Genomic DNA, 144179 nt, shown 5'->3' with positions numbered 1-144179 from the left:
ATCATTTTTATGGACACCAAACTAACCAATATCTAATAACATCTTCAAAAACATTCAAGGAGGTCATAAAGCACACACAGGACCCCAACACACTAAACCCTGACATCAAGAACCAGAGATTACAGTTTGGACCTCAATCTCAGTGAGCATTTGTTATCTGGCATAAAGGCATGAAGACGAAAAGGCAGAGATAAAGGCATGAATCATGGGCAGATGCTCTTCAGTGTAAAGTAAAATACATATTGACAATACCAGTGGATTTGGGCCAAGGTGCTTTTACTTGGAAAGATCTTTTTAAAAAAAATCAGAAAAATGTATCTCCTTTCTATTCTGATATCTTTGGCCCTTAAGAGCCCGTCAGACTGGTTACTCAGCAATTCTATTCCTTGAGAAATAAAAACACATGCCCACACAGAGACCCATCACAGACGCCAAAAAGACCGCAAAAGCATTACTATTTTTCTTATTTGAAAAGAAAACACTGCCTCCAAGCCTGCTGACCTGACTGTGATCTCCAGAACCCATATGATAGAAGGAAAGACCTGACAAATTGTCCTCTGACCGCCACATGCACACTGTGGCTTAGATATGCCCCTCACACAATAAATGGATGGATAGATGGATGGATGGATGGATGGATGGATGGATGGATGGGTGGGTGGGTGGATGGACAGGCAGACAGATGATAGAAAGATGATAGATACATAGATAGATAAAGAGCATTTACAGTATTCTTATTCTTGTGAGTCAGGAAGCAGCGTGGGAATACAGCCTAGATGTGCACTGAGAGAGCTGGTGCGGAGGGGGTGCTATAGAGAGGCGCAGACCAGGCTCTCCTAATAGCCTGACAGAGACCAGGCCTTAGTTTCGATTCACTAAAATGGGACAGAGCTAAACAGACAGTCCTCAAGAAAACCACAACTTAGGAGCAACCAATCAGCAGGCACTCCACAGCCTTCTGCTAGCTCAGCAGGCACCCCATGCCCCCTTCTGCTGGCTCAGCAGGCCCCCAAAGCCCCTTTGCTGGCTCAGCAGGCATGCCCCAGTCTCCTGATAACTAAAGATAGCTTTCCCTACCCTGCTGCAGGAAGATCCCTAACCACTAGGACATCCCACCAATCAGTCCCCAGACTAATCTTTCCTCCACCTATCAGCCCTAGATTAATCCCTCCTCCCTGGAATTCCCCTAACTCGGCTTAAAAGGAGCTTGAGACTTCTTGGGGGGGGGGGGAGTCACCATTGTCACTCCAACATTGGAATTAACGAAGTACTCTTGTTATTGCATACGTGGCTGTTGGTCTTTCCTTGGGGGCTTCTCTCGAACCCTAACACGCACAGCTTACAAAAAGACAAACAATACATGGCATATTTATTACTTATCAAGTAAAAGAAATGAAGAAGTAAGCATGATACAGCATAGATAAACCTTACATTAGGTCAAATAAGTCAAAAAAGGCCTCATATTTTATAAATATGATGCTAGAACTGTCCAGAGAAGGCAATTCCATAGCAACAGACTAGTAGATATAGTTGGGGACACGGCAACAAAGTTGCTAATGGGCCTGGGGTTTCTTGAGCCATTATGAAAATCCTCTAAAGCTGAATGTGGTGAATTCTGACAAGCAATGAATTTTGCATCCATTACATTTTAAATTGATGAATTTTGTGTTAAGTGAACATAATCTCACAGTAAGTGTTATTTTTTAAAGAAAGAACTGGGAGTCCTGTTGGGTGGCAGAGCACATGGTTGGCACGGGGCTCCGGATCCCATCATACCCCTCTAGAAAAGAGAAGAAAGCACAAAGGAGGGATGGGGAAATAAAAGGACAAACAAAGAATAACCAAGGACCTACCAGGCTGAAAAATTTTGTAGTAGGGACTATAGGCCACATTTAATCCACCGAGCTTCACAGTGATCTCGTAACGCCCAGCCTTGCGCACAGTGAAAGCCACCTTTACCACGTTGGAATTTGGCTCCTGGAGGACTTCCTGGGTCACTGGAATTTCCACTGCTAGTTCGACGTGAGAGATGTGAACTCGCAGTCCCACAGGCCGATGGGCGGGGAAAGGCTGTCCATTCTTATAGAACAACTGCAATGGGAGTGGGCGCCCATTAGTGAAAACGAGGGAGAGTACCACTTCCTCAGTGATCAGAGTATGGGGCAGAGGAAGCAGCTGGCCAAGGTCACACTGGGAAACCCCAGTCCTTACCTGCTCCTTTGAGTTCTGCTTTTAGGGACACAGTGGGAGGCTAATTCATACACACAGCAAAGGAAACCATTAAAATCATGGAAACATTCTTTTCCTGTTCGAAGGACAGGGCAGCATACACCGCAGAGTCAAGAACACACCAATTTCAACTTGAGGTTTCTGCACAATAAATGGTGCCTCAGCGTTCCCAGCACTATTGTACAACCAGTGTATAATGGTAACCCGAATGCAAGGCAGTTAGCCAGCAGCACAGCATCTAGCATTGGCACTGAAGGGGAAGGAAGCACCAGGCAAAGGCTGAGGGGTTCAGGCTCGCACACCAAACTTAATGCTACCTAGTGGAGAAGGTGTTGGATGGGTTGTAAAGGTTCTTTGTAAGGTGCCAGAGAGTAAATATTTATGGCTTTGTGGACCATATACAACTATCCTAATTATGCAAAAGAGAAAGCAGCTGAAGGGTGCTGTGGGACAATGGTCTTGTACCCTGCAAAGATTGTATTGTAGTGGCTTTGTATTGTGTTGTATTTGCATTGCACTGCATTGTTAAATATCGTCACTTGTATTGGTTTAATAAAATGCTGATTGGCCAATAGCCAGGCAGGAAGTATAGGTGGGGTGAACAGAACAGGAGAATTCTGGGAAGAGGAAAGGCTCAGTCTGCAGTTGTCACCCAGATGCAGAGGACACAAGGTGAGAATGCCTCACTGATAAAAGGTACCAAACCATCTGGCTAACACAGACAAGAATTATGGGTTAATGAAAGATGTAAGAGTTAATTAATAAGAAGCCTGAGCTAATAGACCAACCAGTTTATAATTAATATAGGCCTCTGTGTGTTTCTTTGGGACTGAACAGGACCAGGTGGGACAGAAACCTCTGTCAACAGAAGGACAAGTGAATATGGCTGTGTTCCAATTAAAAGGCATTTACAATGCCACGCAGCGCACAGCTTTAATCCCAGAATCTGGGAGTCAGATCTGTGTTCAAAGCCAGTCTGGTCTACATAGTATGCATCAGGACTGCCAGAGCTACAAAGTGAGACCCTGTCTCAAAAAAAAAAAAAATAAAACAATAAAGAAGAAGGAAGAGGAGGAAAGAAAGAAAGAAGAAGAAAAGAGGAGGAAGAAAAGGAGGAGGCGGCATTTGCAGAAACAAAAGTGAGGCATGCTTGGGCTTTCAGGCTAGATTTACCAATTCCTGATCCACAACCCCTCCTCCCACACTTCCTTCTGCCCTTTTCTTTCTTGTCTCCCCTCCCCCCCTTTAAGACAAGGTCACACAATATAGCCCTAGAACTCACAAAGATCTGCCAGCCTCTGCTTCCTGAGTGCTGGAATTAAAGATGTTTGTTTGGGGCCTTTTATTTTTTGAGTCAAGAGTCCCATACAGTTTAGGAAGGCTTTGAAATCCCTGTGGAGACAAGTATGACCTTGAACTCCTGATCCTCTTGTATCCCGCTTCCCATGTGCTGACATCATAGCAGTGCAAATCCAACCAGACTCAATACTGCTCTTCTTATTTAAAGGCTAACATCAGGCTTTCCACTTCATCAAAGCCATGTACCCAGTAAACCAAAAGGCTAGGAAAATATTAACAATCCCCAAGTTCCTGGGAGGAACTGGAAAACAAGGGAAAATGTTAACATCTAGCCGGCACCACCAAGATAGCACTGGGCTCTGGGAAGCCAATGACTCAGAAACCACAATGGGTACGGAGACAAAAACATTCCCTTACATGCACTCGGAAGGCCATGCTGTGGCCCACCTCATAGGGGTCCTTCCAATCCCAGAACACTTTGCAGGACCGGGGATCCAGGTAATTTCCCCGCACGTAGTCATAAATCGTCCGGTCCCCTCGGCGTTCACGGTCTTCATTCTGAAGAAAGCTGACTACACGTGCGGCAAGCTCAAAGAGGAACTTAATTGTGAAGAAGAATGCAACCACAGACACTGTGATTCCACCTATGTGAAAGAGAAACACACATCAGCTACCAGTTACACACTGTAATTCCCACAGAACACACTGCTCAGCTCACAAAGCTTAAGGAAGTCAAGATGAGCCTGCAAGACTGTAAAAACCAACACCATACTGGGCAAAGAGAGAAACTTCTAGACCAGGAGTAGGTAACTACAGTACTCAGAGCAAACCCCACACACTACTAGCTTTCTGTAGATTAAGTTATGCTGGGACATCACCTCACCCTGCCCTAAACAAAATGTGGCGGCTTTTTTGGAAGATTACTGTATGTTTTTCAAAATGGGAACATATTTACTCTCCTGCCTTTTACAAAAAGTCTGCTGATCCCATTCTATTCTATGACGCCCATACAATGCCCCCTCCACCTTCCTGCCTGTTTCGCCCCTCACAGAAGCAGTTAAAACAATGTGCTTTTTGGTTCTCTCCATTTAGAAACCTTTTGTTCTCTTGTCCACTTGGCAAAAGCCTCTACAAGCCCATCAGTTATAAGTTCCTTCTCTTGGGCACCCTCAAACTTCTGTATTTATTAACTTCTTCATATTTACCCACCTCCCCCTTCATGTTGTGAGTTCCTTAAAGGCAGATTTTTGCCTTGATTTGGACTTTACAGTAAACAGTGTCTGGCACAGACTGTAATTACTCAATAAATGTTTCCCAAATGAATGAACTTCTCTGCCAACTGTGGGAAGGTACATTTTGGCACAAGTGAAAATATTTCTAGTTCCATTTTCAAGGAGGAGGAGGAGGAGAGATAAGGAGGCAAATAGGAACTAGACGACAATAACGAAAAGACAAGCAAAAGAAATTTCTACCACCTACCAATGACGTAAAACATCAGGTCTCTTCAACGCCAACAGACAGCCGAGGATCACAGCCGCAACTGCAAAAGACACTCTGTTCAGTGCGGCTCCAGTCTCTAAAGTCACCTCACAGGGAGCGGATAAAGCAGAGCACATGGCTTAGGCCAACCAGCTCTAGTCTAGCGCCCTACCATCCCTGTCCTCTCTGCCAAGCTTGACAGGGGCCCGTGCCATATGTCAGATAACTAAGGCAAGGTCATAGCACTCCCCACAAAGGTTAGAATCTACCTACCACTCCTGCAACACCACAAGCAGCCTCTTGCTAATTACAAAAATGAAATGAGAAGACAGCTTTCATCTTCTCTGACTCTGGGTTCCCAAGACAGTTGTTTCCTTCTTCCATGCAAAGTGGTGCTAACTAATGCAAGGAAAGAAGATAATGGGATGCTTTCCCCGAGTGTTATTTGCCCTCTGAAAGTAATTCAGCCAAGTAGAAACATCTAGATAAATTAAAGATTCTTTTTTACAAGTAAACATGATCACCGTGTGGGGATTACGTAACTAAAATGAACTCTGGGCCATCCGGATAATGAGTAGTGGGTGCAGAGAAGTCATTCCTGACATTACCAAATCACACAGACTAATGGGCCCTCGGGAAGATGAGTTCAACAGAAGGCTGGGGAGAGGAACTAAAGGAGAGAGGAGGCTACCCACTAAGGCCAGAATTTCAGGGAAATTTTTCACTGTTATTCAACTTAGCCCCCAGCCCCCATTTCTACATGAGCACCCAGCACTTACTACTCAGACACAAGACATCTAAAGTTTCTAGGCTCAGATCTTGGAGGGCACAAAACAACTTTTAAAAGGCGGAAGGAAAACAAGCACCTGTGTGCTTTTCTATCTGAGCATGCTTCAAGTGTTTGAGAGAGAGGGTGACTGGAGCACTTGGGAGGCTGAGACGGGATGATGAGCGACAGTTTAAGACCCTGTCTCAAAACTCAAGCCAAAGGAGCTGAGTGGAGCTTTCTGAAGAAAGCTGACTACATGTGCAGCAAGCTCAAAGAGAAACTTAATTGTGAAGAAGAATGCAACCACAGACACCGTGATTCCACCTATGTGAAAAAAGTGGAGCTGATTAGTCGAAGTGCCTGTTCCACACACAGAAGGACTTCAAGTTTGATCCCCGGAACGCCTGTTAAACAGGTGTGGCAGAAGCAGACACGAGAGGATCCCTGGAGCCTGTCACCCAGCCAGGAGAGCAAGATCAAGCTCCAAGATCAGTGAGAGATGCTGTCTCAAAAAATGAAATGAAGCACAACCAAGAAAGACACTCAATGTCACCTTCTGGCCTCATCTGAATGCTTGTATAAGGACATCTGCACACATATGTATGTGTACACTAAACATGTGTGTACACACACATAACAGAGGCAGAAAACACGCCTTCCCAGTTTCTCTGTTAATATATTAAGTGGAACCCAGAGTGGGTAACTTAAGGAATGAGCACCTCACCTTCTACAGGAATGCCTATAGACTAGGTCTAAAGTGCTATAGACTGGGTCTAAAGAGAAACCCGCAAAAGAACATTGGAACTGCCAGCACGTGCGGTCTCGGGTATTCCCAGAAGAATCTACTATAGAGAGGACATACAGACTCAAAGCTTGAGACTACAATTGCCGAGCCTCCTTCCACATAGTAGCTCATCTCTGGGGACTCTATGGAGAAAGGTTACCATGATATTGCTTACAAACATCTCTGTTCCTCACAGGCTATGCTAGATGGTTCCATGGCATCAAACTGGGAGTTTAGCTGTTTGAGGTACTGCTAAACTGGCGGCCACCCCATGTGAAGCCTCCAGCCCTTGGGAAGCTGTGACAGCTGACAAAAGTGAAGCACTTACAGCTGATGACAGACTTGCATCTCAAGCCTCTTGATCCATGGACAAAACTTACAGCTTGAGACACCGGGCAGGAGAACTCTTATCAGCTCTGATGACTATCCTTCCCTCTGCGAGGCAGCCGGCAAGCAGTAAGCCAGAGCCTAAAGGCAGGGTCCGAGCGGCACTGCCTCTGAGCGTCACAATTTTTGCTGCTGTAGTAAGTTTGAATTTAGTATTTTCTGCATCATCTCCTTTAGCATGAGTTTGGCATAACTCCCCATACGATAACTCAAAAACAAGAGAGTGTAACAAACTAAAATATAGAGAAACAAGACATCTGCTTGTTCCCTAGTTAAGAGTCATAGGTGCAAATTGTGACCTGACCCTGGCCAAGCCATCTCATCTCTTTATCAAGTGCCATTGTCTTCTCTGTCAAGTTGGGAGAGTTCTCACATGCACATTTGTGTGCTGTGAGAATTTAATAAGCTAGCACATATTAGGCTGGAACTATGCCTGGAACACATGACTTTGCACGGTCTCATGGTGCTTATCTCTAGAACTAGCATCAAAACTCTGCTTCAGAGCAGACAGGATATTCAGGGACCTGCTACTGATCCCAGCGTTCTTCAAGGAGAAATGTATTAGCAATGACAAAGGACATGGTTTCTCGTTGGACCAGCAAATCTTACCCTTCAAAAGAGCTCTTCACACTATTCTAATGTGGGTGCCTGATAATCTCTAAAAGAAGTTAAAACTGATTAAAACAAAGCAGCCAACAAACACCGAGTGTTTAATGGTGTCTGATGCTGGGGATGGCACAGACGTAACATCCACTCGTGACACCAGCAGTAATCAATCACCTTTGCCTTTTTGAATCTCCAGCCATTATTTCTCCCTATTCACTTATTTCTGAGCCAAATTATTAGTACTAGCTTTTACATCACCTAGACCTTTTCCACTAAGTCATTTCTTCAACTCTACCACAATTCTTCTCAGAGCGCACAAGCCAGTACCAATGACTACTCTTCCCAAAGCCTCTCCTCCTCTCAGAACATATGAGTAAGGCTCCCGCTCTGTCATTTCCTCACCCATCGGTCTGACCTTTAGGAAACATCGCCTGCTCTCACTGCACAGCTTAAAACCTTCCCTAAAATACTCACCCTTCTCCAAGTTTCCCCCAAGGTCACATTCCGAACCCGTAATCCTCAACGTCAGACAGCGTCTGTCCCGCTACACCCTGCACTGCTCCTTAGCCTCACCTCACTCTCACTCCCTCCCCTCATTATCCATCCTGTGCGGCCCAGAGCAGACCCTTCAGACTCGCACACCACACCCTGAAATGTCCTGGCGCCCTGCCTTTTCAAAAGTCATCTCCTGGTACAGTAAACTTGGTCACAGACCCCAGCAGAGAAGCTACTGTGTTGTTGAGCTAAATAGACATGATGTCTGTTAAACTGCCTTCTAAAGAACTATGTTTATATTCACAGGTTACGGCTGTTGACACCTGTGGTTCTTAAGAGAACCTTCATTTGCTGTGGGCAGGGGTAAGCACACACTCAGAGCTGGTCAAACTGGTAAGAACAGTGACCTGAATAATCAACAATAAATGGGACATTTATCACCCTAGCCAAGGCTCAAGGAGCACTGCAGAAGAGAAAGCCAAAGAGAGAGGAAGGGGTGGGATGCTGTCTTCTGGACATCACACGGCCACTGCCCTGTGGAACTCACGGGACCTGCATAAGATGGAGCCCATGAAGATCCTATCATGGAGAGAGGATGAACTCAGGAGGCCTGATCCCTTCCTGAGGATTTAAAGGTAGTTAATAGATGATATTTCATATAGGAGATATTTTCATCAGTGACATAGTCACTGGTAAAGTGACCATGTTCCTGAAAATATAATCAAAATGTATTATATATACATATTTAATCAATAATGTCCACTGTCTATCTTTCCTCTCATTTTCTTTTTTTTTTCCTTCTTTTTTTTTTTTTTTTTTTTGAGACAGGGTTTCTCTATAGCTTTGGAGCCTGTCCTGGAACTAGCTCTACTAGACCAGGCTGGCCTCGAACTCACAGAGATCCACCTGCCTCTGCCTCCTGAGTGCTGGGATTAAAGGCGTGCACCACCACTGCCCGGCCCTTTCCTCTCATTTTCAATTTTCATCCATGAACTGTCTCCTGATCTCAACCTCTAGGCATAAGATCTCCAATTTTCAATTTAGAAACTCTTACTACCTCTGTGTGCTTAACTTTGAAAATTTTCTTCTATGGCATTTACATTCTTTTATTCCTGTTTTATTTTTCATTTCAAGGAAGTATGAGAAAAATAATTTTATTTATTTATTTATTTATTTTGAGGCAGGGTTTCTCTGTGTAACAGCTCTGGCTATCCTGGAACTCATTTTGTCAACCAGACTGGTCTTGAACTCACAGAGATCCACCAACCTCTCCCTCCTGAGTGATGGGATTAAAGATGTGCGCCACCATCATCCAGATGACAAAAATTTAATCTTAAAATTTCTCCTTTGGGCTGGGCAGGCAGAGTTCTGTGAGCTCGAGGCCAGCCTCGTCTACAAAGACCTCTCCTATAGGAACCAAAGATGGCTTAGTTGGTACCTGCTGCACAGGTAAAAGGACCTGAGCTTGGGTTCCCAGAACCTACACAAAAAAGCCTGAAATCCCAGCCCTGCCCAGGGCAGAGACAAGCAGATCTCTGACGCTCACTGGCCAGTCAGCCTAGCCAACTGATAATAAACTTCAGGTTCAGTGAGAGATTCTGACTGAAAAGTAGAGGTGAAAAGTGATCAGGAAAGACCCTTATCAACCCTGGGCCTTCACACACATGGTGGGTTCCCATGACCACATACACACATAACAAAACATACAAAAATAGTTTCTAAAATCCTCATCCAGTGTAACAGTAGATAGAAACCACAACTATGTGAATAGAGTATTGGTTAGATTGGTATCATCCCTTCGATCAGATGCCTATGGTCAAGAGTTTCACAGGTGGGCCTTCCTTTTAGATCCAGTTTAGTTTTGTCTGCTGTAGTCCTGGGATGGAAATCAAGGCCTCAAGCATTAAGGAGAGGTCTACAGCTAATCTACACTTCTAACCCTAATATAATTTTTTTGTTTTATCTTATTTGGGGGTTTTGTTTCTTTGTTTGGTTTTTCATTTGTTTGTTTTAAGACAGGATCTCAGGGGCTGGAGAGATGGCTCAGCGGTGAAGAGCATTGCTTGCTATTCCAGAGGTCCTGAGTTCAATTCCCAGCAACCACATGGTGGCTCACTACCATCTGTAAATGAGGTCTGGTGCCCTCTTCTGGCCTGCACGCATATATTGTATACATAATAAACAAATATTTAAAAAAAAAAAAAAGACAGGATCTCAGTTTAGCCCTAACTGAACTGAAAACCACTATGGCAACCAGACTGGCCTCAAACTCAAAGTTTGCCTGCCCCTGCTTCCTGAATGCTGGGATTAAAGGTGTCCACCACACTCAGCCCAAATAAAGTTTTAAAACATAGATTTAATTACCAGTCTATTCACTTGAACCAATATATTCATTGAGGCTCTTTTAGATCCCAAATTACTAATTTAATTCAGCTCAGCACGTTTACCAGATGTTCACAGGAGGGCCGTGAGCTCTCTCACACACACTACTTTTCTACAGCAGTCCGTGTCCACGGCACCCTCCACTTTCTGCTGCTCCCGCTCTACGCACACGACCCTGGAACCTTTCCACTCTAACACAGGTAAGCACACTGCCCAACACAACTTACTCCCCTGAGCTAGCTGACATTCCTCTCTACAGTATCCTTGCCCTTATAAGGTCTTACAAACTGACACTCTGAGCTCAGGGAGTAACAAGAGAACTGATAAACTTAATAACTCATGTGTAGCCTGCAGCTTGTGGGACACATGCAGCAATTTGCCCCAACACAAAAACTTTCATTTACTTAAGCATTATGAGATTTTTCTTTATTAGTAACTCAACTGCAAAGTTCTAGAGTATGACCTTTGTAAATGACCAGGTTGCGTCAATCCTGAAAGGTTGGATGGGTCCCAGTGAGTGAGAGCTTCCCTAGTACTAAGTACTCAGACTAGCCACTGCCCAATGGGCTTTACATATCTTATCCTAAGTACCCTTACTGCAATCACAAGATAAACACTATTATTCCCATTTCACAGGTAAAGCAAACAAACAACAAAAAGACTAGGGCTGGAGAGGTGGCTCAGAGGTTAAGAGCACTGACTGCTCTTCCAGAGGTCCTGAGTTCAATTCCCAGCAACCACAATGGTGGCTCACAACCATCTGTAATGAAATCTGGTGCCCTCTCCTGGCCTATAGGATATATGTAGGCAGAATACTGTATACATAATAAATAAATAAACTTTCAGTCACACAATGGTGGTGCACACCTTTAATCCCAGCACTCAGGAGACAAAGGCAGGCAGATCCCTGTGAGTTTAAGGACAGTTAAGGCTACACAGAGAAATCCTAACTTGAAAAACAAAAACAAAAAGAAAAGCAAAGAAAAAAAAAGGAAGAAAAGAAAACCCGAGACCACTCCCACAGTGGTTTAAGTATCAGGCCCACAACTGAAGCCCCCAACTTGGAACCTGTAATGCTGAATCATGAAAAAGAATGAAGTCACAGAAAGAGCCAAGTATTTGGGGGGAAAAGATTTAAGAACACAAATAAATAATGAGAGAGAGAGAGAGAGAGAGAGAGAGAGAGAGAGAGAGAGAGAGAGAGAGACAGGAGAGAAGGTCACCCAATCTAACTGTAAGGAATCTCACAGCAAAGTTAAAATTAGAACTACAAACTCCTACAGCTTTTTTGTTATCTTTTGAAGTAAAAATAATGCAAGGCAACACAAAGTGGAATGCAGTGCCGATACCTAGCAGAGAAATATCACTTGCTGACTGCAGGATCCTAGGCAAGTTGCTTAATACTAGAGCACTTTAGCTCACAGGAAAGGGAGGAAATGCTTGAAAATACCTATCTTCAGGAAATGCTAAAACGTTGACAGACATACATATTCCAAAGTGTGCAACATCCAACAAATTTTAGCCCATTATTGAAGATCAGTTGTAAAAGTGTCATTTTCAAAAATGAAGAATTAGTTTCTTTATATTAAAAATGGCTCTAGGAGAGCCAGTCAAAGCTCACTGTCACCCTTCTTCCCTGCATCTCCTACTGCAGAGGCTGAGGATCTGGTCACTGGTCCACGTTTGACACCCCAGTAGCTGAGTTTCAGCGCAATCTATTGCCTCAGTGTTGAGATCGGGCTGTGCCCTGTCCTGTTAGTCCATGTTGTACAAAAGTGGGTTTCTAATCTGTGGCCTGCCTAAGAAACTCCCCAGTTTTACCAGCAGCAATTAACTCCGTTTGTGGACGGAGGATGACTGTACCTTGGTGGGCACATAAACGACAATGTGTCCAGCACCACCAACCAGCACAGTCTGACACATAACTTATTCCTCAAGTAGGAAGGGTACCACCCAAGAAGTTTATCTAAGAAAATTAGACTATGGCAACACTTGTGTGGATTTGAGTCTTACTAGGAAACACAGGAGTTTATAAACACCCAGAAAGGCATTGAGAAGAGGGTACAACTCTCTCACCTGAGCTTCATAAAGAGGAAGACACCTAATTCTGTAATGTCTGACTACTGTGTGTGCGCAGGCACACGTGCGTGCGTGCGTGCGTGCGTGCATGTGTGTGTGTGTGTGTGTGTATTTCTCTAAGAAAGAAAGCTTACTCCATGATGTATAATGTGTGATCTGAGAGTAAATATTAGTAATTAAGATTGCAATAAGAGAACCTGTGTTTGTCCTGGCCAGTTGCTCCCAGTAAAACCACTGTACAATGTGAATCTACTCTTCTCCAATCAACTGACATGTAGGAAGGGGCTTGCCTATGTTTCTGACACAGTGCTCTTAGCAAGACTTACCTTTAAACGAGGGCCCATGTTCTGAGAGCCAAGTCATTCACCAAAGCAGGTAACTTTTACTCCTTTCACCTGTCTTCTAACTTGTACAAGAAAAAAAAAAAAAAAAAACAAACAGTCACCAGAAAGGACCAGTCCAGAAGGTGTTCATTGAGGTTATGTGTGTCCCAGTAAGCAAAGAGTCAGGATTCTGCATTGAAGCGGTTGAATTCTGAGGTGAAGAAATACAATCCAAGCATGTATCATCCCTGGACGTCTCCAGTGTAAGATGAAACCAAGCACAGAAGATGCATCTGTTCTGGTAGAGCAGGGTCCTCCTATGAAGAAAAAGAGCACGTGCAGTAAGTTTCTGTTTCTGAAAGAGATTCCACAACCCCTCGTCCCCGGGGAAAAAAAAAAAAAAAACAACCAGCAACAGAGGAGCTACAACATGCAGTAATATACTAAGAGTAACTGAGTGTTGGTGACCTCTGACTAGGCTTTCCAACAGCAACTCCATCATGAGGAAGCTGCTCTAACGCCACAAGGGCAACCTCATCTGTACATGCATGTCACTCCCCAGAAGCTCCAGCACTTCAAACGCTGTCTTCCAGCGGGGGTGGGCGAGGGTACAGATTTAAAGAGCCTCATCATAGCCTCATGCCTAGCTGCAGCTTAATGGGGCTGGGACACAGCGTGGGAGGAATGTGGTGAGAACTGAGACGCACAGCAGAGGCATGGAGACGACTCCATACTCAGCTGGAAAGAAGAAGAAGCAGAGCTTTAGAACCTGATCTGCCTATGCATGTTACCTCCTTTGCACCCATACACACAGTTCCAAGATATGATAAAAGACAACAATATTGGGGCTGGAGAGATGGCTCAGCTGTTAAAAGGACAGGCCACATTGCCCGCTCTTCCAAAGGACCTGGGTTCAATTCCCAGCACCCACATGGCAGCTCACAACTGTCTATAACTCCAGTTCCAAGGGATCTGACATCCTCACAGACATTTGTGCAGGCAAAACCCAAATACACATCTTAAAAAATGACAATATTTAAAATTTTAAACATTGCTAAAATTTAAAAATCTGGCTAGGTGCAGTGGTGCATGCCTGTAATCCCAGCACTTGGGAGGCTAAGGCAGGAGGACCATGAGTTCAAGACCAAAAAGAGGAGTGAGGAGCTGTAAAATCTGCTCCTGTAAGTAATGGAAGGGTACTAAAGTCAGTTCATAATTCTCAAAGACATTCAGGGACCAGATGTAGCAAAAGGGGGGTTATGGGTATACATATAAAGAGCTACCAGAAAGCAAATGAAAATAGGTTACCAACCAGTAAATGGGAAGAGACCGTCTCACCAATGGCACAAACCACTATCAGTACTTCCAAACTCACAACACAGATATAGTTCTCTTTAGACACAGATACAGAACTACTCATCCTGATTTTACAGTCCAGGACATAAAGAGCAAGGTATGTTTTCCCAGTTACTGACAAAAAGTAGCAGACAGTCTGGTTCCAGAGTCCACATTTTTAGTGACCATTCTCCTATCTTTCTGCTAAGGGAAACCAAGGGAGAAAATACAGATTGCTAAACAAACCAGAACAGAAGGACTGGAGGCCAGCAGATCAAATAAGTTGGCAGACTTTTATAATTAAAAATGAGTAAGTATTTGCATTTATTTTAACACATGGTGATGGACTTGCCAAGTACATGAGCCAAAACATGGGTCAACCAGCAATTGGAACCAGTTTAAAGGATCTACAAACAAGGCAATAGTTATGTAAACTATTAAAGATCCTCGTGATAGAATGTTATATGATAATTTAAAAATGAAACTTTTCAGTAACAAAAACACCAGATTGGGAAATGCTCACAAATAAACATTAAATAAAAAAGCAAGCACAACATTGTTCATACAATACAAACCCAATCTTAGAAATGGCATTATATAATGCGTAATAATTTTAAAAGGGTGGCTGGAGATATTCCTCAGTTATTTAAGAATGATTGCTGCTCTTGCAGAGGACCTAACTTCGGTTCCCAGCACCCGCACTGGGCAGCTCGCAACCACTTCTAACTCCAGATCCAGAGGATCCTGCACCTTCTGCTGGTGTCCATGGGCATACACACACAGGCTGAGAACTGCTGATAGACTCTCATAGAGCTCAGAGTGGCCCTAAACTCAGCAGTAGCCAAAGATGGTCTTAACCTCCTGATCTTGCCTTTACTTCCCAAGCCCTGCGATTTAGATGTGTGCCACTATGCCTGGTTTATCAAATTATTTTTTAAATATTTTACTTAAATTCAGGTGCCGGGGCTGGAGAGATGGCTCAGTGCTTAAGAGCATTGCCTGCTCTTCCAAAGGTCCTGAGTTCAATTCCCAGCAACCACATGGTGGCTCACAACCATCTGTAATGGAATCTGGTGCCCTCTTCTGGCCTTCAGGCATACACACAGACAAAATATTGTATACATAATAAATAAATATTTTAAATTCAGGTGCCTGCAAAAGCCAGAAGAGGAGGTCAGATCCTGTGGAGCTGGATTAAAGGCAGCTGTGAGCTGTCCAATATAGGTACTGGAGACTGAACTCAGATCCTCTGAAAAAACATGACACACTCTTAACCACTGAGCCATCTCTCCAGCCCCAGTTTTCCAATTTTTTAATAAAACAAAGACTAATAAAATGTTCCTATTTCTGGAAAACATTTAATATGGGGGACTATTTTCTTTAGCAGGGTGGTAGAGAATAGATTATCTTTTTGGGTTTTCTTTTCTTTTTCTTTTGGAGATAAGGTCTCATGCAGCCCAGCTTGGCCTCACTCACTATACAGTCAAGGATGACTCTGAACTTTCTCACCTTCCAGTGCTGGGATTACAGGCAAACACCACCTTGCTGGGTTTAAGTTACCTTTTTCCAAATAATGAAATGGCATAAAGAAGTTAAGATAAAATATAATGAAGTTTTACTTCTATTCATTATGATTTTAGTGGCTCTTCAATTCTGTAATCAGCTACTTGGCTATTAAACCAAGTAACTCCTAATATAATCTGTCCCTGCTATGAATAAGTTTATCTCAATAGCTCAGCACCTCTATTGAGCATCAAGGCTCAACCTCAGCTGATGACCCTTTCTAACCCAGCTCCCAGGCTTCACCATGGCCTCTACCCATGTTAGACAGAATCAATCACCTCCTTTGTCATACTCATACACCAAAGATATCTCTTATTACAGCACTTATTAGTCTGCATTATAATCATCTGTTTACATAAGGTTTTTTGTTTGTTTGTTTTTAGAGACAGGGTTTCTCTGTAGCTTTGGAGCCTGTCCTGGAACTAGCTCTTGTAGACCAGGTTGGCCTCCAACTCACAGAGATCCGCCTGCCTCTGCCTCCCGAGTGCTGACCACCATCGCCTGGCTCTCTTTACATAACAGTAAAGCAGTGAGAGTGGTAGTTCCCTGGGGAGTCACAGTGTGTCTTTGCCACCTTTGCCTTCCACTGTAAATAAGGTGTCCAGCCCTGGGCTGTCAGGGTCTGTACCCTCTTACAAGCTCCTCAATTGAGTTCTACACACGTCAGTGTTTCAGAAGCACTGCCTCAACTGTAGAGCAGGCAGCCCAAGGTTCCCCATGTTCTAATAGGCTTGCAGGTAATCCTTATGTTGTCAGTACTAGAGACTATGCTCTCAAATGCAAGAGACTAAAGCAGGAGTCAGTAAACTTTTATTTGTAGACCAGATTCACTTGTTTGATCTTTTTTAAACACAAACAGAATGAAGATGGTCAAGTTCATTCATTCACATAGCCAGTCTACCACCCAGTTTTTGCACAGCAAGGCAGAGCCAAGTAGCTGCAGAAGAGATATATGTGTAAATTATCTGACCTTTGGGGACAAAGCCCACAGATACCTGGCTTTCAGACAGAACTAATGTGGGATTCCCCTCTGTATGCTGTGAATATCATTGATAAATAAAGGAACTGCTTTGGACCTATAGCAGAGCTATAGGGGAACAGAGCTAGGCAGGGAAAACTAAACAGAATGCTAGGAGAAAGGAGGTGGAGTCAGAGAGAAGCCATGTAGCCCCGCCAGAGCCAGATGGAACTTTAGCCAGTAAGCCACAGCCATGTGGTGATATACAGATTAATAGAAATGGGTTAAATTAATATGTAAGAATTAGCCAATAAAAAGCTAGAGCTGGGCTGGAGAGATGGCTCAGTGGTTAAGAGCATTGCCTGCTCTTCCAAAGGTCCTGAGTTCAATTCCCAGCAACCACATGGTGGCTCACAACCATCTATAATGACCGGTGCCATCTTCTGGCCTGCACACATGCATACAGACAGAATATTGTATACATAATAAATAAATAAATAAATAAATAAATAAATAAATAAATTTTAAAAAAAATGCTAGAGCTAATGGGCCAAGCAGTGATTTAATTAATACAGTTTCTGCGTGATTTTTTTCAGGGCAAAGAAGCCAGGAACTAACAAGCAGCCCCCTCCTTATAACACAGGATCTCGCTACACAGCTGCCTTGAACTCCCAACACTTTTGCCCCAACTCCCAAAAGCTGTGCTTTACAGCCTTGTGCCGCTACTGTCAGTCCTAAGGGCTTAAAGTTACGTAGCTGCCTTTTGTAAATAAGAATACATTCCTAAAATAAATCAAAAAAAGTATAAGAATTACTTTCTTCCCATTCTACTACCATCTTTTCTGGAAAGAGAGCTAGAAAGCTCACAAAATTATGCAAAGATTTCTCATTTCAATTCTTCCCTCTCATTGGTTAATCAAGCTCTCAATATATAGTACAGGTTAGCCTGAAACTCATCATCCTCTGGTCTCCACTTCCCAATCATTTCTGGCTCTTATTTTAACTCTGATTTAAAAGTTTCATGTCTATAGTCATAGGATAACTAAGAATTGTATACAATCACTTCCAAAGGACTAAGCAAGAGGATTTTTTTAAATACAATGTATCTGAAGGATCAAGCACATTACTGTCCCTACAATTAATTAATACATACTAATGACACAGTCTGCTTTCAAAATGCTACTGGAGGGCTGGAGAGATGGCTCAGAGGTTAAGAGCATGAGCTGCTCTTCCAGAGGTCCTGAGTTTAATTCCCAGCACCCACATGATAGATCACAACCATTTATAATGAGATCTGTTGCCCTCTTCTGATGTGCAGAACACCGTGTACATAATAAATAAAATAAATCTTAAAAATGCTACTGGAACATTTTCTAAAGATTTATTTATTTCATGTGTTTGAGTGGATGCACAACTCATGTATGCTTGGTGAAGGTCAGGAGAGGGCACTCGATCCTCTGGAACTGGAATTATAAATGCTGTGAGCAATCAGCCGGGTACTAGGATCCTAACCCAGGTCCTCTTCAAGAGCAGCAAGTGCTCTTAACCACTGAGCCATCTTTCCAGTCCTCAAAATGCTATTCTAAGAAAGTAAGAAAACACTCATGTAAAGTTCCACTTCAGGTACATTTGGAGAGAGCAACAACAACCAAGAGTTCTAGTATCACAGACTAGTTTCCATAAAACAAGGCAGAATGTAAGAAAAATGTATTTCGCTGGGCAGTGGTGGCGTATGACTTTAATCCCAGCACTCGGGAGGCAGAGGCAGTCAGATCTCTGTGAGTTCAAGGCCAACCTGGTCTATAAGATCTAGTTCGAGGACAGGCTCCAAAGCTACAGAGAAACCCTGTCTCAAAAAAAAGAAAGAAAGAAAGGAAGGAAGGGAGGGAGGGAGGGAGGGAGGGAGGGAGGGAGGGAGGGAAAGGAAAGAAAAGGAAAGGAAAAGAAAAAGAAAAATGTATTTCTCAGACTTATTCTCCAACATTTAAAAAAAAATTCGGCTGGGACAAGGTCCATAGGGTAGAGTGGTCTAAGAAGATTCCCCGAAATAAAGTATCTTACCATATGGTTTGAACTGTTGGGTTTATAATATGCAGCCTTAATTTTACTTTTACATTTTTTCTCCCCATCCCAAACCCCAGCATAAAGAGTTACCCTCCCCAATCAAGTTTATATTCTTGAGATATTTATACAGTTGTATACTTCTGCTGTCTTGGTTCAGCCAAGTTATACGGTTCTCATTTATATCCTTTCCTCATCAGTCAGCCTCTTCAGTCTTTCAAGCATTCCTGTGGGTCTCCTGTGAACTCTCTCCAACTGGTCCCCAGCACTCTTGTAATGAGGTGCCTCCAACTGACTGCAGCCTTCCAGGAACTGCCCGGTCGATCAGAACAAGATGAGCTCACCCTTCTCTGTCCCGTGACACAATACTTCTTAGTGGGTAATCCCCCAAGTCACAGAAAGCTGGTATGCTGCCATACTAGACTAAACCCCAATCGTTATCTCCCAGATCTGGGCACTGGGGCATGCAGAGCATGCCAAAGCCCAGAGGACAAGTGACACATGTCTTGCAGATCTCTCTTACTGGAGGAGAATGTCAACAGACAAGAAGCATTTTCAGGGGCTGGAGAGATGGCTCAGAGGTTAAGATCACCGACTGCTCTTCCAGAGGTCCTGAGTTCAAGTCCCAGCAACCACATGGTGGCTCACAGCCATCTATAATGAGATCTGGTGCCCTCTTCTGGCCTGCAAGATACATGGATGGAATGTTGTATAATAAATTTTAAAAAAAAATTTAAAAAAGCATTTTCATGTTCTAGATACAGATAAGAACACAGGACACAAAAGTTCCATGAATTTCTAAAGCTAAAACATGATGTTCAAAACAGCTGTACATACTTAAGACCAAAAGGCTCCTTGGTGCTGCACTGCCAGCTGCTGCCCCTGCCATGGGCCTAAAGCTCTTGTATAAAAGCCCGAAGAGCACTCACCTCCCCTGCACGCTGGTCACCACCCACCACGGCCCAGCACACTCAGTTTGCTGCTGTTTTCCCATCCCTAGAGCTATATTTCTCCATTGGTTAGAATTGTTTTCTAAAACTACAGGAACACTTCAATATGCAATTCACTGACAACCAACCAACACCCTTGGTTCCTCTGCATGACTTCCTCTTTCTTCATTACATATTTCTTGAGCATCTGTTAGACTACCTGCTAAAAGCTGAGGTCCCAGGCACAAGATAAATAAGACAGGATTCCCCTACATCTTCATCCTTGTTTCTTTTTTCTTTTCTTTTCTTCTTCCTTTTTGTGTTTGGAGTCAAACTCAAGGCCTCAAACATACTACATAAGGTCCTACCATAGAGCAAACTCCGTGGATACTATAAAAGTTTCTTAAATAAAACTAACTCCCTGCCCTTAGGTTTTTTTTTTTTTTTTTTTTTTAGTGCCTTAGCCACGTACTTAGACTGGCCTAAAACGTGCTATGCTGCTCAAGCAAGACATAATGCTTTTCTTTTCTTTTTTTTTTTTTTTGGTCTAAATTGAATCATCTGATAGGTGCATAAATGTATAGAATGCATTTGGCCATTTTCGCCCCCTACTATCCTCTTTCCCCTCCCATTCCTGCTGAACCCTTGCTTCTTCCCAGCCAGTAATCCCTTCTCCTATTGTCACGTCTTTTGTTGCTGTTGACTTCTGTGACCCACTGAATTTAATTAAGTTGCCTGCAAGAGAATGAGTAAGGGGCTATCCACTGTAGTGTGGGCAAGTTATTAGTGGCTGTATCAGTGAAGAAAATGGCTCTTCCCTTGGCCAGCAACCAGTAATGGTCCCTCAGGGAACGGTGGAAAGACAGGGGCTTTGTTAACCTTGATGCACTTGATTCAATACGAAAGACAAACAATATGTACAAAGTGCAGTGACAGAGGAAGAATCAAAGTGTGGAGGACAAGGAAAGAGAGGCAACCTTGCCTTAAGAGACAGAAAATGTCTTCATAATAGAGGCAATAGAGTCGATTAACTAAGAACGAGGGCGATGGGCAGGCTCAGTGGTTAAGAGTGTGTACTATCCCTGCAGAGAACCAGAGTTTGGTCTCTAGCACCCCATCAAGCAGCTCATAACCTGCTCTAACCCCACCTCCAGAAGTTCTGACTACATCTTCTGGCCTCTGCACTTTCAAGGACACCCCCCAAACACACAAATATACACATAATTAAAAAACAAAAAAAAATTTAAAGAATGAGCAAATACTTGCAAAGGTAAGGAGTGGTGTGTGTGGGATATCCTAGAGACAGGTGAAATCCAAGCCCAGATGAAGAGTGATGACTAACTTCAACACTGTAAAAGCGAAGCATTTGGAAAGGCCTCCAGGGACAGTCTGCTTCTAAATACAGTCTCGAATAATGGCAAAGACCAGGAATCTCATCACTGATGGTCCTGGACTAGTCAGCTGCCCTTCCTTTGTTGTAAAGTGGAGACATACTGAGAAGAAAAGAACTTCAGCTGCTCCACAAGAGCAAGCCTTGGACGACAGGGACAGAAAGACTGAGGATGGACACCCCAGACCCAGGCGGCCAAGGCTGTTGGGTTGCCAAGAGAGTGGTTTATGTCAGGTTGCAGCAGCTCCAGTAAGTAAGGAAGAGGGCTACACTTTACACAAGGGATTAACTGGTTTTCTAGAGAGATCCCATGTGGGAACAATCATAGCAACCATCCAAAATACTGAATACACTGGGACTCTCTCAAGGATGACGATAACAGGAGTCTACCTTGCTGAGAACATCTGTGAACCAGGTAAAGTACTTCATCTGCATTCTATCATTCGACCTTAACATCGACCACATTAGGCACATATATTATAAACTCTATTAGATCAGGAAACAGAGGCATAAACAGCTAAAATAATGTTGATAAAGCCACCTACTTGATAGCTCAAAGAGTCAGACAATTTGATTCCAAACCTATGACATTAACCAGGAATTCTGATGTATATAAAAGAATCCCGGGCTGGAGAGATGGCTCAGCAGTTAAGAGCATTGCCTGCTCTTCCAAAGGTCCTGAGTTCAATTCCCAGCAACCACATGGTGGCTCACAGCCATCTGTAATGGGGTCTGGTGCCCTCTTCTGGCCTGCAGGCATACACATATACAGAATATTGTATACATAATAAAAAAAAAAAAAAAAAAAGAATCCCCAGTCCCTGGCCAGGGAGAGGAGTATTTGGGAGATGAGTAGAATGAGAGCACAGATGATATATTTAATTTGCATTTGAAAGAAATATTACTTCGCTGGGCGGTGGTGGTGCACGCCTTTAATCCCAGCACTCGGGAGGCAGAGGCAGGCGGATCTCTGTGAGTTCGAGGCCAGTCTGGTCTACAAGAGCTAGTTCCAGGACAGGCTCCATAGCCAGAGAAACCCTGTCTCAGGGAATAAAAAAATAGATAGATAGATAGATAGATAGATAGATAGATAGATAGATAGATATGTATCTTCATTTTAGACTTTAAACAGCAAGAAAAAATTTTCTAAGGTGATATTCTTTTTAAACCAAATGAGAAAGAAGATAACAGATTTTTAAGAGAAATAACTTTGGAGGTAAACAAGGAAGAACAAGACAGACTTGACTGAGAGACAAGATCAGAGAACCCATGGCGGTGCTGCCTGTAATCCCAGCACTCAGGAGGCTGAGGTAGGAGAATCCAAGTCTGAGGTTACCCTGAGCTAGATAATAAAATTCTATATTCCCTCTGCTCCCAAGAAGTAAACTAAGCCTGGTGGCAGGAGGCAGAGACAAAATGATCAAAAGTTCCAGGCTTCAAGGCCAACATGAATTTGTAAATTTCTGTCTCAAATAAAAAGTTCAAAAAAAATATTAAAAAGTGGGGTGGTTGGAGACATCATAGTTCAGTGGTTGAGCGCCTATCTCACACACATGAAGTTCTGGATTCAACCCCCATGCCACCAAATAAATAAATAAAAGAGGAAAAAGAGAAAAGCTGAAAAGGAGAAATAATTAAACTAGTCAAACTCTAGTCATTAAATAGAGGTTAGAGCGTTCTTTACGTTCTTAGAAGCAACAGGATGAATGACCTGTGAGCTGAGAAAGAAACAAGGGTGAAAAGTTAAGCACCAACGTTGATTTTCCGACCTTGGGAGCCTAGAGAAATGTTGTGACTGAAGGAGGAAGGGCAAAGGGAAGCAGAGTTAATAAGTACAGAAGAGCATGCTACATCTGTGCCCTGATAGGATATAGAGAAAGACATGCATGAAACAAATGGAAACAAACAGGTATCTGAAGGTATAGACAAGCGCAACACCCCAGAGACACCAAAAATGCAAAAGACCACCATGAAAAGCAAGCGCAGAGACAGGCTAACTGAACTTCAAGAAAATCAATCTAACCAAACAGAAGAGTCACTTAAGACATGGAATCTGAGGCCAGTCTTGATTACAGAGACCTTGTCTCAAAAAGGTGGAGGAGGGCATGTTGATTAGTATTTTGAGTACAGAGGTGGATCCACTCCATCTTGCTATTCCTGCTCCTTTAGAGATGGCAGGAGGTTCCAGGGGTAGCTGCCTGCAGGATACTTGTGCTACTCCTTATATCGTGCTAATGAAGTCTGCTGCCACCCCCTCCTTTAGAGTGAAGTATGTAAGCATGTGGAAAACAAACATGGGCAGGTTCAATATTCACTGAACGTCCTTCCCAATGTTGCTCTGTGTTCAGCTTATTTCTCTCATATCTCTGTTACTTTTGCTTAATAATTCTAATCCTCATGCTCCTACCCTGGAATGTGTGAATTTCGTCAAGGCTGGACCCCAACAACTGTGTAGACCAGGCAGGCCTTGTACTCAGTGACCCTTGCCTCTACCACAGAGTGCTGGGCTTAAAGGTGTGCACCACCACACCCAACCTGTCTCCTGTGTGAAACAAAACCAAACAAAAAAAGGGCAGGACTGGAGAGATGGCTCAGCATTAAGGGCACTGGCTGCTCTTCCTGAGGATCCAGGTTCATTTCCCAGCACCTACATGGCAGCTCATAACCATCTGTAACTTCAGGTCCAGTGCATCTGATAGTCTTCTGATCTCCATGTGCACCAGGTACATACTTGATATACATACTTACATACAGGCAAAAGAGTCGCATATCTAATAATTTTAAATTTTTAGCATTAAAAGAATCAAAAGTATACTACGGGACTGGAGAGATGGCTCAGACTCTATCAGATGATCTGATGCCCTCTTTTGGTTTTCCTTAGACACCTGTGTGCTCATGTGTACATACACTTACACACATCAATGAACATCTTTTCAAAAAGGAATATTAGTCTAAATTTGACCTAATTTAATAACCATTAAACTCTTTGCAATTCAACCTAGTAATTGTTACTTCAAAAATCACATGTCTAAAATAAGACCTAAACTAATCTCAATCTAACTCTATAGAAATCACAGACTCGGGGCTGGAGAGATGGCTCAATGGTTAAGAGTATTGCCTGCTCTTCCAAAGGTCCTGAGTTCAATTCCCAGCAACCACATGGTGGCTCACAACCATCTGCAATGAGGTCTGGTGCCCTCTTCTGGCCTTCAGGCATACACACAGACAGAATATTGTATACATAATAAATAAATATTTAAAAAAAAAAGAAAAAAAAAAAGAAATCACAGACTCTCATCCAAATTTTAAGATTTTTAAATCTTACTTTATGAGTGTTTTGTCTGCATGATGTCTGTGCACTATATGTGTGCCTAGGGCCTACAGGGGCCAGGAGAGGGTATAAAGCCCCTGGAACTGTAGTTACAGGCAGTTATGAGATGAAATGTGGGTGCTGGGAATAGAAGACCAGTCAGTGCCGTCTCTCCAACCCCAAACACACCAGTTTTTAGAGTCACTCATGCTTTTACTTACGTCAGTAAGTAGTTCATTCCTGATTACTGGGTAGTAGTCTCTTTTAATGATGGAGTACAAGTTGTTTATCCATCCAGCATATGAACATTTGGACTAGATCCAACTTAGTGCTGTTATGCATAAACCTGCAATGAATCTTCAAGCATTAAGTGTTTGTATAAACATGTGTTTTATTTCTCTGAAGTAAATACCTGGATGTGGAACTGCTAGTTCATATGGGAAGCACATTTCCAGTGCTGACTGCCAAGCTGCTTTCCCAGGCAGCTACATTACTTTACATTCAGAGCAATGCATGAGATGTCTAGCTGGACTTCCACCATTCTCAGAGTACCCCCAGCCCCTGGAGTTCACTAAGTAGTCCTGGCTGGCCTCGAACTCGTAGAGATCTGCTTGCCTCTGCCTCCCACATGCTGGGATTAAAAGTTTATGCTACTACACCTGGTTTAATCTGCATTTTTCCAAGGGCTAAGAATTCTGAGCATCTTTTCAGATAGGCATTAGCTATTGCACAGCTTCTCTGGTAAATGTCTGTTCCAATATTTTGTCTTCTTATCACTGAACCTCAGTTCTTTATAGGCTCTCCATGTAAGCCCCTTATTAGACATCAGATAGACACGTGCAAAGTATTTCCTGTGGCTTGCTCTTTGCTTTCTTTTCTTTAGCTTGTGTATATATTTGTGTGTGTGTGTGTGTGTGTGTGTGCGCGCGCGCTATGTGTGTGGTGTCTGTAAAAGATAGCAGTGTCAGAGTTCCCAGACCTGAAGTTGAGATGTTGTGAGCTGCTTAACATGGGTGCTGGGAACTGAACTCAGGTCCTCTGGAAAAGTAGTAAATGCTCTAACTGTGAAGCCATCTCTCTAGCTCTCCTTTTCATGTTCTTAATAGAAACTGAACTTTTTTTTTCTTTTTCCCTGAGACAGGGTTTCTCTGTGTAACAACCCTAGCTGTCCTGGAACTCACTTTGTAGACCAGGCTGGCCTTGAACTCAGAGAGATCTGCCTTCCTCTGCCTCCAGTGCTCAGACAAAAATCATGCACCACCATGCCTATTGGAAACTAAACTTTTTAAGAGTAAACACTTCCAACGTTGATGAAATCCAATTTATCAACTTTTTCTTTTACAGTTTATTTCCTTTTATTTTTAAATTGTGTGTGTGTGTGTGTGTGTGTGTGTGTGTGTGTATCCTCGTTCCTGCCTGTAGCCAGAAGAGCATGTTGAATCCCCTGGAGCTGGAGTTAAGAGGCATGAACTGCATGACTAGGGAGTGGGACTTGAACTCTGCAAAAACAGAGTTCTTAACCACTGGGCCATTTCTTCAGCTGTTTCCTGTGTTCTACATTTTTAAAGTCTTTGCCTAACTCAAGATCACAAAGCCCTTTTTCCTGTTTTCTTCTAAAGTTTATATTAAAGTTTCATAAGAAAAAAAAATCTCTTGTCAAAAATTTTAACAAGATTTCACTGAAACTCTGCACTCCGCTTTTCTCCTAGTTATCCAGGTTTATCATCTCTTTGATAAAGAGTCCTCCCACACTACTAAGCACTACCCAAGTTAGAGACCATTTCTGAATCTAGAAGACTTTGTCTTTTAACAGATTTCCCCTTCCACCTAATGAGTGGCATAGCTAAATGGAGCGAAGGTTTTTGTTCCTGCACTGTCTTCAGATCAACCTCAAATCTCTACTGATCTGAATTTGCTTCTGATGACAAGTTCTAAAACCTGGAACAGACACCCTGGGACACGGCCTGGAATGATTAACCGCATGCCATCCTGATGTGAAAGAGAAGATTCCAGAAGATCATTCTCTCTAGTTCAAGTCACTCTTGCCTGTAGGAAGCTGGAGAAAGTCGCGTACCTCACTAGTTAATTTAAAATTTGATCTTATCAGGACAGGCTCTAACAAAGCTGCAGAGAAACCCTGTCTTGAAAAACCAAAAAAGAAAAAAAAAATTTGATCTTATAAAAGATGACCGGAACCAAAGCAATTCTACATCCATTTATTCTATTTAAATTCTCTTTTCATCATTTTCTTTAAAACAAGACAGTTTCGGGGCTGGAGAGATGGCTTGGTGGTTAAGAGCACTGGTTGTTCTTCCAGAGGTCCTGAGTTCAATTCCCAGCCACCACATGGTGGCTCACACCATCTCTAGTGGGATCTGATGCCCTCTTCTGGCAAAGGTGTACATCCAAATAGAGTTTCTCAGAGTCAAAATGAAGTAAGTAGCAGACACAAAAAGAGAGCTTGGATGTATTCCACTTCCGTCTGGACTAGCTTGTTAATCATTCTGAGTCCTGTTCAGATGGAGTAGGAAAACAGCATCAAAGCTAACAGGACGAAACAGAGAGAACAAGCAATGACTGTCACTGCTCTCTTTGTACTGTGGGACATCTAAAGAAAAACGAGAGAGAAAACTGGCCTGTCTACGCCCCTGTCATATCCTTTCTCCCCAAGTACAGAAAACAGAAGCTTCGAAAATTATTGGCCCACGGGGACTTTGTGTGGTTTCCTTTCTTGGTATTCACCACTTTATTCAAATAAATAAAATTATTTTGAGTTTATTTTGAAAGAAGCTATCTTTCATGCAACTCATAGTATGGAACAGGCTGGATTCCAAATTCCAGTCCTCTAGACCCCCTCTCAAGTCTGGAGATTACAGACATGACCCATAAGGAGAGGCCTGAAAATAGAACTTTGCTTCTTTGTCCTGTGTGATGTGATGTGATGTGATATGTGTGTGTGTGTGTGTGTGTGTGTGTGTGTGTGTGTGTGTGGTGTGTGTGTGTGTGCCTGTGGAGGCTAAAGGTAAAATGCCATGTCTTCCTTGGTGGCTGCTTCCTTCCCCACCCCTACCAGGTAAGACCTCTCACAAACCTGACACCCAATGATTCTGCTAGATTAGCTGGCCATCAAGTGTACCTGTCCTCCTGTCTCTGCCTCCTGTGGCTGGTATCACAGATCAGTGTTGCCACATCCAACTTTTTACATGGGTGCTGAGGGTCTGGACACAGGTCCTAAAAACTTTAACAACGGAGCCTTCTACTCAGACAGTCTGTTTGATGTTTTAAGACAGGACTGGTGTAGCTAAGTTAAGGCTGGCCTCTACCTACTGATTCTCCTTCGTCTACCATCCAACGGATGGGATTACAGCAGTGGTTCTCAACCTCCCTAATGCTGTAACCCTATAATACAGTTCCTCATGTTGTGGTGACCCCCAACCATAAAATTATTTTCATTGCTGTAATTTTTGTCAGTTATAAGTCATAATATAAATATCTGATATGCAGGATATCTGATGTGTGCCCCCCCCACACACACACACCAGGTTGAGACTATTGTCTGGATTACAGACAATATGCCTTCATGTTTGGCTGAAAATATGACTTTTCAATCTTAGCCTGACATCCTTCATCACTAACTATGTCACTATTAAGGCAACTTCATTAGATGCTGACACATGTCAGAACAGGGCTACAAAGAGAGAAATGGAATGGAATCAGTAATATCTAGAAAGAACTGCCCAGGCAGCATTTTCCCAGTACAAAATGACACTCACTATATGATACTGCTTTCAATGAATTCTTAGAAAAAGAGCTTCTCCCCTTTAAGTCCTCCTGTGGCTATGGCAAGGGGACTACTGCTCATGTATTCAAGTCAGGACATAGAAGAAACTGGGTTTCAGAAATCCTGCATGTGCATGGCAAAACTCCTAACAGTAAAGGGGAGGTGACAGGAGTTCGGGAAACATTTGCCCAAGGAGATAAGCTTTACCTGTGGGGCTGGAGAGAGGGCTCAGCAGTTAAGGCAAGCACTGCTCCCACCAAGGATCCAAGTTTGGTTGCCAGCACCTAGGCCAGGTGGCTCACTGCCTCCTATAACTCCAGTTCAAGGGGATCTGATGCCCTCCTCTGGCCTCTGTGGGCAATGGTGTTAACACATACATACAGTCATATTGACAAACGTGTGCAGATATAATACATCCTTTGGTTTAAAGCTTCAAACATTTCCTAAACTGGTTCCTCCCGTTCATTTTCACTTCTCCAAGTGTTGGTTATTGTACTGACAAGTGGCTGAGTTCCAGGTGACCAGAAACAAACCATTTCAAAATGTGGCACAGAGAGCAACTGCCCATAATTGGGCACTGGGTGAGTTTGAACCCACTTGCTCCTTCCATCTGTCGGGTTTATTGTCTTTTTGAGACATGCTCTCACTCTGTAACACAAGCTGCCTCTAACTCTCGATCCTCATTTCACTATTGACTGAGATCGCAGACACACACCACACCTGGTATCAGATTTATTTCTCTTGGCTTCCTCTTTCAACATACTTCCTGGGACCATTTTCTGGAGCCATGTCCAGCTCAGAACAATAAAGAACTTTCAAAAATTTTAGAGTTGACAATATGTCTAAATCAACAGCAAATTTGTTTGGGGTATTTTAAAAGGAAAAGAAATTACTAGTTCAATTTACTACTTCCTCTTATTCTGATGGTTTCCTGTCTATAAAATGAACTCTTCCATGTTGATCCACAGAATGAGGACAGGCCTCCATGTTCCCATCTCATAGCAGCTTTCGTGTTCAGGTAACCCTGAACTACTGAACTTGGCTACAGCAGGAATATTTCTACAGTAAGTCTCTGAATCTGACAAGCCGTCTCCCTCAATAAGTCTAGGAAGTTGTTATTTTATTAACTGTGCATGAAAGAACAGGCAAATGGCCAGCTATGCAGCCCTGCAGGGTAGTGCTGCAATTGTCACACACGCATTAAAGCTAAAATCTCTGCCTCCATTACGATCCACTCCTTGCTTTCCAGTCCACTCTTATTTTTGAGAGTAACTTTAATCCTTTATTTAGTTATTGCTATTATCAGTGTGTACAGAGGTGTGTATGTGCCAAATCTGTGTAGAGGTCAGAGGACAATTTGCAGGAGTTGGTTTTCTTTCCACTATGGATTCCAGGGGGCAAATTCAAGTTGTCAGGCTTGTGTAGCAAGCACTTGCAACCAACTGAACCATGTAGCTGGCCCTACATTCTTCTTCCTCCTTTTATTTTTTTTAATATTTCTTTAGCCTGGGTGACCTCCATGAGATAAACGCGGTTCCATGACAGCGACAGCCAGGGTTATGGAGTAAGACACTGCCTCAAAACAAACAGCAAGAAAGAATGTATTTATTTTTACTTTATATGTGTGAGTGTTTTACCTGCATGTATGTATATGCCCTATCTACATACCTGGTACCCTTGGAGGCCAGAAGCAGGTATTGAATCTTCTGGAACTGCAGTTGTGAGCTGTCATGTGGGTGCTGGGGACAGAACCTGGGTCCTCTAAAAGAACAAGTGCTCTTAACCACTGAGCCCTCTCTCCAGACCCCTCCAGTCTTATTTTTAAGGAAAAAAATTATACAACTGAAAAGAACAATCTTTTTACTGTTTGTTTGATTAGTTTGTTTTATTTTATTTGAGGGGGGGCAGAGTTTCATGTAGACCAGGTTGGCCTTGAGTTCATTATGTAGCTAAGGATCACCTTAAATTTCCTACTCCTCCTGTCTCCATCTTCTGAATTCAGGGGTAATAGTCACGTGCCATCACTCCCACTTTAATATGAAAGAGAAGCTCAATACTTACACACTCAAGCCAAAATTCCTGACAATTTAGAAGCTCAAGTTCCAGACCAACAAGGGATACATAAGGAGACCCTGTTTTGTTTTTTTTTAATTACACGGTTTAACTGCAATCTGGATTCTGGACTGGATTCTGCATAGAGGAGGAAGGTGAGCTGAAATTTTATGATCATCAGAGTCTGTAGGTTAGTAGAGAATATCATACCACTGCTAAATTTTTAGATGCAGCAGATGCACCATAGCTATGGAAGAAGCTAACATTAAAAAAATGGATGAGAAGCAGATATGGATGCTCTGTATTGTTTTTAAACTTTTCTATGAATTTAAAATGATTACCCCACTATTTTTTTTAACTTAAATATAGTTGACTAACTTTATATCCTCACTGTCCCTTACAAATCTGATGCTGCTTCCCTAATCACTGCCCTAACGTAAGCAGTGGAAAGGTTAAAATACTCCAGTAGATACTTTTCTGTTCCTTTCTACATACTACTTGCTCATCTGCACTGCCTTCTTTACCAAAATGTGAAAAACTGCTTCACATTTGGGAGGTCTCAGATGCTTTCTCTTCCAAATAGCTTTACTATTTACACCAGAGGTTATCCTTGCATTTGAACTTCCCAAAGTGGATGAAGGTTAAAATAACATGGGCTAGATCATGAGGGATCTGTACTATTAAGAACTATTACTGAGCCAGGCAGTGGTGGCACACGCCTTTAATCCCAGCACTTGGAAGGCAGAGGCAGGTGGATCTCTGTGAGTTCAAGGCCAGCCTGGTCTACAAGAGCTAGTTCCAGGACAGGCTCCAAAGCTACAGAGAACCCTGTCTCAAAAAACCAAAAAAAAAAAAAAAAAAAAAAAAGAACTATTACTATTAAGTATATAATACTATTATCACATTACAGAAAATGATATTGCTTATTATTAAATTATAGTTATCTCTGGCCAGAAAGTACAATGAACACAAAATACAATTAATATCAGCATTTCAATAATAACAGGCAAACTGCACTAAAACCAATACATTTGTTTTAAGTATACACATATATGAACACACATGCACCACAATATGTAAACCACCTCAAAAGTTTGGAAACAATATAAAAAATGAAGGCTAAACATTTAATAACCATTCAAAGAAAATGGTGCCAAAGAATAATAGCTTACATTTAAACCTAAGACAACCAATGGCTAGAGGCATTTACAAGGTAAAATGATGGCTCTGGATGTAGCTGAGTTGGTAGAGCTGTTTGCCTAATGTGAGGTTTGATCCTCAGCAACGCAAGAGCTGGGGGGTGTGGTGCTGCACACCTGACTCCTAGCACTCAGGAGGCTGAAGTAGGAGGATCAAGAAATTCTAGGTGGTTGGGCATGGTTGAGCACACCTTTAATCCCAGCACTCTGGAAGCAGTGGCAGGCAGACCTCTGGGAGTTCCAGGCCAGCCAGGGCCGTGGTGAGAGACCCTGTCTCAAAACAAACAAACAAACAAACAAACAAAATTCTAGGTTATCCTCAGCTGCATAGCAAGTTCAAGGCCAGCCTGTGACACACCAGACCTTGTCTGGAAAAAAAAGGGGGGGGGAGGAATAATATAGTAGAATTCACTAGCATATCGTGGTATATTATTTATGTTTTCAAAAACAAAACTTGCCTGGAGGTCAGTGCAAAGCAGCCACTAGTCTGTCATACAGGCCTGGGAGTGGCGGCACACACCTTTAATCCCAGCAGCCACACTAGGTAGCCATAGAGGCTGGGCAGTGGTGGTGCACGCCTTTAATCCCAGCTAGAGAAGAATATAAGATAGGAGGAGACAAGTTTGAGACAGAGGTAAGAGCCTGTGACTGGTTGCTTTGTTTTTTTGATCTTCAGGGTGAACCCCAATATCTGTCTCTGGGTTTTTATTATTCGTGCTATGTTGATTGTAGTAAATAAGTATTATACAATACTCTAACCAAGACCCTTCCAGGAAGATGAACACGTGCAGTAATTTCTCCAAAGTATTTGAATTTATATACCTCTAGCTGAGCATATTCCATAATATTTACCTATTTACAAGTCATTCTTCAACAGAGCCTGAGTATTTTAGAGTAGCTAGCATATTGTCTGGGACAGAATGGGCTCTGAATAAATGCCTTGTGAATAAATACACGGTAGTAATATATCTCTGAAGTGTCATATAAACCAGTGCAACATCAAGACCTAGGAGAACATGCTGCATTAAATTTTATTTTATGTGTATGGTGTGTGTGTGTGTGTGTGTGTGTGTGTGTGTGTTTTCGAACGATCTCAAGAGACCATGAAGGCCACAAGGTGTCAAGTCTCCTGGAGCTAAAGTTATAGCAGCTGTGAGCTGTCAGATCTGGGTGTTGAGAATCAAATTCAGGTCACTGGGACAGCCGCCAGGGCTGTTAACCACCAAGTCATCTCTCCAGCCCTGCTACTTCATTTAAAGGTAGTCAAATTAAACTAAAAAGTAACGGACAGCAACAAATGTTTGTTGGGGAAACAACATATGAACCATAAGGGTAAGTGTAAAACTGTGTTTGAAGCTAGAAATCCTATCTCTAAATTAACTTGAAACACAAGACTTTCTCTAGGGACTCTTCTACCAGCCATAATATTATTAAACATCTATTTAGACCAATGAGTGAGAAGAATGAAATTCAGTCCAATTAAGTATCCAAACTGTGGACTCAACGGCTTCACAGATTCTTTCTCCTCAGTATGCAGAAAATACACAAGGGCCCTCTGAACCACTGAGAAGGACTAAAATCATTCTTTTCCTCACAAGAGTGCAGTCAAAAGTAATTCTATTCTGCTCCCACCCAACAGAGTCAAAACCATCCCTCTCTCCATCCCTCTCAAAGAATGCTATATAATAGCTGAGTGCTTTAACCGCAGGCTTTAAGTGTCTCAGATCATGACAAAATTACAATGCAGCAGAAACACTTGTCTGACTGTGTCCACCCCCACAGTGTTCCTACACTAATTTAGCTTCCTATCAAGTATTAACAATCAAGGGATCAGAAAGTTCTCGGAAGAGAAACTGCAAACTGCTTTAATGTGAAATAAGGAAGAAAAAAAAGTTCATGGATTTCAAACTGAGAGGAAAGGGTTTTTCTGTCAGGGCCTGCATTTAAATGCAAATTACTATTTAACTAGCTGCAATTTTCTCTTCAAGTGCTCTCAATCAAGCACACACAGGCACTTGCACACAGAGGCACGCACACGCACGCAAACACTTCTAATCAATCTCCAGAGGTTTAAAAACAAAAACTGACCATATCTACTTTAAAAGCTAAATGCCTAATCACTAACATGTTTCAATTTAAAAAAAAAAATGTGGCGGCGGCTGCTAACTCTACCCATGAATTACAGCTAGGCAGAGGCAAACCGTTCTGAAAAGATGAGTAATTTCCTGGGGGTAAAGCAAGAGGTACCGACAATCTCTAAAGATGTGTCAATAATAAAACTATTTCAACACCAAAAATTTGCAACACACAGATAATGTGAACTATAAAGAGATCTGAATGCAATGTGTGGCTAAAAGAACAGAAGGAAGGACACCAGTTCTATATCCAAATCAACTCAAAATGACCCATTATAGAGACCTGAAATTTTAATAAGTTTTCTGAGGTTTACCAATATGCTCAAGTTTCAAAATAGTACAAATATATTAACATGTAAGTGGCGTAACATTTCAAGTTGGAAAACCATGACATGAAATGACTGAGAACACTTAAAAAGAGTTTCTTTTTTGCATTGTTTTGTTTTTCGAGACAGGATTTCTCTGTGTAACAGTCCTGGCTGTCCTGGAACTCACTTTATAGACCAGGCTGGCCTCAAACTCACAGAGATCCGTCTGCCTCTGCCTCTGGAGTGCTGGGATTAAAGGCCTGAGCCACTGCCCAGCTAAAAGAGTTATGTAATGGTAAGCTTTCTAGGGACTTAATGAGTATGAAAACACACGTCCTGGTGGCATCCCCATACTATGTACTATGATGATTATCTTAGCTTTATGGATGAAGAAACAGAAGTACCAAGTGATGGCCCAAAGTAATACACTGCAAGCAAGCAGCATAAAAGGGTTTAAACTGCAGTCAATCAAACTCCACAATTCAATAACCAATGCACTGTTATACCGTGAATATCTTTTTAACCCAGTAACACTAGGTCATCGTCACGCACTAAGAAAAACACAAGCTTTTAAAACCAAACCTCTGAGCATCTAGACCACAGCTTCAACATCAGAAAAAAAAAAAAGAAAAAAAAAAAAAAGATATGGGGGGGATACTATGGAGGTCAAGGAAATGATGTTTACATAGTCTAGAAGTCTCATAAGCAGCATGACAAAGTGTGTGTACATGCATACACACAGCCATTTTCAGAAAAACTGTCCCTGGCTTTCCACAGAATTTCGAGGAGTAAAAGAAATCTCTCCAAATGGTTAAGAATAACCAGGGAACATAGCAGGTTCTAAAAGCAAAAACTAGAAAACAAAAACGGACACCCCAGAAGTTACCTTTCCTGTTCCCACAAATCCTCCCTCTCCCGTTAAGGACGGCACACCAGGTTTCATAACAAATATCTATGGTTCCCTCATCATATTCGAGGCGTGGTAACTAGTAGCCACACGAACAAGACTATGCACCTCTCTTCCTGTGACCATCGACAGAAGGTCGCTGCGACTGGGGAAGTTGGCTCAATGAATAAGTGCTTGCAGACCAAGCAAGACCTCAGTCTGGATACCCAGGACCTGGACAGAAAACAAGCCAGGGTAGTGTGGCGAGTGTCTGTCATTCCAGGGCTGGGAGGCAGAGACGGTTGTTATCTCTGGGGCTTTCTGGCCAGACAATCTAACGAAAAGCAGGGGGAAGGAGGGGGTGTTTCAGATTCGGTGAGATACTCTTAAAACAAAACAAAATAAAAAGTGGAGAGAAAGATAAAGACAACAAGCTTTCTTCTGGCTTCTGTTTAGAATGCACCAGCACGCTCGTGCTTGTACGTGTACACACACACACACACACACACACACACACACACACGATGGGAGGGAGGGGACCTTAAGCGCTGTTACATCCCTCTCTTCCCGAAGAATCGTCCACCCAGCCTCACGAAGTACTGTGCCGACGAGGAAAACCAAACAATAACCAGAGCCTCCGGGCTGAATTACAGAGCCCTGGTGCGCCGGAAGATAAACAGAATGTATTTGCAAACTACTGGGCAGCCCAGGATTCTGACCCCGCTGTCCTCGTCCCCCTCTCTCGCTCTCCTTCTGGAACTCTGGTGCCTGCGGGTCGGCTAGGGCGTGAAAGAAAACGTTACCCGAACTGGGGCTGCAGCGTGGCCAAGTCCTAGCTTTAGGGTCCGGGGAAGCAGTGGCCGCATCCAGCACAGAACCTGCTCTCCACCCGCCCCCCAAAACTTCCCCAGTCTCGATCTCAACCGGCGTTAAAAGCCGGTTCGGAGGTTTTCCGTTTCCCAAAGTGACTTCCGCCTCCGGGTTGACCTTTGCCGGAAGCAGTATATGGATGACGTTAAAGTGTTGCGCAGTAAGTGATTCCGGAAGAAACAGGAGTGTGGCGTGAACATGGTGAGGAGAATGGGAGAAGGAACTTAGTCGGAGGGCTTTGCGGGTATATGGGAGCTCGGCGCGTGGCCAGATGTAGCCTCGGAGCTTCCCTTGTGTTTTGTTTTTTCCATTGTGGTCTTAGCTCGAAGGAACCTATGTTTTACAGAGTGGGGAAGGGTCTAGCTTGTGTTTGCGTAAGGAGAAGCGGCAAGAAAAACAGAAGGAAACTTTAAAGGATGCACTGTTTCCAGCTCTTTTAACTCGAAAATTTCCGTTTCAAGGGGAAGCAAAAGAAAACAAGAAGATATGCGACCATGAAGCGAATGCTTAGTCTCAGAGATGAGAGACTGTGAGTGGCCAGAATCAACTGATTTCTTAAACTGATCAGAGATACAGAAATCACGATGGGATAAGTAGTAAAACTTATTTTGTTTTGCTTATTATGTCGTAGATCTATATTGCATGGAATTATAGTCACTCATTCTAGAGGGTGGAGAGGATGGTGTCACTGTGTAAAAGCCGTTGAGGTCCCACCATGCTTGTCTTCAGTTTCCAATTTCTGACACCCAAGTTTCAAAGGGAGAAGGGAAAACTCCAAGATACATCCATTTTATAAATTACAAAAATTCAAAATGTTAGGCGGGCGGTGCTGGCGTACGCCTTTAATCCCAGCCAGCGGTGGTAGTGCATGTCTTTAATCCCAGCACTCGGAAGGTAGAGGCAGGCGGATCTCTGAGTTCTTGGCCAGCCTGGTCTACAGAACGAGTTCCAGAACAGGCAACAAAGCTACAGAGAAACCCTGTCTCTAAAAACCAAAATAAATAAATAAATAAAAATTTTTAAGAAAGGAAAGTAAGAAATAATTTCAAAATGTTAGAAGAAACTAGAGTGATAATTTCCCATGATAAAGAAGACCCAATCAGTTTCCCTACATCAGTAAAGACAGGGTGAACAGTTTTTAAATAAAAACTGGCCTTGTTGTGTTTTAAGAGTCTTAGAACAAGAGAATGGTCGTTAAAGCCTTAAGAACTATTATTCTCAACTTCTGATGTGAACTTTTATTGTATATTTTTAAGGAATGATGTCCTGCTGATAATTTCTTTGTGGTTAAGAGTTTTATATCTGTGTTATGTCTCAGGCCTTTATAAGGAATGTGGGAAAAATTTTGCCCCATACTGGTTATCTGAGGGTTTTGTTTTGTTGTTGTTGTTGTTGCTTTTTGAGACAGGGTGTCACTATGTAGCCCTGGCTGGCCTGGAATTTACAATACAGACCAGGCCTCAAACTTATAGAAATCTGTCTACCTCCCTGGTGCTGGGAAGGCTGTCAGGTCCAGCTTGGGTGTTGGACTAGAATTCCAAACATCAGGGAGGAGTTGTTCCAGACACCACTCACACAAGCACAATTGATGCAAAAGCAAGAGGATTTTTATTCTGTCATGACAGGGCCCTTCAGGTTCGGGATATGAAGGACATCCAATAGCTGTACAGTCCATCTTTTAAAGCGAAAAGCCACAGACACAAGGGAGGAACCTGAAGGTTGTTTTCCAACTTATTGAATTGGCTTATTCAAAGGGTTACTAGCAGTGATTGGTCTATTCCAGGGCAGGATAGCTGCGTGGTCGGGTGAGATAAAGGAAGCATCTGTGGGCCATCCTGACCTTGTTCTAGTGACTAAATCAATACATCAGGAACTGAGTCAACATCTGTGGGTTGTCTTTGCCTCAATTCCCAGAATGGAGTTATGTTTGAAGATTATTCACAAGCACACAGGAGGATGAGCAGTCCAGCATGTGGGGGGGGGAGGGGGGCGACTGTCCCGTTTCCAAATGCTAAGAGGCTTCAGGAAATGTCTTTTGAGCTGAGAGGCCTCAGAAATGCATTTAGAGTCTTTCATGGGATATTCAGAAGTATTCAGAAATTCGCGTCAACCTCTTCACAGCCTCTTACAAGTGGATTTTTATTAGCATATACTAATTATACATAGTAAGTTTCTTACAATGTCTTTTGATTATAATAAACCTCCATTACTCTCTTGGAATTAAATTTTAATCACTGATAAGAGAAATATTAAGGAAAAAGTTAATGTATAGTTAGAATTTACTCATTAACATTTTTTTGAGTTTTTTGACCTTATTGATTAATTTTTATATTTTCAAGCCCCTTCCTCCTACAGTTACTTGCTGTCAAAGTGTATGTTGATATTAGCATCACAGGCACAAAACTGTATTGCTTTGATGCCTTGAAGGAATAAAAGAGAAAGGAAAGATGTTGGACTGGAACTTGGGGTGATAGGGATTGAGCCCAGAGCTTCATACATACACCCAGTGCTCTGCTGCTGAGTGACGTCCCCAGCAAGCTGGGACTTCCAGATGAAATTCTCACCATATCATTTTTCCTCTTCTCCGAATTTCCTTTTTTTACAGTAAAGAAAAGGATAGATTAAAGCCTAAAAAGAAAGAGAAGAAAGATCCCAGTGCGCTGAAGGAAAGAGAAGTGTGAGTATGAACGGACGTCAAGTTCTCATTAAAGAGATCCTAACCATGGCTTCGTTAGAATCCAGGCTTCCTGTGAGCGGAGTGATTTCCAGTCAGCAGGTTCTGCACACACACAAATGAAACTGGTATTGATAGGCTATACTGAGGTCAGTGCTTTGGGGGTCTCTGAATCCCATGGGGCACTAAATTTTCCCCTATGGCACTGGGGACAAAATGTTTTTCCTTTCAAAAAAAAAAAAAAGTAATTGCCTCACCAAAAAAATTCACAAAAGAGAGATTATATTGGTAAAGTTATATATTCTAGATGAAAGTCATTCCTTTAATATTAGTATATTTGACTTTATGAAAAATCTTATCACATTTTTTGTATTTTGCTCTGGGTTCACAGAGGCTATATTGTGATATAGATACTGGTTCACACAGCAATGGTTGAAGATCATGGATTTTTAGGTGAGCAACAGGCTCTGCTATAATATGTGATCCAAATGCTAAACGATCGTTTACATTCCATACAAGTATTTAGGTTTTGAGAATGACAAACTTGCAGTAGCGTTGATTCTCTCCTGATAACTACTGTCTGCCTCTTTGTGCCCCGTAGCCGTCCTGATCAAGGAGAAACTAGGTTTGGGGTAATTTTAAAGATTCCCTTTTTTTTTCTTATAGCTGTGTGTGGTGTGTGTTTGTGTACGGGCATGTGTGTGTCTGTATATGGGCCTGTGCTCATGAGTTTGGGTGTCTGTGGCGCTTAGCGGCGTAGGATCTCCTGAAGCTGGAATTATAGGCAGTTATGAAGACCCAGTGTCAGTTGTAGAAGCTGAATTCGGGTCCCCACAAGAGCACTGGGACGTACTTTTAACTGCCGAGCCACTTATCAGGCCCTTTCCTGACATCTTTTAAACTCTGACTTGCAATGCACAAGGGGAGGGACAATTGCCTGAGTGAACTTTCTCAAGCAGATAACTTCATTTTTCGTTTCATTAACATCAAAATTATTGATAGAGACATGAGCTTGTGATCTTATTTTCTATTTCCTTCCAGCCCCCAACATCCTTCCTGCTTATTCTTCCAGTATAATACACAGCTGGGTCCACCGTACCACATCCTTGTTGATACCAACTTCATCAACTTTTCCATCAAAGCCAAACTAGACTTAGTGCAGTCCATGATGGACTGTCTGTACGCCAAGTGTGAGTATCGTGCTTTTATGTTCCAGTCACATCTGGACAGAATAACCACAGTAATCCAATTACATGAAAGAAAGGAAGTGAGGATCTCGGTGAATGAACTACCAGGATTTAATTTTCAATAAACCCAGCACTGTCAGTTTTCAATAAATTGAGATCTAATGCATACTTGACTAGGAATAGTTCAGTTGTCACAATTAGAAAATGAGGCTTTGACTGTTATTATTAGTGACATGAATTTTGAGCAAATAAAAATTTATTTTTGGTATATACATTTATGTGAAGCAGGATGAGTTCTCCATTCCACTCCACGATAGGGAAGCTCAATAAAATACTTTCCCATTTGTGGTCACGGGGCCAGAAGTCAGATAATGGGCAGTTCTCACATTTGGTCAGTTAGCATTCATTTGCGATACCAAAGGTCTGAGGTAGTTTTACCTCAGTGTACAGCCAGTTACAGAGTCCCCTATTTGGGTATCCCTTTGTACTTGTAATCCTGAGTAGGAAAAAGAAAACAAACCATATCCAAGAGTACAGCTCCTAATAGTTAGGTATATTACATTTTTGGTTTAGGTAGGTAGCTCAGTGGTTCAGTGGAGCCTTCCTAGCATTGAGAATCCAAGTCCCCAGCACTGCCAAACAACAAGAAGAAGAAGCCTGGTGGTGGCACACGCCTTTAATCCCAGCACTTGAGAGGCAGAGGCCAGCAGATCTCCGGCGGATCTCTGAGTTTGAGGCCTATCTGGTCTCAAACCAGACAGCCAGGACTACACAGAGAAACCCGTCTTGAAAAACAACAAAAACAAGATCTGTTACATTTTATAATTGATAGGTTTCGATTCATAGGGTTTTTGTTTTGTTTTGTTTTGTTTTGTTTTTTTGCTAAAAGGACAAATGACGTTCATATTGGTACTTTGCACCTCCTTTTCAAAAGGACACTACAGGCATACATTACTGTGGTTGGAGAGTTTGGTTATAGGCTCAAGGAGAGACACCGCCTCCATCTGTGGAGCAGGTGAAGCAGCAGTGCTAATATGGAACAGTGCAAAGTTATCCAGAAGCTCAAACTAAGACAGCTGCTGAGGAAAGACACAGCACAGTGGAAGTCAGCGTACACAAAACATCCCTCTACCGAAAGACCGTACAGAGACTCTCACACCTAGAGCAGAGAGTCACTGACTGACTTCAAAGGACGTCCTGCTTAGTGGTTAATGTGACTGTGATGGGGGGTGTCCTGTATGTGTGTTGCTTATTTGTAAACGGAGATTGATTGCTCGTTCATTTCCTGGTCATCTAACCCAAATACTCACACAAAAACTACATTAATTACAGCACTGCTTGGCCAACAGCTTAGGCCTATTCCTACCTAGCTCTAACATCTTAGATTAACCCATTTCTATTCATCTGTATCGCCACAAGGCTGTGGCTCACCTTTCCTGTGGTGTCCTCCTTCAGCAGCTGCATGGCGATTCCCTGACTGCCTACTCTCTATCTATGTTCAGATTTTCTGCCTGGTTTTACTCTGCTAAGCCATTGACCCAATAAAAGCAACACATATACAGAAGAACATCCCACATCATGACTGGTGACTTTAAGCTAGTTCTTATTTACATTTTATAAAATCCAGACCAGAAATATAGCTCAGTAGGGTGTTTGCCCAGCACGTGTGATGCCCCGAGTCTAATACCCAGTACTGCACATACTAAAACGCAAAACCAAAGAAACCTCAGCCGAAAGAAAGGGGACTGGAAGTCCAGCTGAGTGTAACGCTTGCATGGTGTGCATATGATCCCTGGGTTTGCTCTCCAGCTCTATCCCACCACACTGCAGAAAGTCCTAGGCCTCCAAAGAATCATACTAAATCCTCTCTGCATGTATAAGTAAATAAATAAGTAAATAGGCAAGCCCAGGCAACAGCATACCTATTTTCAATGTGAATGGTAGACATTTTAAGTCTAATATGAGATGGACTGTTCAACAAAACTGGTTTTTTGTTTTGTTTTTTTAAAATAAAACTGCTGGGAGTGGCAGGTTGTGCTGGAGAAATGGCTCAGCAGGTAAGGGCACTTGTTACTCTTGCAGAGTACCTAGGTTCAGTGCCCAGGACCCACATGGTACTAGCTCTTGTAGACCAGGCTGGCCTCGAACTCACAGAAATCCACCTGCCTCTGCCTCCCGCGTGCTGGGCTTAAAAGTGTGCACCACCACTCAGATAATTTAAAAATTTAAATATATAGTAATGCTTTTGAAAGACAAGGGGGGGGAAACCTAAAAGTAAATTTAAATGAAGAGAATGCTAGGTCAATGAAATTAGATGGTTATGGAACCAGAAGGCCATATGTGCTTGAACACTAATTTCACAGTAATAAACCCTGAGAGTATGGGGCCTGCAATGGAGTAGGGAAGTATACTCCAAGAACCTCCAGTATCGTCAGTTATTATGCCCCACAATGGGCAGTGCTTCTCATTTTCCCTACCCCTGAGTGACATTAATCTAGTTCTGTTTCTGTAGATTTGCCTGTTCTGGGCATTTCATACTCTGATGTGACTCTCTTTCATTCAGCATGATGCTGTCAAGGATCACATAGCACATACTGTTTGATGTCTGATAGTGCATACTGTGTGTAGAGGTCACATTTTAGTTTCCTGTTCTTGGTTTTTGCATTAAATAATAAATAAACTTTACTTTGTTTGTATATGTAGATGGGTGTCATCCTTTTAAGCTACATAGTATTGTTTAGTATATAATTTTATTTATATATGAATAAATATATATAAGTTTTTTATATTTATTCATATATAAATATATGGGGAGGAATTTGTTGTTTTAAGACAGGATCTCATGTAGTCTGTGCTGGCTTAGAGTTCATTGTATAGCTCAGGATGACCTTGGGCTACTGACTCTTCTGCCTCTACCTCTGAAATGCTCAGATTATAGATGTACATCGCTCCCATCTGCCACCCCAGCCCTGTGTTTTGAGGATTGAGCCTAGGTCATCCTGAATGTTAGGCCAGCACTGTATCGCTGAGCTATTAGCCAGCCCACTTTTACCTTGTGTTTTGAGACAGGGTCTCACCAAATTGCCCAGGATGGCCTTGAGCTCCTTCTAGTCCATGCAGGCCTAGGACTTTTAATCCTCCTGTATCAGCATCTGGAGCAGCTAGGATCACAAGCCTTTGTCGGCATACCTAACTCTTCTAGTTCTTACTGATTGTTTCAGTAGACTTAGTCTGTTGTCCTTGCAGAAGTCTGCAGGATTTTTACAGACTGAAATAAATATATTTCAGCGGATATCTTTATAATTCTATTACTAATTTTTATGCTGTGTTTGTTCCTTGCAGGTATCCCCTGTATAACTGATTGTGTGATGGCTGAAATTGAGAAATTGGGCCAGAAGTACCGAGTGGCACTAAGGTAGGAAGGACGTAGTCTAGATCTACTGTACCTTGGTATACTGAAGATACTTCAGAACACCTTGTCTCTTTGCTAGTCAAAATTTCCTGGCAGTTAGTTTAAACAAGAGAGAGAGAGAGAGAGAGAGAGAGAGAGAGACAGAGAGAGAGAGAGAGAGAGACAGAGAGAGACAGAGAGAGAGGAATAATAATAATAAAAAAAATAGGCTGGAGAGATGGCAGAGTAGTTAAGAACATTGCTGCTTTTCCAGAGGACCTCAGCCCAGTTCCTGATACCCATATTGGACACTCAAAACTGCCTGTAGCCGGGCGGTGGTGGCGCATGCCTTTAATCCCAGCACTCGGGAGGCAGAGGCAGGCGGATCTCTGTGAGTTCGAGACCAGCCTGGTCTACAAGAGCTAGTTCCAGGACAGGCTCCAAAGCCACAGAGAAACCCTGTCTCGAAAAAAAAAAAAAAAAAAAAAAAAAAAAAAAAAAAACTGTCTGTAACTCTTCCTCCCGTCACACTGCTTGTTCTCATACAAGAATAACAGCTGAAAAGGAATAGTGAATTTTTTTTCACAGGTCACTTCCTGTGTAAATGCAAATCTAGAAAGTTCCAGGAAAACTCATCTCTTTTCTTTTTTTACTGGATCTTACACCCACATACCCACACATACAGTTCACTAACTAGCCTGTGTTATTCAGCAGGTTAGCAAAGGTTCTCCTATATTCATACCTTCAATTCTCTCTCTCTTTTGTAATCAGACGGGCATAGAAAAATGTATCTAGCCTTCATATTGTTGGTGGGCAGTGCCATAGTGATCATCCTTTTGTGCCTGTCTTGCATTATATTTGTGTCAGACAACTTCCTGAAATGAATTTGATTTTCAATCCTATAATTTCTTAACTCTGTAGGTATGAGCAAATTAATGTCTGAACCTCTTTTCCTCTTTGTAAAACAGAAATACGAACACCCGAGAGTTTGTTTAGTGAACGAGCTCGATTGCTTTCAGCTCCTGATTGTAATTCCTTCCTCATAAGATGAAGTCATAAGCTTCAGAGGCGAGAGGGTACCTCATAATGCCCCCAGAGATTTGTTACCTTTGGTAACTGGTTGGATGGAGAACGTTTTCTTAATTCACTTTTATCATCCTGTAGAATCGCCAAGGATCCACGCTTTGACCGACTTCCGTGCACACACAAAGGAACCTATGCTGATGACTGCTTAGTACAGAGAGTCACTCAGGTATCAGCATCCCTTTTTAGATGTTTACTTTGTGCTTAAAAAAACCTGGGCAGCGGGGCTGGAGAGATGGCTCAGTGGTTAAGAGCATTGACTGTTCTAGAGGACCTGAGTTCAATTCCCAGCAACCACATGGTGGCTCACAACCATCTGTACTGAGATCTGGTGCCCTCTTCTGGCTTGCAGGCATACATGGAGGCAGAATGTTGTATACATAATAAATAAATAAAATCTTTAAAAAAAAAAAAAACCTGGGCAGTGGTGGTGCACACCTTTAATCCCAGCACCTGGGAGGCAGAGGCGGGTGGATCTCTGAGTTTGGGGCCAGCCTGATTTACAAAGCAAGTTTCAGGACAGCCAAAGTTAGGAAAAAAAATGTGGCAAGCTGGTGTTTCAGTGATCAAGAGTACCTGCTGCTCTTGCTGAGGACCCAGGTTCAGGTGCCAACACTCAAATCGGGTGGCTCACAACCTTCTCTAATTCCAGTTCTGATGCCTTCCTCTGGCATCTGCACACACCTGCACACACATGTTGCATACACATACACTAAACACACGCATACACACACAAATAAATATATTTTTGGAAGGAAAAAAGACACTAGCGGGTGAGTAAAGAGGCAAAGACAGGTAGCTCTAAGTTTAAATTTATCCTGGTCTACACAGCCAGTTCCAGCTAGCCAATGAGAGTCCCCCCAAAAAGGGGGGCACAGATTATTGTAATAACCTACCTTCTGAATATTAAGCTTCAGTAAGGTACTTAGGGTGGGTTTTTCATGTATACATATATGAAAATATATATTTATGAAATATATGTGCGTATATATATCTTTATATATTTAGCAGTTGTTCATAATCAGCGTAGATACAATACCACTTACTTGAAAAAGTTGATCTAAAAAAACTGCTGTAACCATAATGGGAGGAGCATGTGCTTGAGAGGGAAGTCTGATTTCAAATCTCAGCATCTTACCGATTGGAAGCAGAGGCAAATGGATCTCTGTTCAAGGTTCAAGGCCAACTTGATCTATGTAGTGAGTTTTAGGCCACCCAGGACTACAGAGTGCAATCCTGTCTAAAAACAACTACATTAACTTAGTATGTGATTTGGGACAATGATTGGATCTTTATTCCACAAATTCCCTATAACGTGTTTTAAGTGAATTCATGTAGCTATATTAATATATCACATTCTACTACCCTGTGAATCTTAAATAAGGTTCCATTTCCACCCCATGAAGGAATGATGTTCCTCCCCACCATACCTAAGTCAGAAATGTCTTCTTAATTAAGTCTGAGAATCTCCCAGGGTGCTATCTCTCACATAAGCTGAATTAATTACTTTTGAATTCTTCCATTCTGAACTGCTCATCAAACAATACAGAACATCTGCTATTGGTTGTACCCTTAAGAACCTTTCTCAGGCTGGAGGTGTCACTCAGTCTTAGAGTGCTGCCTAGTCTGCATCAGGTCCTGGATTTGATCCCCAGCACTGAGAAAGACAGGAAGGGAGCGGGAGATCCTGACACTTGCAGAGGATAGAATGAAGAGAGGAAGAACCTGACCCTTGCTAAAGATGACCATCTTCATTTAATGACCACTCTGCCCTTTAACAACTTGATCCATAGATGGGGCCACAGCACAACCTCCACCTCAATGATAAAGTTTTATAAAACTCAATGGAGACTTTTTTTTTTCCCTCAAGACAGGGTTTCTCTGTAGCTTTGGAGCCTGTCCTGGAAACTAGCTCTTGTAGACCAGACTGGCCTTGAACTCACAGAGATCCACCTGACTCTGCCTCCCAAGTGCTGGGATTAAAGGCATGCGCCACCACCACCCAGCAGAGATTTCTTTCCTTCCTCCATTGACTGCACAGCGTTTTGTTTTTCGAGACAGGGTTTCTCTGTAGCTTTGGAGCCTGTCCTGGAACTAGCTCTTATAGACCAGGCTGGTCCCAAACTCACAGAGATCTGCCTGCCTCTGCCCCCCAAGTTCTGGGATTAAAGGTGTGCCCCTCTACCACCAGGCTTAATGGAGATTTTTATATGAAGTAAACTATAACAAAATAGTTTCCAGCTGATAGTTAATGTTAAGCCAGACTGGGGTTTTGAATCTTAGAGGTCATTCTCCTGGCCCAGGACCTGCCTACTTACACCACTAAAGAACTTCAGCACATCTCTGAGTCACAAGGAAGGAAGATCTGTGCCCTCCAATATAAGACATTTACATGGAGTCAGTCAGGGTGTTTTCCCAAAACTAAGAAATTGTCTGCCTTAACTGTGGCAGTCCTTCCTGTGTGTGAGACAGGAAACAGTTTGCAGCTTAAACACATCTTGCTTTCTTCCTCTCAAGATTGTAAGACCACATTGAGGCCAGGTAGCTTACATATGTTATTATGTAACTATCTTCTAGGTCTTAGCATCCTTCCCTCTGCTAGTTACTGTGGAAATGAGGGACTATTCAGTTGTTGTGTGTGCAGATACTCTGTGAGTCCTTTGTAAACATCAGTGGACTTCTCTTTCAGCACAAGTGTTACATTGTGGCTACAGTTGATCGGGACCTCAAACGAAGAATCCGCAAGATCCCTGGAGTTCCTATCATGTATATTTCTAACCATAGGTGAGAGGTTGCTATTAGAAAGTGACTGGAGGCACATAGTTGGCCATCAGTGGAAGTGAGAGCAGGTTATAAAGTTACAGGATTTGTAAGAAGTGACACTATCCTGTTTACATCTAAAGTTGAAGAAATGAGACAAAATAGCAAGAATAAGGGCAGAAGATAAAGATAGGATTTAGGAATGAAACAAACATCAAATTGGTAAAATAAGATTATTAGAAGTGCATGTATTACTTTCTATAAAACATTTTAAGTCAAGCTCATCCTTTTTAGGTAGAAATATCCTTTTTGTAAGATTTTTGTGGGGTGCTTGATCTTCAGCATGGAATAAAACTGGCCATGGTAGAATACCTATAGTCCCAACACTGCAGAAATAGTCACCAGAAATTTAAGATCATTCTTGCTACTCAATGCATTTGAGGCCATCTAAGAGAGAGAGAATATTTTATTAATACCTCATCTTGAAAACTAAATGTTTATTTTAATAAACAAAACAGTTCTTTATTCTTCTTGGATGTTCCCATGTCTGCACTATAAATACTACTGTGACCAGCTTTTCCATTTGAGGAGAGCACAGTAAAAATATGGGCTGATTTAGGCTAACTGGGACCCAAGTCCTAGTTGCCCCTTGCCAATGCTGTGACTTTGAAGAACGAAGGTAATATAGTCAGCATTTTGGTATAAGCCATTCATTGTGGGGTCCCTCTAAGATAGTTACCACCGATAAGGTTTGAGAGTAAAGGGTGGGGATGACTCAGATGAATTCTGTACCATACCTCTTTTTTTTTTACCAGTGTCTGTTTTCCTTCCTGACCAGATACAACATTGAACGGATGCCAGACGATTATGGAGCTCCTCGGTTCTAATTCTTACTTGGCCAAATTCACCTGCGTTTCTTTACCAGCTCTCTCTGTTGTCAGTTAATTAAACACACTTTTTGTTGTTTTTTTAATCATATTTTGTCTCAATTTCAAAAATAGCTGCATCTTTAGAAATTATATTATTAAAATGTGTATAAGTATGTTTGTGTGTGGTGTGTACATGTTAGTGCGGGTACCTTTTGGGGCCAGAGGCCTCAGATCCCCTGCAGATATAGAACTGAAGTTACAAGATGTCTGAGAACTGAACTGTCCTCTGGAAGGCCAGCCAGTGCTCTTAACTCTTAACCACTGAGGCTTCTCTCCAGCCCAACTGCATCTTTTTATGAGTGAGATGCTCCAGGGGGTGTTCATATAATTTGATTTACTTAGTGTCTTAGTCAATGTTCTGTTGCTGTGAAGAGATACCATGCCCATGGCAGCTTTTTTTTTTTCCTTTTTTGGGGGAGTGTGGGGGGCATTCAGGAGAGGGTTTCTCTGTGTAGCAGCTCTGTCTGTCCTGGATTTGTAGTCCAGACTGGCTTCGAACTCACTGAGATCTGCCTGCCTCTCCCGAGTGCTGGGATTAAAGGCATGCACAACCATGCCCAGCGACAACTCTTATAAGGGAAAATATTTCATTGCAGCTGGTTTATGGTTTCAGAGGTTTAGTACATTATTACCACGGAAGCATGGCAAGATGCAGGCAGACAGGGTACTGAAGAAGTAGCTGAGAGTTCTACATCCAGATCAGCAGGCAGCAGGAAGAGAATGAGACTCACTGGGCCTGCCTTGAGTATCTGAAACCTCAAAGCCTACCCCCAGCACTTCCTCTGACAAGGCCACACCTCATAATATTGCTACTCCCTGTGGACCTAAGGGGCATTTTTATTCAAACTTAGCAAACCTTTAAATACAAATTTTAGAGAAAATATTGTTAGGGTAACAATATCAGGCAAGTTAAGGACAAGTTTTGTTTTAAAAGCGAAAAAAAGAGAAGCCTGGTGTGGTGAGTGTTATGGTTTAAGTAAAATGCTGCAGATCCCCGAGGGGCGCAGTGGCAGAAATGCTGTAGATCCCTGAGTAGTGGCAGTGGGCAACGGGCCATGAGACCACGCTGCAGGTCCCCAAGCAGCAACAGGCAGTGGGTACTGAGACCACGGCAGTCCCAGGCAGGGAGCCTCCCAGGGGCCATGAAGGCCCTCATGTCCTAGGCATGGAGCTGCATGGTGGGTGAGAGACCGAGGTGGGTAGGCACGCCATGCAGAGGAAGTGGATATTTATATAGTGGGTTATGGAGGGGAAAGAGAAAGTGGGGAGAAGAGCAGAGAGAAATGGGAGGTGGGGAGAAGTGGGAAGAAGGGAGTGAGGCAGAAGCTGCCTCTTGGAGGTGGGGGGAAGAGACTCAGACTGAAAGCTGAAGATCAGCTGGCCTCAGTGGATTGGGGGCATGGCTTATCTCTTAAAGAGACGGACAGACTATTACAGTGACCATACTTTTAATCTTAGCACATGATGCAAGTGGATCTCTGTGGGTTCAACGTTAGCTTGGGCTATATAGTGAGGTCCTTTTAAATGAATTTTTACTTTAATAAGATATAGCCTTTGAAGAGTAGACCCTTGTGCTTAGGACATCTTTCGAATTGTTCCAGTTCAATGAATCAGGTTCCTCTTTTGTTTTGCTATTTTTGCTTTTTTTGGTGACAGGGTTTCTCTGTAGCTTTGGAGCCTGTCCTAGAACTCACTCTGTAGACCAGGCTGGCCTCGAACTCACAGAGATCTGTCTGCCTTTGCTGGGATTAAAGGTGTGCTCCACCACTGCCTGGCTTCAGGTTCCTCTTTGATAGTGATAATCTATTTGACAAATTATATGTGCTTTCCAACCTGCCTGTCTTTAAGATTGAGCTTGCTTTTTTCCAGCTGCATACTTTTCATATCTTTTGGCTCTGGTAAGCAGTAACTATGCCACAGCCTGATTGCTATCCTGTCTTGAAATTTCCTCCACTAAGCAAATCGGTCCATTGCCTGTATGACCTGCATCCCCACTCAAGCTGACAGGACACAGCACCATACAGCCAGAATGTCAGCAGCAGTGGAGGTGGTGCATGTCTTTAATCCCAGCACTCTGAGGCAGAATCAGGTGGATCTCTGAGTTCAAGGCCAGCCTGGTCTACAAAACAAGTTCCAGGACAGTCAGAGCTACACAGAAACTATGTCTTGGAAAACTAAAACCTTCCCCTATCCCGCAATGAAAGAATACTGGAACAAAAATGGCCTTTTTCCCTATCCCCAATAAAATAATACTGTAACAATAGCTTCTTGCCAGCTCCCAACAGTCATGTTCCTCTTTGAAACTCATGAGTCTGGCCTTCATGATGTTTTTCTTGGCATTCTAGTCTTCCAAACTCCCAACAAAACATTTCATTAAGATCTGCTTCTACACGGAAACCCTGTCTCGAAAAACAAACAAACAAACAAACAAAAAAAAGATCTGCTTACAACTTACGAGAGCTTTTCTAAATTAGTTATTGTAAAGGTAAAAGTAAAATGCTGCAGATTCCCAAGCGGCAGCAGTGGGCAGCAGGTCCCGAGAGCAGCCAGTCCCAGGCAGGGGATACGCAGTTCCCAAGTGGCTGCAGTGGGCCACGAGGGGTCCCACGAGGAGAGAGAGAAAGAGAGAGAGAGAGAGATGGGCATGCCACAAGACCTCGCCACAGGTCTCCGAAGGTCCCGGGCAGGGAGCCACGCAGTAGGCAAGAGACAAGCAGGCACACCATGCAAAGTGAGGTTGGATATTTATTTAGTGGGTTATGGAAGGGAAGGGGAGAAGAGGGAAGAGCAGAGAGTGAGAGACAGAAGCTGCCTCTTCAAGAGGGAGATGGAAAAGATTCAGGCTGCAAGCAGGAAGAGCTGCCTGCCTCAGCGGATGGGGGAGGGAGTGGGTGGGGCTTGTCTCCTAAAGGGACAGGACAGATCATTACAGTTTTTCTACACCCTCTTTTTTTTTTTTTTTTGGTTTTTCGAGACAGGGTTTCTCCGCAGCTTTAGAGCCTGTCCTGGAGCTAGCTCTTGTAGACCAGGCTGGTCTCGAACTCACAGAGATCCGTACACCCTCTTTTTTTAATCTTTTTTTCAGAACTATCTTATTTTACATACCAATCCCACCTCCCTCTCCCTCCCATCTTCCCACTCCCCCACCTTTTCTTCACCCTACTCCCACCCACTTCTCAGTGTTAGAAATTTTTTCCCTAACACAAACTCTCTGCCAACACAAAATCCCAATCAAGCCAAATCTAAACAAGTCAAATTAAGAAATATCCAGGTTTAATGGGAGTCCTGTGCTCTCAGGTGGCCCCCAGGGGGAACCAGGAGGCCTCGAAAGTGACCACCAGGAGGAAGGAAAAGGGACCACATGTTTCTCCTTTGGGAGCTAACATAAATACTCTGTGGGTTGCTGGGATTTGGAGTCCAGACCAATACAGCTATCAGGCCTGGGAGGCTCCCAACTTAACACTCAGAAAGGGTGAGGCTCCCCCATAGGGAGTCAATAAAGTCACATCACTTGAGGCAGGACCCTCCTCTTTGTCAAGGCTGAGCAAGGTACACAGGGAATGGACTCCAAGGAGCCCGTTCATGCACTAGGGATAAATACTGGTTCCACTGCTAGTGGCCCCACAAACTGCCCATGCCACACCACTGTCACCCACATCAGAGGGTCTAGTTTGGTCTTATATTGCTTGCCTAGCTGTCAGTCCAGGATCAATGAGCTCCCACTAGCTCGAGTTCTACAATCCTCTTAACAAACCAAGTTCCAAAACATGACAAAGTTTATCACTGCTAATTTTCTGAGTTACATGCCTTGTTGCTGTGACTAGAAGCAGCTTACGGATGGGAAAGTTTGTTTCAGCTTACAGTTCCTTACTGTGGAGAAGGCGTGGTCACTCTGCATCTGCAGTGGGGCAGAGTGGACACTATGATGCTCTGTGCACTTTCCTTTTATCCCAGGAGTTCTCAACCTGTGGGCTGTGGCCCTTTTGGAGAGTCAAATGACCCTTTCACAGGGGTCGCCTAAGACCATCAGAAAGCATAGATAGTTACATCTAGATTCATAACAGTAGCAAAATTATAGTTAGGAAGCAGCAATAGAAATAATTTTATGGTTTGGGGTCACCACAACATAGGGAACTGTATTGAAGGGTCACAGCATTAGGAAGACTGAGAACCACAGTTATATCAATCTGAGATCTCTGCCCATAGAAAGGTACAACCCTCCTATAAGGTGGATCCTTCATACCTCAATTAACCTAATTCAGAAACTTTTAGAGAGCTAATTCTAAAATGACAAAGACTAACCATCACAACGGGGTGGTGGTAGCACACGCCTTTAATTCCAGCACTTGGAAGGTGGAGGCAGGCGGATCTCTATGAGTTCGAGGCCAGCCTGGTCTACAGAGTGAGTTTCAGGACAGGCACCAAAGCCACAAAGAAACCCTGTCTTGGGGGAAAAAACCAAAAACAACAACAACAACAACAAAAAAACCACCCTAACCATCACTAACACAAAGTGCATAAACTAAGTACTTTAACTTGAAGGATTTTTCTAAACTGAACTACCCATGTAACTGATTTACCCAAAGTAAAAAGCAAATATTTAGCTGAGCATGATCGCACACTTAACAATTTCAGAACTGTAGAGGCAGAAACAGGAAAGTGAGAAGTTCAGGTTCATCTTTGTCTATATAGTAAGTTCCAGGCCAGCTTGGGGTATTTGAATCATTATCTCAACAAGCAAAATGAAGGGGCAGGGTTAAAAAAAAAAGTTCCCTTAGTGACCCACCTCATTACTATTTGTGTTAGTGGGCATTCTCCAGAGACTAAATAAATAGGAGATTTTGTGTGTGTGTGTGTGTGTGTGTGTGTGTGTGTGTATAATATGAAAGGAGATTGTTGGCTTATAGTGGCATACAACCATTCTCTGTGTCGTCTCACAAATCTTCATGTGGCCATATTAGTATAAGAACTGTCAGCCCGGCCGGGCGATGGTGGCGCACGCCTTTAATCCCAGCACTTGGGAGGCAGAGGCAGGCAGATCTCTGTGAGTTCGAGACCAGCCTGGTCTACAAGAGCTAGTTCCAGGACAGGCTCCAAAGCCACAGAGAAACCTTGTCTCGAAAACCCAAAAAAAAAAAAAAAAAAAAAAAAAACTGTCAGCCCCGGGCGGTGGTGGCCTACATCCTTAATCCCAGCTCTTGGGAGGTAGCGGCCAGCGGATCTCTTTGAGTTAGAGGACAAATCGAGTTCCAGGACAACTAGGACTATTACACAGAGAAACCCTGTCTCAGAAAGAAAATAGAAGACCTTGTGTTAGGAATTTTTATAACTCGAGCTCTCTGCCACCGCAAAAATCCCAATCAAGCCAAATGACAACCAGCCAAATTAAAGAATATCCAGGTTTAATGGGATTTCTGCGCTCTTGGGTGGCCCCGAGAGAGAATCGGGAAGCCACAAATACGACCACGGGGGCGGGGGCACATGGAGACTTTCTGGGTAGTAGTTTAAATAGACTGGGGGAATGGTCAAGATTTGGCAGGCACAGGGGCGGGGCCTCCAAAGATGGAGGCCCAAGACTGGGACTTACACCTTGGCTAAAAGGAACCAGACAACCTCCGTATTACTGATCAAGAATTTACATTTGAAGCCAGCCAGGCGATGGTGGTGCACTCCTTTAATCCCAGCACTCGGGAGGCAGAGGCAAGCGGATCTCTGTGAGTTCGAGGCCAGCCTGGTCTACAAGCGATAGATCCAGGACAGGTACCAAAGCTACAGAGAAACTTTGTCTCAGACAAAAATAAATAAATAAAAATAAAAATAAAAAAATAAAAAATAAAATAAACAAAAACAACAAAAAAGGAATTTACATTTAGCATTGTCCCTTTGAAAACTTAATTAAGATGTTTTGGGGATATGGAAATCAACTTGCTAAGGTGTAAGCTGCTAAAGGCTAAAATCATCCTTGTGCCTCTGTGCTTCTTCCATGGGCTTTTGTGAACACCCACACCCATTATACAACAGGTCTCTCTGCCTTTTGGAGTGATTTCTGCCACCAAGTCATTAGGAGTAACGTTTTTTTTTCTTTAATTACTTCTTCAATTGAGCCTTCCATATTCAATTAATTTAATTCTCTGTTTGGGACAATCTTTTCCCTCCAGTTTTTGTTTACTTTTAGCTAATTGCAGCTTCCATCTGCATGCCCTTTGCTCATCTTGGTAAACACCTTCTGCCTGCCTGCATTTAAACCAAGAGTAAGAGTACCTCAGGCACCTAAGCTTCCAGAAAGCTAGAACATTGCATTCTCGCAGTAGGATCTGGCCACCCGGCTTATAATCAGTGTTCTGTTTTGGTTTCCTCCAATTTTTGCCTTCTTCGCAGGATTTCATTATATAAAACAGGCTAAACTGGAGAATGCTTTGTAGGCCACGCTCAGATTGGAATTCTTCTGCCTCAGCCTACTGAGTGCTGTGATTATAGGTGATTATAAGCATATGCTGCCAAGTCCAACTATTCCATTTTTGTTACTGTTATTTCTGAAGCGGTGTCTCATGAAGCTCACGGAACTCATTACGTAGTGGAGAATGACCTTGGATTTCTTATCCTCCAGCTTCCACTTTCAGACTGCTGGAAAGGGATTACCATTGTGTGCCATGACACCGAGTCTTTTTTTTCCTTCAAGACAGGGTTTTTCTGTAGCTTTGGAGCCTGTTCTGGAACTTACTCTGTAGACCAGGCAGGCCTTGAACTCACAGAGATCTGCTTGCCTCTGCCTCCCAAGTGCTGGGATTAAAGGCATGCACCACCACTGCCCAGCTAACACCCAGTCTTATGTGATACATGAGAATTTCATGTATGGTAGACAAGAACTCTATCAACTGAGCTGCATGACAAGCTGTTGGGCAGACGTTTCCTCCCAGACCCAAACACTTCATCACTCAGGAAGCTCCTTCAAACAGAAAGTTAACAACACCAAAATAGCCTCAAGAAGTTCTTGAAACTGATCAGATTAATTAGGCTCCTCCTTCCCAAGAGTAAACACTAAAAACTTTTGAGAGTCACTCTCAGACAACATAAGCAGCTTGAAAGAAGCCAACACCAGCTAAGCTGTCTGGAAGAGGTACAGAACCAAGTGTTGGAGGCTGATACTCTCCAATCTGTTGAGCGGCTTGCAGGTTGTGCCCTATCCTTCAGTTTCCAACTTTGGTGAGCTGCTGCCCCACATGCCTTGGTGATGCAGTTGTTTCCAAGTCATTTGTGTTCTTGAAACTCCTCTCCCATATTTCTTTAAGAACCCAACTAAACTCATCATTTTATTGAACTTTGGTGTTACACACGCTTCGGTCTGGATCCACAGTGGGCTTCCTCTCCCAGCTGAGTAGACCTTGTCATATCTCCCCAGGAACAGTCAAACACATGGCTATTTCTTGAGCTGGGACAAATGTGACTGGGTTGTGAAAATTCATGGCGTTTTATACTCATGCCATGCAACCTTATGTATTTCTATGCTACTTCAATTAAAAAAAAGAAACTGAATCCCTAGCCCTATACCTACCACACACAACCACCTGAGACAGATAAAAATCTGGTTGCTAGAAAGAAAGCAAGGTCACATATTCAAGGGTACACAATTAACATGCTGATACATTTATTAGTCTTAAAATTAGGTGTTGGGCTGGAGAGATGGCTCAGCGGTTAAGAGCACTGACTGCTCTTCCAGAGGTCCTGAGTTCAATTCTCAGCAACCACATGGTGGCTCACAACCATCTGTAATGAGATCTGGTGCCCTCTTCTGGCCTGCAAGTATACATGCAAGCAGAACACTGTATATGTAATAAATAAATAAATCTTTAAAAAAAAAATTAGGTGTAGTTTTTTTTTCCTTAGTCAGAATTCACTGTACCACCTCTAATTTTCAGCAATCACCCAAACCAAGGGAATTAATATCTTATTTCTAGTGTTTAGAGGATTAGCTTTTAAGTTACCTTTCCTTGGCTTTGCATTAGGTTTGCGGAATCTCCAACAAGAAATTTTTACTTGTTAAAAGACTCAATCTAAGGGGAAGGTGAAAGGAATGGGAAGAGGGAAGGGAGTAGGAACTGGGATTGGTATGTAAAATGAAAAAAGATTGTTTTTTAAAAAAATAAAATAAATGCATGGCAAAAAAAATTCAATCTAAGCCATGTGTGGTGTCATAGGCCTTTTATTCCAGCACACAGTAGGCAGAGGCAGGATTGCTGTGAGTTTGAGGCCAGCCTGGTCTACCAGGGCTGTTGCACACAGAAATCTTGCCTTGAAAAACCAATAATAATAATAATAATTTAAAAATTAAAGAGTCTAATTTCATTTCTTTCTTATCACTGTCCCTGTAGATGTTATCTGAAGCAAAGAATTAGTGTTGTTTTCGCAGTTCTTCCTCCTGGAACCATTTATATTCTTCACACCATTGTTCCTGTTATGCCCAAATCCGTGGGTCCCCACAAAAGCCAACAAAGGAGACCGAGTCCCATATGTAAAAGCAAAGAGCCTTTATTTTAATCAAGTTTGCAAATTCGGTCTATCCGCATGTCCAATGTATTGGAATATCTGGAGAGCCCCCCAGCTCAATTCAAATTGGGTTTTTATAGTAGTAAAGGTGGGGGTGAGGGGTCTCTGAGATTCAGGACCCCTGATTGGCTGACATTGGTCTAGGGGTGTCCTGGTGAAGTGCTGGCAGGTGTTTCTATGTACAGTGCTTGAAATGCCAGGAATTTTCTTTGAATGGTCTGCTCTTGGGTATTGTCTCAGGGTAAACTATTGAGACTCCAGACTCCATTTAAATTTATTGATGGCCAGAGTCCCAGGTGATAATGGTTGGAAGAAACTTCCTTTGGATGACTTGCCCAGATTTAGCTTATCATAGCTGGCTCTCACATTCCCAGTAGGACTTTGGGCTGACTGAGTTAAATCAATTTATTTAACTTAAAAGAAGCGTCACTTTTACAAAAATTTCCTCTTTTCTACTAAGGATTACTGTAAGCCTCTCCATTATTTCAAGTTTAATCTTATTCCCAGGTATGATTCTGCAGTTTTCTTCATATGACTTCTACATTTTTCTGACTAGAAGTTATTCCTTCTTGTTATACGTTCCTGCTTCTAATGCGAATGGTTATCTTCCCCTTTTCCCCCCCACCCATTGAAATCTGCATCCGTAGAGCGATGGGATCGCTATCACTTCTTTCGGCTGTGAGACTCTATGGTTTCTCGGTTCCATGACAACGTTCTATTCCCGCCTACACTTTCCGAACCTGAAGGAAGGCGGCAACAGCGAGTCGCCAGGTCCAGGTCCCCTCTATCTGGCCTTTGTTCTCCTCTCGGTGCTACTGCGCAGGCGTAGTCGCCTCAGTACGGTCCCCGCCTTTCCGACCGCGGGCCTAGCACGGTAGCGCCGGCGCACTGGCGCGCCTCGTTCACACGCTCCGCGGCCTGTAGGCGCCGCGAGTTCCGGCTGTCCCCGTCACCGTCGCTGCTCCTGGAGGTCGGTTGCGACGAGTAACGGCGCCGGGACGAGCTCCGCGCCTTCGTTTCCGATATGTACCCGAACTGGGGCCGGTATGGCGGGAGCAACCACTATCCGCCGCCGCCGGTCCCGCTGCCGCCGCCGCCAGTGGCGCTTCCTGAGGCCTCGCCGGGGCCCGGGTACTCCGGTTCGACGGCCCCCGCGGCGGCCCCTTCCTCTTCGGGCTTCATGAGCTTCCGAGAGCAGCACTTGGCGCAGCTCCAGCAGCTGCAGCAGATGCACCAGGAACAAATGCAGTGCGTGCTCCAGCCCCACCACCTTCCTCCGCCCCCGCTGCCACCCCCTCCGGTGATGCCGGGGGGCGGCTACGGAGACTGGCAGCAGCCACCGCCACCGATGCCCCCGCCACCCGGACCAGTCCTCAGCTATCAGAAGCAGCAGCAGTACAAACACCAGATACTCCACCACCGAGATGGGCCTCCTGGTTTGGTTCCAATGGAGTTGGAGTCCCCTCCTGAATCCCCCCCTGTACCTCCAGGAGCCTACATGCCCCCGTCTCAGTCGTACATGCCTCCTCCACCTCAGCCGCCACCCTCGTACTACCCTCCTTCCTCCGCTCAGCCCTACCTGCCTTCCGCTCAGCCGTCCCCTTCACAGTCCCCACCTTCCCAACCCTATTTGGCGCCCACCCCTTCTTACTCTTCCTCTTCTTCCTCCTCGCAATCTTATTTGAGCCATTCACAGCCCTACTTACCCCCATCTCAGGCATCTCCTTCCCGCTCCTCCCTGGGTCATTCTAAACCCCAACTACTGCCACCACCGTCCGTCCCTTCTGGGAATAAGACCACTGTCCAGCAAGAGCCTTTGGAGAGTGGGGCCAAGAACAAGAATGCTGAACAGAAACCAGCTGCTTCTGAGCCAGATCCCTCTACAATGACTCCACAGGTAAGAACTCATCTGCTGGAGTAGAATCTTCCACTTAGGAGGCCTTGCTTGAGCAGGCCTTGGGGCTTTGACCAGCTAGCACCTACCCTAATTCCAACACACAACGACTAGCTCATTCATACCCCAAAAGAGCCCTTAAGAGTCAGGCCCGAAAGCCAGGTTTTTTTTTAACATACTGTGTATAAGTAAAAGAACAGTCAAGGTAAAACTAGACTTCTGAAGAGTGGTGGGTTGGCCCTTAATTTATCTCTCAGATGTATGCCTTGGTTTTCTTTGACCAGCATTCTAGATTTATCCCAAAGCGCTTTGCTTTAAAATTGCTTTTTAAACTAAGATTTTCATGGAAGAGGCAGTATAAAAAGGAATATTCTCAAAACTGGTGTTTAAATGCATATGAATAATGACCAGTTAATTTTTTAAAAATGATTTATTTTTATTTCATTTGCTTTGGTGTTTTGCCTGCTTGTATGTCTGTGTGAGGGTGTCAGATCTTGGAGTTATAGATGGTTGTTAGCTGCCATGAGGGTTCTGGGAATTGAACCCCAGCCCTCTGAAAGAGTAGTCAATGCTCTTAACTAGTGAGCTGTCTCTCTAGTCCCAGTTAATTTCTTAGAACAAACAAAACATGTAAGGGTCCAAAGAGAGCTGTCAGTTTCCAGAAGTGAGTTCTCAGCACATAAAGATGCAGTCTTGTCTTACTATGAGCGCCCCAGTTGATGGTGCAAGTTCATGTGGACTATGTAGGTCTCTAGATACTTGATCCTTTGAGGATCTGTTGGTATATTTTAGGAGTTGATTCATACATTACCAACTCTTGTTTTGTTTGTTTGGGTTTGGGTTTTTTGAGACAGGGTTTCTCTGTAGCTTTGGAGCCTGTCTTGGAACTCACTTTGTAGACCAGGCTGGCCTCGAACTCACAGAGATTGTCCTGTCTCTTCCTCCTGAATGCTGGGATTAAAGGTGTGAGCCACACTTCCCGATGATAAGTGTACATTATTCTAATTTTATAGTGGTTTGGTATTTAAGAGATATAAGTTCTGCCCAGGAGGCACTGATGGAACAGTAGGATGAGTGGTTTTACTATCTTACACCAAGTTTGTACAGGCTCATCAGGGTTGTTGCCTCCACATTGCCCCTCATAGGATAGAATTTCCACTTTCTTGCTAGATGCTGTGGCACATATCTGTAATCTTAGTACTTGGGATATTGAGACAGGAGGATGGCAAGTTTGAGGCCATCTGTGCTATATAATGAATTCTAGGCCAATCTGAGCTACATGGCTTCTTTTTTCTTTTTTTTTTTTCTTTTCTTTTTTTTTTTGGTTTTTCAAGACAGAGATTCTCTGTGGCTTTAGAGCCTGTCCTGGAACTAGCTCTTGTAGACCAGGCTGGCCTCGAACTCACAGAGATCCGTCTGCCTCTGCCTCCCGAGTGCTGGGATTAAAGGCGTGCGCCACCACCGCCCGGCTCTCTTTTTTCATCTATCCTTAGTTTTCCAGGGTTTTGTAGTCAAGCTCAGTTAATACAAACCAAACTATGACCTCAGTCTGATTTTTTTTTTTTCTGGCATGTAGAGAAACAAACGAGTTGTATATTCGGCTTGTTGTTGTTACTGTGCTGGGGATTGAACTCAGTGCCGTGGGTATGCTGGTCAAGTGCTCTATTCAGCTACACCTCCAGTTGTGGCCTTTTAAAAGAAAGATGTGCATATCAGAGTACCCTTAATGTGAGTACTCACTGTGAACACTGCTTTTGGTTCTCTGCCTTAATCTGAAATGAACTTCTTTCAATGATTTGAACATTCGGCACTCCTGATTCTTGCTGAGAGACGAAAGAAATGGAAGGGTGAAGTTTGAGGTCTGACTGTACACCAGGTAAACAAAGGTCTTACCTGTGACTGGGATAGAACTCATTTGATTGAGTGCTAGCTTAGCATTCCTGAAGCCCTGGTTTATATTGTTAGCATTGTATAAACTGGGTGTAGTAATCCAAACCTGAAATCCTAGCACTCAGGAGGTAAAGGCAAGAGGATCAGATGTTCTGGGCTTTCCAGGCTACATAGTAAGTTCAAAGCCACCCTGGGAAATCCTTAGTTTTCTTAACTCTCGAGTTATCCCAGTGTCCTTAACTTCTCGCTTTCCTTTATTGAATACTTTCAAGGCACATTTCAAAATTCAGTCTCTATAAGCCATGTGCTTTGGTTCAGTGTTTCAAATTGTAAGGCCTTTGCTGTGCTTATCTTAGTTCTCTGCATCAGTGCCGTGCATCCTGTAGACCCACTGTAAAGATTATTGAGTAAGTGTCAAGAGTTATCATTCTCTATGTAAGATTCTTGGTTCATGCTGGCTGGTGGTGATGCACACCTTTTAATCCCGGCACTCTGGAGGCAGAGGCGGGCAGATCTCTTAGGTTTTAGACCAGCCTGGTTTACACAGTGAGTTCTAGGACAGCCAAGGCTACACAGAGAAACTGTCTCAAAAAGCCAAAAAGGGGGTGGTGGTGGAGAAAGAGAGTGAGATACTTGGTTTATTGGGTTTATCAGGAGATAAAAGGAGTTTTGGGGAGTTAGTTGGAGTTCAAGGGACTTTTATTTAGGTCATTAGGGTTGCATGTTGTATGCTTTTACCTGCTGTCCCTAATTTTTTTTTGTTTGTTTTTGATTTTTGAGACAGGGTTTCTCTGTAGCTTTGGTGCCTGTCCTGGAACTAGCACTTGTAGACCAGGCTGGCCTTGAACTCACAGATCCCCCTGCTTCTGCCTCCCAAGTGCTGGGATTAAAGGCGTGCGCCATCGCCTCCTGGCTTTAATTTTTTTTTTTTTTTTATGGTGAAAGATTTAAACATTATGTAGAGAAAATATCACAAATACCCATCATTTTAAAAGGTGTTACAATTTTGATGTAGTCTTTAAAACATTTTAAAGCAAATCTTAGATTGCCATTTAATCGTCATCCCCCCCCCCCCATACTGTGATTAAGCCCTTAGGGCCTTGAGCATGCTAATTGCGTATTGTACTACAAAGCTACATCCTTCTCTCCAGTGTACCCATATTTTTTGTTTGGTTGTTGTTTTTGTTTGGTTTGTTTGTTTGTTTGTTTGTTTGTTTGAGACAGGGTTTCTCGTTGTAACTAACAGCCCTGGCTGTCCTGGGAATCTGCTTTATAGACCAGATTGGCCTCGAACTCATAGAAATCCAACTGCCTCTGCCTCTCAAGTCTGGGATTAAAGGCATGTGCCACCACTGCCCAGCAAAAACGTTTTTTTTTCTATTGCATTTTATTTATTGTGTATGTGTGTAGGGGTGGAGGGGTGCAAGTATGCTACTATGTCCATGTGGAGAGCAGAGGACCACTTGTGGGTGTCTGGCTCTCTGAAAGGTCTTCAGTCTGGGCAACAAGCGTCTTTCCCTGCCGAACCATCTTTCAGGCCTCAGGTACCTAGCTTTAAACAGAAAGAAAAAAGGGGGTGGAGGCAACCTTTCATTTCTTAAAAAATGAAACAGAGCCTCACTGTGTAGCCTTGACAGGCCTGGAACTTACTATGTATAGTAGACTAGGCTGGTCTCTGACTTAAAGAAATCTGTCTGCCTCTATTTACCTTAAAGGCATGCACCATCAGGCTGAGCCAAGATCTTTTTTAGGTTAAGCACATTATAAAAATGTAAGTCTTAAATGTCAGTCTTTTTATATCGTCTAACACTTAATCCCTTTAGATTTCCCTCTTGTCTCATTCTAGTAGAATTCAAAGGAATTCCTTATTAAAATTCTCCCAATTGTGTCAGTTATATATTGTTGATTTGTTCAAATTAAGATCCAAGGATAAATAAAAGATTCTTACTGTGTAGATTATGGTTTCTCAGACTCAAAACTATAAACATTTGGGACCTTTTTGTTGAGGGATGTTTGTCCTGTTCATTGCAGACTGGTTACTAATGTCTCTAACAATGGCCCACTAGATTCCAGTAGTAGTCTCCCAGTTCTGAGAGCCAGAAATGGTCTTAGATATTGCGAGATACATCACCATCATTTCTGGAGGGAAGAGCCACCCTTCTTTGAGGACTCCTGATCTAGATCAAAGTTTCCTATTTTATTTTACTTTATTTTTTTTACTGTATACCCCTGAATTTGATAAGAAATCTGTCATCCTCTAGATCATCCTACATTCTGAGTCTTCTGTTTTCTTTTTATAAATTAAATGTTAGCTTCAAAACACTAAGCTGAAGTTCAAGTTGTTATTTGCCAAGTGTAATGCGTAAGTGTTGCGTGGTCTGTATTTGTACCGACACGAGAGTGCTTGGTTGTCCCACTCTTCTGATGCTGAGCTTGGTCAGTGGGTTTGGATGGGGCAGTCTGGCCCCTCACTGTTAAACTTCTGTCAGTCTTTTTTTTTTTTTGGTTTTTCGAGACAGGGTTTCTCTGTGGCTTTGGAGCCTGTCCTGGAACTAGCTCTTGTAGACCAGGCTGGTCTCGAACTCACAGAGATCCGCCTGCCTCTGCCTCCCGAGTGCTGGGATTAAAGGCGTGCGCCACCACCGCCCGGCTAACTTCTGTCAGTCTTGCATCTAGTGTTTCATCGAGTGACTCACCCATTGATGTCTCTGCATAAGTCAATTATTTCATTGACATTTTCAGCAATGTGATTTTAAATTCCTTCTGCAATTTCTTCCTAATATGAAATTGTGTGAAGAAAACTTTGATTTGTGAGCTAGAGCTATCTATTAGAAATACAGTTAGTGTAGGGACAGATACTTAGCTGTTTTCCCATGTGATTTCTAATACTGGAGTAAAGCATTGATGTTTTAATAAAAGAATTAGCTTTTCTGTGTTTAATGGGTTGACTAGTTAAAGTGTATAGTAGTCTTTTTCATGAGTTGTGGCTTTATTTCTTTCATTTTCCACATGACTCATGTAAAGTGCTGACAGTGTAGTTTATAGAGGTAGCGTCTAGTGTGAAATCCTGTCAGTGCTAGAGATAAAATGGTGACCATGGTACTTGGTATCAGTGTGTTTTAATAATTAAGGAGAAATGCAGGATGCCATGGGATTAGGACGTGTAAAATAATTAGACTATTCTAATAAGAAACTAGAAAAGGTGAGGTTGGTGGCACGCCTTTAATCTTAGCGTTTGGGAGGTAGAGGTGGGTAGATCTCTAAATTCAAGTCTAATCTGGTCTACAAAGTGAGTTCCAGGACAGCTTGGGCTACTCAGAGATACCGTGTCTCAAAATCCCCCCCCCCCCAAAAAAAGAGTTTTAAATTATTGTTATTTTGATTTTTTTTTGTTTGTTTTTTGTTTTTTGTTTTTTGTTTTTCGAGACAGGGTTTCTCTGCAGCTTTTTTAGAGCCTGTCCTGGAACTAGCTCTTGTAGACCAGGCTGGCCTCGAACTCAGAGATCCACCTGCCTCTGCCTCCCGAGTGCTGGGATTAAAGGCGTGCGCCACCACCGCCCGGCTTATTTTGATTTTTTTTGAGGCAGTATCTCTTATAGCCCAAGTTGGTCTTGGTACGTGGCCAAGAATGATCCTGAACTCTAGATCCTTCTGTCTTCTTGAGAGTTGGGATTACAGGCGTGTACTAACACTCATACATGCTGCTGTATTCACAGTGGTTTGTATACATTGAACGTGAAGAACAGGTATCTTTTAGATGAGTGACCGTAGCTGTAGTTGGAAGCTCTAGCCTAGTTAAAGTGGCTACCTTTATAAAGTGATAATTACTTGGGCCTGGTGGCATACCCCATTCTCCTAGTAATCAAGAGCATCAGAGTTCAAGGCTAGTTTTTATAACAAGAGAGCATGAGACCCTGTCTCAAAAAAAAAGAATACACACACATATATTCATATATATACACATATATATATTCACATATATATTCATATATAAACAAAAAAGAATACACATATATTCATATATATTAATGAAACCTAGGTAGGCAGGAATTATCCAAAAACATGTTCAGTAAGGGTCTCTGACAGCACAGGTTCAAGATAATAGGCATGTAATGGGGGAAGCTCTTTGAAGATTTTATTTCAAAGGTGGTATTTAGTCACTGAGGGGATTTTATATAGGCAAGAGTGATACAATGATTATTTTTATGTTAGTGGTGCACAAACACACTAGGCAGTCACTGTACCACTGAACTGTACCTCCCATCCTCTTTTGGCATTTAGAACTTTTTAAAATTATTTTTATTTTATGTGTGTCTGTGTTTTGCCTGTGTCTCTATATCTGTGCATCACCTGTATGCCTGGCATCTGTGGAGCTAGAAGAGGGGATTAGATCTCCTATGCCTGGAGTTACAGATGGTTGTGATCCACCATGTGGGTGATAGGAGCTGAACCTGGTTCTCCTGCAAGAGCAGCCAGTGCTCTTAACCACTAAGTATCACTCTAGTCCTGAAATTTTAAAAACAGATTTATTTATTTTTGTTGTATGTGTATAAACGTTTTGCCTGCATTCCTGTGTACTACATACATGTCTTGCCTGCAGAGACCAGAAATGGATGTTGAATTCTTTGAAACTGGAGTTACCCACAGTTGTTACCATCATGTGGGTGCTGAAAAAACAAATCCAGGTCCTCTGAAGCTGCAACAAGTGCTCTTCTGAGCCATTATTTCAACCGTGGATTGGCGATTTTCAAAGTGTGCTCTGTTTTCAGTGTGGAGAGCAAAACTGAAAAGCAAAAGAATGATTTAGGGTAAATAGTTGTTATGTAATCCAGGAATTAGTAGTAGTAGTAGTAGTAGTAGTAGTTTGGATATGGATGGTTTTAGTGGAAATGAAAAGAATAGAAAGATTAAGACATGTTTAGCTGCTAGAATCCATCCAGCTGGAAATTACTCGAGTAGTCATAGCAAGGAAGAGACATCAAGGATTTGTGGGTTTAGGGGTGGGCCGCTGAGTGGTTAATAGTACCTCTAGGAAAGCCTAGAGGAGAATGGAGGAAAGGCTTACGGATGATGAAGAAAATATGAGTTAAGTTTTATGCATATTTAGTTTGAGGTCCTTGAGCATAAATTCCAAATGGAGATATTCATGTGGAAGTTAAATTCAGACATAGAGTTCAGAAGCAAATCTGGTGAATTAATAGTATAAAAATGGTATTCTAAGATATATTATAGATAAGCTCCTCAGGAGGAGTGTGTGTGCAGAGTAAGAATGGGGACTAGAGAACATTGTGGCTAGCCTCAGAATCACAATCCAAATAACCAGTGGAGAAAAGGTCAAATTGAGTGGATAAAAAATCAAGACAGAGCAGTGCTTTAGATTGTGAAGGAAACACACTTTCTGGAGCAGAGAGTGGCCAGGTGTGTTGAGTACTGCCAAGAGGTCAAGCAAGATAAAGATTTCTGGTTATCTTTACTCTACTGACTTGTAGATTGTTGTTGACCTTGGCAGGAGTAGTTTCATAGTGACTGAAGCCATATGGCACTGGTTTCAGGAGCGATGGAAAGTGAGGCTGGGCTGGTGAGGACAGTCGACTTTGAAGATGTTTGTAACCTTGGTGGGGGGAGCCAGAGAGAGTGAGGGCAGGGCCTGGAGAAAGTCATGAAGTAAAGGAGCATTTTTTAAAACTTTACCTGGTGACCTTAGTTCCTAAGGGAGAATGTGAATGTAATGATTTTAAAAATAGTCATTTTCAGTCAATTTCAAAAGCAGATGTCTGATTGAATATGCAGGGTTTTTCCCCATCTTAAGATCTGCACAGAGAATAGTCATTACTTCAGGTGTTGGTAATAACTTAGACAGGGATAGTAACAATATTACAATATGAATTTACAATATTATTCTGCACGCACACACAGACACAGACCCTCCTTGCAAAACCATTTTCCTTGGTTTTATTGTTCTGCCAGTAGCAGGTAGTCAGTAAGTGCTACCTGAATAAATCAGTGTCTTTATTAGTAACAATATTTGTGGCAGATAGTTCATTTTGTCTGGGATTCCTTCCTTCAGTCTCTTTGTTTTGAATGGTAGTGATGGTAGTGTGTATGTGCTTATATTCATGTGCTGTGGAAGCTAGCAGTTGGTGTTGGGTGTCGTCTTCAGGTTTCTACCACATATATAAAGGCTGAATCTCTTACTGAACCCAGAACTCTCTGGTTTGGCTAGTCTAGCTAGCTAGCTTGTTTGTTTTTCAAGTGCTGGGATTATAAGCGAGTTATCATGCTCATCTGCATTTACATGGGTGCTGGAAATCCAAATGCAGGCCCTGTGTTTCCACAATAAGTGCTTAACTTGCTGAACCATCTCTCCAACTCCCATTCAGTCTGTAAAAGGTAACATATGCTGTGATTGTCCTCCATCTGTAAGCCAATATCCCATAAGACATGAAATTATCTTATATTCTGGACATTCAGAAGAATTGGCTCCTCGTCTATTATTAGCAAGGCCAGACATGACTTTTTCCTTTTATTTTTTCTTTTTGTTTTTTCTTTCTTTTTGTTTTTTTTTTTTGAGACAGGGTTTCTCTGTAGCTTTGGAGTCTATCCTGGAACTATTTCTTGTAGACCAGGCTAGCCTCGAACTTACAAAGATCCACCTGCCTCTGCCTCCCAAGTGCTGGAATTAAAGGCATGCTCCACCACAGCCCGGCACTTCCTTTCTAAAAGAGAGATAATCACTCTTCTCTTGAGGTCACTGAGGACATTTCTGAGTGATGTCATTCTCATTCATTGTAGAACTTGAGAAACATGCTGAAACCTAATGGTAAAACTGATTAATTTTGTTTCTTGCTTATAGATTTTATAATAAATAGAAAATGACCTACAAAGCATACTATCAGTGAATCAACAAATACTTAAACCCTAACAAGGCTTACATACTGGATTGGATCTAAGATGAAGATGCGAAGCATAAGCAAAGGTTGGGTTCTTTATTAAAGAATCTGGACCTGTTTCATGGGCAGATGAGGACCTTCTTCCAGTACTATGTAAAAGCCAGTGTGGTAGACACCAGTCATCCCAGGAGATACTGAGGAGGCAGAAATAGGAAGATCCCAGGTTTGTTAGCCAGCCAGCCAGAGCTTAGCAGAATTGTCTTGCTCCAGGTTCAGTGAGAGACCCTGTTTCAAAAAATAAAATGGAGAAAGTCAGGTATTTAACATTAACTTCTGGCTAACACCCACCCACCCTCGGGGCAGGGAGTACAGGGATTATTTCTATAGATCTTCCTGTTTGTATCCACAACTTTTAATTTGTGAAAGAGTTGGCATCTTTGTATCCTTTAAGCACCTGTAACAGCCAGCACATATGGCAGCCCAGGCTCCAGTGCCAGTATCAGAAGACAGGCAAGAGTTTGAGGCCAATTTCTCTCAAATAAAAAATGAAGAGTGTTCTTGGTTTCAGTTGCTTTGCTTTTTCATCTTTGTCCTTTTTAAAAAATATTATTTTGCTGGGCAGTGGTGGCACACATCTTTAATCCCAGCATTTTGGAAGCAGAGGCAGGTGGATCTCAGTGAGTTTGAGGCCAGCCTGGTCTACAGAGTGAGTTCTATTACAGCCATAACTGTTACACAGAGAAACCCTGTTTCAACAACAACAACAAAAAAAATGAAAGAAAGAAAAAATATTTTATGTATATGGGTGTTTTGGGTACATAAATATCTGTGAACCATGTGGATGCCAGATGTTCATAGAAGCCAGAAGATAGTTTCAGAACCTTTGGAACTGGAGTTATAGATGATTATGGTCCACCACGTGTGTACTGAAAATCCAGATTTTTCTGGAAAAGTAACTAGTACTCTTAACTACTAGCACTGTCTCTAACTCTGCAATGTAGACCTGTCTAGTCTTACTGTAGCTCGAATTCTATTTGGTCTTAATAATAAAAAACTCAGCGTCAGATATAGGGGTTAATGCTGAAGATCAGAAAAGTGGAGCAGCCAGCTACCAGAGAGTTCTTGCCTGTACCAATGCTCAAACTGAAGAGGTGATCCTGTTCCCACGAATCCTCAGACTACATCTGAGCTTCTATCTCCTCCCACCTTATATTCTTCTCTCCACCCAGCCATATCTCTCCTGCCTCCACCTCCCTAGTGCTGGGATTAAAGGCACGTGTCCCAAGTACTGTGATCAAAGGTGTGAGCTCGTTGAGACTGGATCAATCTAGTGTAGCCCAGGGTAGCTTTAAACTCAACAGAGATCCATCTGCCTTTCCTCCTGAGTGCTGGAATTAAAGGTGTGTGCCACCACTGCCTGGCCTCTATGGCTAACTAGTGGCTTAGCTCTGCACTCTGATCTTTATGCAAACTTTGTTATATCACAAACAAAATATTACTATATTGAACTGGCTATTAAGCTTGAACATAATGACCTTGAACTTCTAACCTTTTAAGAAATCGAGTGTGTGTGTGTAGGAGGGAGGCTGCTTAGCCCCAAAATAATAACACAGAAACCATATTAATTAAATCACTGCTTGACCCATTAGCTCTAGCTTCTTATTAATATATAAGCTAACTCATATATTAATTTAACCCATCTCCATTAATCTGTGTATTGCCACGTGGCTGTGGCTTACCAGGTAAAGTTCCCGGTAAAGTTTCCAGCATCTGTCTCTAGTGGCTCCATGATTTCTCTCTGACTCCGCCTTTCTCCTCCCATGCTATAGGCCAAGCCACTTTCTTTATTCATTAACCTATAACAGCAACACATAGACAGAAGGACCTCCTACACCATGTGTCTGTCTGGATATAGGCACATGTACTGTGGTGCATGTGAAAGTTGAAAGACAATTTAGTAGAGCCAGTTCTCTACTGTTACATTCAACTTCCTGGGATCAAACTTAAGTAACTAGGCTTTAAGCACCTTTATCCTATTTGCTGTCTCATGACCTTCGTATCCTTCTGCCTCCACTTCCTGAGTGCCAAGATCATAGACATGTGCTACCCTCTTGGTTTTATTCCGTGCTGGGAATAGAACTCAGGACTTAAGCCTGTCCTGGAACTAGTTCTAGTAGATCAGGCTGGCCTTGAACTCATAGAGATCCACCTTCTGAGTGCTGGGGTTAAAGGCCTGCACACCACCACCAGGATGATATTTTTCTTAAAGTAATGGAGGAAATTGAATTCTTTTTTTCTGAGATGAGGATTCATGTAGCTTAAGCTGTTAATTTACTGTGTAGTGAAAATAAAGACATGTGGATCTCTGAGTTAAAGCCAGCCTGGTCTACATAGGAAGTTCAATGACAACCAGGGCTGCATGGTGAGACTCTGTTTCAAAGCAACCAAAAAAGAAAAAAATGATTCAATCTAGATAAACAAAGCTCAGAATTACAATAATAGATTGTATTAGGTTTTGTAAATTTTAATTGTATCTGAATTTTAAAATGAAGAAAGAATAAAGTGTAGTTTGAGGCTTATTTTCTTTTTCTAGACAGGGTTTCTTTGTGTAGCTTTGACTGTTCTGCAACTAGCTCTATAGACCAGGCTGGCCTCAAACTAACAGAGATCTCCCTGCCTCTGTCTCCTAAATGCTGGGATTAAAGGCATGCAGCAACATCTCTTCCCCCCCCCCCCCACCTACTCCCCCTCCCCGCTCCCATCACAGACTGAGTTGTATTTTTTTTCCTCTTGAAAAGGGGTCTCAATGTACCACAGAGTAAGTAGCCTGGAATTTAACATGTAGACCTGATTCCCTTCAAACTCACAGATCTTTCTGCTGCTGACTCCTAGGTGCTGGAATTAAAAGCTTGCACCACCACACCCTGCTAGATTGGATTTCAATCCTGTGTGCATATAAATATTTTTTTAAATATTTATTTATTTATTATGTATACAATATTCTGTCTGTGTGTATGCCTGCAGGTCAGAAGAGAGCACCAGACCCCATTACAGATGGCTGTAAGCCACCATGTGGTTGCTGGGAATTGAACTCAGGACCTTTGGAAGAGCAGGCAATGCTCTTAACCTCTTGAGCCATCTCTCCAGCCCTATAAATATTTTTTTTAAGATTTTATTTATTTATTATGTATACAACCGTCTGCCTCCATGTATGCCTGCAGGCCAGAAGAGGGCGCCAGATCTCATTACAGATGGTTGTGAGCCACCATGTGGTTGCTGGGAATTGAACTCAGGACCTCTGGAAGAACAGACAGTGCTCTTAACCACTGAGCCATCTCTCCAGCCCCGCATATAAATATTTTTAAATGTTTATTTTATTTATGATTTTTTTGAGACATGGTCTTTCTGTGTAGCGCTGGCTGTCCTGGAACTTGGTGTATACACCACCCAGCTGCCTCAGACTCAGGCCTTCCTCTGCCTCTAGAGGCCTGGGATTCAAGATGTGAGCCACCACTCTGGCTCTTGTCTACAGTTTTGTGACAAATTTTTACATCATTTTTAATCTTTTGATAAGCATATTTTAAGGCTTTATCAGTTTTTCTGGAGCCTATTTTTTAACCTTTGGTATGCAGATTGTGCCCTTTTTTTGAGACAGGATTTTACCATGTAACTCTAGCTTGCTTGATATTCAACATCTCTTTCGTAAAAATCTTTCTTATAATTATAGGGCAGATATGTAATAATGTAATCATAAAAGTATACAGTATAGTTCTTTAGTGTATATTTCAGGTTATGAAAAAAATTTTGAGACAAAGTCCCATCCATGTAACCCAGGTTAGCCTCTAACTGTCTGTGTAGGTGAGAATGACTTTGGGCTCCAGTCCTCCTGTTCTCTAGAGTGCTGGCATTACCATTTCGTACCACCACACACAATGTATTTTCATGACAACTTCTGTTTTTCCTTATGTAGCCTTGTGACCATGGGGAATTACATACTAAAATACTAGGATGTGGAAGATTTTCATTTGAATAGTGAATTTTTTTAAAAATTAATTTTAATTGTTATTACTTATTACGCAGTTAGTATTCTTTATGGGGGAGTATTGCTGGTCTTTAAAGTCACCACAAACAATTAATGAACATTGAACCTTTCTTCTAAGGAAAGTACAGATGAATCTGAGCTTCTCGTATTTTTCTCAACATATAACCATGTATACGTGTTTTTCCTTTAAAGACACTTTATTTTGAGCCAGGTGGTAGTGGTGCACGCCTTTAATTCCAGTACTTGAGAGGCAGAGGCAGGTGGATCTCTGTGAGTTCAAGGCCAACCTTGGCATGAGTTCCAGGACAGACTCCAACTCTACAGAAAAACCCTATGGGGGCGGGGGACAAGGGGAGACACTTTATTTTGTAGCTATTGTTGATTCATTAGCTTTCAGCTCTTGGTAAACAGAGTAATGCTTCATGAATAAGATTTATGGTACATACATTTTCTTTCTAAGGGCAGTTACAGAACCTTAGGAATGCTGGACAGCACTTCCACATTGTGCAGGAGAGCTTTGTACTTTCATTTATTTCTTTTTGTTTCTTGGTTGGTTTTTCGAGACAGGGTCTTACTGCAGAACAGGCTGGGCTTGTCTATCTGCCAACACTCCTGAATAATGGGGGAGGGCATTTTAACTGTAAAAATAACTAACAAAAATTTGTTGGAATTTGTGGTACTAACTACATTGTGGAAAAGACCTGGTAGCCAGAGGCAGGATACCATCTTGTTCAACCTCAGCTGGGAATACCCCTGTCAGGCCACGCAGGTTTTTCACTGTTACTCTGTTTATAAATGACTGGGAAAGCTTATCGAGTATTGTTATTGAGGTTAGAAATACATTTTAGCAGATCAGAAGATTCACATATACAGAATCTTCAAATACCAAGAATTGACTTTTTGCCCCTGTTTCTGTGTGTATGTGTGTGCATGCAGAGACACATGGAGGCAAAGAATTGATCGATATTGAGGTACTTTTTTTTTTGAGACAGGTTCATTCACTGAGCCTAGAGCTGGGAATTTTCATTACATTGATTTGCCAGTGAGCTTCCAGGTATCCTCCTGGCTCTGCCTACCAGCAGTGAGGTTATAGTCCAGCACTACAGTGCCTGCCTTTTTCGTGGTTTCTAGGAACCCAAACTCAGGTCTTTATAAACTATCACCCCAACCTCTTCTCTCTCTGTTTTTATTTGTTTTGTTTGATAGGCTGGCCTCATACTCACCTCAGGGTGGCCTCTTGCCTCTTCCTTGCTGAGTTCTGGGATAGCAGGTATGTTCTACCGTACTCATCTATTTTCTAACTTTTCTTCTCCATGCTGAAGTTCTTTTTGTACTTTTAAAAAATAAAAGATGAAGTCGGACGGTGGTGGCGCATGCCTTGCACTCGGGAGGCAGAGGCAGGTGGATCTCTGTGAGTTTGAGTCCAGCCTGGTCTACAGAGCGAGTTCCAGGACAGCCTCCAAAGCTACAGAGAAACCCTGTCTCAAAAAAAAAAAAAAAAGATGAGCCTCCCCCTCCCCTCTTCTTTTCTCTTCTCTTCCCCCCTCCACCCCCCCCCCCCCCCCCGAGACAGGGTAGCTTTGGAGTCTGTCCTGGAACTTGCTCTGTAGACCAGAATACCCTCAGACTCACAGAGATCCTCCTGCTTCAACCTCCCAAGTACTGGGATTAAAGGCATGTACCACCACCACCCAGCTCTTCCCTTCTTTTCAAGATAGGGTCTTAACTATGTAGTTCTGGCTAGCCCCAAACTTGCACACATGAACCTGACAGAACCCTTCAGTTCCTGGTATTTAAGGTGTATGTCAGTACATCCAGCCTCAGAAGAATTGTTGTTTTTTTTGTTGTTGTTGTTTTTGGCCTTTTGTTTTGTTTAGTTTTTTTTTTGCTTTATTTTGTTTTGTTTTTGTTTTAGGTTTATTTATTTTATTTGATATTTATCAGTGATATGCCTAGGTGTACATATTTGTACCATGTGTGTGTTTGGTGCCAAGGGAGTTCAGACTAGGGCATCAGATCCCCTGGAACTGGAGTCTTATGGTTCTGAGAACTGAACCTAGTCCTTGGAGGCTCAAGCCTCCAGAAACATGCTTGTTGTTGTTGTTTTTAAGTGTGTGCTAGCTGGGTGCAGTAGCAGGCCTATAATCAGTTTCTCAGGAGTCTGTGGCTGGGTTGGGCTGAGATGGGAATATGCTGTGGGGAGCTCCTTCTGCTCCTTCAGCCAGTAGTCTTAAAGATACCAATCCACTTGGGCGTGGTCTCTTTTGCTTTAAAAAGCAGTGGTAGCCCTGCACTCTCTCTCTCTCTCTCTCTCTCTCTCTCGCTCTCTCTCTCTCTCTCTCTCTCTCTCTCTCTCTCGCTCTCTCGCTCTCTCGCTCTCGCTCCCGGCTCCTCTTCCAACTACTAGACTCTGTTCCTGGTCGCGCAGAGGGCTGTTGTCTAGGACAGTGATCTGTAAATTTTCATCTTAAATAAATGATCCTTTCATTAATCATAATTCCAAACTGGGATTGTTTTGTGACTTACATCTACAGAATGTCATGAGTTCTAGACCTGTTGGGGCTACAGACCAAGTTCAAAAACCAATCTGGACAATTTACTGGGAGTCTGTCTAAAAGAGCAAGAGGAGATCTGGTTCTGTAGCTTAGTGGTAGAACACTTGCCTGCCCTATATGAAACCCTAGGCTCAGTACTTAGCATTCGAGGGAAAAAGACCAGAATCATGCTCAACTATGACGTATGGGTTAATTGATAATTAAATTTATAAATTTTGGGGAAGAACTTAAAGTTTTCTCCATCTATTTAACTTTCCTTTTTCAGTCCAGCTTTGTTTTCCTATTAGATATATGAACACATATAAATGTAGCTCTGTCAACACCACATGCAGAGATCTGTGATTATTAATTAACATTCTTTAAAATGAGCCAGAGAGGGATGACTCAGCAGGGAAGGTGCTTGTTGCCAAGCTTGATGACCTCAGTTGGATCCCCTAGGACCCACATGGCAGGAGAGAACCATCTCCTGAAAGTTGTCCTCTGATTTCTACACACTGTGGCAAGCTTGTGCCCACAATACACAAACATGGAATAAATAAAATAAAAATTCTTACAGATGGCTTGTATTGTAGGAACAGCAGCAATATTGGTATCGACAGCATCTACTTAGTTTGCAGCAGAGGACAAAAGTACATTTTCCAGGACACAAAAAGGGTCCTGTCACAGCAAAGGATCCACCAGAAACCATAAAAGAAGATGCTCCAGTGCCTGCTGCCAGTCAGATGTCAGAGCCTCTTTCAGCTGAAGAGCCCCCATTACCACCTCCAAATGAAGAAGCACCACCTCCGCTTCCACCTGAGGAAACCCAGGTGATTATGTAGTATTTATTTGGTCATCTAAGTTTTGTTTGATTTGTTTATGAACACTTTTGTCATAAGTTGGACATAATATGTTATGTGTTTAGGTACCTATAAAATTCCTCTTCTAAAGTCATCAGATGTCAGCTAATAAGGTTTAGCAGAGGGATTTTGGGGAGTTGACTGAAAGTGAAGAATTAGATACTGTTTTGAATGGAGTTTCTCAACACAAAAGAAAGATGTCCAGATGTATTTATAATTATAGCACAGGGCAGTAGTTTAGATCTGTAGCTTTTAGGGTCAACTCCCCAAACACTGCCACTTACAGTGGTGACCCTGATAGGTAAGCTAATCACTGCCGTTTAATGGTGGTGACTTTGGACAGGATAGCTAATCATTCCGTACTAATTTACTCATTTGCAGAATGCATATATTCAGGTAGTAGTAGCTGTCTTAAAGTTGTTGAAGCATTAACAGTGACCATCTTTGGCACATAAAGCGTAGTGACTGTGGTGTGGAGAGTGCCCAAGTTAGGTCAAATACTGTTCTCCCAACTTTACTGAGCTACATTTAACTTTCACTTTTCTGGTGAAATGTGACAGAAAGAAAGAAAGGGAGAAAGGGAAGAAGGAGGGTTCTCTTATAGGTTGAAAGATGCTATATAATTGTAGATTCACTTCCTATTGGGGAAATGGTTGGTCCTGTTTAAAAAGAATAAAATTATTATTCTAGTAAAGATTGTGGCATAGGGCTTTGTGTTTTGTCTAAATATATTTTCGCAGTCAACCTAAGTTGTAGGGATTCTAGACTTGATTTAGTTGCTATTTTATGACTTAGAAAAATTTTTGTTTTCTTTTACCTTTAGTCTGAAGACCCAGAAGAGGATGCTAGGTTAAAGCAGTTGCAGGCTGCAGCAGCACACTGGCAACAGCACCAGCAGCATCGAGTTGGCTTTCAGTATCAGGGAATAATGCAGAAGCATACTCAGTTACAGCAGATCCTACAGCAGTACCAGCAAGTCATCCAGCATTCACCACATATACAGGTGAGTATTTCTAAAATAAGCAGGTAGGAAGCGTCCCAAGAATGAGGAAAGGATTTGTTACACCCAAAAGAGATTTGAGTATGAAAAACTGAAGATAAATTAGTATTGACAGATAGATGCTTCATATTGTTGAGGGTATGGGAAAAGGTGGTTGTGATGCAATCTCTTGAGGAGGAAGGGTTTGATAGAATGTATCTCTTAGAGTACTGTTGCTGAGACATTTAAGACTTGTTTTTATATAACTGGAAGCTAATTTGATGTCTAAAAAACGGAGAAGCATATAACTCACCAAAAGGCCCTAGGCAGTCATCTCCCTCCCTCCCTCCCTCCCTCCCTCCCTCCCTTCCTCTCCCTCCCTCCCTCCCTCCCTCCCTCTCCCTCCCTCCCTCTCCCTCTCCCTTCCTCCCTCCCCCCCTCCCCCCCTCCCTCCCTCCCTCCCCCTCTCTCTCTCTCTCTCTCTCTCTCTCTCTCTCTCTCTCTCTCTCTCTCTCCCCTGCACGCACACACACACCCTAAGCAGTATACTATAAGTGATAAAGTGACTTAGGTAATTTGTCTTATACATTTGAGGTATAATCTTGTGTCTATGTTATAGTAATGGATTTTCGACCTCTTTTCTTTCAAATTCTTAAAACGATCCTTAGTCCTTAGTAACGTTAAAATCTTAAAATATACTCAATTGCTAAGATAGCGATTTGCCTTAGGGTTCATTTGGGTTTTCTAGTTGTGAGATACTGTTTAAATAGCTCAAGGGAAGAAGAATAGTCATTACTGAAAGGATCTAGCAATTTTTATCTTCCCCTTGGAAATATTTTTTTTTTTAATTTCCTAAAGTTTTGTGTACTCTTGATTCATTAATGTTGTAAGCTAGGACTGATTTTTACATGGCTGTCTTGAAAGAATTTTTGTCCTTTTTGTAGACCATGTCTCTAGATGTGCAGCTGCGACATTATGAGATGCAGCAGCAGCAGTTTCAGCATCTCTACCAAGAGTGGGAGCGAGAGTTTCAGCTGTGGGAGGAACAGCTCCATTCCTATCCTCATAAAGATCAGCTTCAGGAGTATGAGAAGCAGTGGAAAACATGGCAAGGACATATGAAAGCCATTCAGACTTACCTCCAGGAGAAAGTCAATTCATTTCAGAATTTGAAGAACCAGTATCTGGGGAACATGTCAATGCCACCTCCGTTTGGCCCATATTCTCAGATGCCTCCACCTCTACCGACAATGCCCCCTCCAGTATTACCTCCATCCTTGCCACCACCAGTGATGCCCCCTGCTCTGCCTACTACTGTACCACCACCTGGCATGCCCCCACCTGTAATGCCACCTTCTCTACCAACCTCTGTGCCCCCACCTGGGATGCCTCCACCTCTTTCTTCAGCGGGGCCACCGCCAGTCCTCCCCCCACCTTCCCTCTCTTCTGCAGGGCCACCACCAGTTCTCCCCCCACCATCTCTCTCTTCTGGGGCACCTCCACCTGTTCTGCCCCTCCCACCGTTAAATTCAGCGACACCTCCTCCAGGAATGCCTCCCCCTGGAGTTCCTCAAGGGATGCCTCCTCAGTTAACAGCAGCCCCAGTTCCACCAGCCTCCAGTTCCCAAAGCTCACAGGTCCCAGAAAATCCTCAACAAGCACTGCTTTCCACACCTATGTCTTTTGGTTCAAACCCACCTTCAGCTTATCACCCTCCACCTCAGTCAGAACAAGTGAATTCCAAACCTCTGAACAAGGCATTCGGTTCCTTTTCATCAGAGCAAGGACTTGGCGAATCTCCAGCTGCTCCATCTCAATCTGTCACTACTGCTAAGGACATGCCCGTGAGGTCAGGCGGACCACTTCCAGATTCTCCTAGAAGCGGTTTCTTGGAAGGTCCAAAAGGTCCCAGGTAAGTCAGCTTTCTTATTTTACATAAAATTATATAAGCTGTAATGGAATCAAAAGACTAATCTGAACAATTTTTGTGTTTCCTTTATATTTTTATATACACAGCATATTTACAGTAAAAATGTTAGTATTTGCTAATTCAGCGTGATGTAATTTAGAAAAGATTTTATGTCCCTGATTCTTTGATGTGTAACTACTTTTATCTTAGCTGTGGCCAGAACAGTCAAGAATGAATATATTTTAAGCATAATGCTGATCACTTCTTACTGACTTTCAGCTTTGAAAATATATTGTAAGCTAGGTATAGTGGTGTACTCTAATCCCAGCACTTGGGAAGTAGAGGCAGGAGAATTAGGAGTTCAGGGCTATCCTGAACTATATAATAAGTCAAGCCCAGGCCCAGGCCCTCTATGATACACTGCCTCATAAAACAGAAAGGAAAAGAGAGATAAAGAATGAGTTTTGTTTTTTGTCTACTTGACAAATAACTATTTGCTAGATTAGCATAAGGGTAAATATAGGACTTCTTAGAAAACCATTTGTTCTGCAAATGCCAAGTTCCTGATTTTTTTATTTTTAAAATTTAAACTTATTTATTTATTTATTTATTTATTTATTTATTTATTTTTGACATGGAGTTTCTCTGTGTAGTCCTGGCTGTCCTGGAGTTCACTCTGTAGATCAGGCTGGCTTTGAACTCAAGCTCACCTGCCTCTGTGTCCTCAGTGCTGGAGTAAGGGCTTGTGTTGCCTGTCAGCTTCCTGCTTTGTACTCACAGCAATTAACAGAACAAAAGTTACAAAATCCCTGCTACCCCTCTCTCGTTCCCTAAACGTAGAACCTTACATCCTCTATATTTTCTTAATTTGGGAGATGTCTGTCTTTTCTTTAGACCACATACATAGTTAGACAAGAAAAAAAAATGGTTGCTGTTTTGTTTTCCTTAAAAAGCATTAAATTCAGCAGGGCATGGTGGTGCATACCTGTAATCCTAGTCTTCAAGAGCTAAGCCGTGAGATTGTTAAAGGTTCCTGCTGCTAGGTCTGATGGCCTGAGTTCTAGCCCTAAGGTCCACATGGTAAACAGAGAGAACTGACTGCTGCGGAATTGTTCTCTGACCTCCATATGGACAGAGGTGTTTGAGCACCACATATATACAGAGCGTAACTTAAAAAACAAGAGGTGGCTGGGGTAGGGGGATCATATGCCTGGGCCACATAGTGGGGCAAGCTTGGTCTACATGTCAAGTCTCTCTCAAAACAAACATGTTAAATCTATGCTTCCTGGAACTTCTTATGTTGAACAGTCTGACTTTGAACTCAAGAGATCCATTCGCCTCTGTTTCCCAAGTTCTAGGATTAAAGGTGTGTTCCACCACATCCATCTGGAAAAATATTTTAATCAGGTTTTTTTTCCTCAGACAGAAGTTATAGTAGAAATGCATATCATACTTGTTATACCAAATATATAATATAGAAAATTGTGTATAATTTAATTCAATTACTGAGAGATTTAAAATATCATAAATATAAGATTATACTGAATGTTTATAATTTGCCTTTTTTTTTTCTTTGGGGTTTTTCTCTGTAGCTTTGAAGCCTGTCCTGGAACTTACTCTGTTGACTAGGTTGGCCTCCAACTTACAGAGTTATGCTTGTCTTCGCCTATCTCTGCCTCCCAACTGCTGGGATTAAAGGCGTTTGCAGCTATAATTTGCTTTTTGCTACTTATATGTGTATTACTTAGTTTTTGGTTTTGGTGTCAATAGATTAAGGCCATCTTAAATTAAAGCCTTACTTTAATATTTAAAAAAAGAAAAACCTGTGGTCTTGGTATGTAGCTCAGTTGGTGAAATGCTTCCCTCGCCTTTTTAAAGCCCTAGATTCGTTCCCCAGCAGCTTATTAACTCTGAGTATGGTGGTACACACTTGCTATCCCAGCCTTTGAGAGGTGGAAGTAGGAGGATTAAGACAGTAGAGCTAGTCCTTGGCTATAGAGTAAGTTTGAAGACAGCCTGGGCTACATGAGACCTTGTCTCAAAAGAAAACAGAAAATGTTTTTTTGAGTTTGTTCCTCAATTTAAAATTCTGAAACTAACATGAACAAAATTCCATCCAAAATTGAAACTAAGAAAAAGTTACGTATAATTAACATGAATTCCTCTATGTGCTGTGTAGCCATGTTAGAAACTTTATATCCGTTTTGTCTTAGGGACTCTTTCTTGTAAATAACCTGAAGGTAGGGGAGTCATTTCACATCACCCTTACCACCTGGAGCTGAAGGTAGGGGAGTCATTTCACATCACCCTTACCACCTGGAGCTGCGGAGGTTGTGAGAAGCTAAGTGAGAATTGCATGACTGGAAGAATAGAGCCAAGCGCTATGCTGAATGCCGCCATTCAGACTCATGCTGCTCATGACTACGTTTATTTGCAGTATAACTCATCTTGTTGACTTGAACTCATGTCTGTCTCCTGGGTTGAGCGTTCCTTTTAGCAGACAGAGAAGTGTACTCTTAGCACCTCATGTGTTTCAAGCTCCCATGATTCCTTTCATGTTTTCTTTCTTGCCTACCAAATAGGACCTATTTTAATTTTTCATACTTCAGAGATATAATTAATAATCTTAGTGCTAGAAATTTAGGAATTATCTATTGTAGTTCTGCTGTGATAGGTCTTGTACACATCATCTTTATGATATAAATCATCTCTCAGTGATTTCATGACTAAGTAGGTGGAAAATGCTGAGATTTGGGGTCATTTTAAGTGAATTACCAGGATCAGTGAGAAGATGTTCAGTGGTAAATGTGCAGTGTGCTTGCCACCAAACGTGATGACAGAGTGTGATCCCCAGAACCTACGTAGTATAAGAAAGAGCTGATTCCCACAGGTTGATCTTGACCTCCACATGCATGCTGTGACTGCATGTACCTGCACAGGTCTACACAGCACAAATAAATGATAAGATCTATGAAAATATTTAAAAAGTAAATAAGTTGTCTCAGAGCATTACTCTAATTGAGATGAGATTAGAATCCACAGCCTTCTGATCCACTTTTAAGTCCATTGTATTTTCTTTATGGCAAGAAGTTGATGGATTGTAATTGAATATTGGCATGTTAATAATAGGACATTGACATATAAAACCCTGAGAGTGTTTTAGAAAGGTTTTTAGCCATTTAATTTAAATATGTTTCCATAATGTCTACCAGCTGGTTCTAGATCTGCCTCTGTTGAGCAACACAGAATGGATTATCTTACTCCTTTTCTACAGCGCATTTCTGCAGATACTGAACACTTTCTTATCGTACCTGTTCTGCTCTTGCAGACATATAAACTCAAATTATTTGCACAATTATTGGTTTTGGTTTTAGCCTTTTCCTGATTTTTTTTTTAAGGGCCAGTGATGTTAGGCTCCTTTAGAATAAACACTTACTTAGGGCCTGAAGGATCATGTGCCTATTTACAACCTAATTCTACATATTGTGTACATACATTTTAAAAATATTTATTTGCATTTAATGTATTTTATTTATACTTATATGCATGTTACATGCATACAGGTATCCAAGGATGCCAGAAGAAGGCATTAGATTCCCTGAGGCTGGAGTTCTAAGTGGGTGCTGAGAATCAGATTCTGTTCCTCTTACCAGAGCAGCAAGTGCTCTTAACTACGAAATTATCTCTTTAGCCCCTAATTACTTATTTTAATTGTTTTTGTTGTGTTTGTTTGACTGGTTTTTGGTTACTCAGTTGTATTGACTTGCTTTGAACTACACATCAGTTTTTCTTATTAGGTGTTTACATTTGTATTAAGTTCAGTGTCTCATCGTGAATATGTGTAGTTGTTTTGTTTTCCAAAGACTTTACACTTAACTCTTAGCATTTGATCTGTTTGGGTTTGAGCAACCATTTTAGTCTGCCAAAATCTTGGTCAGTGTTGCTTGTGTTACTCTACATATATACAGTTTTATCAACTGCAACTTGATTTCTTTTTTTGATTAGTTTAGTTTGATGTGTTTCATCTCTTGAGACAGATGTGGGGTCTTGCTACTTAGCTCTTGCTGATGTGGAATTCATTACATAGCCCAGAGTAGTTGCAAACTCTTGATCCTCCTGCATCAGTCTCCTGAGGGCTAAGGTCATAGGCATGCATCAACATGCTGCAACTCCCTTCTTTCTTTTCTCTTTTGGTTTTTCGAGACAGGGTTTCCATGTGGCTTTGGAGCCTGTCCTGGAACTAGCTCTTGTAGACCAGGCTGTTCTTGAACTCACAGAAATCCGCCTGCCTCTGCCTCCCGAGTGCTGGGATTAAAGGCGTGTGCCACCACCACCTGGCCAGTTTTTTCAATAATGACACTTTCTATTGAAAGTGAATGTAGAAAAGTACCAGGTTATTATACACTGCTCTGTGAACTTTCACAAAGACATGTTGATGTCATCACTACTCAGATCAAGTAAAAATGACTAGTTTTTAAGTCGTCCTCCTCAGTGGTCAAGAGCCTTTGTTGTTCTTGAAGAGGACCTGGCTTTGAACTTGTATGGTGGTTCACAAACATCTTAACTAATTTTAGGGGATCCAGAGACCACTTCTGACTTCTGTGGTCACAAAGCATGCACATAGTATCTAATAAATATAATTTTTAAAAAGTCCTCATCCCCCTTCTCAGTCATTTTCCCCTCAGCCCAAAAATGACCACTGTACTGTCTTTTTAACCACAGGTTACCTATTTTGAGCTTTATTGTTAATGGGATCATATTTTATGTACTCCTTTGACTATGGTGTCTTCCGTTTGATATTCTGTTGTAAGTTTGTGTCATTTGTAACATTCTCCTTTCTGGGGAATAGCCCATTAATATGATTTTACCATAATCTGTTTATTCTAATTCAGTTATGATTAAAAATGCTGAAACTTGTCTTCTTATTGCATTTATTAGTCTGTTTTATTTCTGTATGCATGTGTACTTGCTGCAGCCAACTGTGAAAGTCAGGACAACCTGCGGGAGTTGGTTCTCCTTCCACGATAGGCCCAAGGATGGCACTCAGGTCTTGAGGTTTGGCAGCAGGCGCCTTTACCCACTGGGCCATCTCGCTGGCCTGCAGCATGTCGTTTGGTGCTGTATATATAAATCTTGACATGGGCCTGAATGCCTGTGTATGATTTTGTTTAGCTATTTTTTATGTGTAGGTTGTAATCATGCTGTATGTACTTTTTGAGTTTGTCATTTTCACTTGACATGTTACTGTCAGACTCATCCGTGTTGTTTGTGTGTTGAGGTATTTGTTTATTCTTGTTCCTATACAATTTTCCATTGTGTGGATATGCTACACTTAAAGGATTGGAGTTGTTTGATCATGGGTCTTCTGGTCTGAATATGCTCTACAGTGGTAGATAAGATGTGGTTTCAGTTTATCTTTTCACTGATATTATTTCAGAGTTTGTTGTTTTGTTATTATTTTTTAACCTCCTTGGCAACTCTTAGTATTGTTAAACTTTCAAAATGTAAGTTGCCTTGGTGGATGGTTAATGTTATTGTGGTAATAGTTGGAATTTTTGCACTTCTTGATACCTGGTAAAGTTATACTGTTTTCCATTTGATTATTAGTGGACTACATTTCCTCTTGTATGAGATGCTGATTCGAGGGTTTTTTCATTAGAATATGTATTTTATTTCTTACTGATTTATAGAAATTTGTAATATATTCTAGAACCAGTTCATGTTCCACTATTGTAGGTTTCTTAGTCTATACTTTAACCACCCGTTATAGCAGAAAATGTGTTATTGTTGATCATCTAGGTTTAGTGAACCCTTTTTAGTTTAAATTTTAAAGTGATTTACAGAAAAATTTAAAAGGATGGTAAAAAACAGCTTTTACATTTTAATAATCATTTTAAACGAGTAATTTACTTTGTATAAAATAGTTTGACACATAAAATCATAAAAGATAAATGTCATGTAACCTTTTAGCAAATCAAGATGGTCCAAATTCTTGCCACAGAATATTTGTTAAAGGTCTTTCCTGTTTAATGACTAAATGGTGGCTTACTGCATATCTTCTGTCCTTAAGAAGGTATTGTTGGGTCAGGCGGTGATGGTGCAGGCCTTTAATCCCAGCACTCAGGAGGCAGGGACAGGCAGATCTCTGTGAGTTTGAGATCAGCCTGGGCTACACAGCAAGTTCCAGGACTGGCTCCATACATAGTACAGAGGTCCTGAGTTCAATTCCCTGCTCACTACCATCTATAATGAGATCTGGTGCCGCTTCTGGCCTGCAGGCAGAACAATGTATATATATAATAAATGAATAAAATCTTTTTAAAAATGTATTGTTGTTGGGGGGATGGAGCTGGAGAGATGTTAGATAGTTAAGAAGAGCACTGGCTGCTCTCCCAGAGGCTCTGGGTTTGATTCTCAGCACCCTCATGACAGCTCACAGCTGTCTGTAACTCCAGTTCCAAGATCAGACACTCTTAGACATGCATGTAGGCAAAACACCCATACATAAAGATAGATAGATGATAGATAGATAGATAGATAGATAGATAGATAGATAGATAGATAGATAGAATTGTTTGCTTATCAGTTCTTGAGCTTAAGAAAATTCATCTTAAGAGTAGTGTCACCTGAAGACTTACAGATTCACTTATATAAGAAATTGAATACGTTTTTTAGAGCCTGGAATGCTGTTCTCTCTGTGCATATCTTTTGATTCTAATAATTAAAAAAATTATTCCAATAATTTTTAAAAAACTTCATGTGTCTGAGTGTTTTATCTATAATGTATCTCTGTGAACCGCGTACACGCCTGATGTTGGTAGAGTCCAGAAGAGGGTGTTAGATCCGCTGGAACTGAAGTTACAGGTGCTTGTGAGCCACGTGGGTGCTGTGAATCTAACACAAGTTCTCTATAAGAGTAGCCAGTGCTCTTAATCACTGAACTGTCTCTTTAGCTCCCCAGTTGTAATTTTGAAACAACTTTATCTGCAAGTTTTCTTGTCTTCGTTACTATAATTGGAAAATGAAAATCTGAATTTTCATTTGGCTTAATGAAGCCCAAAAGCAGAGTATAATATTTTGGGCAGTTCTAAGGTGATAACATTTTATTTTACCTTTGTTTCATTGTCTTAGACCATTCCTTTTATTGTGGTTATCTCTTTATTCTGGTCTTTTTAAGCATAATTAAGAAAAATTGACATTATGATGAGAATTCAAATCAATGATAAATTATGGAGTTCAGGATATAGGGGGAAATCATTAAGATCTCAATTTTTATAAATTTAAGAAAGAATTCAATGAACCCAAAATGATAGTTACAAGATAATATACACTTTTTTTAACATTTATTTGTGGCTATGTGAGGGAGTGAAGATTAGAGAACTTGCTAAAATTAGGTCTTTCCTCCCATCAGTGAGTACCAAAGATAGCACTCAGGCTTAGTGGCCAGCACATTGACCTGCTGAGCTTTCCCGCTGACTCTATTCTATATTTTAAAACTTAAAATTTCTGTTTGTTCATATGTAGGACTAGAAGGAAAGCTGTTATGAATGTTTTTATCTTTAGCTATAATTATTTTCTAAAATTTTTTTAGCTAGTACAGAGTATACAAGCAGAGCATTAAAGTTAATGATACCTTTGACTTTTGGGGGTGTTTAATTTTTTTTTGTCTTGTATGTATGTATATATGCTTTTCTGCATGTATGTTTATTGCATGGTTTCTGGTGCTTTGGGGAGTGAGGTAAGGGGATGTTGAAACAAGGTCTGCCTGTGTAGCCTTGGCTGTCCTGGAACTCTAATAGACCAGGCTGGCCTTGAACTCAGAGATTAACGTTCTTCTGTCTCCTGAGTACTGGGATTAAAGGCTTGTGTAACCAGACTCTGTGCCTGGTGATCTTGGAGTTTAGAAGATAGTGTCAGATCTCCTGGAATTGGAATTACAGGTGGTCATGAGCCACCATATGGGTCTTGGGAACTGATCCTGGCTCCTTTTCAAGAGCAAGTCTTTTAACCATTGAGTCTAATCTCTAGCCAGTGGTTCTCAACCTTCCTAATTCCTTGACCCTTTACTACAGTTCTCATGTTGTGGTGACCTTCAGCTATAAAATTATTTTGTTGCTTCTTTGTAACTGTAATTTTGCTACTGTTGTGAGTCATAATGTAAATATCTGATTTGTGTGATATCTGATATGCAACCCCTGTAAAAGGGTCATTTGAACTATAGGTTTGAAAACCCCCGGTGTGGGGATACTTTGGCTCAAGCCTCGGGATAACTTGACCCTCCCCCCCCCCAAGGAACTCATGAGAGACCGTCCTTGCTGCAATCACATGAGGTTTATTGACAGGGACCAGCGCTGGGGCCGAGACTCATATCCCATGCAGGGGAGGAGTTAGACCCCGAGTAGCTGGGAGAAAGGGTATATAAGAGAAGAAACCACAACCCAGTGGTTTACTTTGGATTACTTCCAAAGGGGGTAGGGAAGGCGTCATTGGAAAATTCCGAAAATACCAGTGACAATCACAAGGGGTAACTCCTTGTTTCTCAAGATTATTCTCAAGATTATAATCTAACTTTATCTTCAGCTAGTTCCTGAAACAGAGTCACTGAACCAGCTAACCTAGATTTTTGCCTCTTCTCTTCCTTCTAGATATTTGGCTCTATTTTTTCCTGTTAGAGGGGTCTGGATTTATCCGGGTCTTTCATCTCCCCACTTCTTCTAGTACCTAGTTCTAATCATAGAACTAGATTTCAGTATCTTCTTGACCTCTTAAAGTGCTGTATTTGTGGCGTAACATCAAAATCTGAACAGCACTTATTCTTTCTTATTCTTTATAGGTCTTACATGGACCTATAATCAGTAGCAGAAGCAAAATTAGGAATGGTCCCATAAGGGAAGATATCAGAGTAGTCATCCAAGGAGATTAAACCAGCTCTCAAAACATCCTTGATGCGCTTCTCTGTCTCTTTGTCTTTTGTCTAACCTTTCTCTAAGTTTACTCATGGAGTCTTTAATTACTTCTGAATGGACCACATAGAAACAACATTCCTTTCTGAGAGCGGCGCATAATCCTCCGTCTTTTAAGAATAACAAATCTAATCCCCTTCTATTCTGTAAGACGACTTCTGAGAGGGAAGTCAATGACTTCGAGTTTGAAAATAGATTGTTCTAGAGCCCTCAAATCTTCATCCATGGCTATTCTCAATTCATTAAAGTACTGAGGGGCCTGTATTAGAGCAGCAGTACCTGTCCCAACACCGGCAGCTACCCCAAGGCCCAGGATTCCTGCTAGTGTCAGAGAAATAGGTTCTCGTCGAAAGTGAGTTGGGTGCTTGTCAAACTCATCTTCAAACGTGTTAGCTGGATGATAAAAGACCCTAGGTACCAGTTGTACAAGCACACAGTAATTTTTGGTGTCATTAAAAACCGATGTCGGCATACAAGGTATCAGGCCTGTAGTACAAGCCCACCATTTACCTAAACTGGGAACCAAGTACCTGGTGTCAGGAGTCTTAGGGCTCTTAAGAGTCTCATTACATAAACGTTTGTAGGCAGCCGGTGGATTTCCCAGACATGTCCCTACACCTCAATAAGAGTCAGCCTATGATTAGTCCCCCAAACACAAGCCTCCTGATGGGTGGTGGTGTTAAAAGCCCTGGATACTGCAATTTCTTCATAATAAGGAGGTCCTGATGCTAAGCAAAGCCAGCAGGATTCTGTCATGTTGGGGTTCATTTGATTCAGCATAAAGAATGCCCCTCGTATGAGGTTAAACAATCTCTGTCCTGTGGACGGAAGGGTCAGGGAAGTCATGTTTGCCCCAGGCGAGGGTCTGGGAGTTGTGGTCTTACTAGTGGATCCCTCCTGAGTTCTTGGGGGCGTCTAGGGCTGGGGGACCCTGTTCAGTCAGTACCTGATTGGGCACTATGGGCTGTCTCACTAGACTCTCAATCTTCTGTCTGATCTTGAATATAATACCGTCATCTATCCTTTCTTTATAGAACCTAAGTCCAATAATATCCCGATATCCAACCCGTAGCCTTCTTCCCTGATTCAGTAAAATTTATCTGCAGGGGGTGGCACCAGCCTTGATCCTTTCTTTATAGAACCTAAGTCCAATAATATCCCGATATCCAACCCGTAGCCTTCTTCCCTGATTCAGTAAAATTTATCTGCAGGGGGTGGCACCAGCCTTGGCAGGCCCCCTGGCTCAGCTCCTTCCATTTGGAGAAATCTGAGTGCGAATAGTTGGCCCAACTGAGATGTAATCCCAGGAAGAGGAGGGTTTCCAGTAGGTGTCGCCAGTGGTTTCACATCCCCAGTTTTTACAATAGAAATGATAACTCTCCCCATAGGTAGGGTTCAGGCTCCAATCTTGATGGAGCCCAGAACAAACATAGAAGGATAGGGAGCTTAGCATGGCTCTTCTGTCTGGACTACTACACCCCCCCCCCCATGGGCCTAGAACCCATCATCCTGGAGGGGAAGCCTCTGTGGTTGGTCTAGAGGTATCAAAGTATCCTTCAAGTTCCCAGGGGTTGGGGACCCCTATAGTCAATTTACATAAGTCTGGGTAGAGAGTGGGCCACCATGTTCCTGGAGGAGCCTCCCTTGTGAGTTCCCATATGACATCCCCTCCCCCTGTTAGGATCTGCCAAGTGATTGAGTCGTTGGGGCACATGGGGGTTATTGTTCTTCACCTGAACTGGGTTTAGGTACACGACGCAGATGCAGGTTAAAGGGTCCATAGTTTTTCCAGTTTCCATTCATCTTTGGCCGGTGCAGGAGCTCGTTTCACGTGGGAGGTGTGTATCCAGGCTGAGATACCTTCCACCTTCACTGCCGTGGGAGTTGTCAGGAGCACTAAGTAGGGTCCCTTCCAGCGAGGTTCTAGGTTCCTGACTCCATGTTGCCAAACTAGTACAGCTTCTCCCACTTGGAAATGGTGCGGCACGTTTGGGTCCCCAGGCTTGTATGCCTCTTTTAGTTCTTTCCAGAGCTGGTGCCTTATTATTTCAAGGGCCGTCAGGCGGGCAGATAATGGTCTAGGAAGAACAGCATCAGGATTATGTATCCCACCCGCCTCAGTAAACGGTGGCGGCCCCCAACATAGGATATCATAAGGGGTGAGTTTAAATCGCCCTGGGGTGTTTCGAACCTGGAACAGGGCAAAGGGAAGGAGGGCTGTCCAGTCATTTCCGCTGGTCTCTAGGGCCAGTTTTGTCAGTGTCTCTTTTAGGGTTTTATTCATCCTTTCTACCTGACCTGAGCTCTGGGGTCGGTAAGCACAATATAGTTTCCAGTTGATCCCCAGTTGGGTGGCCAGTCCCTGACTTACCTGGACAACATTATCGGGTCCATTATCAGACCCGATTACCTTGGGTATCCCAAACCTTAGGAAGATTTCTTCTATGATCTTCTTAGCCACCACATTGGCGGTCTCAGTCCTGGTAGGAAAAGCTTCTACCCAGCCTCAAAAAGTATCTATAAAAACTAATGAGTACTTGTTACCATATCTGGCTGGCTTAATTTCTGTAAAATCTACTTCCCAGTAGGCCCCAGGCCGGTCGCCCCTGAGCCTCTTCCCAGGAGTATATATGGAGTGTCCTGCATTAGTCATAGCACAGCTTTTGGCTACTTCTTCTGCCAAGTCAAAGAGTCCTATACCATAATAGGAGGACCTAACCACATCTTTTAGTTTCTTGGCCCCCAAGTGGGTCCAGGTAATGTAAGTTGGTAACATACTCGTGCTTTTCTTTTTGTGGGAGGACTAGTTTTCCTACTGCCCTATGTGGTGTTTTCTTTATCAGTCCTAATTTGCCCATAACTTGATAGTCCTCGGGGGTGTATCTAAAGTTGGTTTCACTGATATCATGATAATCTTTAGGCTCTTTGACTGCCAGGATCATTGCTTCTTGGGCCGCCTGTTTAGCAGTTAGGTCTGCCTTCTGATTTCCTTTAGCCACAGCATCTCGAGCTTTTTGGTGTCCTGGAGAATGTGTGATGGCTACCTTCTTTGGCAAATGTATGGCCTCGAGGAGGCTCAAAATTTCTTCTTTATTTTTTATGTTTTTTCCTGCATATGTCAACAGTCCTCTTTATCTGTATATTGCTCTGTGTATATGGGCAGTGACAAAAGCATACCTGGTTAGTGTTATGCCCAAATCCTTGGGGTTCCCACAAAAGCCAGCAAAGGAGACTGAGTCCCATATGTAAAAGCAAAGAGCCTTTATTTTAATCAAGTTTGCAAACTCGGTCTCTCCGCATGTCCAATGTATTGGAATATCCAGAGAGCCCCAGCTAAATTAGAATTGGGTTTTTATAGTTAAGTGGGGGTCAGGGGTCTCTGAGGTTCAGGACCCCTGATTGGCTGACATTTGTCTAGGGGTGTCCTGGTGAGGTGCATTGGCAGGTGATCCTATCTACAGCGGTTGGAATGTCAGGCATTTCCTTTGAATGGTCTGCTCTTGGGTGGGGTCGGGTAATCTCAGTTTGTGGTGTTTTCCTGCTACCAGGGTAAACTACTGAAACTCATGCCTCTTATTTAAATTTATCAATGGCCTGAGTCCCAGGTGATAATGGTTGGAAGAAGTTCCTTTGGGTGACCTGCCCAGACTTAGATTATCATGGCTGGCCCCCACAGTTAGTACCTTTGCATATGTTCTAATACATATTATTGGACTAAGAAGTACTCATAACTCTTAGAGGTTTTTTTTTTCTCTTAGAGTTTTTAATAATGTGTTTTATCTTTTGATTATGTGTTTGGCTATGTGCACATGAGACCAAAGGATATCCAGCAGCTTAGGTTATAGGCATTGGGGAGCTGTGGACATGTGTTCTGCAAACTAAACTCAGGTCCTCTGCAAGAGTAGTACATGCTAAGCCATCTCTCCAGCCCCTAGAATTCTTATTTCTACAACTGATATGTGGTCATAGGTGATTCTTATACCTAGCTTCTCTTGGCTGCCATTCCAGATCCCCTTTATTCTCTGCAGATACCTCAGGTGATCCTGGCTCTTTGTTGACTCACATAGAGAGGGTCAAGACCTCTGTCCTTTTTATTATTATTATTTTAATTTCTTATATGTATGTGTGTGCCTGTGGAGGCCAGAAAAGGATTCCTTGGAACTAGAATCACGGGTGTCTACGAGTCACCTGATAGGGTTCTGGGAACCGAACTCTGGTCCTCTGAAAGAGCAGCTGTCACTCGTAACTGTAACTGCTCAGCCTGTTTTATCTTGTGGGTGTGTCTTTGTATGGTGTGTGACATATTTGTGGATGCACATGCTTGGATGTGTATAGAGAGATTGATGTTGATGTCTTCCTATCATAGTCTGTATTTATGAAACAGAATCTCTTGCTGAACCCAGAGCTGGTAATCTGGCTAGGTTAGCTAGCCAGTTTGTCCCAGAGATTCCTAATTGCCTCTTGTGCACAGACTGCCACGTCCACTCTTGTTTGTTTATTTATATTTTACGTGTATTAGTGTTTTCTTACATATATTTGTGGACCATGTGCTTGCTTGTTACCTGCAGAAGTCAGAAGAAAATGTGAGATCCCCTGGAACTGGAGTTACAGGTAATTGTGAGCTACCATGTGGGTGCTGGGACTTGAACCCAGGTCTCTGCAAGGGCAAGTGTTAAACCACTGAACCATCACTCCATCTCCCCCATCCAGTTTTTATGTGGATACTGGAGCTCTAAACTCCAACCCTCACTCTTGCACCACAAGCATTTTATCCATTGAGTTATCTCTACAGCCCTTCCATTGACTTTAATCTTGGAGCACAGAAGTAGTAAGAGCTGTCTTAAAGAATCTCTCACGTTTCTTGAATAATTTCTCAAGACGTTTGTACTGTTTACCTCATGTGGTCCAGCATTCTCCCAAGAGGTAGGATTAGCTGAATGTAGTGGTACAAGTGGTATACACCTGTAGTCCCAGAATTTACACAGAGCAGGAGGGTCATGGCTTCTAGGCCAGCTTGGGCTACATGCTAAGACTCTATCTTAAACAAACAAACAAACAGGATCGGTTACTTCCAGCCAATACAGTACCCTCCATTTTTGTTGATTCAGAACCTCAAAGTAAAGTTGTGATCTCAGCTTCCATTTTATAGATTTAGTGTTGGCACCTTGTTGTAGAAGTATTCCCCCCCCCCCCCATTGAAACTAAGACTTTTACACTAGCAAAGCCCAAAGGGACAGAGATTGGGAGCTAAGTATTTGCTGAAATTAATTTTTTTACTCTTCATTGGTTTCCCACATAGTGAATCAAAAACCCTTCATTTAAAAAAGCATGGAAAAAATGTCAACTAAATCAGAAACTTTGTTGTCATCCTAAACACGTGTGTGTGTGTGTGTGTGTGTGTGTGTGTGTGTGTGTGTACGTACGTACTGGGCTTCACTCACAGTCACCATGGGATGAACCCTGCTAGGCTGTCTGTTCATTCTGCTGATGATTCCTTTGTGTAATCTCATATAATCCTGTTTGTCAGTTTGACAATTATATGTTGTTGGAATTATTTTCTTTTCTTAATATTTATGTTTATGCATATGTGTATGTTCTATATGTGTGTGTAGGAACCCTTGGAGGGCAGAAGAGGAGTTGCAGATACCCAACATGAGGGTGCTGGGAACTGAACCTGGGCCCTCTGCAAGGGCAGGAAGCACTCCTAACCCCCAACCATCTCTCTAGCTCCTCTAAATGCTTCCCTTTTCACACTTACTTAATTCCTGCTGGCTACACAATGCTGTCAGTTCTAACTTTACATCACTCACTTGATCTCTTTTTTACAGTTTCTTATCAGTTTTGTTGGTATCACCTTCCTTATCTGAATTGTTGATTATGAGTTCTAGGCCAACTGAGCCTATATAATGAGGCCCTGTCTCAAACAAAACAAACAAGATCTATTACTCTGTAAGCTTTCGTCCTCTTCATCTTTTTTTTTTAACGAAATGAATCTTTTATACGTCAGATTGTATTTAGTGACTCTAAAACAGTTGCAAAATTATTTTAAACTCTGTATTAACCAGTCAAATTAATCAGTCTTACAGAAATCCAAAGACAAAAGTCTTTAACAGATTAGAAATTTATTCTCTTTCAAGATTTATACAATGGCTTAGAAACTTGGGTTCCTTATTGTTTACTTCACCATTACTTTGGATATTGCCCTTATTTACATGCATATAGTTGTTTGGAAGCAGCATAAAAAGAGGAAGTGTGAAGAGGAGGATAAGCCTAATATAGACAGGAACCACCCAGAAGGATGTGTCAGTCACTTTTAGTTCTTTTGCTAGAGCTTGGTGTGAGTTCTAGCTACAAGAGAGGTTGAGAAAGAGTCTCCAGTAAGACTGAAATTACAGTAAGGCTGGATTAGAGTTGGAGAAGGGGGAGTGAGGATTGGCTCTCATCAGTAGACAAACGAAAAGGTTGTCTAGAGACTGACACTCACCTACCTCTTTGCCTTATTCCTTTGCGTGCTGTCTTTCTACTCATCCTTTCCCAACTCCCCAACACTTCAGCCACACTAAACCATTTGCAAATATGGTATGTGCTTCTCTGCCCCTTTCCTTCTTATATTGCTTTCTTAGCCTGTCAAAAGTTGCCTTTCAAGTCTCAAGTGAAACATTTCTGCCCTATAAACCATTTATAGGGTGGTTCCTCTCACCTGGATAGTGCTGACCATTCTCTAGAAGCCTGGTGTCTTTTTATTTGTTGACACTTTATCTACACTTACTATTTTTTTATTTGATTGTAGATCCTGAGGGCCCTGATGACATTATATTTTTTTAAAGATTTATTTATTTAATGTACATTGGGGTTTTGCCTGCATGCATGTCTGTGTGAGGGTGTCGGATACCCTGGAACTGGAGTTACAGTTGTGAATTGCCATGTGGGTGCTGGGAATTGAACCCAGGTCCTTTGGAAGAGCAGCCATCTCTCCAGCCCCACATTTTATTATCTCGTCTGTGTTGTATACTGCCTGTTGGAAGGAATATTTCTTTAATTATTGGGTGGTCCATAATCATCAAATTTCTGTCCAGACTTTCTAAAACTTTAGAGAACACTTTTAAAATATGCCTGGTATGTGTGTGTGTATGTGTGAGAGAGACATTTGTTAATCAAGATTTTAGTTCTGGTTCCAACAGTATTTCTAATTATATTTTCCTACTAATTGTTCCATACTTGGTTTTTAGTTAAAATATTTAACCCTAAAAATACTCATAGTTATGGAATTTTTTTTCTGTTAAAAAGGAGTGGACTATTCCATGTATTAAGGCGCAACACTTTTAATTGCTTTTTAATGTTTCAGTAGATCATGACTGGCTGCAGATTGGTTGAAGTGGATTAGATAATGCCGGCATGCTTTCTAAATCTAGACCTAAAATCTTCCAGGCACTGCTGCCTTAACATTCCGGTTTCTGAGAGGTGACATGGGATTTGCTAATGACTGAGTCACTGTTATAAACAAAGTCTAAGACAAGAGTGCCTTCAGTAATCTTACATGGAGAATTTTCTTTTCCTGCTTTACTGTCTTGAGTAATATCTTTTGTTTTACTTGTAGATTTGATGGTCCTCGAAGATTTGAGGATTTAGGGTCAAGGTGTGAAGGACCGAGACCCAAAGGGCCTCGTTTTGAAGGAAATCGCCCCGATGGGCCAAGACCCAGATATGAAAGTCACCCAGCAGAGGGCACTAAAAGCAAATGGGGAACGATTCCCCGGGGTCCAGCATCTCAATTTTATATAACTCCCAGTACATCCCTAAGCCCTCGACAGAGTGGACCACAGTGGAAAGGCCCCAAAGCAACTGTTGGACAGCAGCATCAGCAGCAACCTAAGTCACAAGCAGAGCCTCTTTCAGGAAACAAAGAACCATTAGCAGACACAAGTAGTAACCTGCAGAAGAATTTTAAAATGCAATCAGCTGCATTTTCCACTGCTGCAGATGTCAAGGACACCAAGGCGGCTCAGTCGAATGAGAATCTAAGCGACTCTCAACAAGAGCCACCTAAAGGCCAAGTCTCGGAAGGGCCCATAGAGCCTTCTAATTGGAACCAGAATTCTCAGACTATGGAGACTGGAATGGACAAAGCCCAAGGCGTTACTCGGCCTGTATTCCTTGCAAATAAATCTGTACCTACTCCAGCTACCTTCTCCTTCAAATTAGAGAACGTGGTAGGAGGAACAGCAGCAGCATTGACTGTAGATAATGGTTTCAAAACTTTGGGTGTTGGTTTGCCCCACTCAGAAAACAACCAAGGAAAAGGTCTGTCTCAGCCAGATAGCAGAGAAAATAGATTAGAAGGCAATAAAGGCAGCAGCTCATCTTACAGAGATCCTGGGCAAAACAGAGTGGAAGGTACACAGGATAAAGAACTAGTAAACAGAGGCCGTTGCCAGACAATTAGTCAAGGCCCAGGACTGGTCAAAGAAGAAGACTTCCATGATAAGATGATGGGGAGAAGAGAAGACAGTCATGAGAAAATGAACAGAGAAGGCAGTCGGGACAGGGTGTTGGTGAGGCCGGGAAGCAGTCGGAACAAAGTACCGGGTGGTCCACAAGACAGCCAGGACAGTAGAGATGGCAGCCGAGAAAGGGGGCCACCTCTCAGGGGTGACAGTCAGGAGAGAGGACCTCCTCGAAGGGCTGGAAGTAGAGAGAGAGTACCACCCCGAAGAGCTGGGAGCAGGGAGAGGGGACCAAGTCGGGGACCAGGCAGTCGAGAAAGGGGACTAGGAAGGCCAGATTTTGGTCATGATAGAGTTCCATTCAGACCAGAACCGGGAGATGGTGGGGAGAAAATGTATCCTTATCACCGAGATGAGCCTCCAAGGGCTCCGTGGAACCATGGAGAAGAGAGAGGACATGAAGAGTTCCCGTTAGATGGTAGAAATGCTCCACTTGAGCGAGAAAGACTCGATGACTGGGATAGAGAGAAATACTGGAGAGAGTGTGAACGTGACTATCAAGATGATACACTAGATCCATACAGCAGAGAGGACAGGTTCTCAGCACCACAGTCTCGGGCTCATGATGGAGACAGGCGAGGTTGGTGGGATGATTGGGAAAGAGATCAGGACATGGATGAGGGTTATGGTAGAGAAATGGACAGGGACTTAGACAGAGATGTGGATCGGATTAGAAGACCCATGGATATGTATGATAGAAATGTGGATAATGAGTGGGACAGAGATTATGGGAGACCGCTGGATGAACAAGAATCACAGTTTCATGAACGGGATATTCCATCTCTTCCACCTTTGCCACCCCTCCCACCTCTTCCACCTTTGGATAGATACCGAGATGATAGATGGAGAGAAGAAAGAAATCGAGACCATGGGTATGACCGAGATTTCCGTGATAGGGGTGAGTTGAGGATTCGAGAATATCCAGAAAGAGGAGATTCATGGCGGGAAAAGAGAGATTATGTTCCTGACAGAATGAACTGGGAAAGAGAACGGTTGTCAGACAGATGGTACCCATCTGATGTGGATAGACATTCCCCCATGGCGGAACATATGCCATCCTCACATCATGCCTCTGAAATGATGGGGTCTGATACAAATTTAGACTCTGACCAAGGCCTTGGAGGGGTAATGGTACTCAGTCAGAGGCAGCACGAAATCATTTTGAAAGCTGCACAAGAATTGAAAATGCTTCGGTAAGTTCACTCCTTAAGATCGTTTCTTTTAGTTCGAACAGATTTTCATACTGTCTTTTTTTTTTTAATTGTTTTTAATGGTACTCTTTTAAACCTTATTCTTATCACATACTTTGAATTTGTATTTCTGGTTATTCAGTGCTGTTTGGGATTAGGATGGGTATTTGGAAACTGTTAATGATGCAATATGCTCTAGGATGTGCACATTGATTGCTGTTCTTGGCCTTTGTGGATGTGTTGCTGGCATATCTTGAGTGTGCATGTTTTAAGTGTTAAATCTCAACCTTTCAGGTCTCTGCGTTTCATGGGGCTCGTCGTTTTCAGTAGGCAGGTTGTTCTTTGGCATTGGATCTGATAGGCTTCATAGTCTCTAGTCTTTGATGTGATGGTGGAAGGCACTTTAGTTTTCTCTGCTGGTGTCTTTTCTTGGGAGTGTCTTCAGATTTGTCTGACTACTGATACTTGTTTTAGCGGTGGTCATCTTTCCTTTTACCTGGAAGCAGGTATTTCTTCCTGTATTTTTATTGTGAAGTTGGATTTTTTAAACTCATATTCAGCTCTGTGGGTATAATATTATATAATGTTTCTCATATTGTTATAATAGTAAGGTTATTTTTGGTTTTGGTTTTGGTTTTTTTCCAAACAGGTTTTCAAGAAAATAAATGGCTAAGGTTTGATAGATTCTAATGTGTTTGTTTCATCTTTCAATTTTGGTCTACATTTGCAGGTTATGCTAATTGAATTTGTAACTGAAGCATTACATTAGTACTAGAAAAAAATGTGACAACAAAACCTAATTGTAGTGAGAATGCAGGGCAGTGTCCAGGGGGCAGATGGTTTCTTCTTTACCCATGGAAGAGTCTGAGGTGGTCTTTTTCTCTAGGTTACTCATGAGCATGATATAAATCTTACTCTAGAACATTAGCTACTTGCTTCTAAATTGTGGGCACTTTTAATTTACATGTACTCTGTGCTGGGTACTGCGCTGATCCTCTCATCTTAATAACCTTATCTGTCTAAAGATTTGTAGAGAAAATAATATCATTCTTATTTCAAAAATAACACTAAGACTTGGTGAAATTCACTTGACTGTTAAATGCAGACCCAGAATTTGGACCCTGACTCTAAAACCTATGCTTTTATGGCGAGCAAAAACTGATTGGTGATTGGTTATTAAACTTCCAATTTCTTTCCTTTCCATATTTAAAATTACTTTTCCATGCATTGTTGCTTTGCATAGAATTGCTGATGCAAGGTGCTGCTCATTCATCTTTTTTCCTTTCCTCCTCTTCTAGGCAACAAAACCTGATCTAAGTATACGGAGTAATGGATAATAGTGGTTGTAGTTGAGAATACATGTTATATTATGCCTTTATAAAAGCAAGGGATATCATAAGCAATATTTACATGAGCCAGTAACAAGCCTTATGCACTTTGTGTCCATTTGAGTGACAATATTTTACATAAAGAGAGATTGTAAAAATTCTGGACAACTTGTAATAGACATTGTAAATGTAGAAGGTGGGGATTGTAAGGAAAAGTAAAGGAACTTTAGGGATTAAAATAAAGAGTAGAAATTAATCATTAGGAATACGAAGTACTGTTTCTAAGAATATAGACTGGCAAGTGTTCTCACCATCTAAAGCAGATAGTAAACTAAAATGCTCTTAAAAGTCAGGCAAGTGGGACTGAAGAGATGGCTTAGTAGTTAAGAGTACTGACTTCCCTTCCAGAAGAGCAAGGTTCGATTCCTGGCACCCCTTGTGGCAGCTAACAACTGTTTGTGGCTCCAGTTCCAAGGGGATCCAGCGCCCTCTTCTGGCCTTCATGGACACTGCATGCACATGTAGGCAAAACATTCAGACACAAAATAAAAATAAATATTGTAAAAAAAAAATTTAAGAGATGTGCAACAAAAATGAATGGCAGTAGACCAGGTAGAATGCTGGAACTTGGTGAGAATTTTGACGAACTGCTTCATCTAACATAGTCAGCCATGGCTCCATATAGCTAGTTGATGTCATGGGAGCATGTAGTGTCTAATATTAATCAAAACTTTAAAAACTCAACTTGTATGTGACATATTTCCTTTGTAAATAATGACAATAATGTACATAATGAGAGACAAGTGTGGTGGTACATACCTGTAATCCCAGTGCTTGGGACGTGGAGGCAAGAGACTGATGAGTTCAAAGTTATCTGACCAGTTTGAGCCCAGCCTGGAGTACATGAGGCTGTTTCACACCCCATCTTCCAAACAAAATAGGCCTCCAAAAGCCTTCCTAGACTGTATTTTACTCACAGTCTGTAACTTTAGAAGAATTGGAAAAAAAATAGGAGAAAACTTGGGACTGGTTAAAGGAGAAAAACAATGGGTAGGTAATGTACTAAGGAGGCAGGTTGTAGAGTCTGTCTTTGAAGATCATTGATAATTTGTGATTATAGATCTCAGAGAACTGATGGGTTAGTTGTGTAAGAGCACAAAAATGTTGCTGCCACAGAGGTGCAATATGGGCTCTGCACAGAGTTTTAGGATACAGTTTTTTTTTTTTTTTGCTGTTTTTCTTTCTTGTATTTTTTTTATAAAAAATGGTTTAGTCATAGTTGTTTAGGGATGGTGTAAACATGCTTTAAGTACAATGGCAATTTCATTTGTTTACAGAGAACAGAAAGAACAGCTTCAAAAGTTGAAAGACTTTGGGTCTGAGCCACAGATGGCTGACCATCCACCACCACAGGATTCAAGACTACAGAATACATCAAGACCTGGGATATATCCGGTATGGGAAAATGTGTGCTCAGAAAATAAAGTGGCTTTTTATATAATCTTTTACTGCATATGTTTATATAATGTTGGATTTAAAAATTGCAGTAAGAGCCGGGCGGTGGTGGCGCACGCCTTTAATCCCAGCACTCGGGAGGCAGAGGCAGGTGGATCTCTGTGAGTTCGAGGCCAGCCTGGTCTACAAGAGCTAGTTCCAGGACAGGTTCTAAAAAAAGCTGCAGAGAAACCCTGTCTCGAAAAACCAAAAAAGAAAAAAGAAAAAAATAATAAAAAAATAAAAATTGCAATAAGCATAAATTTCCATTGTAAAAACATAAATTTTGAAAAAGTGGAAGCATTTGAACATCTTTCAAAGTAGTTAAACATATGCAAGAATCTCTCCTTTCCCTAAGCTTTGGTAGATAGACCAAGCACCCTTGAGCTATGTAACTTCATGTTCTCTGGATTCTCCTCAGTACTACACTCTTCCCAAACAAACCTCAACAGTTTTCAAGTATAAGAATTTGCTGGCACGATAGTACTTTCTGCCTAGCTGAGTTTGACTGTAGGATTTTCCTAATACTTGTATGTTTGTGTGTGTGTGTGTATCTACGCTTGTGAGGCTAATGCTTCTTCTGTATGTGCACATATGGAGAGCAGAGATCAATTTGAGTTATCTTCCTCTTTCTTGCCCAACTTTTATATAGTTTTTTCTAGATTGTTTGGGTAGCTAGTCTTCAAAATCCATCTGCTTTCATTTCCCCAGGTTATAGTTATTGTATGCTCATGCTGCTATGCCTACTTTTTACTTGAATGGTCTAGAATCTGAACTCAGGTCCTACTGCTTGCACAGCAAGTATTTTACCCACCCCCTCCCCCATCTAATCTGTTAATTTCAAATAGATCTGTGCCCCATCTGGGTAGGGCTAGATTGAGGTCATAGTGCTCCTTTTCCATTTAGATGAGAGAAGGTCTCTTAACATTATAGCTTGAACAAACAGTAGCAAGAAAGAGTTGAGTGAGCCAGTTATGGTGGTACATGCCTTTAATTCTGATACTTGGGAGGCAGAGACAGGTGGACACCTGTGAATTCCAGGCCAGTCTCCACTATGTAGTGTAAAAGCCTGTCTCAAAGAAAAAAGTTGAGTGATTAAGTTCTCCTATTGCTTTTTTTGGCTTTTTTTCTTACATTGTTTGATTTTATCTTTGACTTGGTGATGTTTAACATTTGTGTGTTTTAGGGGTGGGGGGGCATACCATAGTGCCCATGGGAAAATCAGAAGATAGCGTTTTAGAGTCAGTTCTTCCCTTCCACCATGTGGGTCCCCAGGGATCAAACTCAGGTTATTAGCTTGGCAACAGGTACCCATCTTGCCAAGTCTTTTATTTAAACATGTGGGGGTTTGGGGGAGAGTACAATACTGAGGACTGAATCCAGTGTGTTGCTCCCTGTAGGCAAGTGAGCTGTCACTGAGGTGCATCCCCAGCCCTTATTACTTTTTAAGTTAAAATTGTTTTTAGATTTGTTTAGTGTTTGTATGAATAGTTTGCCTGTGTGTGCATTTGCATCATGAGCTTGCCTGGTGCTCATGAAGGTCAGAAGAGGGCTTCAGATACCCTGGGACTAAAGGTAAAGATATGGATGGTTGTGAGCCTCCCTGTGAGTGCTGGGAATCAAACCTTAGCCACTGTAAGAGTAACAGGTGCTCATAACCACTGAGCCAACTCTCCAGCCCCACTGCTTAGCAACTGTAGATAGAAATAATAAATTTCTATCACATCAAAAGAAGTTCTCTCATACTCTTGTGTTTTGGGCAGTGCCTGCCTTCTACTCCACTTTAGGCAGTACTAATATGTATTTAACCAAACACATTTTATTTAAAAGATTTATTTTCTGTGTGTGAGTGTATGTCTGTGTGTGTTGAAGTTTATTGCATGCTGTGGGTGCCTTCAGAGCTCTGAAAATGATGTCAGATACTTGGGAACTAGAGTTGAAGGCAGTTGTGAGTCTGTTGGTGGGTGCTGCAGACCAAACTCTAGTCCTAACTGCAGGGCCATCTCTCCAGTCCCACATTCTACATAATATTTTATTTATTCATTTATTTTGTGTGTGTGTGTGTGTGTGTGAGAGAGAGAGAGAGAGAGAGAGAGAGAGAGAGAGAGAGAGAGAGAGAGAGAGAACATGGAGGTCAGAGGACAACTTGTAGGAATTAGTTTTCTTCGTTTATACCATGTGGGTTCTAGAACTAAACTCAGGTCCTCAGGCTTGGAGGCAGGTGTCTCTATCAGATCACCCTCCAAATGACATTTTTGTTTTGTATTTATAGGCAGGGTTTCTTTGTGTAGTCCTGGCTATAATGGAACTAGCTCTGTAGAGGTAGGCTGACCTCAAACTCACAGTGATTCACCTGTCTCTGCCTCCCAAGTGCTAGCATTAAAGGTGTGCACCACCACCGCTTGACGTAACATTTTTTTCTCGTTTAAGTAAGCTTTCATTCCGTAGCCATGGTAGGTTCAGAACTCACTGTGTAAGACTAGGCTGACCTCAAACTCATGGAAATCCACCTGCCTCTCCTCCAGAGTACTGGGATCAAAGGCATGTGCCACCATGCCTGGCCTTCCAAACATTTTTTAAAACATCAGCCTTACCATCTGCTCCTTAGCTTCTGCCTGCTTAGGGTGAAGCTTGGTTGGTAGAATGCCTGCCTAGTAGGCATGAAGCCCTAGGTTCAGTGTCCAGTGCATCAGGTTTTTATTTTGGATATCTTAAATTCCTAAAGTGTGAAACTTCAGTCAAAAATAAGGCCTTCTCAGATGTGTGGTGCCTTTAATTTCAGCACTGAGGAGACAGGGGTAAGTGGATCTCTGTGAGTTTGAGGCCAGCCTGGTCTACAGAGCAAAATTCCAGGACAGCCAATAATACAAAGGGAAACCCTGTCTCAAACAAAACAAAACAGAAAGACATTCTCTCTGCTTAGATAATGTTGCTTTTTAAATCTATACCTGCCAGACATAGCCAGAGACAATTGGTCTCATATTTGTTAATAAAATTAAGTCTTGACCTAACAAATAAACAATAAAAGCATTTAAAACTTACTCTTTTTTGTTTGTAGAGCTTCTCTGTGTAACAGTTCTGGCTGTTCTGGAACAAGATCTGTAGACCAGGCTGGCCTCAAACTCACAGAGATCTGCCTGTATCTGCTCCAAGTGCTAGGGTTCAAGGCATGCGCCACTACCACCCGATTTAAAACTTAGTCTTTTATTTTATTTATTTAATTTTTTGCCACTACCACTCGATTTAAAACTTAGTCTTTTATTTTATTTTATTTATTTAAATTTTTTTTTGTTATTTTTCGAGACAGGGTTTCTCTATAGCTTTGGAGCCTATCCCGGAACTAGCTCTGTAGACCAGGCTGGCCTTGAACACACAGAGATTCGCCTGTCTCTGCCTCCCAAGTGCTGGAATTAAAGGCATGCGCCAGCATCGCCCAGCCTAAAACTTAGTCTTAATACAAACAACTCTCTTATATAGTTGTATAACATCTATACCATAACCAGTACATATTTTTTAAAGATTCTTTTAAGTGTATGTGCATGTCTGTGTGACTATGTCATGAGTTATGTGGGTGCTCTAGGCCAGAAGATGCCCTGACACTGGTGTTATATATAGTTGTGAGCCGCCTAGTGCCGGTGCTGAGAACTAAGTGCAGGTCCTGTGGAAGAGCAGCGAATGCTCTTAACTTCCTAGCCATCTCTACAGCCTCTTTGTACACATTTGGTAACTAATAATGTTGTTTTTTCTATGCTGCTAGGTGGTAGTGGCGCATGCCTTAATCCCAGCATTTGGGAAGCAAGAGGCAGGAGTTGAGGCGAGCCAGGGTTACACAGAGAACCTGTCTTGAAAAATCCTCCCCCCCGCAATTTTTACCCATGTTAATGAGTATTAGTAAAGTCTATTTTTTCTCAAAAGCCCGATTTCATTTTTAAAGTATGCCTTTTCTTAAGATTTATTTATTTTTTTTTTTTTGGTTTTTCGAGACAGGGTTTCCCTGTAGTTTCTAGAGCCTGTCCTGGAACTAGCTCTTGTAAACCAGGCTGGCCTCGAAACGCCTTTAATCCCAGCACTCGGGAGGCAGAGATTTATTTATTTTTAATTTTATGAGCATGAACATTTGCCTGCATTTATGTAGTGCACACTTAGGTGTAATGCTCACAGAGGCCAGGGAAGGATGGCAAATCCTCTGGAACTGAAGACAGATGGCTGCTGTGAGCTGCCGTGTTTGAGTCCTCTGGAAGAACAGCCAGTGCTTTTAAACATTGAGTCATCTCTCCGGCCCCAAAAGTGTAATTTTTAAAATACAGCGTACAGATGAGTAAATACATAAGTAATATATACTGTTCGTTTCCAAGGTCAAAAATAGCAGTCAGTGAAAAATAAATAGACCACAACCTATAGACTAAGAAAATGTTTTGAGCACTTTACTGACTGAGCAATCTCCTTCGTGCCTCACTAATTTTTAAACTAAATCCTTGAGCACATGTCACTGTCATCTAATTTTAAAACATCTTATTCCAGTAAAATATTTGTGCCATCTTATAGTTCTTCCTTAACCTCAAGCAGTACATTTTCTGTCTCTGTAGTTTTGCTTCTCTGAGTATTTCATATACATTGAATCTATGTAACATACAGTCCGGTATTTCTGGCTGTTTTCACTTAGTATAACATTTTTGAGTTCACGTCATAGCAAGAGTTGATACTGCATTTCTTTTTATTCTAGGTAATATTCACTGTGTATATGTATACCACATACTGTTTATTCATTCACCAGTTGCGTGACATCTGGATTGTTGACTTATACTGTGAATATTTATGTGCTAGTCTAGTTAGAGTAGTTGCCCTTTTTATGTTTTGCATTTTGTCTTTCGAGACAGGGTTTCTCTGTGTCTAGAACTCACTTTGTAGACCTGGCTGACCTTGAGCTTACAGAGATCTGCCTGCCTCTGTGCTGAGACTAGAGGTGTGCACCACCACCACCTGGCCAGGTAGGCTGGCCTTAAACTCATAGAACTCCACGTACCTCTTCTCCCAGAGTGCTGGGATTATCAGTGGCATAGCATTTGCTGAGGTTTTTCTTTATCTTTGAAGCAAGGTATCATAGTCCAGGCTGGTCTCAAACTTGCTATGTAACTGACTATGGCCTCGAACTCATCCATCTCCATCCACCTCCCTGGAAGGATGAATGGGTATGCCTCCATACCCAGCTAGAGTTATAAAAGTTTTATATATTATGAATTCAATGGCTTTATTAGGAATGCCATTTCTATAGTTAGGTTTTCCTTTTCTGTGGCCTGTCTTCATTTTCCATCTAATGTTTCTGTGTCTGTGTGTGTTCACAGATAACGTGTGTACATATATATGGAAACCACTGGTCAACCTCAGTTATTGTTCCTCAAACAACTGTATACTTGTCTTTTAGATGGTAGATATCTCACAGACCTGGGGCTCACATTTAGGCTAGGTCTCCTTGTCAGGGAAGCCCCAGGGTCTGCCTGTCTCTGCTTCCCCAGCTGGAGGAGTACAAGCATGTACCACCATTTCCAATTAAAAAAAAAGTTTACTTATTTTTGTTTTATGTTTGTAAGTATTTTGTGTGTATGTTTGGGCACCAAATGCATACTCTAAAATGTCAGAAGATATCAGGTTCCTAGAACTAGAGTAAGCCACCGTGTGGGTCCTGGGAATTGAACTCAGGTCCTCTGCAGTTAACAAGTGCTCTTAACCACTGAGCCATCTTTCCAAACCATGCCCCAAATTTTCTGTTACTTGAACTCAGGTCCTCATATCTATTGCATATGGTGATAGCTCTTTTTTTCTTTTTCGGTTTTCAGCAGGGTTTCTCTGTGTAGCTTTTGGAGCCTGTCCTGGAACTCATTCTGTATTCCAGGCTGGCCTCAAACTCAGAGGTCTGCCTGCCTCTGCCTCCATTAAAGATATTAAAGATAAGCCACCACCGCCCAGCCTCATTTTTTTTTTTTTGTTTAAAAAAAGTTTTTTGAAACTGGGTGGTAGTGGCACGCACCTTTAATCCCAGCACTCTGGAGTCAGAGGTAGGTGGATCTCTGTGAGTTCAAGGCCAGCGTGGTCTCCAGAGTGAGTTCCAGGATAGTCAGGACTGTTAAATAGAGAAACCTTGTCTAGAAAAAAAGAAAAAAAAAAATGAGACAGAGTTTTAGTATGTAGTCTTGGCTGGCCTAGGACTTTCTATGTAGACTATGTCAGCCTTGAATTCACTCTGTTAAATCCAAGTGTTGGGATTACAGGTATACATCACCATGGCCCAGGAGTGTGTGTGTGTGTGTGTGTGTGTGTGTGTGTGTGTGTGCCCACAGAGACCAGAGTTCTTGGGTTCTCCTAGAGCTGGAGTTGCAGATGGTCCACTCAGCATGGCTATGAGGAAGTGAGTTTGTATCCTGCAAGAGCGGTGCATGAGCTTAACCACTGAGCCTCCTAGTGTCTTTAAAAACATTAAAGCTTTACGTTTTGAATATATCTTGTATATTAATTTTTTCATTGAGAACTGGATTTTAATTTCCACTCATCTGCGACAGTGTATGTGGTGACTAGCTTACTAAGCCGTTTACTTTCTTCTAGCCTCCAGGATCCTATAGACCACGCCCTCCTATGGGTAAGCCACCAGGGTCGGTTGTAAGACCCTCTGCTCCACCAGCAAGAACATCTGTTCCTCTGACTAGGCCACCTGTGCCAATACCACCACCGCCTCCTCCGCCTCCACTACCACCACCTCCTCCTCCAGTTATTAAGCGAAAACCTATGAAACAGGAACGCTGGGACGAAGATTCTTTCTATGGGCTCTGGGATACAAATGTTGATCAAGGACTGAATTCAGAATTTAAGTCAGACACTGCAGCAATTCAGTCTGCTCCGGTATTACCACCTCCACCTGTTCATTCTTCCATCCCCCCTCCTGGCCCAGTGCCTATGGGTATGCCACCAATGTCCAAACCACCACCAATGCAACATACAGTTGACTATGGCCATGGCCGAGGTGAGTATTGATGGTGAACATATGGTTGGGGTTTTACAGAAATTGTTTGCTCATTAGTGATTTTAGTTTTGTGAGACAGGACCTCTTAGCCAAGACTGGTTTTAAGCTCACTGTATAGCAAAAAGCAACTTGGAAAGGAAAGGGTTTATTTGGCTTATACTTCCACATTGTAGTCCATCATTGGAGGAAGCTAGAATAGGAGCTCAGGCAGGGCTGGAACCTAAAGTTAGGAGCTGGTGCAGAGGCTATGGAGGGGTGCTGCTTACTGGCTTGCTCTTCATGGCTTGCTCAGCCTGCTTTCTTACAGAACCTAGGACCACCCACCCAATGATGGCACCATCCACAGTGGGCTGGGCTCTTTCCCATTCATCACTAATTTTTAAAAAAATGCCTTATTGTTGGACCTTTGGGGCCATTTTCTCACTTGAGGATCCCTACTTTCGAATGACTCTAGATTGTGTCAAGTTGATGTAAAACTGGCCAGGACAATGACCTTAGACTCCTGCTCCTGCTCCTGGGACTACAGTGTCTACAGTACACCTGGCGGGAATTGGCTTTGTGGTGAAGGGAGACACTTATACCTTGCTGGTCCTGGAACTTACTTATAGAGTCCATACTCACCAGAAGCTCTGGCTCCTCTTGCCTCAGCCTCCTGAGTGCTAGGATTATAGGCATGTACTACCATGCCAGATTTCTACAGGAATTAACTTTATGTTTGGTTTTCTTAAGCTTCATTCTTACATTTCATTCCTGGTTTTCTTTGCCAGATATGCCTACTAATAAAGTTGAACAGATACCATATGGAGAAAGAATAACTCTGCGCCCAGATCCATTGCCTGAAAGGTCAACTTTTGATGCAGGTAGGGTTTCCAGAGAAAAGAGTCATTGTAAGCTTAACTTTACGACCTAATTGTTAAAAGAGTTTCTTCCCTAGCAAGATTAGGTTTTCCTTTAACATCACTAAAAGATTCTTAAATTTGAGACATTGATTTATACTACTTCTGAAGTTAAATTGTACTTCTTGATTTTAGTTCTGAAAACACTTAGAGTTCTTACATTGTATTGTTTTTATAGAGCATGCTGGCCAGCGTGATCGATGCGATAGAGACAGAGACCGTGAACCTTATTTTGACCGTCAAAGTAATATAGCAGATCATCGAGATTTTAAAAGGGACCGAGAGCCACATCGAGATAGAGACAGGGATCGTGTTCTAGACTATGAGCGGGATCGATTTGACAGAGAGCGCAGACCCCGAGACGACAGGTATACTGTGAAAAGTGTCTTTGCTATGTAAGTAAAATATCATGTGTAAATTCAGCAAAAGCCAGGTTTTTGGTTTTGGTTTCTTGTTGTGTGATTTTGTTTTTCATTTTTTCTTTTTCTTTTCTTTTCTTTTTTTCTTTTTTTTTTTCTTTTTTTGAGATAGGGTCTGTCTATTATATAGCTCTGACTTCCCTGAAACTTGCTATAAAGACCAGACTGGCTTCCAGATCACAAAGATGCACCTGCCTCTGTCTCTTGAACGCTGGGCTTAAAGGCATATGCTGAACGCTGGGCTTAAAGGCATATGCTACCACGCCTGACCAAAAGTCAGCATATCAAAGAGAGATTTAGTGAATCTCATCATGTAGAATTTGGAAAAGAAAGAGCAGTTACTAGGCAAGTTAGCTTGAATTCCAGAGAATTAAATGGGAAATGGAGAGAGACAAAAGAAAACACAGTAAATTGTTTTTATTTTTGTTTTGCTTTTCGAGATAGTATTTCTTTGTGTAACCCTAGCTGTCCTGGGAATGGTTTATAGACCAGGCTGGCCTTGAACTCACAGAGATTTGCCTGCCTCTGCCTTCCTGAGTTCTGGGATTAAAGGTGTACACCACCAGTACCAGCATGATATTATTGATAAAATGCAACCAATACTTATAGGCAAGCAATTTATTTTTACAATTCTTGAGATTTTTAGGTAGATATAAAGGAAAAAGGCAAGTTTAAAATTAAATATTGACTGTGGAATAATTGCCATAGAGACGATGGGCAGATAATGATATTGTTATAAAGCAGAGACTTTCCAAATAGTTATATATTTACCAAAAACTCTTATAACACCCTGTAGGAATCAGTCATATCGAGACAAAAAAGACCATTCCTCATCCAGAAGAGGAGGATTTGATAGGCCATCCTATGACCGGAAGTCTGATAGACCACCCTATGAAGGCCCGTCCATGTTTGGAGGTAGAGTAATGCCTTAACAACAGCTGTGCTGAAAGTGGAAACACATAGAGGGGGATTTTCATTGTAGCTATGGAGCTAAACGTTCATCGTAACCATACTTGATTTCTTAGAAGATGGTAACATTATTTAAAAAATAGTAACACAATTAATAAAATAAAATTTAATTTTTATACTTTTAAAGGAGTTTTGAAAACAGAGTTACTTATAATCCACCACATACCATACTACAACTTCAATTTTATATATTTCTCTTGTTTTCTCTTTAAAATTATTATTATTTTATTTTTTATTTCTATGGGTACTTTGCCTGTATGTATGTGTGTGTACCATATGCATGCCTGGTGCCCAGGGAACCCCTGAAAGTGGAGTTAGAGATTGTTGTGAACCATCATGTGGGTACTGGAGTTGCACCTTGGTCCTCTGACAGTGCAGTCATCACTCCAGCCGCATTCTCTTTTCATACTTATTTAGGAAGTTATAATTGTGAATAAAGCCAGGAGTTTTTCTTGTGTGTGTGGTGTTTTGTTTTGTTTTTGTTTTTTGCTGTGCCAGGCCTCAAATTCAAAGTCTCACACATGCTGGGCAAATGCTAAAATGCTAAGTTGAATCCCCACCGATAAGTAAAGTTGTCTTGTATTTCTTCTGTTTAATAACTGCATCTTATACATTTACCCATATTCAAACATCCTAGTGGCTCCATGATGTTGCATGGAATTGATAAAGTATAAGGTGCTTACTGTTAGACATTGAATTTGCTTTTCTCTCTTCATTACCGTGAGTTGCACTTAAACTAGAAACTCCCACCTAGTCACAGGAATAGCCTTTCCTAATCGATGACTCTAGCTCTTGAACTATGAAGTGAAAAAGTAATAGAGCCTGCACAGAATCAGTCATGCTTGGGTTATCCCGCAGAATATGTACTCCTCCATGTCCTCTTGCTGAATAGTTTCCCATATTTAATATGACTAATAATGAGTTCAGTGTTTTACAGAACAGTATGTTTTCCCCAAATATTCTAGTCTTTTTATTTTCTCAATTGCAGTAGATTTATGTATTTATTAAATTTAAAAGTGACCCTTAACTCATTAAGCCTGATCTGAATTATAATTAGGAAGAGAACAAAAAGTTATTACCTTTCACAATAATTACTGTGTAAATTGTGTTATTCTACTGCTGGAACCTAGGAGAACGAAGAACTTATCCAGAGGAGCGAATGCCCCTGCCAGCTCCTTCCCTGGGCCACCAGCCACCTCCAGCACCACGGGTTGAGAAGAAGCCCGAGTCCAAGAACGTGGATGACATTCTGAAACCCCCAGGTCGGGAGAGCAGGCCTGAAAGAGTAAGTGCCATGAAGCTGACTAGTAATTGTTGTGAATATAAAAATGGTAAGAGGGCGGCTTATTTCTTTTATCAACTTAGTTAGTTTGAAGAATCTTTTTTTTTTTTTTTTTTTTTTTTTTTTTCCCGAGTCAGGGTTTCTCTGCAGCTTTTTTAGAGCCTGTCCTGGAACTAGCTCTTGTAGACCAGGCTGGCCTCGAACTCACAGAGATCCACCTGCCTCTGCCTCCCGAGTGCTGGGATTAAAGGCGTGCGCCACCACCACCCGGCCCTAGTTTGAAGAATCTTGAGTAGAATTTTTCTACTCAACTTTTCTGCAACTTAAAAATACTGGTTTCAAAGCCTCGTAGCATCTGAAATCAACAATCTTAGACACTGCCTACACTTTAAAATATTAAAAAATTTTAGAGCCAGATTTCTTTGCAAAAATAATGTTTGAAATTTCTAAAAATAGTTTGTGAAAGCTTAATTAATTGCATTTTGAAGAAAGAAAAAGTAGGTTTGACTTTTTGATATGTGGAACAAAAAGGGTGATTAGGAGACTTGTTTAGGTTTAATTTTCTGATGTATTCTCTCTCTGAGATATATATGTATGTATATATTAATATATATGCTTTGAAATTTTTCTAATATTGAATAATCTTATAATAAAGATTTCATCCATATATCCAAATTCCACATATATGGATTAATAAGTCATTGTTTTTATGAGTGTTTTTGCCTATGTGTGTGTAGTGCACCATATGTATGCCTGGTGCCCACAGAGGTCAGAAAAGGGCGTCAGCTTCCCTGGGGCTGAAATTACAAATGGTTGCGTGCAGCCTAGTGGGTGCTAAGATTGAATCCAGGTCCTATGCCACACTACACTTACAAATGTCAGAGTCAGAACAGCTTGTAGGAGTTGGTTCTCTCCACCATGAAAACCCAGGGACCAGACATAGAAACTGTGGCCACGGAGGCCGATGCCTTTACCCACTGAGCTTTCTCGCTTGACTCAGCTGTTGGTTTTTATAGATGCACTTCATCAGGCTGAGGAAGTTTTGTTCTATTCCTATTTTCTTGAATATTATTACTCACAAAGGGTTGTTGGGTTTTGTTACATGCTTTTTTTTCTTAACATTAATAGAGATGATTGTATGATTTTTTTGTTTTAGTACATTGGCATAATTTAATACAGTAATTTATTTTCATGTTAGTTGGTGCTACTAGAACAATTTTTTCTGTGTTGCTGGATCTGGTTTAAGATCATTATTATACATTCATAATATATATGAATGATATGATCTGGTTTAAGATCATTATACATTCATAATAGATATGCTAGTTTTCTTGTCATGTCTTTGACTAGTTTTGATACAAAGTGATGTTGACCTCATAAGTTTGGAATTATTCCTTCTGGTCTTTGGAAGAATTGGCACTCTTTAAATATTTAGTAGAACTCAGTGATGGAGTCTTCTAGGCTTTTCTTTATTAGTACTTTATTATTATTATATGCATGGGTATTTTGCCTGTGTATCTGTACCGCTTGCATACTTAGTACCTGTGAGGCTCAAAGAACATCAGATCCCCTGCAACTGAGTTACAGGTGGCTGTACCGTGTGGGTGCTGAGAATCAAACCTGGGTCCTTTGGAAGAATAGCCAGTGCCCTTAACAGCTGAGCCATTGTTCCAGCCCTGTTGGTGCTTCTTTGTTCATCTGTTTATCAGTTTACTGTCTTTTTCTGATCCTGAATCTTCCTTGATATAGACATCTATACCTAGAATATCCCTTCAGACATTTGTTTAGTTTTATTCCATGAGCTGAGTAATGATGTGTCTTTCTTTTCATTCCTGTTAGAATATCTTCTGATTTATTTGGGCCATTGGTTTTTAAGTAGTTTGTTCCACATAAATATTCATTTCCTTTGTTCTGCTTTTGCTTTGTCTCTTAAGACAAGGTCTCAGGTAGAGCAGGTTTTCTTCTGACCTTCCTCTACCACCTGAGTGCTGAGATTAGTCATTTCCCACGATACTGGGATGGCGCTCAGGGCTTTCTGAATGCTAGGCAAGCATACAGAAACTGAGCCAAATGAGCTATATCCTCCAACCCCACACAAAACAAAATCTCTACCCTCATTGTGTTTCAGATTGTTGTCATAATGAGAGGATTGCCTGGCAGTGGAAAGACACATGTTGCAAAACTTATTCGGGTGAGTATGGGAAAACAAAAAAGAAAAGGATAAGAATTGCTGTGTTAGTAGGCAGTGTGTTATTCATTCAGTTAGCTCCCATTTGATCAGTTATAGAGGCCATAGATCCTTAGTAGATGCTTTATCTACTTAGACAAATAACTATGCCTCTGGTTGATCAGAAATTTTTATTTTATTTAGCCACAAGTGGGAACTTTAGTGTGTTTGTCAATTTGGTTCACTTTTTTTTTCTTTTAAATCTTCTTGACTGTTGTATTCTTAGGATAAGGAAGTAGAATTTGGAGGACCTGCACCCAGAGTTTTAAGTCTAGATGATTATTTCATCACTGAAGTAGAAAAAGAAGAAAAAGATCCGGATTCTGGAAAGAAAGTGAAAAAGAAGGTATGATGTGACCTTCCTAGACCTTTTGGTGGGATTTTAAGGAAAATGCATTCAGGGAGAGATGGGGTTGTTTGTTTTGTTTTTTGAGATAGGGTTTGTTTATTGTTGTTTTGAGGCAGGGTCTTACCACTTATCCCTGGCTGGTCTGGAACTTCAGGTAGACCAAGTTGGCCTTGAACTCACGTGGATCTGCCTGTCTCACCACCTGGGGCTTAAGGTGTGCACCACCACTCCTGGATTGAGATGTGGGGGTGGGAGGGTGTTGAAGATGACCACTTCCTGTCTTCTGGACACCAGTTTTGGTACTTAGGTGTGAAGGATGCATAGTTATTCTGTCTCGGTGTGAACCAGGCTGAGCCTGCTCCTTCCTTCTGCTGACCCCTGTCTCTGTGGGATTTAGGTGATGGAATATGAATATGAAGCTGAGATGGAGGAGACCTACCGCACCAGCATGTTTAAAACGTTCAAAAAGACTCTGGATGATGGCTTTTTCCCTTTCATCATTCTGGATGCTATCAATGACAGAGTTAGACATTTTGACCAGTTTTGGAGTGCAGCAAAAACCAAGGGTTTTGAGGTATGGTCTTAAAGAACTGTTGAAGCACTTTTAGTTTGAGTTTTTTATTCTTGGCCTTCTCATTACTTATTTTTGTTTAGGTGTATTTGGCTGAAATGAGTGTCGATAACCAGACTTGTGGCAAGAGAAATATTCACGGAAGAAAGCTTAAAGAAATAAACAAGGTGACTTTTCAGAAGCAGGGCTGGCGCACCCCAAGCACCATTCTTTCAGCGTCAGCGCTGCTGTCTCACACTCACTTTCCTCATTTCGTTTTCTGAGTGTCTTTTCTGCCTGTATCAATAAATGTTTTCCTTTCTGTATTTTAACTGGAGGGGCTTGCCTAGCTCTTCTTGGAACTAGCCTATTCAAGTTGTAGCATTAATTGCATATATCTGGACAGCTTATTTGGCCTTTATTGGAGTAGTTGTCTGAGATAACTTGTCTTGAATATCTCAATAGATGGCTGATCATTGGGAAACTGCACCTCGTCACATGATGCGTCTAGACATTCGTTCCTTGCTACAAGATGCTGCAATTGAAGAAGTAAGTGTGCATCTTTGCCTCAAATGCAGTTAAGATTAAGCAACACATACTTCACCTTCTTTACATAGAAGTCTAAAACTTCCAGAAAAATTACATGAACAATGTAAGAGCATGTTTTTACCTTTTAACAATCTTAATGAATCTGATATTTTCCCACATTTTTCTTTATGAATATAGCTTAGTGACATTATTATACCATTACTGTAGAATCTATGAGAGTTAAGTTGAATAACATTAGCCAATGTCCTTAAATATATTGATGGCTATCTTCTTTTTTTTTTAAATATTTATTTATTTATTTATTTATTATGTATGCAATATTCTGTCTGTGTGTATGCCTGCACGCCAGAAGAGGGCACCAGACCCCATTACAGATGGTTGTGAGCCACCATGTGGCTGCTGGGAATTGAACTCAGGACCTTTGGAAGAGCAGGCAATGCTCTTAACCTCTGAGCCATCTCTCCAGCCCCTGATGGCTATCTTCTAAGAACAAGGATGTTCCCTAACAAACTTAGTTAATTATAAAATTTAAGAAATTTAGCTGGGCGGTGGTGACACATGCCTTTAATCCCAGCATTCAGGGAGGCAGAGGCAGGCAGATCTCTGTGAGTTTGACGCCATCAAGAGATACATAGAGAAACCCTATCTTGAAAAAGAAAAAAAAAGTTAACATTAGCTGAGCTGATGACACACATGTCATATGACATATCACATGACAGATCTCTGTGAGTTTAAGGTTAGCCATTTCTACAGAGTGAGTTCCAGTACAGTCAGAACTACATAGAGAGACCCTGCCTCAAAAAAAAGGTTAACTATATTAAGTAAAATAAATTTCTTATTTGATTTTTGTTTTTTTAATTTACTTAACCCCATGTTCCCCCTAGGTCATACCCCATAGCCAGTTCCGTAATTTGACATTTGAATTTCCTTGAGTTAGCTTAAAAATAGTCTATATTTAGCTTTCATCACCTGTCTTGATGGTGTACTTTATAACCCCTTTTTGGGTAGGATGAAACAGCCACTGTATGGTCCTGACTGGCCTGGAACTCCTTTGGTAGATCAGGCTGGCCTTGAACTCACAGAGAAGGCATGCACCACCATGCCCAGCTTGATTTTTTTTTTTTTTTTTTTTTTTTTTTTTTTTGGTGGGGTAGGGGGGAGAGCAGTTTCAAGACAGGGTTTCTCTGTATAACAGCCCTGGCTGTCCTGGAACACTCTTTGTAGACTAGGCTGGTCTCGAACTCACAGAGATCCACCTGCCTCTGCCTCCCAAGTGCTGGGATTAAAAGTGTGTGGCACCTCTGCTGGGCTCTTTATAACTTTTTGTAATTGGAACAATGGCTCCCTCAGTAAAGTGCTTGCCATGAAAGCATGTGACCTAAATTTTGACTCCCATCACTCATATAAACACTGGACACAATTGGCCCTTACTTGTAATCCAAGTACTTTGGAGGGGGGTATAAGAGATTCCTGGGGGCCGTGTGGTGGTGGTGCATGCTTTTAATCCCAGCACTCCAGAGGCAAAGGCGGCGAAAGGATCTCTGTGAGTTTAAGGCCAGCCTGGTCTACAGAGCAAGTTTCCGGACAACCAGGACTACACAGAGAAACCCTGTCAAGAGAGAGAGGCAAGCAGGCAGGCAGGCAGAGAGAGAGGAGAGAGAGAGGGAGGGAGGGAGGGAGGGAGGGGAAAGAGAGAGAAAAATTGATCGATCAATCGATCACTGGGGCTCAGTGGCTAGCCAGTCTAAATTGGTGAGCTCCAGGTTCACTGAGAAGCCCTGTCTCAGAAAATAAGGTGATAATACACCTTTAATTCTAGCACTTTGGAGGCAGAGGTCAGCCTGGTCTGTAGATTGTGTTCCATGACTGCCAGGATTACACAGAAACCCTATCTGGGAAGAAAAAAAAAAAAAGTAGAGATCAATAATTGAGGAAGACGCCTGCTGTAAACTTTGACCTACACCAAAGTCTCATACTGAAGCATACACACATATACCTACTGTTTCTATCTATTTATTTATTATTATTTTTCAATATTGTAGGGCCTGGAGAGATGGCTCAGTGGCTAAGGCACTGAGCTGATTTTTTAGAGGACACAAGTTCAATTCTGAATACACATCTAGTGGCTTCTAGCCATCTGTAACTCTAGGGGATCCTATATCCTCTTCTGGTCTTCTCAGTCACTGTACACACTTGGTACACAGATATCTATGCAGGTAAATCACCCATACACATAAAATAAAAATAAAGGTTAAAAGAAAATCCCAGACTCAGACTTATAAAAATTAGTTTCTCAGACTACCATAAAAAATAGAATTTTTATGCATGTAGACCAGTTGTTCTGTTGAGTGCTCATCAGTTTGGGTTGGCTGCTTCCATTAATTTAGATTTAAATTAAATAGCAGACAGGGCTCTGGAGATGACTGAGTGGCTAACAGCATGGTGGGGGAAACTAATTCCTGCAAATGGCTCTCTGATGTCCTGCTGTGCGCTAGAGCAATGTGTGTGCTCGCACACAAGTGAATGAATGAATGAATGAACAAATAAATGTGTAAAACAAACTTTGGTAGGAATGCTGCACCAATTACGTGTTCTCAGTGCATCACGTTTGGTTCACATCACTTGAGATGCCAGTTTGCCTCATTGCAATTTAGGCATTGGTCTAAACCTTGGCACCCGCGTCATATTTATTGGGTTTTTACTTTTTCGATTTGCAATAAGTATTCTATAAGTATCTATTAGTTTCTTTTTCTCCCACACACTTTTGCTTATTGCTCACTCCTGATGGTGGTTATTAGCTGGAAGAGAGTACCATGAAAAGACAGTGAAGTTCTGTCTCAGTCACCTGTGTATTTCTCTTTTGTGTGACCTTGTTCTTTGAATGGTGCTGTTTTTAAATGTGTGATTCTGTGGCTTGGGAGCAGACACTCCTGTAGCCCAAATTTATAGCCACATGTGATAGAGTTGATCATGCCACCTTTTAAAAACATGCTCTTTTTTTCTGGCTTTCATGAGTTCATGTACTGCCTTTCCATTTATCTCCATATCATCTCAACGCAGTCTCCTTTTCTAACTTAGCCTTTCCAGACCTTACGAAATCACTTAGGGGGCTGGAGAGATGGCTCAGTGGTTAAGAACACTGACTGTTCTTCCAAAGGACCTGGGTTCAATTCCCAGCACCCACATGGCAGCTCACAACTGTCTGAAGATCCAGTTGCAGGGGATCTATTACCTTCACACCAATGCACATTAAATAAACCATGAAAAATATTAAAAGAAAGAAAGAAAAGAAAAGAAATCACTTAGGCCGTTGTCCTAAGCTCAGTTTGTTTTGTTTTGTTTATGTTTTGTTTTTCAAGACAGGGTTTCTCTGTCTTGTCCTGGCTGTCCTGGAACTCATTCTGTAGACCATGCTGGCCTCGAACTCATAGAGCTCTACCTGCCTCTGCCTCCCACATGCTCAGTTTTTAACTTCACACATATAAACAGCCTATTTCTGAGATTGCTAGTTTTATGCCCATACTAGTTTGCTAGATTGCCTCTTAGGTACCTTATAAAGACTAGAATATCACTACCTTAAAAGTAACAATTTTGATGAGATCTGATGACACAAGCTTTTAATCACAGCGCTTGGGAGAGGGATTGTTTTCTGACGTCTCCCCGAAACATGGCATGTCAGTGCAGCCGGCTTTCCTGACTGTGCTCCTCTTCTCCATCCTCTGTCCCTGTTGGAGGAGCCGCCATGTTGGAAACACCAATCTCTTCCTTATACCAGCTTTGGTCGTTTCCTACCAGTTTGTGTTGTTCTATCTTGTTACCTTCTAAGTACTTTCACATCTCTGTGCTCTCATAGTTGTTATTGTGCCCCTGCCCCCATTTCTCTTATTTTGGAGAAATACTCATTAGAAGTTTTTAAAAGTCTGCATCTTTTGAGGATTAAAAAACAGGTGACCCATCTACTTAGAGTAAAATATTTTGCCTAACTTTACAGGGATAAAGATGAAAATTCCAGGAATATCTTTCTATGGTCTTTTAAAAAGTCCCAATTCAAAGTTCAGGGTGTTCAGATTTACATGGTATATGGCAGAGAAGAGCCTGAGTCAACATTTCCTTAAATACTAATGCAATCCTTTTTTTAAAAATGATTATTGGTATATTGTAGGTAGAGATGGAAGATTTTGATGCAAATATTGAAGAACAGAAGGACGAAAAGAAAGATGCAGAAGAAGAGGAAAGCGAACTGGTAGGAGACAGACCAACCACTTTGAGCAAAGTGTCTCTTTGTTATTCTTAAGGAGTGTTTTATTCAGATCTGTAGTTAGATTAAATAGTGTTGATACACACTTTTTACAGTACAAGTTTCCATAATCATCTTCATGGAGGCTTTGGATTCCTTTTATTTTTCCCTAGTTCAAAAAAAGCTCTTGTGTTGTTAAAAGAAAAATTTAGCAGAGTACTAAGAAACTCATCTTTGTACTCATCTAACTGTGGGTGGTTATAAGAGAATATACTTTTCAAAAAAGTAAATTACATATGAAAGGGCATTTTTTTTCCATTCTAGCAGCTATGTGGTATAGCCTGTCCAGTATATGCATATTTGTGTCTTCTTTGCTTTAAGATCTCAAAATTGAGTTCTGTCACTTAAGGCAGAACTTATTGAATGAAGAAGCAAAGGGCTGCCACTGGCTGCTGGAGTTGTTCTTATTTTGTCTTGTTAAGCGATGACAAAAATGACTGTGTAGGCAATGGATTTTTACCAAGGCTGATAAAATAATAATGTTAGTGTAAAGTTCTGTGTACCTCCTGTAAATACTTTTGATTACACCTCTGAAGATGTTTTCCTTATCCTGTCACTCAAGAAATGAAACCTATAAAATTACTGACATGTTAGTGTTGGCTAATGAGGTACGGAGATTAACAATGCCTTTGAATAGTATTGCTTTTTAAATCCACGGTATTATTTGCTTTATTTGCTATTTCAGCTCTTGCTAAAGTTGCTTCTCATATTTCTTTTAATGAAAATGTACAAACGGAGATTTCTGATTGCTGTCCCTTAAAACATAGTCTATAAGGAGTGGTCTCTTCAAACCATGTGTGACATAGCAGACTCTGATAGAAACTGTGTTCATATAGCGTTGGTGTCGACCTCTTCATTCCTAGATTTTTAAAATGTGTATTAAAAAATAAGCTTTAAAGTTAATGATAATTGAGTCTCAGTATGTTTTTTAAGTCTTATTTTTCTTAATCAGGTTGCATTTTGACATACATACTCTAATATGTGAGCAGGAAATTTACTTAAAGGCCACACTGTTCTGGGTAACTATTAACCTCCCTAACTACTTGTATTAGACAGTGACTATGAGGAATTCACAGTGTTATTAGCTTTTGGAAGCTCCATCTTTTGTGGCAGTTTTATTTCAGGATATGCTTCATCTCACTTGCTTAAATGTAGTCAACTTGGAGCTTTTAATTAAATGTACAGTTACTTTTAAAAAGAGAAACACATTGTAACACTAGTTTTACATCAGAGAACTGGTAAGGAAGCATTAAAATTCTACACTGCTGAACTCTCTTTTCTTTCCATGTGGCCTGCTAAAGGACAAACGTTTTAAGGATGACCAGGATGGTTCCAGCAGGGGGACGTGAATACACTTTTTTACTTAACTTCTTTTAGCCCAGTCACATAGCAGGATTCAGCTCTTTTGCTCTTGGAATCTATCCCAAGGGTAAAAGATTCCTGGAGAATATTAACCAAGGTGGTGTAAGCAAGTTTTGTGTCATCCAGGCTGCTTTAACAGAATCTCAGGAAACTTTGCATTTTCAGTTCTGTACTGAATGAAGTCCAATCTTCTCTTAGGTAAAAGAATCCCTAGGGATTGTTGGTGAGATAGATTCCTTCCTTTAGTGCTTCCACAAACCTAGTACATATGATTTACAGTCTATAATTCTACTATTCCAGTGATGCTTACGGATCTAGGTGGTTTTTAAGACAACCCTTGTGCACATTTCCTCAGGATTTAACTCTCAGCATCATCACGTCAGCACAGCTTTTTCTTGATTTGATCTAAGTGTTTTTGGAAAAGATGTAATTAATAATCTGAAATACTACCTAGTAATTCTTAGTTCTGCATGAAGACTAGCAGGGTATAAACGCAAAGGTTTCCTGGAATACCATGCTCAAGTGAACTCTCCTGTAGAGATTGTTACGATGTCTCCAATGTGTTTTTAATGCAGCTGTGTGCAGTCTGCTCCATGACCTTGAACATTCTCAACAGTAGAGAGATGACTCATAAAAGACAACACCTTCAATGAATTTGTCTGGTTCACTAGGTCCTAATATTAACATTTCTGTATGATAGGATCTAATTGAAATCATAGTCCAACTAAAGGAAAAGGGGAATTGTGATAAATGACATGGAATAAACTGGCTAGGAGACTAAACAGAAGGGATTACTACATAGTTGTAGGCACCTTGGGACATTGGAAGATGTTTGGGGTACTTGTTTAAAATGAATTCCTCAGTTATCTTATGTAAGCTGTAAATTGCCTGTGGTAATTTCTGGTTTATCACATAACAGGAAAACGTAATATTAGAAGCTATCAGAAATAGTTTTATTTTCATCTGGTGAAAGAGAACTGCTCTGAAGTTGATTCAATAAAATTAGCCTTTGTAAGATCTAACTGGCACATGGATTGAGTCATTTTAAAATAACTGTGAACTTCATGATGGGGTAGTTGGGTTCAAGTACCAGTTTTTCTTTTCCAAGTACTAAAAAAGACACCTGAATGAATATCTTGAAGAACACTTTTGGACATAATGGCTTCAATTACTTGAGAATAGCAGTTGTTCTTAGAAAGTAACCTAGCTAGTTTATAAATTTTCTGAGTGCTATTGATCCTGGCTCAGTACATTCTTGCCGTAACTGCTATACATCTGGTGTTGAGGCTGCAGCTGAGTCCTCAGCTGGACCTGCCTCAGAGCGCATTCCTGATCCTGTCCTGATGACTGCTCTAAAAGTGCAGTGAAGTTTGGTGAATTTGGTCACTTAACTTTCTTCAATGATAATAAAGTTGTGTTTTCCATAAGGATATATTTATAACTAGCGAGTGGAAACTGAATCCATTCCCAGTTTTAATGCTTTTCCAATTCAAACGTGTTATGCATGTATGTGTCTCTTTCTAACCCTTCGAGCTTCTCTCTGTGTACGATTTAGGGTTACATTCCGAAAAGCAAATGGGAGATGGACACTTCTGAGGCAAAGCTAGGTGGGTATTTCCTTTTTCCTGTTTTTATATGTGATACCTGATGATCATGGTGATAGAGCTCTCCACTGCACGAGTGAAAGGCCAGAAGCTTGTGCTCACCCTTCAGTTATTTCACTTGCCTTGCCTTCCTGTATCTATGACAGAGGAAAAAGGATTTTTTTTTTACAAAAAAAAATCATTGGAAATTTTTAGGATAATTAGAAATATTTGATAAACATAATAATATACTGTTACTTCTAACATTCTTTTTTTTTAGTATTAATCATAAATGTGCTAACATTTTTTTAAAAAGAATATTTACCTGCAACCCAAAGTTGAGCTTGTTTGTGAGTACTTTAGTAATCACTTTAGTAATAATTGTAATAAATACTAGGGTTTTAAAATGTAATTAAAAAGAAGGTACCTTGTGTAATAAACTTGAGTTTCTGTGTTGGGAAGTAAATGCATAATTGAAATACTCAAGGAGACTCCATTTAAATTTTTCTTCAGACTGTTTTTAGTACCAAGTTAAAGGATAAACCGGTTTAAATGATTGCTTAAATCAAACCTTAGAGTTCCCTGTATAAAAATTGTATGTACTAAATGCATTCCTTAGATATTTTAGTGTGATTCTGAAAGTTTTTTTTTAATCTATCTTTTTTACTTCACTTAAAATGCCAATTAAATATGTCAGTTTAGGTGTCTCAGTATAAACTTAAAGGACCATGCCGGGACTTACTGATTGATTAGGAAAGGTGACTCTCAGTTTTTTCTCCGTGTATTGTTACTCCAGAACCAAGCAACCAACTCAGCATCCTAAGTCTGTAGACTTAGTTTGTCCATTCAGCACTTTGGCTACTTAGGTCATGTGACCTTTACATATAAGGGGAGTACATGGTACACACACTTGCATGGGTCACTTGGGTTAGATATAGCAGTTGGTTTGAGTGGGTTTTGTCTTAAAAGATAAGTTCACAAACTAGTAGTAGTGCATTATGGGAATAGGTGCTTGCTATAAAAATCTTAAAAAGAATTAGCTTGTGTCAAGTAAATATTGTTTGTGGCTTATTGGAATATTCATCTACAAATATTTCCTCAGAGAAATTTAACAGTAATGGACACTCTCCCTATACATTCCATAAGCACCTTTTTGCTTAAATGCTGTTAAATATTTAAGAAAATAGTAACCGGGGCTGGAGAGATGGCTCAGAGGTTAAAAGCACTTGTTGATCCTCTGGAGGTACCAAGTTCAACTCCCAGCAACTACATGGTGGCTCACAACCATCTGTAATGAGATCTGGTTTCCTCTTCTGGCCTGCAGGCATATATGCAGGTGGAACACTGTATACATAATAAATAAATACATCTTTTAAAAAAAGAAAATAGTAACCACAGTTATTTTTTAAGGGTGATGTCTTAAGTGTTGCTTTTTTGAATTAGGTCAACCCCATTTGACGTGCTATACTTTTAAAATACCCTGTAAGACTAGAAGATGATTTGTTTCTGCTGGTGCTTTAGTGATGAGCTTCAATGGCAAAGCATGATCATAAAAATAAGGGGATTGTATAAGTGACGCATATTTTAGCAGATATTCTCCCGAGGTGTTATGCAACATATGATTTGGGATTGTGCTTTTTAGAAAATGAACTATCCCATTTCCTGTTTTCCTTTCTAGTTTTAGAGGAGAAAAGAAAATTGAACATAGCCATGATTAGTGTTCAAGACAAATGTTATTAATGTTTATATTGATTTCTGAGAAATATGACTTGTCTATTATTTCTCAGAAATGTATCTTATACAGTCTGTTAGTGTTAAAGACATTACACAGTGAATTTCTGTGTGCAAAAAGTGGATTTCTCATTAATCATTTTAGTATTAGCTTTAGTAATGAGTCTAGAAAGGGAAATCTCTACTTGATTGTTAAAGTAGTGACAATGATGTTTTATAAAGGATCTAGCGTCTGGCACCACTGGATTATCTTGAGAGTTAATCCAGCCTTTAGAGAAGGAAAATTGAATGTAAGCTTTATCAAAATGTTTACTCCTTTGAGATTGACCCATTGGATCAATTGAAAATGCTTTCCTAACTCATGAGGATCATCTGAGAATTAGCCTATTTGTGTTGCATGCCTTTCATATATCATCAAATTTAATGTTTGTTTACTAGGTGCACTTTATTTCCCTGAATACTCTACCAGCATTCTTAAATTTCTCTTAGCAACATGATTGTACTGAGGTGGAAGCATAATAAGTTTTGTCTGTGGTGCATATTGAGCTGAAGGAGCTGAAACTGGAACTGAGGGTTTTGGTTCTTAGAAGAGGCTTCCAGTAAGAAAATACTTCTATACTCTTCTACGCAGCTGACCAGAATTCATTGTAGAATCTTGATTTGTGCTTAATATATGTCAGCCTGTGTCTGTTAAATCGGAAGGAACATCAATTTAAAACAGTTACTGGCCTGAGCTATACCTGGCATGGTATTACATGTGATTGACAGCTGCCTGACCAGTGTTAGTTACACCTGACTGCTCTTTCGTGACTGGGAGATAGATGTGGTAATGCAAGAGCTGGGTTTTGCACACATCTGCTGGGATGCAGAACTGAAGCTACTTCAACTGCAGTCGTGTGGTTTTTAGTTTCTCACACTTGTACAAACTAGAATATTCGAGACTTGTCATTGTAATTCATCTTAATGTCACTTGTCAGTACTTCAGAGTTGTATTTTAGCCTCTCCTTATCAGACAGACTGAGTCACCTTTTCACAATTGAGGTGTAATGTTATTTGTATAGGCACATAACTCTTGTATGTTTACCTTGGACAAATTTTCAAATACCATTTACATTTAGAAAATATATACATGTACCTATGGAATTTTTCTTTTATGCTATAGTAACATGCAGTGTTTTAAAGTTGTGGTAAATTCTGTGACCAACCAAGTTGGATCAAAACTTCATCCTCTTAAAACTTCATCTTGCAACCTAGGTTTCTAATGTGTGAGGGAATTGGACACCTGTCTTTCTTCTGTAACCAATACCCAGATTCCTCTTCCCTTACTTTATGCCACCGGAGCGTTTGGAATTCCAGTATTTGTGTGGATGGGTACTTTCTTCAGCACTTAAAAGAAACCTTAAATGTGCTTGTACAATAAAATTTCAAATCAAAGATTTCAAATAAGGGTGTTCTGACTAGAAGTGCAGGCTTTGGGACTTCAAGTTGCAAATACAGAACACATGATGCCATTACCTAATGGACAAGGAATACTGCTGCAGTTTCCACCTGCCTTTCTGCAGTGCTGCCTGACCATGCTCTGTTGTTAGAATTGAAATGCAAAACTTTCACTTCAGAGTATGTTCATGCAAATCAGTTGTTCTAAGTTTGGAAATCCTTGGAAGTTTGTTTAGTGAGTGTATTGGAGCTTCTTACTCTCTAGTAAGACACTGCATGTCTAAGGTCTTGAACTAAGGTTGGTCTTAACTACTTAAAGGATTGCCATGGGTTTTCTGATACCATGTATTGTGTCGCTATGTACCCAAGGGTTCTGTGCAGTATGACCTGTCTGTAGAGCATTTTATCAACAGAAGAGGTAGAAGATTGGTTCTGTGCAGCCCATCTCAGGGAAATTTTGTTGAAACAAGATGGAACAATTTTCTTGAGTTTTATAAACTATTGTCATTCATCTTACTGATTTTCAATGATAATTGCTTTTGTGAGGGAAGGGTATGGGAACTAAACCTTTTGCCAATTATGCAAAATCTTTATGGCTTCTTAAAGTTACTTGGGTGTGGAGTTTGTACATTAGAAAGTATAACTTCTCCTCCTTGCCCCTGCTTCCAGTATATGTTCCATATAAAAATTTTTCCGGGGGGCTGGAGAGATGGCTCAGCGGTGAAGAGCACTGCCTGCTTTTCCAAAGGTCCTGAGTTCAATTCCCAGCAACCACATGGTGGCTCATGACCATCCATAATAAGATTTGGTGACCTCTTCTGGTGTGCAGACATACACACATACAGAATATTGTATACATAATAAATAAATAAATATTTAAAAAAATTCCGACTCGGTGCCTTAAAGATTTCTAATGTACAAATTATGCATTCTTTCTGGAGTTGAATGTTCTTTATGTGTTTCTGAAGCAGTTAAACTTTCCTTTATTAGCCCACTTTAACAATAGTGTGTTTAGATAGCTTCAGGGGATGCAAGTGCTTCACTGTAGCTCAAATATACATAACTCATAATATTCCACATCTATATTCAAAATCAACATTAACAATAAATAAAAAAGACACATTTTCATTGTGTGTTATTTAAGATACCTAATCTGATAGTTCATAATTTCTAAATGTGTTGTTTATTTGATAATAATGAGGTATTGGGAGGCTAACTTTTCAAATTTTAGATTAAGAACAAAATACCAGATTTGGTTACTTTGACTCACATCAGTCCTTAGCATGGTGAGTCAACAGTACTTTACAGTATGCTCAAAGGGGGGGGTCTCATAGTCGCCTTACTCACAAATGTTAACTCATGAGTGCTCTTATTTATAATCATAATCAAAAACACATCCTTACACATGATCTTGTTGTCTGATTTTCTTAGGATACAGTATCACACATCTTTGTAGATCAACTGAGTGGTATTAACACTGTGTTAAAGAAAAAACAATAATTGTTTTTAAAGAGACCTGGTTTTTGTTGTTTGTTTTGTTTTGTTCTTTTTAGAACATGAGAGCTGGTGTGATTTTTCTGAGGGTGGGGAGAGTCTTTTCTTGCCTTACCCATATTTATTGCTAAAACCATCAAAATATAAATATTACCCAGTACAAACACCAAGCAGACTGTGGGAATCACATAAAATTTGATATTTTCTTAGACAAGAAGATAGTTTGGATCTGAAAATGGTGCTGCATTGAAAAATGTGGATGTGCCCTCTGGAAACAATCTAGCCCTCCTTTTCCTTTGTGTGCTGTATGCAAATCCACACACCCTTAATGCTTTGGCTCTGTGTTTGCCCCTCAGACAAGTTGGACGGCTTGAGGACTGGCACTAAACGGAAACGTGACTGGGAGGCGATTGCCAGCAGAATGGAGGATTACCTGCAGCTCCCTGATGACTATGAAACTCGTGCTTCCGAGCCCGGGAAGAAGAGGGTAAGAGACTTACTGAAACTTGAAGACTCATCTAAATAGCATTTGGTTTTTAGAAGGAAGTTGGAGGTGGAAAATGGCTGCCCATAAAGTGTTTGTCATGCAAGTCTAAGGACCCAAGTTCAGTGTCGAGCTCCCAGTAAAAACAGAAAATGCTACAATTACAGGCACACTTTGAAAGTTTATTATTTTTATTGTATTGGTATGATTGTTAACCTACATGTATGTATGTATATATATATATATCATATGCATGTCTGGTACCTGCAGAGACTAGAAGGAATATCGGATTTCCTGGAAATGGAGTTGTAGATAACATATAAGCTGCCTTATACTTGCAAGATCAAATCTGGGTCCTCTGCAAGAGCAGCAAGTGCTCTTGACTTCTGAGTGTCTCTCTAAGCCCTCTTTGTATTTCTTTTAAATTAATTTTCTTAGTGCTTGAATATTAAGAATATTTTAGTATGAGAATAAAAATGTTAGTAGATTATCATCATGGTGTCTTTCATTTCAAAGAATCCCCTTTTCAGGGCTGGAGAAATAGCTCAGAGGTTAAGAGCACTGACTGTTCTTCCAGAGGTCCTGAGTTCAATGCCCAGCAACCACATGAAGGCTCACAGCCATCTGTAATGAGATCTGGTGTCCTCATCTGGCCAGCAAGCATACAGGCAGAACACTGTATACATAATAAATAAATAAATCTTTTAAAAAAAAAAAAGAATCCCCATTTCAGAACTCATTGATATACTGCAGACAAGCAAGGTACAATGAATGATACCTTTAATCCCATCGCTAAAAAGGAAGAAACAGGTGAATTTAAGTGAGCTTGAGGCAACCTGGTCTACATAGTGAGTCCCAGGTTAGCTCTGTCTTGGGAAACCAAAAATGTTCAAATACTGCAGCCATACAGGAAACCCACTCTTGTCTGTGCAGTTTGACGGGATGGGAAAGGGAAATCCCATTAATGGCCTTTCACTTATGCCCGGCCACGGGCAAGAACTTTAGGAGTGAGGCAGCCAAAGTTTAATTGGCTCAAGCTAAGCATGGTGGTGGATCCCTGCAATCTCATCACCTTGGACTGAATAAAGGCTGGAAGATAGTCCATGATTTGAGGCCAGCCTGGGCTGCAGAGACCCAGTCTCAGAAAACACGAAGAACAGTAGGAGTGGCTCTCCTTGGGTGGGACTTGTGAGTTACAGTTCTGGTGACAATGAATAAGAACTGTTCTTCTCTATTTTTGCTCACATAACTATGACTGTCATAAAAAGGTGGTTCTGTAGAACGGGTCCCATTAGAAATGTCCCCAATGACTAGGCTTTAAATTGCCATTTTTGCTGGGGTGTAACTCAGTGGTTAAGCACTTGCCTTGTATATCAGGTTCTGGGTTCCATCCCCAGTATAGTAAATAGATGAATAAAATTTCAAAAATTACTATTTATGATTTCTATTCTTAAAAGAAACTGTATTTCCTCACACATAAACTAGAAAGAGGCAGTATTTAGTACAACTTTAAAGAGAAATTGATTAAAAAAGAAAAAAAAAATAAAAAAAAAAAGAGAAATTGATTGATCTTGAAGTAATTTTACTTTTTAAGAAATGTTTGAATGGGGGCTGGAGAGATGGCTCAGCGGTTAAGAGCATTGCCTGCTCTTCCGAAGGTCCTGAGTTCAATTCCCAGCAACCACATGGTGGCTCACAACCATCTGTAATGAGATCTGGTGCCCTCTTCTGGCCTGCAGGCATATATGCAGACGGAATATTGTATACTTAATAAATAAATAAATAAATGAATAAATAAATGAATGAATAAATATTTTAAAAAAGAAATGTTTGAATGGTAATGGATGAAGCACATGTACCTCAAACCTTTGAGTGTTAGTCAAAATTTTTCTGTATGATTTTCTTTTCTAATTTTTTGTTTTCAATGCATCCCGACTGCAGTTTCCTCCCCCTCCATCCCTCCCATTCCACCTTTCCTCTTTCCTAGATATAATTTTTTTAACAGTTAAATGCCCCCTCCTTCCCAGAAAAAGACATCATGTAAATCTCAAAGGTACCTTTAGGAAAATTAGAAGGAAGTTGGACATTTAAGAAACCATTTATGGCTGAAGTTGTTTTTCTGCCTCATAATCTATTTTTATTATTTTCATAGTCATATTTTTCATTTTGATACTTGAATGTGTAAGGTCTGTGAATGCCTGATAATAAATAACCAACTTTAAGAGATTCAAGTTTCATTAGAGATGGGCATGAAATACAGTAGTTTTCAAGTATTAAATTTTCTTTAGAAAATGTAGTCATTGCCAGGCCGTGGTGGTGCACACCTTTAATCTCAGCACTCAGGAGGCAGAAGCAAGCGGATTTCGAGGCCAGTCTGGTCTACAGAGTGAGTTCCAGAACAGACAGGGCTACACAGAGAAACCCTAACTCAAAAACCAAAGCGGGGAAACAAAAAAATCATAGTCATTGGCCAGCAGGACAGCTCAGGGGTAAAGATGCCTGCTGCCCAGTGGACAAGCCTGATGACCTGGGTTTGATCCCTAGAATCCTCCAAAAAAGTGGAATGAGAAAATGTGCAAAGTTGTCTCCTGACCCCCACATGCATGCTGTGACATGTGCATGCCAGTGCGTGCATGTGTGCTTTCACACAAGCACTAATAATAAGTATTTCTGGCTTTTCTTTTGTTGGTTTGGTTTGATTTGGTTTGTTTTTTTTTTTTTGTGGTTTGTTTTTGTTTTTGTTTCTTTTAGTTTATCAAAACAGGGTTTCTCTGTTTAACTACCGTGGCTGTCCTGGAACTTGCTTTGTAGACCAGGCTGGCCTCAAACTCACAGATTGACCTGCCTCTGCCTCCCGAGAGCTGGGATTAAAAGCGTGCTCCACCACTGTCCAGTTGGTTTCAACTTTTCAAGACAAGGTTTCTCTGTGTAGCCCTCTCTGTCCTGGGACTCACTCTGTAGACCAAAATGGCCTCAAACCCAGAAATATACCAAGCCCAGCAATAAAAAGATTTTTTAAAAAATCAGTCATAGCTGAGCGGTGGTGGCGCACACCTTTAATCCCAGCACTCGGAAGGCAGAGGCAGGCGGATCTCTGGGAGTTCAAGGCCAGGAAAAAACAAAAAATAAAAAAAATCAATCATTTATGCTAAATCAGTGTTTTATTTTTTTATTATATGTCTTTGTGTTTGTGTAGATCAGAGAACAAGTTTGTGGACTTGGTTCTGTTCTTCTGCCTTTCCATGGGCTCCAGGGCCACGTGCAGATGGGTAGACTTGGTGGAAGGCACTTTTATGCCCTGTCTTAGTATTTTTGCTGCTGTGATAAAACACCATCAACAAATGCAGTTTAGGGAAGGAAGGGCAGGAACTTTCCTCTTGAAACTCTCAGGTCACACTCCATCACTGAGGGAAGTCAGGACAGAAACTCAGGCAGAAACCTAGAGACGAAAGCAAAACTGTGGAGGGAGCTGCTTACTGCTTTGATCCGCATGGCCTACTCAGCCTGCTTTCTTACACATCTCAGGATGACCTGCCCTGTCATATCAATCAGGAAAATGCTTCACAGACTTGCTGATAGGCCAGTCTGATGGGGTCATTATCTCAGTTGAGGTCCCTCTTTCCAAATGATTGTAGTTGTGTCAGAATGACAAACAGCAACAAAAAACTAGCCAGCATAACCATCTCAGTGGCCACTAAAATCAGTGTTTTCTTTAAAAATAATAAGTAAATAAATATTCCGCAACAGCAGTTTTCCCTCCCATCCACCATCTGCCCTCCCCTATATATATATATATATATTTTTTTTTATATATTTTTTATATATATAAAAATATATATATATATATTTTTTTTTTTTTCGAGACAGGATTTCTCTGCAGCTTTAGAGCCTGTCCTGGAGCTAGCTCTTGTAGACCAGGCTGGTCTCGAACTCACAGAGATCCTCCTGCCTCTGCCTCCCAAGTGCTGGGATTAAAGGCGTGCGCCACCACCGCCCGGCTAGATATAATTTTTTAATGAATGAAAATTACATTTTATCTAAGTTTTAAAGTTTTAGAGTCTCAGCAGTTAAGAGCACTTGCTACTCTTGAAGAGGACCCAGGTTGGGTTCTTAGCATCCACATGGTGACTTAGAACTGTCTTAATTCCAGTTTCAGGAAATCTGATGTCCTATTCTAGCCAAGGATATTGCACTCATGAGGTGCACATAAATATATATAGGCAAAACACTCATACATAGGATAGAAGACAAACCTTTTTTAAAAAATATTTATTTATTATGTATAGAGCATCCTGTCTGCATGGATGCCTGCAGGCCAGAAGAGGGCACCAGATCTCATCACAGATGGTTGTGAGCCTGTGGTTGCTGGGAATTGAACTCAGGACCTTTGGAAGAGCAGGCAGTGCTCTTAACCACTGAGCCATCTCTCCAGTCCCCTAGAAAATAAATCTTTAAAAGAATTTTTTTGAGTAGTTGGATACAATTGCTGTATACTTGACTACTGAGAATGCTCTGGGCATTTAAATTTACTGTGATCTGAGTTAACCTTTTATTCAGTGCCCACTGAATGTCTGCTCATTTATCCTAACACTAGTAACATTGTCATAAATTGTGTGTACTTGATCCTAAATGGAACTGAGTATGTATTAATTACCCATAGTACATATTTTGGGGGCATAAAGCTCAATAGTAAGAGACTTACCTAACATGTACAGGGCCCTGGGTTCAATCTCCAGTAACACACACACACACACACACACACACACACACACACACACACAAGATAAATATCTTGATGGGATTTTGAAGTTGCCAGGGAGGAGTAGAAAGCCATATTTGTTCATTTTCACCAATATATCTGAAAAATTTATTCTTTACTTTCGTTCTGTGCCTAAGGAAGCCAGATGCAATTGCTCCCACATTGGGGCACATTATTTGTTGCAGCCATGATCTGTATTCCCAGGCCATGGTCACTCATATTTGACTCAAGAATAAACTGTTTAAGTTCTAAATCAAGTGTGGGACTAGGGAGATGGCTTAGTAGATAAAGTGCTTGCCATACAAGTGTGAGGGCCAGGATTTAGATCCCCAGATCAGAAGTCAGGTGAGTGTGATGGTCTGCCTGTAATCTCAGCATATGGAGACAAGGAATCCCAGAGCAAGCTGGCTAACTGCTAACGGAGTTAGACTTTCAGAGGTATCGGTACAAGTCTGAGATTCCACCTCAATATATAAGGTGGAGAGCAATAGAGGAAGACACCAGAGATCAGCTGCTAGCCTCCACACTCACAGGTATGTGTACACAGCACACATGTATGCACATATACCACACTTGTGTATACATGCACAGCAAAAGTGGAAATAAAGATGAATCAAGTGTTTGGGGGCTGGAGAGATAGTTCAACAGTCAAGAGCACTGACTGTTCTTCCAGAAAACCTGGGTTCAATTCCCAGCACTGAAATGGCAGCTTACAATGGTCTGTTTAACTCCGGCTCCAGGGGATCCAATATCTTTACACAGACATAAATGCAGACAAAACATCAGTGCACTTAAGGTAAAAATACATAGATCATTTTTTTTAAAGGCTTAACTGTTAACCAGTTTTCCCTGCTATTACTCTATATCTTCTCTCTGACCAGATGTTAGAAGCCTAGACATTTAGTCAGTCTTGCAAATGTTAAAAAGGAGGTATGGGTGGAGGGGAGGGGAGGGAAGGGGGAGAAAGAGGGGAGGGAAGGGAGAGGAGGAGGGGAGGGAGGGGGGAGGAGGAGGGAAGGAGAGGGAAATTTTTAAATATATATAAAAAAAATAAACCATGGGGGGGGGGGGGGGAAAGGAAAGTCAATGTATCTTAAAGCAATAATGAATTTCCATGACCAATGTAAAGAGCACAGAATTCCAGTGCTCTAGATTTGGGACATAAGAAATCATAAACTACATTTGAAATATAGCATATTAAACTATATATAGTATATGCTTTGGTATAGTAGCAGTATTGCAATCTTTTCTTTTTTTTTTTTTTTTTTTTTTTTTTTTTTTTTTTTTTTTTTGGTTTTTCGAGACAGGGTTTCTCTGCAGCTTTTTTAGAGCCTGTCCTGTGCAATCTTTTCTTAAATAGTTTTGCTCTTAACAGAATATGAGATATCTGTATGTATTTTAAGAACTTACAAATCTATCATTTTTGAAAAAGTACCAAGAAGGAATATTCCTGAAGTTGAAATCTGGCCATAATAACATTTGAAGCAATAGTCTCTGGTAGCTTATGAATGAAAATCACATTACTAGCCCCCTGGTTTTTTCCCTGATTAAATTTCAAGAAATAGTTACTGTACAGAGTTAAAGCTTGTTTAAAGATCGTATATAGTATATGTTTCTATAAATAGTCATCTTACAATATGAAAATTTAAAAGTAGATATGTTAAGCTCCAGACAAGCCTAGAGAAGCAATGGTTAATCAAAGGATTAAGTGGGGAAGGATGTCTAGACTGATGCTAGGTAGGCAGGCTCAGAGCTCTAAAGTGAGAACGAGAAAACAGTGTTTTGCTGACGACAAATGCCATGGAGCTGACAGGGCAGAGCACGAGGCTTTAGTGGAAGGACTGGTCGTATAGTTGGGGAAAGGTTTGAAATAGGCGAGCATCACGAGGAGGTATTTTAAGAACATCATTTTGGCAGAGTTTTTTTACTTGTAATTTTAATTCTGTTAATCTATCCACTAAATTATCCAAAGAGGGCACCTTCGGGATTCCCTCCCTTCTTTCAAACAACCCAGACTAATGCTTCTTTCTCTTTAGGTGAGATGGGCAGACCTAGAAGAAAAGAAGGATGCAGATAGGAAAAGGGCCATAGGTTTTGTGGTCGGACAGACTGATTGGGAGAAGATCACAGATGAAAGTGGTCACCTGGCTGAAAAAGCCCTCAATCGAACCAAATATATATGAGACTTAGTTTTTGACTGGAGCATTATTCCTCTAAGGTAAGGGTACCCAGCCACATAAATAGCCTGTTGTGTGGTTACTTCAAAAGTATTGAGGACAGCATGCTTTACTAAAAGTCGTTTTTCTAGTTCTGAACAAGTAAGTATGTATTAGCACTAACATTTGCAATAAAGAATGTTAGAAAAAAAGCAGGGTTTTGTAAGCCTTATAAAATACTTAAGAAAGACTTGGGTCCTCTGTTCTTGGGGAGGGTGAAGCTGTGCTAGAATGGATACTGAAGTCTTCTGACTCTTCTGTGTCACCATTCCTGGAGTGACCCTGTTTTCTTTTCTTTCCAGGTGGTTCGCTTTGAGGTGACCTGAAGCCAAGGCCTCATGAAGCTTCTTGTGTTCCACGTTTCAATTTTGTTTTGTTTCTACCACTTTCGTTTTTAAAAGTTATCCAGTATCCCCAAGAAATTTTACAATCTTGCTATACCGAAGCAAGATATGAATTTTTCTTAACTAATTTGGGGAGGGAGGGTTAGCTTACTGTTGAAGTCAGGTGGGGTCCACTAGAGGACCCAGAGTATTTCCTCCACTGTAACTGTCACAGACTGTCCTCATCGCTTTGTGGCTGGTTGTGTTTTTTTTACTGTATGTAACTGGTAGCTGATTGTACTAGGATTAAAAACAATAAACTTTCACGATAAAGCCAATGAGATTCATGGGCTGTACAGCATGGGCCCTTTTCTCTTATTTTCTTAAATTTGTTTTTATTGCTATTTAAGTGCAGTGTCCTGATTACCTGCTTGCTGAACACCCCCAACCTCTTTACCATTGAGTAATTAGCACAGCTGTTTGTAGTGCATTGTAAAACTCGAGGTTCAGTAATAATCAAAATATTCGGCTTTGCTTTATAGCAAAGACTAGCAGAGATCAAGTCTAAATATCCATCAGTTCCCTGGGGCATGTCTCTTCTGTGACATTTTTGTATAGGGAGAGAAGGGGTGGTAAGTTGTTATCTCTTTATTTCTCCTCTTTGTGCTACTTTATATTTGGTTTTTGTTTTATTTTTCTTTAGCTGGTTTTGAATACAGGTGAACAGAACTGCTGTGTGCCACAGAACTCAAGCCGTTGCCTTACTTTGAACTTGAATTGTTGCTTTTTAAGTCAGGATCGAGGAGGATACATGGAATTGCACAGCTCTCTGGCAAGCAGCCTTTGAACCTGCTAGCTTTTCAGGTTCTTGCCAGATTGCTCATTATTAGAAAGCTTGGTCTTCTACATAGACTTTTATCTCTTATGGATAATCCCAACCAGAACCAGAGGCAGAGCTAAAACCCAGATAGCATTCTTCTGTAAATAATAGAAAGGGGGCTTTTTTTCCTTTTTTTGGTAGTCATTTCTATCATGAAGGAAGATAGAGATGAACTTTCTTCTTCAAAAACCGCTTCTAGTTTGTAAGCCAGTTCAACAACTTGTGAATATGTTCACTGAAGACCTCAGCATTGTGTCATGTTGGAAAATCTTGTTTTTTGACCGGCATTAAATACTATGCCTAGAGGTAATATTTCATTACGGTTTAGAAGTATCACTTTGGGTTCAGTAATGGTTTTATGAGACTAAAGGCACCAGTGGAAACCACAACAACTTCCTGTACTTTAATACCTTTCTTGAAATTCTGAATGTTTAAGCGTAAAAGAACCAGGTTCATTAACAAGTTAATACTGAATGTATAATTTTGCTTCATTAAATGATTTCCACTGTTTTTAATGCTTAATAAGCTATCTTGGTGGCTAAGGCTTATAACATTTCTACATACTGATCTGTATCAGCTACCTTTGTTATACTGGAAAAAAGGTAGTGGGCAAGATAATCAAATAGAATTGTTGTTTGTACAGACTTAATACCACCTTTTAGAGCAGACTGCTTTCCCACCTCCCCCCACACCTGGTCTTTTCTCACCAAAGCAAGACTTGTAAAGTATGTTCCCTGCTTGAGAAGAAAGCAAGCCTCTTTATTCTTCAGTTACTCTTAACCTTTCTGTAGCATTTGAAACACCATGAAATGAAGGTGTCCATGAATCACGGACCTTGTAAGCAGTGTATCCTGTCTTGTCCTAGCAGGAGCTGGAGGGAGAATTATTGCAGCCATCGGGGAACATGGAGCTGTCTGGTTCAGGAACCAGGTATAACAAATGACTTCTATGTAAAGAGAATCATAAAAAGATAAAGGAGCCAGAAAGCACTTAATATTTGATTCTGCTAAGCCAATAGGAAACTGTTAAGAAGTCTTAAGCTTTTATTACCACCAGAAGCAACCAAATAGAAATTCCACCAGTGGTATTTTGGGAAAATTTGGGATGGGTAAACATTTTTTTAGTAAGATAAATCAAATTATAGTACAAAACCTAGCATTCATGCATTTGCTAGTATTTTTCAGTTTTATTAACATGCTGTTTTTCTTATTTCAGAAAGCAGTTGGGTATGCTTTTACATTTTATTAGTTTTATTTTAATGCATTGTGGTTTCTTGTATCTTAATACAAAATAGTCTCATGTTAGAAAATCTTTCAGGTATTTTAAGCCATCTGTAACATTTTTCATTTCAGGAATTCAGGTCTACTTGAAAACTTCTCTACAAGGAACTTGGTAAATGAGGTATAGAATTTCTCATTTGAGAATCATTTATTTAAGGTTAAATTGGAATATTTCTAATATTATAGTGGATTCTTGAAGCAGTCAGAAGATACTAGCAGTGAACAGCGCTGGTCTTTTTACTTCCCTCCTCTTACCCTGAAGTACTGGGGTCGGTCCCAGAGCCTTGTGTGATGGACAGGTGTTTAACCAACCGAGCTATAAAATTAATTTAGACCCATACAGTTTCTAACATTTGCTTTTGGTTCAGATATTAGTGAATAATCTAGAAAAGGTTATTAAATTTTCTGGCTAGATTTATTTCTCTTGTGGCAGAAAGAGCAAGTCAAGCAGACACCATCCCGTCCAGAGTCAAGCTATACATTTCTAATTGGATTGACTTAATTTTCCACTTCGGTGTCCTTGATTTGGAGGCCCTCGGTGTTTGTGCTGTTTTACCCTGATAACTGCAAGTTACAGATACTTGGTAATGGGCATCTGGAGCCTGGCTTAATTGCCAGGACTATTAAAACAACAAAATCTCAGATACAAACAGACCACATAGCTGTTGCAGGTGGATTTTAGAATTTTAACTGAAGTGTCTGGCAGGCCAGAGAAAAATGATTCCTTGTTATTATATTGACAGGTTGTAATCCAAAGTACAGTTCCCCTCTGAGAAAATGTGTGACCTCAAATGGCTCTTTAACCCGTCTGAGCACCAGTTTCCTCATTTGTAGAAATTAAAATAAACAACTGATAACATAATATGAATCGTAGTAAAAGCATACATCAGAGTTGTTTAAGGGTTAAATCAGGATAGTACATGCTGCTGCTATCATAGTACCTGCCAATACAAAAAATTACAAATCAGTGGTAAATTCCTTCCTGACTTATTCTCTCATGCTTTTGAACCTCGCGGCTGGAACTGTCCTGAAGGTAGTGCTGCCACCTTTTGTGCAGTCACCTGTTGTAGATCCACCTGAGCTGTATGAAGTAGCCCAGGGTGTGGGAGGTGAAAGATGGTAGCCGCTGTGTTCAGGACCAACATGGAAACTTGGGAGGCTTGAGCAGAAGTTGATTAGATTCCCAACAAGGGCAGGAGTCATGCCAGAATGGAGTTGCCAGGCTACAGTCACGAGCAAAGCATTACATATTCAAAGAAAACCATGGTGTTTTTGTGAATATGTTGTTACATTCACATGGTATAAAATTGGAAAAGGTCAAAAATGTCTATATTAAAGTTACTACCATCTGTCCTCCTCAAATTCCCACTGCTCCACCTGTAACTGGCATTAAAAGTTTGTTTGTTTGTTTGTTTGTTTGTTTTCTTTTTAAGAATAATTTGGAGCCGGGCGGTGGTGGCGCAGAGGCAGGCGGATCTCTGAGTTCAAGGCCAGCCTGGTCTACAAGAGCTAGTTCCAGGACAGGCTCTAGAAACTACAGGGAAACCCTGTCTCGAAAAACCAAAAAAAAAAAAAAAAAAAGAATAATTTGTGGGCTGGAGAGATGACTCAGTTGTAAAGAGCATGACTGGTCTTCCAAAGTACCTGGGTTTGATTCCCAGTGCCCATACTGGCAGCTCACAACTGTCTGTAACTCCCAAGATCTGACACCCTCACACAGACATACATGCAGGCAAAACACCAATGCACATAAAATAAAAATAAGTAATTTTTTTTAAAAAAAGAAAATTTTGTGGGTTGGCTCTAAGTATTGATTTTGCTGATGGCCTTTGTGTACTACCTTGTATTCCTTTAACAATCTTCCTTAGTGATCATTCAATTCATACATAAATATCTCTGTTGTCTCTCTTTAATTTTCCAAAGCTTTTAAGAAATGGTTTCAACTACATTCATATTCTTTTCATGGCAGTAAGCATAAGCTACAGCTGTTAGCAGTTCCAGCACTTGTAGGTTTGAGTAGACCCCTCTGCATTTCTGATTCTAAGCAACCATCATTCTGTTTTCTGTTTGTATAATATTGTCACTGAAAGGATGTTATACTTGTGAAATACATTATATAGTCCTTTGGGACTGGTGTTTAGCTTTTGTCATTTGGCATAGTTCCTTTGAGACTCATTCACATTGTCGTGTGTATCAGCTATTTGTTCCTTTTTATTGCTAACTAGCATTAGATTGCTTTCTCTCTTGTGGCTGCATCTTTACAAAATTTTACTTACCAGTTCTCTATCACTGGGTACTCCTGCTGTCTTTTGCTGTTAAATTGTGTATTTCCTATACTCAATCCCTCTGCCTTCCTGTACCTACCTAATTTCTAGTAATGAAGGAACAATATCGATGATATCCTGTGCACAGACGTCCTCAAAGGGTGACACTTATGCAAGCACAGCACAGTGGTGGACTGCTATCAAGAAATCATGATTATAATGAGGTGACAACGGCAGACTTTCTTTCCTAGGAAATCCTTCATGATTGAATTGTGATGAAGCAACAGGGGTATACCATGGGGGACCAGAATGGCCAGAGACTCCTGATCCATGCATGATTTGAGAGTTGAGACCTTGGGCCATGCACCTGTATATGCACCTGTACCTCAAGGAGTGAACCTGATCTCAGTTGTGTGGTTTTTTGCTTTCACATCTGACCCACAGTCACAAGCATCTGGGGCACTGCTGCAGTGACGGATGGCCCTCCACATGCCAGCAATACTTTGCTTTTGGGATTTCACAGGGAACCTGGCAACGTAATGCTTTTTTGATGTAGGTAAAGCTTACCCTTGAGTCTTCCACTTAAGAAATTGGAATGTATCCATCCATACTCTTGTTTTTGATAGTAAATCATAGATAGTAATAAAAAAGTCTTAATATTGAGGAATAGAAACAGTCCCTCCCATTGTCATTTAAAGTCCCACTCAGTTGTTATCTTGGTAAGATTCTACTTTCTGACCAGGAATGATGCTTGTGAAATATTCTCCCTGCCCCTCCTTCTCTCCCTCTTCCTTGCCTTTCCCTCTCCCTCTTTTCCTCTTTCCCTTTTCTTAGGACCTTTATGGCTTCATGAGAAAGACAAGGAACCTCAGAAGGATGAGTGCTGCCTCTCACTTCGTCAAGAGGCGTAAGAGTCAGCAGAGTATGTTGGGTCCCTCTAAGTGCTTGCCAGAATTGTTGCCAGACTGCCACAAATTAAAGATTTCTAAGTGTTTTTTGGTTGATGTGCTGGAGTTGGGCAACATTTTATTCCATAAAATAGGTTGGGTGTTCTCTCGTGTTTTTTCTTTCACAGCATTTAGCTCAATCTGTAGCAGAGCAGAGCATAGGGGATGCTTCCTGTGTGCATGCGGGATCACAGACTCAGTAAGATTGACAGGCGACACCGGAGGCAGAGGTCAGTTAACTATTGCAGTGCACTGGATATCATGGTAGGTGTGGGCAGAAGGGGACAGCACTTTCCAACCAGTGAAAATTGTGACTGTGGAGGAAAGTGAATCCTGCCGGTAACCTTAGCACTTAGGAGATAGAGTCAGGAAGACAGGAGCCCAGAGCCCCAGCACTAGCTACCTAGATACCCTTAATTTCCTGATAATTACCTACATGTATACAATGTACCTTAATCATACATATTCCCAGCTCCCCTCAGCCACTCCACCCTACCTTCATGTCCTCTCTGTTGCTGTTGCTGTTGTTGCGTGAGCCACCAACTCCAGTCCTTGCTGCTTGCTGCAGTGTTGGACCGTCTTGTGGTTTGATCTTGTGCAGGTAACTGTAGCTACTGCAAGTTCAAAAGTCTGTATTTAGTTCATTCTTTCAACAAAAACATGTTTTCTGTTGGCCATATGGGAATATTCTCATGGGAAAATGCACTCTCATTTTTCTCCTTGAAACAGTAGAGACTGCTTTAGTTTTCTCACTTAGGGAGAGACATAAATACAAGTTTGTCTCTTAGTTCTGTGAGGAAAAGCCTCACCTGAGGCAGTTGACCCTCAGCCTATTGGGAGCAGAGAGGTGGGGACTGGGCTCTTACAGAGTGCGTGTTAAACCAGCATTACCAGATAAAGATAACTGGAAATCTGTGTATGTGTTTCAAAATAAGGTTTCTCTGTGTAACAGCCCTGGCTGTCCTGGAACTCGATTTGAAGACCAGGCTGGCCTTAAACTCACAGAGATCTGCCTGCCTCTGCTTCCTTGAATGCTGGGATTAAAGGTGTGTGCCACCATTGCCTGGCAGAAATTTAGATTTTTATGTGAAGTAGTTTGTTGGATTTTTTTTTTTCAAAATAATATGGAAACTGCTAGAAGCAAGAGAGATTACTCATATGGAGGTCATATACTACCTTCATAATCCTGGGATTTCTGGTATCCTAAAGGATGGTGACAATTCTGAAAGGTTATGTCATAAGCCTGCATAGATAAATATATGATTGCTTTTTTTCTGATATTTTGGAAAAGCAGTTGTTTTCCTAGAACCAGTCAATATAGTACACTAATAGTGAATTTGCAACAGGCTTTCCTTTACCCAGGGCCCAGTTTCTGAAGATAGAGGGGAGCACTTGGCATGTCCTCTAGTATACCACAGAAAGGGGAGCCAGCGAGATGCTCTTGGGCTCAGTGGAGTCTGAGTGGCTGTTATGAGCTGGTGAATTTGATCAGGATATCTGCTCTAAACACTGCTTTCTGTTTCCACTGGGGAAGAGTGAGTGTCAGCAAGTTGCTTGTTAGCACCTGTCACCATGAAGGTGGCTATAATTTGATGGTTTGTTCTTTAGAGTGTTTGGTCATTATTTTTTTGGGGGGGGGGGAGGGATGTTTTTATTTCATTATTAAAGTTAAGTATTAACAGCCAAAATTTATCAATACTCACACCCCTCCTTAAGCTCAAATTAAATCTTGGAAGTATTAGTGATTAGCCATTTGAAGGTTGATTTTTTTATTCCAGATGTTTTAAGGTACAAATGTATATGTACCTTAAGTACATTAAGGGGTGTGACATCATACCCAGCCTTTGTTCCTGTATATTTTCATGTGTGCATGCTTGTGAATTCCAGGGTAGCCAGGGCTACACACAATACACAAGACAAGCCCTGTCTCCAAAAAAAATCACGTGCTGAGAATTTTCTCTTTACTAGTCTTGGTGTGTTGGTTGGAAAGTCTCTGATAAATGAAGACCCAGGGTTGTGTATCCATTAGGTTACGGTGGGAAACTTTCTTAGGGTCAGTAAACTAAATACAGAATTACCCCTTTTTCTGTATGTGCATATTTGGAAGGGTAGTAAAATATAAAGAATATATCATGTGAAAGAAATCAATTCTGGGGAATATTTAAAGCTCCCAAGGTTGGGTATACCTCATAATTACATATCAGAATTTAGGGTGGGACCCACATATTTGTAATTTTCATTTACTTGTTTTTTGAGACAGAGTCTCGATGTGTAGACCAGACTGGCCTCAAACGCAAGATTCTCCTACTTCAGCCTGCTAAGGGCTTGGATTACGATTTTGTGTTGCACATGTGGCCTCAGCTTTGGTAATTTTAAAAGTAATTTGGTATTTATTGTGGACGTGTATATATGTAGGTGCACGGATGCCACAATGAGTGTGTAAGGGCAGGGAACAGCTTAGAGCAGTTGGTGCTCTAGTGTGTCAGTTCTGAGGATCAAACTCAACACGTCATCAAGCTAAGTGGCAAACATCTTTGACCTTAACCCATTCACCAGCCTCAGTTTTTTTTTGGATGTGGGTTTTTGTTCATTTATTTTTGGCTTGGTTAAGAATTCCACTTTGTAGTTCAGGCTGGCCTCAAATTCACAATCATTCCATCTTAGTCCCCTGAGTACTAGGAATATAGGCTTAAGTCACCATGCTTGGCATACACCATGCTTGGCATATTAACAATTTTTAAAGATCCTAAGGTAGTTTCTAACTGTGGCCGAATTTGACACTTGCAAAGGAGGTTTTTTTTTTATTTTGTTTTGTTTAATCTTCGTAAGTTAAAATGTGTTCATTAAAAACAATTGCCAAAGTTCCAGCTCTATTGGAAGAATACCACTGATAAATTCCAAATGTGTAAGATAAACCATGTGTATGCGTGGTGGTGCACACCTAGAATCTTAATGCTTGAGGACCACTGTAGGAGGATGGAAGTTCAAGGCCCGCCCCAGCTACACTGTAAATTTGAGGGCTATATGAAATTTGTTTCAACCAAAATAATAAATTTAGAAATGTTTAAAGTTCACCTAGCCTTTAAGAGTCAGTTTCTAGAGATACTTCATGCCACAAAAGAGTTTACACACAGGGAGAATCAGGCTTAGGGGACACATAAAACCAAGATTTAGAATACCTTCCATTAGCCAGGCGTGATGATACATGCCCTTACTGCCAGTACTTGGGAGGCAGAGGCAGGTGGATCACTTGAGTTTTGAGACAGCCTGCCCTACTTAACAAGTTCCAGGCCAGTTGGGACTACATAGGCTGACTCTGTCTCAAAAACCAAAACTGTAACGTTTCCAGTCAGCCAGGCCTTCATGGTGAGACCCTGTCTCAAAGAAAAAAAAATTTAAAAAGACAGCTTTTTACAAGTGAAGCGACTGTACACTTTTTTTGGATAACTACAGAAGTTAATCAGGAAAATATTTAAGTTAGAAACAGTTTACTCAGACCATGGAGGCACACGCCTTTAATCCAGCAGAGGCAGGCGGATCTCTTTGAGTTTGAGACCAGAGTGAGTTCCAGGACAGCCAGGGGTACACAGAGAAACCCCGTCTTGAAAAAAACCAACAAAGACAAAACAAAAAAACAGTCTACTTAATGGACCTTATTAGAGGCGAAAAATTGTATGTATTTTTTTAAATTTTATTTATGTGCATTGGTGTATTGTCTGTGTAAGGGTGTCATGTCCCCTGGAACTGTAGTTACAGACAGTTGTGAGCCATCATATGGGTGCTGAGAATTGAACTCAGGACCTCTGAAAGAGCAGTCAGTGCTCTTAACTACTGAGCCATCTCCCCAGCCCCTATATATAATCTTAGAAATACACTAAGCCTATAATTAAAAGGATGTCAGATATGCAGTGGGTTATATTGTCCTAGAAAAGATAAGCAAGGTAAGTTTTAGAAATAAACTAGCAAATGACAGGCACAACATAGTATTATAATGAGGAAAAGCAAAAACATTCACAAAGTTTACAGTGAATGGCTTTAGCATTTCTTCACCCTTACAGTATATTGACATATCTTCAAAACCAAGTTCTACACTACATAGTACACATTAGCACATGCTACATATAGTTACAGTAAAACTGGGATTCAAATAGATTTTGTAGCAGCGATGCCACATGCTTATGCCATTCAATTCTTAGCCACTGGAAAGCAGTACAAATTTATGACTTTGCTCACATCTGACAGCTGAATGACAGAGCTGCTAACATTTACTGGGAATGTACCATGCATTTTACATTGTAGGGGTGCTAAACATTTCACATGCATTGTTCTCCCCGAATCTAGGGCAGGCAATACTAGGAGATTGGTGCTTTTTATAAGTGGCAAAGGTAACCTATACAAGACTGGTTGGTAGGTGCCTGAGCACAGTTTCTGGGGTACTGGGTGGGGGGAGATGGAAGAAGAGCACAGTTTCTGGGGTACTGGGTGAGGGGGAAGATGGAAGAAGAGGAGCAACATTAATTCAGACCCTGAGGAGGAAAGCAGATGGCAAAGGGAGAGAAGTGTTCCTGTATAAGACAGAAGTTCCAAGGCAGAGGAGAGTGAGCCATACATGCCAGGAAACAAGGAGAAAATACCTATTTCCAAGACAAAGAACATGTATTTAAAGTAACATAGCATTTGGACATGGCAAAGCAGTTGTAGGCATCAAGAATCTGGATAGTGGGGGAAGGTCTCTGAAATTCATGGTTTAAGAGAAACCAGACTATAAGAGATGGCCTTGTAGAGCCTGTGAGGTTTAGGGGACTCTGTACCTCTACTGTTTTTCCGTCTGCCGTCCTTGGACACTCCCTTCCCCAGAGGCCGACATCTCTGTGTAGTGGTAGTTGTTTTATGACTGAGCATTCAACTTCTAGGTCAGAGATTTTCAACCTTCCTAATGCTGCAACCCTTTAATATAGTTCCTTGTGTTGTAGTAACTCCAACCGTAAAATTATTTTCATTGCTACTTTATAAACTTTGCAGCTGTTGTGAATCATAATGTAAATATCTGATATGCAGGATGGTCTTAGGTGACGCCTGTGAGAGGGGTCGCTGTCCACAGTGGAGAACCGCTGTTCTGAGCACTCGTTTATTCAGGTTTGTGTCCTCTAATGATTGTCTAACCCTGGAAAATACTTTCCATGAGTCAACTTCTGTAGGTGAGCATTTTATAAATATATGTAAGTTCAGGTGCCCGGATCTACTGCAGGGATTACTCCAGAATCACCTAGGAGACAGCTCTTTGGGCAGACACATGAGAGATTATCTAGATTAAGGTTAGCCTCTGTGAATGTCTGAAGATCCATCTTAATTTGGACTGCACCAGTCCCTGGGCAGGGATTCCAGACGGTTGAATGGAGAGACAGAGCTGAGTACCAACATTCATGGGTCTCTGCTTCTTGTGTGGATGGATGTGACCAGCTGCTTCAAGCCCCTGTCGCCTTGACTTGCCAGCTACAGTGACTATACCATTGAACTGTGAGCTGGAACAAACCCTTTCCCCTTGCACTGCTTTTGTGAGGCTGTTTTATTACAGCAACAGGAAGAGAAACTAAGGCATACAAGAGCAGGTTTTACTAATGGAGATCATGGGAGCCTGGGACTTATGGTATATCTGATTGAGAATAATGTTACATTTTTGTGAGAAATACCATATTTGCCATGCCTGTTGAAAGTTTTCCCCCAAACATTAAATCTAAAAGCAGTTAGGAGCTGCAGAGAATATGTATGGGGTATAGCTTAGTGATGGGGTGTATGCTTAGCATATGTATGTGATGCCCTGGGTTCATCCCCCCCCTCAAAATAACAGAGGAAGGGAGCAGGGGGTATGAACTAGAGAGCATCTTTCGGTGTGGGTGTGCATCATCCAGTCAGTCTGGTAGAGCTCTGCCTTACATGAAAGTGTTCTTTGTCTCTGACCATCACTCCTCAGAGTTCCTACCTTCTCAATGTCGGAAATAGTGCTGCAGTAAGGGGAATGTATGTTAAAGCTTAATAGTTTGTATGAGAACATCAGTAGGTTTTTGATTTCTGTTTGTGGTTTATATATTGTCAAACTTTCCAAAACAAGAAATCATACCTCAAAGGAGATGGGGACTAGAATGGGTATTTATAAAAGTTCAAACTATATTAGACTATTCGAGAAACCACTGAAATTGCAGTTAGTTGGACTTTAT

The 144179-nt window shown here is 41.3% G+C and overlaps 3 protein-coding genes across 5 annotated transcripts in view; 2 read left to right on the top strand and 1 right to left on the bottom strand.

Moving 5' to 3' along the window:
• Positions 1-35726, bottom strand: part of Arel1 (apoptosis resistant E3 ubiquitin protein ligase 1) — a 54559-nt gene extending 18833 nt beyond the window's left edge. The window contains exons 1-5 of one of the 2 annotated variants that reach the window (XM_038336064.1): positions 35543-35726; positions 12836-13149; positions 5008-5068; positions 3946-4172; positions 1854-2091 (exon numbers count right to left, since the gene is read on the bottom strand). In XM_038336064.1, the coding sequence (XP_038191992.1) occupies positions 1854-2091; positions 3946-4172; positions 5008-5023 (481 nt within the window). In that variant the 5' untranslated portion in view covers positions 5024-5068; positions 12836-13149; positions 35543-35726. Of the gene's footprint in view, positions 1-1853; positions 2092-2211; positions 2298-3945; positions 4173-5007; positions 5069-12835; positions 13150-35542 lie in introns of those variants that run through there. The other variant, XM_038336065.1, reaches the window with a different exon arrangement.
• Fcf1 (FCF1 rRNA-processing protein) lies at positions 35722-47746 on the top strand. The gene is made up of 8 exons (XM_038336066.1): positions 35722-35810; positions 36071-36138; positions 38215-38286; positions 39325-39473; positions 42813-42885; positions 44026-44113; positions 46634-46728; positions 47543-47746. Exons 1-8 carry the CDS (start codon positions 35808-35810, stop codon positions 47589-47591), a joined length of 597 nt encoding a protein of 198 aa, XP_038191994.1. The 5' UTR covers positions 35722-35807; the 3' UTR covers positions 47592-47746.
• Positions 47747-57047: 9301 nt separating this feature from the next.
• Positions 57048-132934, top strand: Ylpm1 (YLP motif containing 1). Of its 2 annotated transcripts, XM_038337715.2 has the most exons (21): positions 57048-58074; positions 74021-74257; positions 75111-75290; positions 76211-77178; positions 93736-95835; positions 98498-98615; positions 105252-105666; positions 106434-106526; positions 106741-106930; positions 107778-107896; positions 109081-109235; positions 111361-111423; positions 111686-111805; positions 112206-112382; positions 112463-112546; positions 112824-112907; positions 117070-117150; positions 120122-120173; positions 125168-125298; positions 132091-132272; positions 132573-132934. In XM_038337715.2, exons 1-20 carry the CDS (start codon positions 57202-57204, stop codon positions 132235-132237), a joined length of 6387 nt encoding a protein of 2128 aa, XP_038193643.1. In that variant the 5' UTR covers positions 57048-57201; the 3' UTR covers positions 132238-132272; positions 132573-132934. The 2 variants fall into 2 exon arrangements, with proteins under 2 accessions (XP_038193643.1, XP_038193644.1); XM_038337716.2 differs by lacking the exon at positions 93736-95835.
• The last annotated feature ends 11245 nt before the right edge of the window (positions 132935-144179 follow it).

This window comes from Arvicola amphibius, chromosome 7, assembly GCF_903992535.2.
Source record: "Arvicola amphibius chromosome 7, mArvAmp1.2, whole genome shotgun sequence".
Taxonomy (NCBI): domain Eukaryota; kingdom Metazoa; phylum Chordata; class Mammalia; order Rodentia; family Cricetidae; genus Arvicola; species Arvicola amphibius.
The sequence above is the reverse complement of the archived record's forward strand: the minus strand, read 5'-3'. Positions and strand labels throughout refer to the sequence as shown.

Bases quoted from the DNA above. Each gene is read 5' to 3' on its own strand.
- Fcf1 (XM_038336066.1), top strand. The intron at 36,139-38,214 runs GTGAGTGGCCAG...CTTTTTTTACAG, and splicing joins AGTCTCAGAGATGAGAGACT to TAAAGAAAAGGATAGATTAA. The intron at 42,886-44,025 runs GTAGGAAGGACG...ATCATCCTGTAG, and splicing joins AAGTACCGAGTGGCACTAAG to AATCGCCAAGGATCCACGCT.
- Ylpm1 (XM_038337715.2), top strand. From the start codon at position 57,202: ATGTACCCGAACTGGGGCCGGTATGGCGGGAGCAACCACTATCCGCCG. The intron at 75,291-76,210 runs GTGAGTATTTCT...TCCTTTTTGTAG, and splicing joins AGCATTCACCACATATACAG to ACCATGTCTCTAGATGTGCA. The intron at 112,908-117,069 runs GTAAGTGTGCAT...GGTATATTGTAG, and splicing joins AAGATGCTGCAATTGAAGAA to GTAGAGATGGAAGATTTTGA.